General features: G+C 46.0%; 1 protein-coding gene and 2 pseudogenes across 8 annotated transcripts; 2 read left to right on the forward strand and 1 right to left on the reverse strand.

Moving 5' to 3' along the window:
• Positions 1-17,680: 17,680 nt before the first annotated feature.
• RCAN1 (regulator of calcineurin 1) lies at positions 17,681-113,022 on the forward strand. 8 transcript variants are annotated; one of them, XM_060297817.1, is made up of 6 exons: positions 18,533-18,649; positions 19,805-19,897; positions 20,290-20,407; positions 107,079-107,252; positions 108,900-109,059; positions 111,254-113,022. In XM_060297817.1, the coding sequence occupies exons 3-6, from the start codon at positions 20,387-20,389 to the stop codon at positions 111,424-111,426; spliced, it is 528 nt and encodes a 175-aa protein (XP_060153800.1). In that variant the 5' UTR covers positions 18,533-18,649; positions 19,805-19,897; positions 20,290-20,386; the 3' UTR covers positions 111,427-113,022. The 8 variants fall into 8 exon arrangements, with proteins under 8 accessions (XP_030736695.1, XP_060153799.1, XP_060153800.1 ...); XM_060297815.1 differs by lacking the exon at positions 19,805-19,897 and having other exon boundaries at positions 18,627-18,649; XM_030880835.2 differs by lacking the exons at positions 18,533-18,649; positions 19,805-19,897; positions 20,290-20,407 and adding an exon at positions 17,681-18,085.
• LOC132597231 (large ribosomal subunit protein eL21-like) lies at positions 34,673-35,155 on the forward strand (annotated as a pseudogene).
• A 29,762-nt stretch (positions 113,023-142,784) lies between the features above and the next one.
• On the reverse strand, positions 142,785-143,494 carry LOC115865848 (ubiquitin-conjugating enzyme E2 G1 pseudogene; annotated as a pseudogene).
• Between the last annotated feature and the right edge of the window lie 685 nt (positions 143,495-144,179).

The raw sequence follows: 144,179 nt of genomic DNA on the forward strand, positions 1-144,179 counted from the left end.
TCAAGGCCGAGGCTTGGAGGCCCTTGGACTTTGTGAGGAATCAGGACCTGATGCAGGGCAGGTGGGGATTCGCGTCATCAAATACCGCCATGGGGGTGATACGGTGGCTGAGCAGGCAGGTGGCTGATGGCTTTGGGATCGCATCAACGAGCTCTGCCCATCGTGGGCAGGGACCACACCCTGCTGCAAGTCCCACACCTGCTCTCCAGTCCTCGGGGTGCCTTTTTATCTCAAATCGTCATCTCAGCAATGGACTTTTGCAGCAGCATCCTGGGACACTCCAGGTTACCATTCAAGGCGCCGCTTTTCTTCCACCCAGGTACTTGGGGTGCTGACTAGGAATCAGCAGGTTGCTTGGTGAACATGGACCAGAGCACAGACAGGCGTTTATCACGGGTCGTGAGGGGCATCTGATGACATGGCATTGGCTGCACAGCCCTGGGTGCCGAGACGCTTGCACCTTCCAATTCCTGACCACCTCTCTTTTTTCCCCTAGACTCCATACTGGTCACAGTCTCTTTCTATGGCTGTTTTAAATATTACACAGCTTTCTCTTAAATTCTGAAGCCCCAAGGTTTACACAGGTCTCAAGAGGGAAGTGATCCTGTCCCCATAGAGGACCTACAGACAGCCCCCTCATCTGTTACGTGGTGAGTTTACAATGTAGACCCCCAAGAGTGTATTGTCACCCCCAGCATCCAGGCTACCTATGGTAACCACCTTACACAGACTTAAATAATGCGTGCTCTCAGTGGGAAGGAATCAGACAAAGGAAGGATTGGCAGGACAGAGCAATGGATTGGATGTGACAGTCAAGGATTTGGGATTAACAGATACACACTACTGAATATAAAATAGATAAACAACAAAGACCTACTGTATAGCACAGGGAACTATATTTAGTATCTTGTAATAACTGATCATGGAAAAGAATATATATGTATGTATATATAACTGAATCACTTTGCTGTACACCTGAAACATTGTAAATCAACTATACTTCAATAAAAAAAATTTTTTTTAAGTGTTGGAGAATTTGAGTCCTTGTGATGGTTAATCTTATGTGTGGGTAGACTCGCCATGGGCTGCCCAGATTAAATGTTATTTCTGGGTGTGTCTGTGAGGGGCTTTCCAGATGCTTAGCGTTTGAATTGGTGGACTCTTAACGAAAATGGCTCTCCCCAGTGTGGGCAGATGTCTCCCAATCCGCTGAGGGCCTGAACAGAACAGAAGGTGGAGGAAGGAGGAATCGTGCCTGGTTGCTTCAGCTGGAAATATTGTGTGATTCCACTTATATGAGGTATCTAGAATAGTCAAATTCACAGAGACAGGAACGACAATAGCTGTTATCAGGGGCTGGGGGAAGAGGGAGAGAGAGATTTATTGTTTAATGATAACAGAGTTTACGCTGGGGATGAGGGAAAAGACTTAGGTGTAGACGATGGTGATGATTGTGCAAGCAGTTACTGCCAGTGGACTGTATACTTACCCATGATTAAAATGATAAATATTAGGTATATGTGACTGCTGTTAAAAGAAACACAGAAATTTATTTTCTCAGAATTCTGGAGCTAGAAATCCAAAATGAAGGTATTGGGAGAAAAAGGAAGGAAAGAAAAGTAGGTCAGAGATTTTATCCTTTTTAAATGAAGTTTATACAATCTACTGTGATAAACCCAACATCTTAAATCCCATTGGAATAAGGTGGGGTATAAGTACATGCATACGTACTTCCCCTAAGATCTCTGATAGCGTAAGGTGTACTGTTGCTCGTGGACAGGTGTGTGGCTATAAGGACCGATGTGCTTCCTGTCCTACACAGCTGACCCACTGGAGAACCTGGAGGAAACAGTTAGTTAAGACTGCCCGGGCCCATTCCATCATTCCTCAGATCCCTTGGAAAACAGCTTGAGACAGGTATTAAAATATCTGGTCATCGTATTATTCTGATGACCGGAATGCCTAAGACTGGTGACTTCCAGATTTTAGTGTGATTCAAATAATCTTAGATTCTTATAAATGCATATCCCCAGAAATTCCAACTCAGTAAGTCTGGTTAAGCCCAGGAGTCAGAGTGTTTAGCATGTATGTCCAGTAAGTCAGGCATATGTGGTCACTGGATCCAATTCAATAAGTCCTGTCTTAGGTACTCATTTTCTGATGGGAAGAAATTGTGCTTTGTCAAAAGCTATTACTTCATTTTTTTCAAACTTGCATCACAATACCAGTTTCATCAGCGTTAACGCTATGATCACCATAGTCTTGGAAATCTCATGATGGCCCCAGTAACTCAATACAGTGTTGTAGGAGGTTACCTTTACCAATCACTGATGCACCATAACCGGGGTCATCTCCCTTCTCACACTCAGGGTCATTTGAGTTCTGTTGCAGCTGCAACTGAGGTTTCTGGTCTAGGGCCATCAGAGGGTGACAAAACTCCTGAGCTTCCCCCATCAGGGGAACAGTCAAGTACACCTGCCCTCAGGTGTTGTGACCTATTACATCAGCTCCCAGTTGGTACTGGTGGTTTGAATGTTCTGCTTCAGAATCCATTGTCTATGTCCTTGAACCTGCAGGTAGAGCACCGTGAATTCTTCCAAGGTCTGGGTAGGGGTCGGTGCTCTTCAGCCCACAGCTGCAGGCCTCTGGGAATTTCCAAGCTGTGTGTCTCTGAAAGAGGGCTGCCAGGCCCCATATTCCAGCAAGATCATACCATTCCCACCCACCAGCTCCTGGGGAAACTCAGAAACACAAAAAAACTTTACACCAGTATTCCAACTGAAAGCCAGAGCAAATGTCACCAGGCCTCTCACCAAAACCCAAGGCCTCTGCCTGGCCCAGAGGGACGCTTCATTCCAAGCCTTGGTGCCTGTGATACTGCAAGCCCTCACATTCCATCCCTACTAAGTCAGCTTGCTAACCTGAAAGGCCCTGGGGTCACTTATCCTCTGACGGTTTCTCATCCTCATGCTGTTGTCTTCCCTTCACTGACTTATCCTTCCGTCTACTGTGTCTTCAGGGACCACAGCACTGTGTAAACATGCTCCCCTACACTGTCCTGCCTCTTCTTCACTGGGGTCATACCTGGGTTCAGACACCAGGGGAGGCCCTTACAACCTCTAAGCCTTGTATAGCTGTTCATCTTTCCAGGTCTCACCTGTGGAAGAGGTGTGAGTGTTCCCATCTCTTTCAGCATCCCCTTGCAAGCTGTAGGAACCAGTCTAGTTATTGTAAGCAGAAATAGATTTCATATCAGATTTATGTGCTTACAAAACCTTCAGAAGGGCCGGAGAAGCAGGCAGCAGATGAGGCTCCCAGGAATGACTCAGAGAACTAACCCGCCAGGGGAGCTGCCTCTTCTACATCCGGCAGAAAGCTCCGGAATCAGGAGGCTGCACAGCCCGGGAACCTCTGCTTGCAGTGACAGGACACCTGAAGTGGTCCCTCCACACCTATTAGATCTGCACGGGCAAATAAAGAGAGAAATAAATAGATGCCCCCGACTGTGCCTCTCTGTGCATTTAATTCCGTTCCAAATTCAAGTCTCTCCTGGCTGCAGCTCCTCTGCAGCTCCGGAATCATGTCTGGAGCCTTGTTTGCAAGGCAGGCTGGCAAATTCAGTTTTAGCCTCTCCAGCCTCTGCAGAAAAGGAAAACCCTGTGGAAGCAGGTTGGAATAGATGAATGAGATCTATCACAACAGCCACACCACTTCACAGAGGCGTTAGGAGGAATCTAGCCAGCACCATCTGACAGTCTCCTCATTTCATTCACTCATTCATTCAGTAAGTAAGTATGTCAGTCGGTATTTATTGCCATTTATTGTACCAGGAGCTCAGTGATGAATGAGGCACAATCCCAGCCCTCAAAAAGCTTACAGTCTATGCTCTGGACTGAACTGTGTCCCACCCCAAAATTCATATATTGAAGCCCTTACCTGCAAGGTGACTGCGTTTAAAGATAGGTCTTTTAGGAGATAAAGTAAAATGAGGTCATAAGAGTAGAGTCCTAATCTTCTAGATTCAGATAGGGTGACCCAGCCTTCTCTTTTTTCCCCACACTGAGGGGGATAGCCATTCTGGTTATCAATGATGTATCAGGAAAGCTATAGAACAGGCTGCAGACAAGCAGACTTCCAATAGCTGGCCCTTTATTGGGGAAGAAACAGCAGAGCAGAGATCCCTCTTAACTAAAAGGAGCCCAAAGTCACAGACACACCAAACCAAATGCAACTCTGGCACAAAGGGAAAGGATGTCGTTCCTGGTGGATTATTCTATAAAGCAACTCAGGCAGGGTGTTGTGGGTGACCCCCCCTCCCAAAAATGCATGTTGAAGTCCTAAGTCTCAGTCCCTGTGAATGTGACCCTATTTAGAAACAGGGTCTTTGCAGATGTAATCAAGTTAAGGTGAGGGAGTATTGGATTAGGGGCCCCTCCTCCAATGACTGGTGTGTTTGTAGGAGAGGGAGATTTAGAGACAGAGACACACAGAAGAGAAGGCCATGTAAAGATGGAGACGGAGATTGGAGTGATGCTGCCACAAGCAAAGGAATGCCTGGAGTCACCAGAAGCTGGAAGAGTCAAGGAAGAATGTTCCCCTAGAGCTTTCAGAAGGAGCACAGCCCTGCTGACACCTTGATTTCTGGCTTCCAGAACTGTGAGAAAGTACATCTGTGACTTTGTAAGCCTACCAGTATGTGGTATCTTATTTCAGCAGCCCTCGGAAACTGATATACGGGATAATCTGGGAAGGAGCATCAGAGGCTGAAACACTGCCTGGAGTCCCTTCATCATAGGAAGTTTCCTCCGTTAAAGCCAAGCGGCCTAGAATGGGCGACCCATTCACCAGCTAAAATGTTTCACCAGGGGCTGCTGGCAGCCCGAAGCAAAGTCAGGGCGTGGCTAACGCTTGTCCTCGCAGCCTCCCTGCTTCTTACTCCGCGGGTCTCTCCTGCACCTGGTAGTTGGCGTCGCTCTGCACTTTCTCTCAGCCAGGAGCCCTGGGGTCCCCTCCTCGAGCTCCAGAACCTCCCACCAAAGTCTCCATTCCTGCTTCCCCTTTTAAAGTCAAAGGGAAACATCTCTTGGTACCCAGGAAGGAGGGCTAGAAGGCTGCCTATTTCCAGATGACATGGGAAGTCTCTGGGTATAACATACCCCCAAGCGCCCCCAGGATTGCCTGGTGTACCATAGGTGCTCACTAGAGACCCACTGAATGAAGGGTAGTCGTGCCTTTTGGCTGTACCTTCTGCATCCTGTGGGAATCGACATCGATAGGAGCATATGGGCAACATTACGTGGCAGAGATGTTTTTAAGCAGACAGATTCTGCAGTGCCTTTGCCATCGCTCTTATCTGTGTAGGAGCCTTCTGGGTTCTCCAGATCTGATCCTTCTGCCAATGTCAGTCTGTTTGATGGAAAATGCTAGGGATCTGACCACGTGGGCATCCCATCCCTCCCTCTCCTTCTCATGTTCTTTTGCCCTTCTCTCATTTCTTCTCTCTCCCAGCTTTTATAAAGCGATGTGGGCCCTTTCCCAGTGTTAGTGATAACATCACAGAGTCTGACCAGTGCAAAGCCATAATCCAAGTTTTTGAAAGTCTGTCTTCTAGCACTAGGTGGCAGTGTTTCCACGGCTTGCTGCCCCTCCCTTACCCTGCAACTTGCTAGGAGCGGCCCCCATAGACAGAGGAATTTGTTCTCTCACTGTTTAAGGAGGGAGAAACCCCCTCACCATTAGCTACTCTAAGACCGAATCATTCCTTTGACTTATGTTCTCCAATATTATCCCAGAGAGGTACAATTTGCAACTTGTGTTCTGTCAAGTTTACTTGGCTTTCTTGCTTTAAATCAGGTGTTTTGTGGCCATATTATTAGGCATTTTTTTAATTAATATTTTTTCAGACGAGTTTTAGGTTTACAGAAAAGTTGAGCAGAAAGTACAGACAGTTCCCTTTTATCACTTCATCACCCCAGCCCCTCCAACAGCACAGTTTCCCCTCTTGCTAACATCTTGTGCTGGTGAGGTACATTTGTTACTACTGATGAGTCAATATTGATGCATTATTATTAACTAAAGTTCATAATACTTTAATCATACGGCATGACGATTCAGCAGAAGAGTGGACAGGACTTGGTGATTGGTGGTCTGGAGTGGGGGACGGGTCAGTTGGTGTGTGTGTGTGTGTGTGTGTGTGTGTGTGTGTGTGTGCGCGTGTGTAAGGCAGAGGGAGCAGTCTGTGGGATTCCTGGTTTCCTCCCTGCTGACCGGGCAGACTGCAGGGTACAAATTAAAAGAGAGCAGAGTAGGATGAGCAGGTTCGTTGAGAAAGTTGAGGACTTCTATTTTGGCCTTTTGAATTTGAAGTGTTCTTTGGATACTAACCTGTGTTTCGGACCCCAGTGATGAGCTGGGAGGGTGAAGGGGGAAGAACTCAGTAAAGCCCAGTAAGCCCCATGGTCAAAGGTCACAATCCTGGGTCAAAGAGAGAGAGTCCAGATGGAGAGAGCTGTCCTGGGTGAGTCTTGTCCATTTCTGTTTATTTGCCCTTCTGGTTCAAGGCACTCACTGGGGTGTGTGAAAAATATTAGGACTTCTGTTTTATTAGTTTCTATCAAGAAAGAAAGAGAGGAAGGAAGGAAGGAAGGAGGGAAGGACGGAAGGAAGGAAGGAAGGAAGGAAAAAGGAAGGAAGAAAGAAAGGAAATTATGGTCTGTCGATCTGCTATGGGGGTTGACCCAGCTCGCTCTCACTGCAGGAACCAGAATGGCAGGTGTCATGGGGTTGCACCAGGCACCCCGATGGGACATCTGGGGCTCCAGGTGGCATGGGTTGATGCCACTCCTCACACCTTCCTTGTTCCAGAATTTTGCTGTTATTGAAGATCCCAAATTCCCATTAAAAGAATTTGCAGACTATCTCATCTAGTTTTTAACTAAACAAATCCTCCTGAAAATGGACAAAGGTGCCCACTACACAATGGCATGAAGATATTTCCAAGGAAGTAAGCAGAGGTGGACCAGAACAGGGTGGGCTGTCACTTCTCCACTCCAGGTATGAGCAACAACCAGCCGATTTATGAAGTCTGAGCCTTGGCGGGAGTTTTAAATAAATCAATCAACAAACTTAACCTGCACCTTCATGGTCAAGGCAACAACTAACAATGAGTGAGAAAGTAACCACTGTCAGGGACGTGTGCTAGGGAGAGAACATTTTGAAAACAGAAGTTTGGAAAGGTTTCTATCATTAAGTGATGTTATTGCCAACAAATGACGTGTGAATCTCATAGCTCACATTTTAAAACTTGGAAACACCATTTTCTAACCCATTAAAAAGCTTCCAAGGGATTTTCTGGGGTTTAAAACTCATTTGTGAAACATATAAAAACAAATAACTTCCAATTAATTTTCAGGAACCACTCTCTGACATGGAAAGGAGCATGGAAATGTACTAACTGCACCTCAACAACAATAATAATAACTCATAATACACCTTTGCATATTTGGCAGACGGGACTGAAAAATGAGTATTCTGATTTAATAAGCAGTGCACACAATACCCACTATGATTTTTCCAAAAGGATGAAACAAGTTCAATCACATCACTCTCACTAAGACATTGTTAAAAGTAACTGAGAGTAACAGAAGATTTTTGAGAAAACAGAATGTTTTTGATTGTTGTTAAAGACTTTGCCTTCATTGATCTTCCAAACTAGAGGAGATGAAGATAAAAACACAGCTGAATGGGGAAATTGGGATTTACATGTAAACACTACTATGTATAAAACAGATAACTAAAGAGAACCTGCTGTATAGCACAAGGAACTCTACATACTGCTCTGGGGTGACCTAAATGGAAAGGAAATCCGAAAAAGAGGGGATATATGTATGCACATGGCTGATTCACTTCACTGTACAGTAGAAACTAACACAACATTGTAAGACAACTATACCTCAATAAAAAAATTTAAAAATAAAAAAATGTTTAAACACACAATAAACATTTAAATTTGTGTTTATTTCTCTTTCCTTACTCTTTAAAATTTTCTATTTGTATATGTTTTACCATATGCATCACATGTATTCTGAATAGAGCTGGGGAGACAGATAACTCACAAATAAATGTTTTAATTGTATATAATATAGACAGCTTTCTAATGTGCTATTACATACATTATCTGCATGTATTTCTATATGCACATATGATGGATGAACATATATTCATATACCATATTAAATTCATATGTATTAGATACTATCGGTAATTATTTTGTAGTATGTGTTATATTATACATATACATAAATATTGTATTTGTTTATACCTATTAATATATGTATATATTATAATTATATACATGCATTTACATATTGTAATTTACATATGTTACACTACATTTGTGTGTATATGTAACCCTACATTTTCCTAGTCCATTCACCATTCACTCTCCCGCATTCTTGGAGGACTTCTTCACATTTTCTTAACACGCCTTAAACTCTCAACGTCCTGCCTCTCATCCTCACCCTCAGCTGACAGCGTTGCTTCCTATTTCACTGAGGAGATCGAAGCAGCCACAGGCAACCGTCACTATCCCCGCCTCGCTATCCCATCACCCAGCCACCAGCACCTGTGCTGAACTTGCTACCTTCTTTCCATGACAGTGAATGGATGCCAGTCTTCTATCTGGGGCCCGCCTCTCCACTCATGTACCAGGTGCCCTCCCCTCCTATCTGCAAAGAGATGGCTCCAGAAATCACCCCCACCCCACCCAGTCATCAGGCTTTCCCTCTCTACTGGGTCATCCTCATCAGCGTGCAAACCTGGGGTTTCTTCTCCCATCTGTAAACACCAAAAAAAAAACCCCAAAACCTACAAAACTCTTCCCTTCCTCCCACTTCTTCCAGCTACTGTCCCATTTCTCTGTGCCCCTCTACAGCACAACTTCTTCAGTCACTTAAAATCATCGTCTCCAATTCTTCTTATCCCAGTGGCACATTTACCTCCCACTATTTCTCCAAAATTTCTCTTGCCGAGGTCAGTAATGACTTTCAAACTGTGAAATCCGAAACTCACTTTCCAAGGGTCCTCAAAGCCAGCCTTTCAGCAGCATTGGACACAGAGGACCTTTCTCTCTTCCGTGAAGCCCTCTGGCTTGGTTTCTAAGACACCCCACCTGCCCAGGCACCTGCTGACTGAGCTTACACTCCTCAATCCCTCCAAGGGAATCCCTCTCGACAGCCTCATGCCTTTAAATCCCGCCTAGAGCTGCATCCCCCAATGCGTGATCCCAGCCTTCTCCCCTGAACTCCAGATGCACTATCCAGTGGCCTCCCTGACAGCTCCCCTTTCAGGTCTAAGTGGTCTCTCAAGGCTAAGTTGCCCCTCTGTGAGCTCTTGATAAATGCTGTCTCCCCACGTGCTCCTCTCCAAGGTTAGAGGCAGCTTCTTCCTGGCAGCTGCACAGATCACAAGCCTTGTAGTTAACCTTGGCCCCCATCTTTCTCTTAGGGTGACATATACAATAACGGTCCCCCCAGAAGATTCCCACATGCAAAAACCTGGAATCTGTGACTATGCTACCTTTCAGGCAACAGGACTTTGTTGATGTGATTAAGGTAAGAATCTGGAGAATTGGGAGAGGATCTAGACCATCCAGGTGGACACCACGATGTAATCCCAAGGGTCCTTATAAGAGAGAGATGAAAGGGTCAAGGTCAGAGCAGGAGATGTGACGGTGGATTCAGAGGTTAGAGTGACACACAGGAGCACAGCTCTGCTGACTCATTTTAGACTTCCGACCTCCAGAACAATAAAATAATTTGGAGGTGTTGTTTTAACCACTAAATTTGTGGTGTTTTGTTGCAGCATCAATAGGAAAAGAATACACTAAGGAAATCCTGTTGGCTGACCTTCAAAATATAGAGAGACTCTTAGCATTTTCTCCCCACTTCAGGTCTTCCATCCTGATCTGAATCTTCATCACTTCTCACCTGGATTATTGCAGTAGCCTCCTGACTGGTCCCCAGTTTCCACCCTTGTCCCCACGCAGAGAACTGGGCACATAGCTCCTGAGCGAGCCCTCCTGATAGTCATAAAAAGTCACAGCATGTTAGTTGTTTTCTGATCAGACCTTCCGTTGGCTCCCCGTCTCAATGGGGGTGATAGCTAAAGTGTTCACTGCAGCCTACAAAGCCCTTTAAGATCAGATCCGACCACCTCTCTGACCTCAACATTACTCATGCCCTGATCACTCACCCCAGCCATGCTGGCCTTCAAATGATCCCTTCAACAGGCTAAGCAGGTGCTGCCTCAGGGCCTTTGCACTTGCTCCTCTCCCTGGAATGCTGTTTCCTAGAAGTGGGCATGTTACCCTCTCCCTTCCTCAGGTATTTACTCATGGTCTTCCCTGGCTGACCTAGCTGACATCCCTCTCCCACCCCCCACACACATTCCCAATCACTCTTCCCCGCTTTATTTTTTGCTCCTCAGTACTTATCAATGTATATCTACATGTCATATTTATTTATAACCAACAACTACACGTTGTCTTATTTATCTTCTTTATTGCCCCCCCAACCCGTCCAACCCCAGCAATCAAGTACATTTCATGAGGGCAGGGGTTTCTGTCTGTTTTGTGTACCACCATATCCCTAGTATTCCAATGAGAAGGGGAGTCCCCAGAGTCAGAGCCAGGGTGGGTTTGGGCTTGAATGCGGCTGGCTTGGTGGTGTCACTTTAGCCCTGCTCCTGGTGAGTTCTCCAGCACCAAGTCGCATTATGCAAAACACCGGGCACTGTTAGGTGTCACAGGCAAGTCACATGTGGCTCCTACGCTATAGGGTAAAATCAAAGAAGGAACCCATCGCAGTGGTTAAAACCATCCCTGAGGAAGGGCACTGGGAGAGTCACCAATGATGTCCTACCCTGACCCCTAAAACGAATAATGATGACATCAGCTAGATCTCAGGACAGGCTCGCCCAGCACACACAGGTGGCTTCCAAGGACAGACTGTCAATAGACTGGGTGTGAAGCAGGACAAATCATTAATGTACCATCCATCTCACAGTCTAAAGAAGAACTCATAACAATCACAGTAAGTAACTGGTCCCTAGACCCAGCCCCTGCCCTGGTTTCATTCCCTAGAAGCTGGCCAGAGGGCAAGATCGATTTACCTGTTATTCCTATGTTAAAAGACTTTAACATAGAGGAGAAGGGGGTCCAAGTGGAAGACCACAAGTAGAATTCCAATTCTGAGCCCCTCCTCTGTGCCAGAAAGTGGCTCGACAAGGTTTCTAACCCCGGCAACACTTCTGAAAGGAAGCTATATTTCCATCACCTATCCATACGAGAGCATTTGGAGACTCCGACAGGTCAAGTGTTCCCCAAGGCCACAGAGATAATAAATAAAGGACAGAACTGGAATTTAGACCAGATCTACCTGGCTGCTGGAGCTATACAGGAGATTGTGCGATACTATCACAGGAGTGATCATTTTATGTCAAAACAAAGGGAGACATTTTGAACCATAAGCGCTCACTGAAAATGAACGGGCTACGAACTTTCAGAAATGGACACCCATTTGCATATGCACCCATCCCCCATCTCCCATGGCCTCAAGATGCTCCAAATGACAGCCTGGCTTCTGGACAGCCACTGAGGTCTGGTTTCTAGGACCTTCCCAAGGCCTGGCTGCATTCCTGCCTTTGGCTGCCATGAGATGCCTGACATCTTTAATTTAAACCAGCTCCAGGGGTTTTGGTTACTTGCAACCAGAAGAATCCTAACTCAAGTAAAAGCCACACAAGTGTCAGCAATTTTGAAAGAGAACTTAGAGTCATGTAAAAGTCAGTGAATTTTCTTTCTAAACTTGGAAAAGTAACCAAATTCCAATATTTCCCCCCAAACCTAATTTATAATTCTGGCTTTCTGATTTAAAAAGCACCAGAAGACCATTAAAAATAACAGGGATTTTTAGGGGATTGGAGGTACAAACTCTTCTGTATAAAATAAGCTACATGGATATATTGTACAACCCAAGGTATGTAACCAATCATTTAAAAAATTACAGGGATTTTTAAGAGGGGATTGTAAGAATGAAACTTGAGTAGGGAAAATCATTCCTTTCTCTAAAACAAACGAAAACAGCAACAACATAGGATATATTTTCATTCATTTGACAGGAGGTAATAAAATGGAAATTTTCAGTTGGGTTATTTAAAGAGTTTATTGGTTTGAGCAGTCTTTGGAAAAGTTTATTCTTTGTAAAAGCAAACACTCAAAGGCAGCTATTTGCCTTCTATCTTAAGTTTTTAAATGTCTATAATTTCCCGGAATGTGCAGAAATGCCTTTGGTTCATTTAATAAGCATTCAGCGGGTGCCTCCTGCACACAGCCCCCTCCCATTTCCAGAAGAAAATAGGAAGAGATTGAAAGTGTCCAACAGCGAAACTTTCCCACCTGGCAAATGAATAGACTGGTTTATCTTCGCACAGGCATGTTTGCATAACTGGGCTGCGTTAGATGCAAGAGACAGGTGCTGAGAACAGAAATAACCAAATGTGGCTTTCTCAGCACCTCTTCGCCTTCTGCATTCTGTATTTGTGATGGCTGACACGAAGGAAGTGTGAGGGGAGGAACGTGAATGGGAGGTGGTAGTAGGATACACTAATTGAAATGTGCATCCCTTCCCCCATTTCAAAAAAAGAAAAACAGAGTCACTGAGAGCAGCTCTTTACCCATGTTGGGTTCCCTTCTTTTCTGGGTATCTAAAGATATGGATCAAATCTGCTCCTTCAAGCCAATGAGGAGGAAAGGCTCGCTGGATAGAGGCCAAAGCAGGAAGCAAGGACAAATCTTAGATTCCACTGCCACTGTTAGAAGAAGAGGGTCAGCTAAGAATTCCCAAAGGATGCTTCAGGAATTTTGTATCTGTGTTATGGTGAAATAGCTCTTAAAAGACTACCCTCTCAAGTTTAACTGATTTCATCCTTAAAAGTGTCTGCACTTGGGAATTCCCTGGCAGACGAGTGGTTAAGACCCCGAGCTCCCATTGCAGGGGGCGCAGGTTTGATCCCTGGTTGGGGAACTAAGATCCCCACACGCAAAGAGGTGTGGCCAAAAAGAAAAACCCTAAAAGAAAAAATAGAAATGTCTACACTCATACTTAAGTAGCATGTTTTGCTTCGTTTCTGCCTGTGCTGTTGACAGCTCGTATTTTCTGTTTTTTCCTCCTTGGGAGAGACCACTGATTGCTGATGTTAATTGTTAGAGTCCGTGGGTGAAGGCATAAGACACAGCGTCTGCTTTTCTTAAAGACAGAAGTTACTATAAAATTTTATTTTCTAGATGGAAAGGAGAATCTGACATTTTATTACTAAAGGTGTCTTCTGCGGTCGGGCAAGAACCTTGGGCACCCAGATGTGGAAGGCATGATGCTAATCCTATTTATTGAGAGTGTCAGTGGAAAAAGGTTGCCTGTCGTATCAGTAAACAAAGAATGTTGCAGCCATCGAGCCATCACATTACAGCCTCCCCAAAGGTGACCCCTGAGGGAACACATAATAGAAATAGGATGCCCACCATCAAGCCATCAGGCTGCAGCCACCCCCGACAGCGCCCCCTGAGGAGACTCACGATGAGAAAGCACAGTATACTGGCCCCAGATAGCTAAGGTGCATATCAAAGGAATGATTGCACTGAGCCCAGATTCTTGCATCTTTCCACATAGAGAAAAGTGATCAATTCTTGAACTTGACACGTCTGGTTTTCTTGATTTAAGAATAATCTTTTGATGTTCCAACTACCTGGTCTTTTTTGCAAAGACTCCTTTATATCCTGGATCCTCCCTTACCTCTTTGGAACTGTCCCTCAGAGCAAATCCCTGGCTTAAGTCCTCAGTATGTCCACCGAATAAAACACAATTCTCAACTTTCAGGTTGTGCATTATTTTTTCAGTAGACAAGAGCTTCCATCATTTCGCTCTGATATTTTGAGAGCTCTGTCTGTCTCAAACAGCTCACGCAGCACTGGCCCTGCCTGTGTGAGAGTGGGCCCTGCCTGGCCGGCTCTTCCAGGCATCATCACTTTGAACTGCCTGAACCTCTTACTTTCTGCTCTCAATCCCCTTACCTCTCCCTTTCCCCTTCTTTGTCTCTGCTTTATTTTCCCTCTCCTCCACCATTTTGCTTTGGTTCCTTCCCCTTTTCTGTTTCCTATAGTCTCAAAGGGCAGAGGCAGTGCTGGGATGAGAGGAAGAAAGTTGGTGTCCTGCTTCGCCATTTGCTGTGTGTTTGTTTATGGGGAGGTCACTCCATTTCTTGGAGCCTCAGTTCTAAGGATCTGGAGTCATATTAACTCTTTGTGAGAACGAGGTGAGCTAGTTTAGGTGTACCCCCATTAACTATTTAAAAGCCACCCCAATAAAATTGATGTTATTACTGCAGACATACAAACAACTACACAATATTACCCTCTTTGCTGCCTGCGGAGGGAGAGGAGAGAGAGAAACGTGGGACTCCGAAGTCACTGAAGGAATGTGTGAACATTTTGTGTCTTAGTGATGACTCATAGCGTTCCAAAGTCAATCACAGGTAACTTTGTCTTCGTCACTTGCCTGAAGTGGAACTTGCTCTTTCCTCTCTTAGCTCAGTTTCTTTCCTTTGTACTTTTTGTCCACCAGGCCCAGTCCGTTTGAGTCAGTGGTCTAGGGAAAGCCGGGATTGAAAGAGCTTGCTGTCCTAAGGGTGATGACAACACAGACCAACCCGGCCATGGTTTGGCTGGGTGTTACTTTTCAAAAGTGGTGCCTGAGGGGCTTCCCTGGTGGCGCAGTGGTTGAGAGTCCGCCTGCCGATGCAGGGGACACGGGTTCGTGCCCCGGTCCGGGAGGATCCCACGTGCCGCAGAGCAGCTGGGCCCGTGAGCCATGGCCGCTGAGCCTGCGCGTCCGGAGCCTGTGCTCCGCAACGGGAGAGGCCACAGCAGTGAGAGGCCCGCGTACCGCAAAAAAAGAAAGAAAAGAAAGAAAAGAAAAAGTGATGCCTCATCCCCTTTGTTAGCTTTTTCAGAATGTCTGGCTGAGCTTTCAGATAGTTTTATATTCTGTGATGTCACCCACTCTGCCACACTTCATCTAACTCCTGACGGCCTTTATTACATTCTCTTTTCCGTAAATACCAGCTTTATTGAGATACAGTTCACATACCATAAAATTCCGCCTTTAAAGTGCAATTCAGTGACGGGTAGTATATTCATGGAGTTATACACACGTCACCACAATCCAAGTTAAGGAATTTAGTGCTTTTCTAAGTACGGGAAGATGCAAGAGTCTGGGCTCACTGAAATCTTTCCTTTGACATGCACCTCATCCTATCTGGGGCCAGTATCCTCTGTTTTCACATCCTGAGTTTCCTCAGGACTCACCGTAAGGAGTGGCTGCAGTCTGATGGCTGTCAGATGGCAGGTATTCTTTCCTTGCTGAGTTTCCTCAGGGTTTACCAGCTCACGTTGGAGAGCTGCAATCGCTGATGACTGTGCCATCCTTTGTTTACTGATATGGCAGGAAATATTCCATTTCTCATCCCCCTTTCTTTATTCCCCCAGTCCCTGGCAACCACTACCTGCTTCCTGTCTCCATGAATTTGCCTACTCTGGACATTTCATATTCATGGAAACATACAATAGGTGGCGTTTTGTGACTGGCTTCTTTCACTTACCATCATTTTCAGCGTTCGTTCATGTTGTAGCATGTATCAGTACTTCGTTCCTTTTTATGGTTGAATAATATTCCATTGTATGGATCTATATCTGGTTTACCCATTCATCGGTTGATGAACTTTTGGGTTATTTCTACTTTTTTGGCTACTGTGAATAATGGGGCTATTAACCTTCCTACATAGACTTCATTTTATTTTATTTTTTGCGGTACGCGGGCCTCTCACTGTTGTGGCCTCTCCCGTTGCGGAGCAACAGGCTCCAGACGCGCAGGCTCAGCGGCCATGGCTCACGGGCCTAGCCGCTCCGCGGCATGTGGGAACCTCCCGGACCGGGGCACGAACCCGTGTCCCCTGCATCAGCAGGCGGACTCTCAACCACTGCGCCACCAGGGAAGTCCCTACATAGACTTTTGTGTGGACATATGCTTTCATTTCTCTTGGGTAGATACCCAGGAGAGGAATTGCTGGGTCATGCGACAACTCTCTATGTGTTTAACTTTCTGAGGAATGGCCAAACTGTTTTTCTGAAGTGGCTGCACAGTCTTACATTCTCACCAGCAATAGGTGATGGTTCCAATTTCTCAAGATCCTTGTAGCACATTCTCTTTCATGAGTTCTCTCTGCATGCATACCACAACTCGCCTTGGATTTAAACTCCTGAAGTGCATGAACTGCACTGAGATTGTCAGAATAGCAACCACAGCACACGGCAGGTTCTGAGTAAATCTCAGCTGTTAGTTGGATAAACTTTTTATTATAATCACTACAGCTCCTACGTAGAGGCCTACGTTAGGAGAAAATACAGGTCTAATTTCACGTCTTCCAAAGACACCTACACATAAACAGTACTGCCGTTTATTGGGCCCTTACTGTATTCTTACCATATATGACGTAATTTTTCAGAGGAGGAAACTGAGATTCAGCTTACTTGTCCAAGTAATTAACAGCAAAGCGGAAATTTAGACTCAGATTTTCACTGAACCACATTGCCCTTCACAGTGAAGGAATTCTATTTTGCAGGAAAGGTGGGAGGGGGAGAGGGAGAGAGAGAGACACTTATTAGAGGACCTCCGTTTTCTATCTATAAACTCCCCAAAGGAAAGCACCAAGGTTTTACTTCTTTCGTTAGCTCATATTGTTCACAGTACATAGTAGTAACTCAAAAAAAGTATTTCTGATTATATAAAATTTGAACAATGATATAATGACTAATAAGCTAAAATCTAAAAGTAAGGTATTGTCGCCGGGGGTGGGATGAATTGGGAGATTGGGATTGACATATATACACTACTATATATAAAATAGATAACTAATGAGAACCTACTGTATAGCACAGGGAACTTTACTCAATACTCCGTAATGACCTACATGGGAAAAGAATCTAAAAAAGAGTGGATGTACGTATACATATAACTGATTCACTTTGCTGTACAGCAGAAACTAACACAACATTGTAAAGCGACTATACTCCAATAAAAATTAATTTAAAAATAAAAAAAGTAAGCTATCGTTAACCACGGTCTCGTTCAATTCACTATTGCGGCTATATCTGACAATATACGGTAAGTATCTAACCACTTGCCAAAGGCCATAGCCAGGACTATATCTCGTTTAAATCCCCCAAAGTTGGCCTATGTGCCTCAAAAACGTCACCCATGGGAACCACAGAAGCGCTGGTTCTCCAGCTATTAACCCTGCGCCCAAGACACTGCCTGGCGCCTTCAACTGGCATCGGATGTCAGAAAAGCGGAACTGGCTGAAGAGACCTTTGCCCCTAACCAACATGGCCGCTCTGAGGCCTCAGGCTGAGGGCGGCAGAATGAAGATCATGTGAGAAGAATCCCGATCCTCTATTCGCTTTCTCTTCCGGACGGCGGGGGAAGATGACCCACGTGGGCCGGCCTTAAAGGGCCCATGTCTAATTCCGCCGGAGCTCCGCCCTCGTTGCCGGGCGGGCCGGGCGCGGAGCGGAACGGCGGCGGGCGGGGCCGGCACTCCGAGGCCGCGTCTCCGGGAGCCGTGGTGACCACAGCCCGCTGCGACGCAAGCCCGAGGAGGTTAACCGCCCAGTCGGCGGACGGGAGAGCGCGAGGATCCCGCGCGAGCCCAGCACAGCCGGCGGGGGCGCACGGCCGCGGGGATGGAGGACGGTTTGGCCGGGCCCCGGCTCGGGGCGGCGGCCGAGGCGCGAGCGCAGCCCGGAGTGACGCTGCGGCCCTTCGCGCCGTTCTCTGGGGCTGCCGAGGCAGACGAGGGCGGCGGCGACTGGAGCTTCATCGACTGCGAGATGGAGGAGGTGGACCTGCAGGACCTACCCAGCGCCACCATCGCCTGCCACCTGGACCCGCGCGTGTTCGTGGACGGCCTGTGCCGGGTGAGGGCCGGGCGGGGCGACCGTCGGGCGGAGGGCGGACACTTGTTGCCGGGAGGAGGCAGCGCCGAGGTCCTGCCGGCCCGGGGCAGCCTCTCCAGCCGGGCCGCCGGCGGGGCGGGAGGCCACCCCCGGGGACGCGGCGACGTCCCCGGCCGCCCTGCCGCGGTCCCCTCTGTCCCGGTTGGGGTGGGGGCGCGCTCCCCGAGGTCCCAGGTCCCCAGCACCTGCCGGGCCGCGCGCTGCGCGCCCAGGGGCTGGCCTTTCACCTGGGCTAGTAACCCCCTCGTAGCGACGCTCCAGTCCCCGGGTGTTAACTCGGGTGGGGAGGGGGGCGACGTAGTAGGAGACAATCGGAGGATGAATTAGCTCCCCGAGCGGCCGGGGAGCTCGTATCGTCACCTGGGGGCTTGGACCGTGCCGGGCACTTACTCCTTTGAGGAGGGGGTCGCCTCATTCATGGGGAGGAGGAAACAGACGTTGAGCGGCGACGTGACTCAGTGTTACAAACAGGACGGCGTCTCGGCATTCTCAATCTGCACGCCTGGAAGCAAAGCCAATGTTTGGGTGAGGATCCGCGGTTGCTCATTATCTTGCACTTGGCCAGTTTTGGTGGAATGGTGTTGGGGGGAAGGGGCCCATTTTCTAGGCCTTTAGGATATTTAGTCTGGAATCTTGCTCCCTGAAGGAGTGACAGGAGACACTCAGTACAGGGAGAGTTGGATTTTTTTTTTTCCTCTACATCCCCAGGGTTTAGACATGTTGGAGAGAGAGGGGGCAGGTATGACTAACCAAGGGCGGTGGGAAGGAGGAATTTATTTGGAATCTGCAATTAGTGTGCAGAATAAAATTTGGACAACGTAGGCGTTGCAGAATAAAGCTTGTCTTTGAGAGAGATGCCCCATTAGGAGAGCAGCTGTCAAAGAAAGTGCTGCTTTCAGTGCTTGGCTCTGAGTCTGCGTACTGTCAATGAACTGTAGTCAGGGTGGCTGCCAAGAGGAACACCACTGTGGAGCAGAGAATGGTGTGCTTAAGACCCATTTATTTATAATGTAGAGGCTCATCTACTCTCAGGATTTACAGGGGCTGTGTGCTTCGCTGAGGTTCCATGCGTGCTTTCTAAAGGAACTATTGGCACAAATACAGGGTCTCACTCATTTTACTCTCCCACCTTTTCTCTTCTTGAGGCTAAGGTCTAACAGCATACCAAGTCTCTTTCTTAAGGGTCCTAGGCTCTCATGCTAAAGAAACAAGATCAGATCATGTAAGATGCTGCTTGTTTGCCTAGCAATTCATAGTTTTATGGTCTTCCCAGTGTTGGGGACCATCCTGAAATTGCTTCGTCTGAAATGTCGCCCCCTTTGGTAGCTCTTCATGTTAACAAATATGTGTGGAGATTCTGCTGTGAGCCGGGCACTGTTCTAGGCTCTGAGGGCACAGCAGTGAATAAAATAGCATTCCTGCTTTCAGGGCTGGCATTTTTGTTGGGGGAAACAGACAGTAAACAAATAGATAGCAAATTTGTTAAGAGGTGTTGGTGCTATAGGAAAAAGTTGGCCTTGGAAGATGGGGGGGAAGGGGAAGATTGCTGTTTTACATAAAATGATCAGGGACAGGCTTACAAGGTGCTGTTTTGAGCAGAGACAATGGGCTAGCGTTCATTCACTCATTCACTCATTCATTTATTCTTTTGCTGTTTGTCGAATGCTTACTATGTTCCAGGTACTGTTTTAGGCCCAGTGGATAGAGTGGTGAACACAGTGAGCTTCCTGCTTATGTACTAGCAGTTGAGGAAGAGATAGACAGTCAAAAAAAGTAAGTGAACAAGGTGATTTCAGATGGTGGTCAGTGCAGTGCAGGACATACCCAGGATGATGTGATCGGGAGTGACCAGGGAGAGGAGAGGGACTGGGTGGTATCAGTCAGGGCCTAACAGGAACCCAGTGATATCAGCCAGGGCCTAACAGGGACCCTATGGTATCAGTCAGGGCCTAACAGGGACCCTATGGTAACCAAGAACTGGTTAATTGGGGCAGGACTGAGGGAGTCAGAGGGAGTGTTGGGAGGAAGTCGTATTGCTGGAACCCTAGGAGAGGAGCCTCTTGGCAGGAGCTACAGACGTGGAGGGATGGAATTGAGATGCTGAAGCCGCGAGTTGCAGGTAAGAAATACCCCAGCTTGCCCCAGCTTTCTGATCTCGTTGGCAGAGCCCAGCTGGCAGCCAGGAGGCCAGGGAGTCCAACCAATGCAGTCCGTAGGTGGGTCAGCCTTCCAGGGCCCAGAGAAGAGTGGAGAGAGCAGAGAATGGCTCTGGGATCAGTGCAGGTAAAGAGGACGTGCGGAGAGGGTCAGCATGCGGCCGCTTTAGGCTGAGTGGCCCCGGAAGGCCACTCTGCACAGCTTGGACTTGCCTGGCAGGAAGAAGCTCCTCATGTAGATTTTGTGTGGCTGGTGTCCAGGCAGAGGGAATAGCAAATACAAAAGTTCCAGTGCAGGGATGAACAAGTGTGTGCAGAGGGCCCAGTGAGGGCAGTGGTGGTGGCCGAGGTTGACGCAGCCGGGGAACGGTTCCACGGGAGCCTGGAGGCCCTGGGAGGGATTCGGATCCTGTTCTAGGTGGAGAATGTCTTTGGGGGAAGACATTCACGTCCGTGAGGTTCTTTTGATCTCTCCTCTCCACTTCCCTCCCTAAGGAAGGAGGTTGGGTGGGCAGGAGAGGAAGCAAAGAGGCCCCTTAGGAGGCTCTTGACTTTGGTTGTCAGGGGAGCTGTGAAGGTGTCTGGACTAGGGTGGAGACGTGGGAGACAGTGCCTGTCCTTTCCATTCGGGGGTCAGGAGCCTCAGAATGCGGACAGGGGGAGCTCCGTGCCTTGGTTGCCCATCTCCAGGGTCCTGCAGAGACCGTTGGTAAGCCTTCCAGTAGAAAGATAAATTTCTCATTTAGCTGAAACCATTCCTCCAGGTGGGAAGATGTGGCTTCTGAGATTTCAGTCTGACGGCCTTATTATTTTGAAGGCCATTCTTATTAAAGCTGGAGTGTCACCTTTGGGTGGTGTAATGAAAACATGATTCTACTTCAGGTCAGTGGTATCTGGCCCTTGAGTCGGCGGACCATTGACTGCATTGCCAACAAAAGTCCCTGTGCTGGTGGTGTGGCCACATCCTCTCTTTAACCAGTCTGTTGGAGGATCATCTGGGTGAGTGATGGTGTCTTAACCTGTTAGGGCTACTGTAACAAAATGCCACAGATTGGGTGGCTTATAAAAATAGAAATTTATTTCTCACAGTTCTGGTGGCCAGCATGGCTGGGTGAGGGCCCTCCTCTGGGTTGCAGACTTCTCGCTGTGTCCTCCCATGGCGGTAGGGATGGGGTCTCTTTTATAAGTGCACTAATCCCATCATGAGGGCTTCATCCTCATGATCCCTAATCACCTCCCAACAGCTAATACCATCACCTTTGGGGGTGAGGACATCAATGTATGAATTTGGGGGAAACACAAACATCCAGATGGTGGCAGATGGTGTGAAGGAAAAAGGCTATGTCAGTGTTCTTTACGTGTGTTCATATCAGTCTCTAACCTTAATTGTAAAGTAAAGAAAGAAATTGACCTGAACTGCCAATTCATTTGGGAATTTATATTGGAAGCCCGTTTTCTAACTGTAACAGTTGGATCTGATATGTAAAATTTGTTTTTGTTAGCTGGATCATCAAATTATTATAAATAATTTATAATTAACATGTTCATTAAATGTTTATCCAAAAAATAACTGAAACTGTATCGTCATTAATTTCAAGCAATATTATTAGAGAGATTCACACCATTACAAATGAATGAAAACTTTTATTGAAATAAGGTTATTTTTGGTTGTACAGATATTTGCGTAGCATATTCCATTACTGTACTTTTTGTGAACATTTTTTCTTTTTACTGAGAAAGCAAAGCAGTGCTTTGAACCGGTAATTACATGTGCTTTGGATTGTTGGCAGTGGTTCGTTGGTTCCCTAGAATAAAGGTTCCTTCAGTTGTCCCCAAGCTAACCAGAAAGTCAGAGTTCTCAAATAATATTGTTAGTTTCCAGGCAGCAGATATAATTTCATAGAGTAATGGAAACGAATGCCATTTTTCTGTTGTCTGAGACCTGAATGTATATTTGATTGACAGCTCTGCTAGTGACTCACCTTTCTTAAAACAAATGCCCACATAAGATTTATGATACTGGCGTGACTTTCTTTTCAAAACATGAAATATTCTGATAAGGCATAAAAGGTGGTTGAGGGGTGTCCTTAAATTCTTTGTATCAGTGAAGACCCCTGAGAAACTCTCATGCCCAGGCCTCTGCAGACCAATTCCAGCCTCAGGGGCTGGGAACCACCTGGAACGCTCCCCAGGGTGAGTCTGATTGGGAACCAAGGTTGCGGACCATTGTCTAGCCAGAAGGGGTCTAGCCTGACCAGAGTCATTGTTGTATCATGAAAGGATTATAGAATAATTGATCATTGGTTCCGCTTTCAGCCAGATCTGTGCCTTGATTTCCTCTAGTCCAAAATGGGAGTCAGGCCCCTAGTCGGGAGCCTCCCTTCTCCTAAGTGCCGTTTGACCTTGTGGCTGGAAAGCAGAATGACCGGCTGTCAGCCTGAGAGCCCAGCCTTTGGGCGGGTGACACGCGAGATAAGAACACATACCTGAACGTGGGGTCGCCTCGGGGCTTTTGTACACATCCTCTCGTGCTGCTGCTTGCTCTCCACCAGACGTCAGATCCCGGGCTCGTCCCCCCAAAGCGTGTATTTCGGCAGACAAGATATCACTCAGTAGCAATTTGATGATTGAAATGTTTGAAGCTCCAAGGTGGGACAGCTGAGATGCATAGTTTCCGCCTGTATGATTGTATATGCTTGGCCTTGTATCTGCTTGTTCCCGTCACAGTGTGTTGTAAAATGTGACATTCCGGCAGGATGGTAACAGTTGGGAGTTCTATTACAGTGTAACATCCCCGCCTTCCTAGGCCATTTTCACTTTTCATCCTAGTGTCACAGGCATGTGGTTTCTGAGACTTAAATTAAGCATAAAATGTCCCCTGAAACCTCCTCAAGTGTGGAGGAGGTTAAACCCAATATGGTATGGTTTCATTTATTTGGGAAAGTTCAGAATGTTGTAAGTTTAAAAAAACAAAAACCTGCATATTCTATATGTGCAAAGTTTACTTAGAAGTTATCCACTATTTCCCTAATTTTAGAATTTCTGACTCTTAAATCTATCTATCTATCTACATATGTATATATATTTTTTTAACGTCCGTGAGGTTCTTTTGATCTCTCCTCTCCACTTCCCTCCCTAACAAGGGTTTGGTCCCCTTTTCAGCACCCTCCATTGCTCAAAGCATTTCTTCTTCAGTAGCAATAGCTTTCAACGTTATTGCCAGCAACTCCCAAGACAATTACATAAGGGAGCCAAAAAAAGAAAAAGAAAAAAAAATAGGCTTTGGGATAGAATAGCTAAAGCAGAGGCTGTTTGATTCCAGTGTTTATATTTCAGGCTCTATTCTTTCCTTCTTTCCTTTCTAAAAATGTCATCAGATGGCACAGTCTCCTCTTTTGCATACATGCCACTGAGGGGCCTATTTGCCCTGTTCTGTGAATGCATCACTCCTGTTACAGTGATTGCAGTTGTGCACGCATCAGTGTGTGTGTTGAGGGTAGGAGCAGGGAGGGGACTCCTCCGTGTGCATTTTCTGTGCACAGTTGTTAGGACCCATTTCAAGGGCTGAGGGGGAGTGCCGGTCATTTGAAATACAATTCAATTGTGACAGAATGTTTTCCTTTGTAAATATGAATCACTGTCCAAACATGGGGACGCTGACAGTTAATGAGACAGTAAGTGACTCTGCTCTATTCTCTGAGCAGTGATGGGCTATACCATGGCCGTAGGAAGTAAAAATAGCTCTTCTACCCTTCTTGGGCAGAACAGAAACATTTTCAAACTTGAACATCAGGAAAATATTAACTCCCTTAATTCAAACTTTGACGTGGAAGAAAGGGTTGGCTTCGTGTTGTGTAGATTTCAGGCACTGTAGAAATCCTTTATTTGATTTAGTTGGTGTCGAGTGTTTTTGTTTATATTTTTAACCTCTAAAGATTTCCTTGGGTTTCAAATGCTCACATTCCCCTTTGAAGTGTGTCCGTGCGGAGGCAATGCAGCACGGGCATGAATCTGAAGCACACCTTTACCACCAACACCAGTGTGACCCTGGGGAAGCTATTTACCCTACCGTGCCTTCACTTCCCTACCTGTAAAACGGAGGTGCCAGTAGTACTAACACCTTATGATGCACATAAAATGCTTGTCCCAGGGACTAGGACATAGTAAACACATAATGTAAGTTGTGTATTATCTACTGCTGTGTAACAAACTAACTCAAGACTTAGTAGTTCAGAACAATAAACATTTATTATCTCACAGTTTCTGTGGGTCAGGAATCCAGGGATGGCGTATCCTGGTGCCTCTGCCTCAACATCTGCAACAAAGTACCAGCTGCAGTCTCATCTGACGGCTCAACTGAAGGAGCGTCTGCTCCCAGATTGACTCACGTGGTCTTTGGCAGGATTGCATTTCTGGTGGGTTGTTGGACTGAGAGCCCCAGTTCCTCAGTGGCTGTTGGCTAGAGGCCCCCCTCAATTCATAGCCACACAGACCTCTGGCTTCCATCAGAGCAAGGGAGAAAGGGCATGCAAGATGGAATGCAGTTCACAGTCTTCTTGTGACCTAATAATCTCAGAGTGATATCCCACCACTTTTACTGGATTCTCTTCATTAGAAGTGAGTCAGTAAGTGCAGCTCCCACGCAGGGGGGTGGGGGGCTTACACCAGGGCGTGAGTCCTGGTAAGTGGAGATCGCTGAGCCCATCTTACAGGCTGCCGACCACCGACCGTTACTATTTATTAGGACATTTTCTTCCTTGTAAACTTTTCTGACTTCTTGGAGCAGTTAATGTTCAGAAATGTTCATTAAGGTATTTTCTCATCTGATTTTTTTAGCTTCAGCTCTATAAAGAATACAGTTTTAGACTCGACTACTTAACATAAAATACCTCATTGATAGGTTTATAGCTAGGTTCATAGCAAAAGCTGTCAGCCACTACACTTCTGAACCAAGAGCTCAGGAAACTAAAGCTTTTTTATGTTGAGAAGGTTCAGTACTTTTCCTTTCATTACTAATTTCAGCAGGTGCAACGTGAAGTTCCCACGTGTAATCATAATTAACACCATAGGAAGAGGTGTTTGAGGTTGGCCTGAATTCAGGATTAAAAGACAAAAATGTTATTTGATTCAGAAAGCTAATTTTGGATTTTTTTCATGCGACATAACAATAGCTTGTTTTACTTTATTACTTTTATAATTTTTGTTAACTTTTCTGCTTTACTTTACAGATAATAAAATAGTTCTATTCATTAATGCGAAGTGCTTTATGTGTAACATTTATCATTTCATCTTTTTATAAGAACTCTATGAAATAGGTACTATTATTCCCATTCTGTGGACATGGAAACTGAGGCCAGAGGAGGCCAAGTAACCTGTCCCAGATCACATAGCCAGTAAGCGCTGGCCCTATGATTCAAACCTGGTTTTAGCCAACTACAGAACCTGTGCTGGAATCATCTTGTATGCAGTAATGCACATGAATTTTTCATATCTTTCACAGCTTATTTAAACCCTAGGATATCTCTATGAAGAAAGTGCTTTTATCCACAGGAAACTGAGGTTCATAGGAGTTATAACTCTGTTATTCTCTAAGCCATTTATTTATATTTAACAGATCTATTTGAGTGCGTTTTGTACATCCGTGGCAGCCCTGATGATATTCTCGAATTCAAGCGGAAGGCAGTGCCTGGGCGCTGGAGTCAGGCAGACCCGGATTTGAATCGTAGCTCCATCACTTCACTCATTCATTCATTCATTCAACAAGTATTTTTGAGGGCCTCCTGTGTTCTGAGCACCGTGCTGGTTGCAAGGCCAGCTGTGGGACCCCAGGTGAGTCAGTCAACCTCCCCAGGCTTGGTCTCCCCCATTGCAGAAGGAGGACAATGAGCCCTACCCCACAGTCACGGTGAGGTCAGTGTGAGGGGGCTGCGGCGCCCTTGGTGAATGACAGACACGTCTCTCCCTTTGTGAGGCTCACAGGCCAGCAGGGAGGACACACACTTTTTAAATTGTGTGTGTTATGTAAATATAACCAAAGAGCTTAACGGATCCATAACAAACCACACGTCCTTGGGCAAGATATTCACCCAGACCTCAGTTGCTTCATCTATGAAGTGACCGGGTTCAGCCCGGATCATCTCAGCGAGGTCACTTCCAGCTCTTCTGTCAGTGGAGCGCTTGCTCCCCTACAGACCTTTTCCAGTAGGAATTGACTCAAGGAGAGAATCTTTCCTAGCGTGACTCCAGTTCTCTTCCATCCAGCTTCCCAGCCTCCTACCTGCAGGGGAGACAGAACTTTACCTCTGTCCGTTCTAGGTTTTCAGCTGTGGCTCTTTAACGAAAAGGTGGGTCACAAGAGAAAAACAGAAGTCATTAATGCGTGCAGTACAGGTCAGGTGGGAGAACCCTCATCATGACGTGGAGGCTTAGAACTTGGCTTATGTAGCCTCTTCGGCAAAGAATAAATTGATAGAGAAATGGCAGGAGGGAGGAAAGCAGTTTCAGGCTTCCACATGGCAGCACACTGTGGGGAAGTAAATACGTGGGAGGAAACTGATGGGTGCGTTTGCAGATTCCTCTGTAAGAGTCTGGAGTCATCTCCATTAAAAGGGGCATTTATATCCCACCTATAAGCAGAAAAGAGGGACAAGATAGAGCTTTCTTGCATATGTGCTTCAGAATTGCATTCAGCTTCAAATACCTTTTATGTCAGAGAGGCATATTGGGGGGTGACATTCTGGTTTCCTCCATCCCCACTCTCATGCCTTGTCCTGCACTGGTCCGTGGGAGGCCTGTCTGCTGGTTTGTGGGAGAGAGGAGGTAAATTTCAGTCACTTACACTTGTGTCTGCAATTGGTCTTGGAAATTTCACCCATCGGAGAGGAACCTGTGTCAGAGACCATCTAACTGAGGCCAGCGCCGATTCTGTCCAGTTGCCATTTGAGGGTTTGCCAAATATGTGACCTCACAAAGCCAGAACAATTGAGTGAAACTTTTTTTTTTAAGTTTTCCCATTATTGGGAACTTTTCCCAGTCGCCCGACAGCTATTTCTTATTGATACGGTGACAGTATGTCCCAGTTTGTCCATCTGGTTCATGCCTGTTGTCCCGGGAAGGTTACTAGTAGTCCCCTCCTTCACTCTTAACTTTGGGTCATCAATTATATATGTAGTTAGTAATTAAACAATTCAGGGACTTCCCTGGTGGCGCAGTGGTTAAGAATCCACCTTCCAGTGCAGGGGACGTGGGTTCGAGCCCTGGTCGGGGAAGATCCCCACATGCCGTCGGGCAACTAAGCCCGTACACCACAACTACTGAGCCTGCGCTCTAGAGCCCGGGAGGCACAACTACTGAGCCCGCGCGCCACAACTACTGAAGCCCGTGCGCCTAGAGCCCGTGCTCTGCAGCAAGAGAAGCCACCGCAATGAGAAGCCCACGCACCGCAACGAAGAGTAGCCGCCGCTCGCCACAACTAGAGAAAGCCCGCACGCAGCAACGAAGACCCAACACAGCCAAAAATTAATAAATTTAAGAAAAACAATTCATGAGAAGCACCCTGTTTACTTAGCACATACTGTTTGTCAAATATTTTATGTACATCATTTCATTTCATCCTTCTTACAGCTTTCTAAGATAAATACTATATTTGCCCATTTTATAGATGTGGAAGGCTTCTGCTCCCTTTGCAAAACTCATCAGCACGTAGAATCCCATGGCAGCTGGGCGTCAGACTCTGGGCGCAGCTACAGAACCGTGGCAGAGAGGACCTCAGGCTCAAGCCTTCAACTTCTCCAAGGAGGAATCTCAGAGCAGTGGCCACATTTCCTCAGGGGAGCTCACTAGATATTGGCAGAACTAGAATTTTCTCCCGACCTGCTGGTTACATTGCTCATCTAATTTCCTGTGAAATGATGTCCTCGCCTGCCACACCTCCCACCCCGTGCAAAGAATCCGGAGCATGAGGCAATGAGGAGGACAGCTAGAGCCCCGGCAGCTGAAACAGGCAGAACTGTCTCCTGTGCCACCGTTAGGGGGCTACTGGAGAGCAGGGTACCTATGGTCCTTCCTGGTGGAAGGGCAGAGGAGGCTGTGCGAGAGCTAGTCCAGGGCTGTTCAAACACCAGCGCCTGCCACCAGGGGGAGGTCACCTCCCATAAGTTCTGCGATGGAGTCTGGTGGTTGCCTTCGACTTTATTTCAGGCATCACAGACAGAGCGTGCGTTTTCGGAGGGAGAAGTCACTTCTTGTGCTGCAGAAGAAGCTATTATAATGATAAGTGTGTAGCTGGAACTTTAAACCGGAGACACACCCCCTCTCTTCCATTCTCCCAGCAGAAAGCCAAGGGAGGGGACTCTCCCTGCTGCTGGGCAATGGGACCCCCTTTGGTTAGAACAGGAAACAGGGACGCTGTGCTTGCCTCAGAGAGTGACCCTCTTTCACTGTGCCTAGTACACATTTGTGACATTCTCTGCCCCGTGCTCTGATTTTTTGTGACTTACTCGGACTATGACTCAAATGATCAGCATAAAGAAATGTAAAGAGGGAATTCCCTGGCAGGCCAGTGGTTAGGAGTCAGTGCTTCCACCGCCGGGGGGCACGGGTTCAATCCCTGGTCAGGGAACTAAGATCCCACAAGCCAAGAGGTGTGGGAAAGAAAGAGAGAAAGGAAGAAAGAGAAAGAGAGAGCTCACTCAGATGAAACAAACACTTCACTTCAGAGATAAGGGGAATTTTCTGAGCTGTCTCAGCTATTAGGTTGCTATGGTGATTACTTTTAAAAGGCAAAGCTTTTGCTGCTGCATAGGTTGTCAGCCCCGCGTGGTGGACCCCTGTCCTCGGATGAATGACCTACCGCCCAAGCCATGTAGTGACAGTATTCTTCTGGGCTGGAGTCGGGATTTGGGGGAATTCGGGTAGATCTCAGCTCTGCTCTCATAACCACTTCTGCGCCTAAGCTGCAGATCGTGGATGGTGATGGAGAACCCTCAGGTCTGGGTCAGCAGTCTATAAACTACTAAAAACAGACCACTCATCAGCAAAACTCACTGGTTACAAACAGTTCATGAACTGGCCTGGAGACCCTTGCAAACGTTTGGCAACATCAGGGTTGGTTTGTATCTATATCTCTCTTTCCGGAACAGCCCAGTCCAAGATATATCTTTCAAACTCAGCCACCTGTTGGACCCTGACAGAGCATTTCCAGAGTGGATTTCATTTTTAAAATCAGTTCTGAATTTGTGTATTTCTTCGAAGTGATTCATAAGTGCCCCTAATGTGCTCTGTTATTCAGTTATCTCCTTGACATATATTTGGGAAATACCATTAATGGATCTTCAGAGACTTTGTAACCTCCACATTCGGAGTATTTCAGTTATTGACAACATGTTCGGGATAATGACCTGGTCCTCAGCACCACGAGCCTGCCTGAGACGGTGGCACAGGTTAGGTGGATGGGGATAGAGAGCTTGTATGCTGAGGGGATGACTTCCTGCATGTGTTGAGAGGTAGTTGTGCAGAGGGCAGAATGGAGATGCGTGCTTCAATTCGTGGCCTGGAATGAAGCAGTAGCAGCTGGGCCATGGCTGAGATTCTGAGCACATTCTTTATATCATAAAACAAGGGCTGGGCGGTCCTTCACCTCACTAGGATGCCTGTGACAATTAAATACAGCAGGACAGTGTTTGTGATAGAAGCTGAAGGCAGGAGATGCCCTGAAATGATTTATTTAGTCTTTATCAAGGACTTCGTTTTAATGTCATTGACTATATGACTAGAGATTTTATATCGAGTAGCCATTTAATTTTTGTTCATTTCATTTCCTTTCTCTTCCTCCTTTGTTTTCTCCGCACAGGGACTACATTGGCAAGATCAACCTACTTGTAGGTTTTCTTCTTGCTTGCCACTTACCTCATTTTTATGGCTTAGCTGAGAGTGAAAATGTATAAGAGAATATGCACGTATTACCCGTGAGTGCCCCCCTTCTTTGTGGACAAACACCTACCTTTCTTCGGAGTTGTGCATGTTAAAAAGGCAGTAAGATGCAGTAGTTAGGAGGGTGGACCCCTGAACCAAGTCAGTCTGAATTCAAATCCCAGCTCTGCCAGCAACTAGCTGTGTGACCTTGGGCAAGTAACTTAACTTCTCTGTGTTTCAGTCTCTTTGTAAAATGGGGTAATAAAAGTACCTACCTCATGGGGTTGTGAAGATGAAAAGACAACATATAAATAAAGGGCTAAGGATAATACCAGGCTTGTAGTAAGTATTTTGTAACTGTTAGCAGTTTTATTTAAATGATTATTAAAATGCAAGGCCTACAGTATCTGTATTGCTTACTGCTATAATCCTGTGCCTAGGACGGTGCCTGCCACATAGTAGGCACTTCAGTATTTGTGCAGCAGTGGAAGTAAAACACTAACATAAAAATAAAAGTCTTGCTCTTTTAAGTTCATTAAATATTAAGCCTTGTTTTCCCAGGAGTAGTTTTAGGCACTTCCAGAAGTTGCATAAACTATCTCAGGCTAGAAGGCTCTGCAGCTTTAAAATCATGGCGGTGATTGTGTGTGTGTGTATGTGTGTGCACGAAATTAACAGGCTGAGATGTTGCTGAGCATTTAGAATGCATTTAGAGCTGTATTATACCAGAAGACTAGCATGGCTTGTTATCGCCTGTAATGCTTAGAAAATCATGTCTTAACATGAATGAGCGTTGCTACAAAGTTGAAAACAAATTAAAAACCTAAACCCTTTAAAAAATAAATCTCGGGCCTCCCTGTGGCACAGTGGTTAAGAACCGCCTGCCAATGCAGGGGACACGGGTTTGAGCCCTGGTCCGGGAAGATCCCACATGCCGCGGAGCAACTAAGCCCCTGCGCCACAACTACTGAGCCTGCGCTCTAGAGCCCGCGAGCCACAACTACTGAGCCCGTGTGCCTAGAGCCCGTGCTCCACAACAAGAGAAGCCACCGCAATGAGAAGCCCGCGTGCCGCAACGGAGAGTAGCCCCCGCTCGCCACAACTAGAGAAAGCCCGTGCGCAGCAATGAAGACCCAACGCAGCCTAAAATAAATAAATTAAAAAAATAAAACTCAATAAGATAATGGTTTTTACATAAAGTTGCTCTGGAGCATAAAATCATCATTTATGGTGGTAAGAAATCCTAGGCTTCCCAAGCACAATTTTTTAAAAAAAATCTATAATTGAGAAATAAATGTCATGTTTGCTGGTGAGGTTTTCCCCTCCCTGCCTCCCTATTCTCTCTCTCTCTTTGCTCTCCCTCTTTCCATTCTCTCTTGTTGTTCTTAGAATGACTTTTAGGGAGTACACAGATCTTTTCAGAAATTCATTGTCATCTGCTAAATCCCATCTACCAGCCAGCCTCTAGCACCCTTGATAGAAGGAGGCTGGTCATTCTTTGCCAAATCTCATCCTAAGAGGGCAAAATCAACCTGTGATCTTCTTATCTCTGAATGCTGCCCTGTTTTCCACTACGTTGTACCAGGAGAGGTGACCTTCCTGAATGAAACGCATGCTGTCTGCTTCGTACTCAGCGGCCTGCTGTGCTTTTAATTAAATGAACCAATCTTTAAAAACTCGAGTCTTATCCCCAAAGCAGCATGGCACTCACAGTCTGTCCCCGGGTCAGACATTCCAGATGGTTACATCATAGGGTGGCACCAGTGGGGACTGAAGATTGGATCAAGGGGCTTTAGCATGGTGTGATCTGGGCTCATCGTTCTTGGAGCCATTTCTCTGTGCTTTTGGTCCAGGATAACTCAGCCCTTATCCAGCCTTCTAGCCAGAGAGTACAGCCATGACATGCTGACTTTGGCAAGACGTTACCCACCACTCTATTACGTCTACACTGTGCTGGGGTAAGGGTATATTATGTCACTGGGGAAAACTTTCTGAAGATCACAACTCATAATGAGTATTATTTGCTGAGTACCAACTATAGGTGATCACATTTGTCTAGATTGCTGTGTGCTTTGAAGAGTAATTCATTGTAAAATTTATATTTGATTGTTAAAGTGTTAACTAAAAATTCCTCATCCTTTTCTCTCAACCTGTTTCTTAGAAATAACCTCTAAGTTCTATGTGTACTCTTTCACGCATATTCTATATATGCCATGTGTATATATTTATAAATATCATATTACATGTACTCTTTTGCTACTTGCTTTCTTAAAATATTGTGGACATCTTCCAACAGACTCAATGGAGTCTGTTCTTTTGATGACTGCCTGGCATTTCATTATAAGAATGTAACATAATTTAACCAGCAATTCCTACTGATAAACATTTAGTTTGTTTCTAGGTTGTGGGTTTTTTTTTTCCTATTTTAAACAATGTCGCAAGCAGCATCCTTATACACGCCTCCCCAGGTATCCATGGGGGACCAGTTCCATGACCTGTGGATACCAAAATCTGCAGATGCTCAAGTCCCTTATAGTAAATGACATAATATTTGCATATAACCTATGCAGTGTAAATGCTCTGTAAATAGCTGTAGATGCTATGTAAATAGTTGCTGGAGAACAGCAAATTCAAGTTTTACTTTTCAGAACTTTCTGGAATCTTTTTCTTCCAAATGTTTTTGATCCATTGTTAGTTGAATCTGCAGGTGTGGAACCCGAGGATCCAGAGGGCCCACTCTGCATATATCTTTGTTTACTTGTGTAAAAATGCTTGCAAGATACATTCCTAGAAGTGAAATATCTGAGTCAAGGGTATGGCTGTTTTGCATTTTGATAGATACTGTGAATTTGCTATCCTGAATGTTTATGCCAATTTATATTACCACCTGCACGGCATAACAGTTCCCCTTTCCCCACATTCTTGTCAATACAAGGGATTATAAATCATTTGGGATCATTGCCACAATCTTTGATAAGTGAAAAATAGTATCTCTTTGTTTTCATTTGCTTAAGGTTGACCATCTTTGATTCCTATTGGTCATTGTTGTTTTCCTGTAAATTGATCGTTTATATCTTTTGCTATTTTTGTGGTAAGTTTTCATCTGTATTTGTGAATTTTTCAGTTTTGTTGTATATTAAGGAAATTGTTACTTAATCACGTATATTACCAATATTTCCCCCAGTTTGCCATTTGACTGTGGTGTTTTTACCCCATAGACATTTTTGTCCTTTTTGTTTGTAGTTCTGATGTAGAAATTTTGCCTTCCTGTGTTCTGGGCTCTTATACCTAGAGAGTCCTTTCCTGGGCCAAGATGTGTAGGCGTATGTTTTCTTCCAGTACTTTTACGTTTTTATTTGTGATGTTTGCCTTTAATTCCCTGGATATTTTGGTGTAAGGAGTAAATTCAGTTTCTGATTTGCTTTTTTGCATGTTACTTGCAGGTTCCAAATCCTACAGATCTGACATACCAGCTAAATGGTCAAGAGTTCTTGAATCAGGGCTCTTCTGTTCATCTTTTTGTCCATTTCTGAGCCAGTTTCATATTATTTACAATGGAGCTGATTCTCCCCCATTCTCTCTTTCAGAATTTATTTTCCAGGCCCGTTTCCTTTCCTTATCTCCTTCGCAAACCTTAAGAATCATTCTGTCATTTCTAAGTATCCTCTACCCCCCACATAGAAGGAAAACAAGAGGCAACAATCAAACCTGTTGGTATTCTGAGTGAGATTGCTCCGGCTTTACAGTTACTTCAGGGGAATTGACATCTTTAAATATTATGTCCTTATAATGTTGTTCTACTCATTTAAGCGATCTTTTATGCCACCTGTACAGGATTGACGCTTTCCATATACATATATATATATTCTTCACATAGATCGCCTATATATTTTAGTTTGTTTTAGATATTTCAGTATAAATATTTTTATGTAAGCTTAAGAAATGTATTAAAATATGAGCTCTCTTTTCCATTATACTTACTTTTACTTTTATATAAAGGAAATTGTTTCCTGAATATTAACTTCGTAACCGTCTGCCATACTAAAGCCTCTTACTGTTGCTAATAATGTTACAGTTCATCCTTCTGCATTTTGCAGGTATTGAATCATATCGTCTGCAAATAGTGACGATTTTGCCGTCTTCTTTACAATACCTGTTTTATTCTCTAATCCATGTGGCACTTTGACAGTAGATCATGGCGTTGGCATATGGCATCCTTGTCTTATACCCAGCTTTTAAGGGAAACGTGCTAGTGTCCTACCATTAACCTTAACCTTGGCGTGGCAGTGTGGCATTTTAACTCACCTTCCTTCCGGTATCTTTGACAAATACTTTCCTGTCCTAGACCTGATTACACACAACAGACACATCAGCTCTCTCATTGCTCTTTTGTAGGCTCTTACCTAGCACTCAATCCTCCTTTTAAAGAAGCGGCTTCAGCCTTTCGGCCAGAGCCGTCATCTTCCAGTAATTCATCAAAATGACCAACACAAAGGGAAAGAGGAGAGGCACCTGCTCTAGGTTCTCTAGGCCTCCTAGAAAGCATGGAGCTGTTCCTTGGGCCACATACATGTGAATCTGCAAGAAAGGTGATATTGTAGACATCAAGGGAATGGGCACCGTTCAAAGTGGCATGTGCCCCCAGTGTTCCCATGGCAAGACTGGAAGAGTCTACAGTGTGACCTGGCATGCTGTTGGCATTGTCGTAAACAAACAAGGGCATGGTCCTTGCCAAGGCAATTAATGTCCACATTGAGCATATTAAGCACTCTAAGAGCCAAGATAGCTTCCTGAAACTCGCGAAGGAAAATGATCAGAAAAAGAAGGAAGCCAACGAGAAAGGGACTTGGGTTCAACTGAAGCGCCAGCCTGTTCCACCCAGAGAAATGTGCTTCGTATAACAGAAACCAATGGAAAGGAGCCTGAGCTTCTGGAACGCATTCCCTGTGAATTCATGGCATGATAGGTGTAAAAAACATAAAAGACCTCTGGACTATAAAAAAACAAAGAAAAAGAAGTGACTTCAAGAACACGAAAACAATTTTTTCATTGAAATATAGTTGATGTACAGTATTATACGTTACAGGTGTACAACGTAGTGATTCACAATTTTTTTTTTTTTTGGCGGTACACGGGCCTCTCACTGTCGTGGCCTCTCCCGTTGCGGAGCACAGGCTCCGGACGCGCAGGCTTAGCGGCCATGGCTCACGGGCCCAGTCGCTCCGCGGCATGTGGGATCTTCCTGGACCGGGGCACGAACCCGTGTCCCCTGCATCGGCAGGCGGACTCTCAACCACTGCGCCACCAGGGAAGCCCATGATTCACAATTTTTAAAGGTTATACTCCAGTTAGTTATTATAAAATATTGGCTGTATTCCCCGTGTTGTATAATATATCCTTGTAGCTTATTTATTGTACACATAATAGTTTGTACCTCTTAATCCCCTACACTTTCTTGCTCCTGCCCCTTTTCCCTCTCCCCACTGGTAAGCATTAGTTTGTTCTCTATATCTGCGATGTTTCCTTTTTGTTATATTCACTCATTTGTTGTAACTTTTAGGTTCCACATATAAGTGATATCATACAGTATTTCTCCGTCTGACTTATTTCACTTAAGATTATGCCCTCCAGGTCCATCCATGTTGTTGCAAATGGCAAAATTTCATTCTTTTTTATGGCTGAGTAGTATTCCATTGTGAAGCGGAATTTTACATTTTATTTCATTTTAATTAATTTAACTCACGACCAGCTATTGAGCACTTAAAATGCGGCTAGTGCTACTGAGGAACTGAGTTTTTAATTTGGTGTAAGTTTAATTTAATTGAAACAGCCACATGTGACTCTTAGCTCCAGAATCAGGCAGCACCAGTTCCTCAATCATATCAATAAAGGATAGGACGTGAGCATAGAAAGGACCTACACAGTGGCTGCTCTCTGTGCCCAGAGAGGTTGAGATTGGCCCCAGATCACACAGCAAGCCCATGATTAAACTGAAGTAAGAAGCCAGGCTCCTTGTTCTTGTCTCGGGCTCTTCCCACGTTCCTTCTTTAAATGACAACCAAAGTCCAGGTGTGTACGGACCTATACACCTTCAGTAAACGTGTCTCACCCCACTGACTTCTCCACCGTGTCTGGGTTGACCCCCGGGCTGGTTCAGATGCAGAGTTTTCAGCTGCGTCTTCTCGCACTGCAGGGCAAAGGCTCGCTCGCGGGAAGGACAGGTGCAGCGGGCCTGGGAGGCCAAGCCGCACGGCTGTTGGTCCAGGTTCTGCGTCTGGCCTCTCTGCTGGTGGGATTAAAGCATCATTAGGCACCGTATTCCAGCATCCTCAGGAAGATTAGTTCTGTGCCCTTTCAGTTCACATGTATTTTCTAGTCTTTTTCTTCAAAGATTGCAGGCATCCACGCTTCCAGCAAGACAGCGGGGTGTTGCTTCTCGCCCCTGTGACTAATCTAAACCTTAAGAGAATTCATGTCCAGCGAGTTAGGGAGTCAGAGAGGAGGAAGAAGGAAGGAAAGCCTTTGAGAAGGCCCTCGGACGGGGGCCGCAGAGGAGAAGGAGGGCCTCTCAGTAACGAAGCAGCCGCAGCCTTGCTCTCGAGGCATTTAGAATCTTCCTGCCTCCGCCAGCCTTTTCTTTTCCTCGGGGGTCCCTGGTCAGTCACTCAGGCTCACTGCTGGTGTCCTCCTTAGCTGTCCTTCCCAGCCACTAGTTGGCTGGAGGGGAAGCAGGAGTGACCCACCCTGGAAGGAGCTCTTCACGTTTTCCGGCCAATAGGAAGACCCTACCTTCGCGTCTGAAGGTCATTGGTCAGCACTTAGCGGTGAAGAGTGCTGGACCGCCTGGGGTCCAGCCCAGCTCTGCTGCCCCTTCCACGTGGCTGGGCGACTCACCACCCACTCTGTGCCTCAGCTTGCCTGCCTGGAAGTTGGGGGGGCATAGTCACGCCCCCCCCCTCCCCGCCCAGGGCTCCGGTGAAGAGTACGTGAGTCCATAGGTGGAGAGTGTTCAGAGGGCACAGCTCCACAGAGGGTCATTCTTCACACGGGAGAGGTGATGGCTCTCCCTGCCCCGAGGGCAGGTGACCTCCAGGCTCGGTGTCCCTCTGCCCCTCCGTCGGAGCTCTCGATGCAGGTGGGTTTGGGGAGCCCTGCCTGGGTGCGTGCAGATGGCTATACCCATGGCCCCAGAGAGTCCCTTTTCCTGGCTGCATCACACGAATGTCCCGGCTCGGCAGAGTGGCAGCTGGTGTATCTGACAGCAGGGTCCCAGTCCCCTTGGGGCAGCTGGTCCAGCCCCAGTGACCCCGTTGGAGCTGTCGGGATGCTGGCTCGAGGCTCATCAGGTAGCATGTTGGTGTTGGCAGCCATGCCAGTGAAGCGGCCAGCGCAGGCGCACGCGCGTCTGAACCTTTTGCCAGTGAAGACGTCAGCTCCGCAGGTGGACAGGACCGACCCCCCGGGAGCCTGATCACAGCCCCCGTGTTTCTCTTTCTCAGCCCGGGCTTCCACGGTGGCTCCAATGACAGCACCCGCCTGCAGAGCCTGGCCCCCGGATGCTGGAATTTGTGATGAATCCGTGCGTTGTGTAATTTGCTAAAATGTCAAACTCGGCTTGATCAGAACACAACATTTCTGGGATTCTATTCCTTCTTGCGGACGTTGCTCCATTTTCTTTTTTCATGCTCTGGGAAAAGTCTTGGAGAACTTTCTTTAAAACTGGGTAATTTTTCCTGCCTCTCTGGTGATCCTCTTTCCCTGTCTCCCAGCACACCCAGAGAAGGGAAATGGCTGTGGTGACTTTCCCCACTATCTCCTCAGCACCTACGATGTGCCGGTCCCCATGGCGGGGGGCTCATGTGCATGAGTGAAGTAAACGCGTGTATGGTGTTTGTTCTGTGCCAGGCGCTGTCGTATGTGCTTAGGAACGTGGACGGATTCAGTCCTCACACGAACCCTGGGAGGAAGATGCTGCTATTGTCCCCATTGGATGGCTGGAGTAACTGAGGCAAAGGGACCTGCTCATTGTTGCACAGCTGAGTTGTGGCAGCAGGATTTGAACCCAGCCTGTCTTATCCCAGAGTCCGTGTTCTTAACCGCTAACCGCCGCCACCCCACTGCCTCTCCACTCTGGTCCCTCACTTTGTTTGAAGCCAGCATCCCGGGGAGGTACACACTTGTTGCATGAAGACGCAGAGGCTTGGAGAGTTCGTGGCCTGTGGCCTGCCTGGGGTTCAGACGCCACACCCGAGGCCCTGACTCCTCCCCAGGTGCCTGGCAGCCTCTCCGGCGTTACCATCCCAGCCCCTGGACTTGGCCTCACCGCCTCCTCCCATTGCCTGTCAAGTACAACCAACTGACTTCAGGGGGCTCCAGGCTCCCCTAAAGGGGGCACATCTCTGCTCCTTCTCTATGGAACATTCTCGTATTTGTTTTTTCTGCTGTTCTGCCTTCCCACATGCGTGTTGACTGGTTCGGTTTCCTCTAGCTTATTTCCTCTGGACGGCTCATATCCTTTGCCTCTTCAGCTGCTGGACTGTTTATTTTAGGCAGCTCCACTGTCCTGCTGAAGGGTCAGGACAGTAATTCCTCTGAGTTCATCAATCGATATATAACATCTTTGTCCCTTTCCTGTCCTGCGACGACTCTGAAAATAATCACGTGCCCCTAATGCTGAATAAGGGAATGAGAACGTAGACCTTGTTCATCCCCCAGCTCTCCATCCAGCCTCACAATAAAAACCAAGTGTAGGGGCTTCCCTGGTGGCTCGGTGGTTAAGAATCCACCTGCCAATGCAGGGGACATGGGTTTGAGCCCTGGTCCGGGAAGATCCCACATGCCGCGGAGCAACTAAGTCCCTGCGCCACAACTACTGAGCCTGTGCCCTAGAGCCCGTGAGCCACAACTACTGAGCCCGTGTGCCCAGAGCCCGTGCTCCGCAACAAGAGAAGCCACTGCAATGAGAAGCCCACACACCGCAAGGAGGAGTAGCCCGGCTCGCCGCAACTAGAGAAAGCCCGCACGCAGCAACAAAGACCCAACGCAGGCAAAAATAAATTAGTTAATTAATTAAAGATAAAATAAACCAAGTGTAAACTGGCAGTCTTTTCCCCGCATGTATTATAGACGCATATGTCTGTCTGGGGCAGTGGTCGTCCAGGGCACAAGCCAGTCCTCTGATCTGTACACCCATTCCTTGAGGGCAGGGCTGTGCCTAGTTCACCCTGCACCCCAACCTGGGGCCTGAAGTGCAGGAAACTTCCACAAGTGTCTGTCAAAAGGAATGGCTGTGGGCAGCTCAGATGTATTCAATGGGAAGACTCAGGAAAACAAGCTGGCCCAGAACTTCCCATGCCCACAGCAGTTTTCTTCTTAGTTTTCCAGACATTTCCCCATATGTGTATTTCCTGAACCTATTTCCTGTTCTGAAAACCATGCATACCTTTTCTCCATGTACCAGTTGGCTCCACAGCCAGAGGGCCCCTTAGCCCATCATAGAACTCACTGAGGCCCAGTTCCCCAATCTCTGGGAGGCTCTGTGTCCGTGACTATAAAACCCACACAGTTATTCCAGTTCAGGCCGCCTCTCGCTCCCCTCCCCTGCCTAAGGGAGAAACCGAGTGGGTTCATGCATGAGAATGCTTCACATCCTTAGTAAATCCAAGAGACGAGACAGCAGAAATACTAGCTAACTTAGCATCCCTTCGTAACTTCCCTAAAAGGAAGCTTGTGATTCGGGGTGGGGTGAGCTTGGGACCTCAGCCCATGTCACAAGCCAAATCGAATTCCTAACAGTTTAATTGTTTTACAATTTGTAATGATACATCTGGGGATCGGCCCAGCAAGGCTGAGCTTTGCACGTGGTAAAAATACGCTGTGCCTTGTCCAGCAGTGATAGGCGCTCTGTAAGCACCTGGCTGTCGGGTGGGAGGGCTAATTAGTATTATACCGAAACACATGAAATTGCGAAGATCTGAGTATTTTTGACCTACAAATACTGGTACTTCACTCTCATGCCTCCCTCTGTGATCAGGTTTCTCGTGTAAGACCATCTCACGGTGAACTTCTCCACAACTAGAGCAGGATTGAGGTCATCATATGAAGTCCCAGTCTATATACGCTCAGGTTAAGTTTTATTGTAATCTAGGTGAGGGAAGATTTAGCTCATTTTGGGGAGAAGGCCAACCAACATGTGTTTGGGATCCTGTCCAGCGCTAGCGCATGACTGGGCTCGTGGGCCCTCGGTGTATCGAAGCCCCTGTGACTGCTTAGATCTCAGGGCCCGATCCTGTCTTCACGCTCCCAGATGCGCTTAAAATGATCAGCGCCGTGTCCCCTTCCCAGGTCCTCCCGGCTCTCCAAATTAAGTCAGGCCATCGAGGTTTTCCTGTGGTTGTAGTGTGACGTCTCCTATAAATCACTAAGTGAGTAGAAGTCATAGGAAAATCTGGTCAGGGACAAGACGGCCTGAGCCAAGCAATGTTTCTTCTTGGAATCAGAAATCACAAGGAACAGACGACTGGGTCCTGTGTGCTTTTGTAGGCCACACAAGTCAACGTGGTCCTTGATACATGGTTGTGCTCCTGTAGGCTGTGGGTCCCAGTGTAGGACAATGACAGGCCCCTCGACGGCCCCAGAAAGGTGGCTCGGATAGAAAAGGAGGTCTGGGGTTTGCTGGGTGTGTGTGGGAACAAACTGTCCCACTGAGTTGACTTGCCAGCTAATCCTGGTGCTGGGAAAATGGGACTCCCCCTCTCCCACCCCCAACTTTAATCACCTGACGGATGTTGTATTCAGGGCCGCAGCCTAAATACCGATCCTTGGGTTTTATCAAATCTGTTTTTAGCCAATCAGTCAGGGACAGTGCCAGCTGGGTGTGGCCATGCGCTTCGGTGCTGTCACCCTGAAATAAGGAAGGCGGGGCTATTTGCGGAGTAGGCCCCAGCCCGGCAGGGGGCGTCCTGGCTCTTCTTGACCCCAAGTGCGCTGCGAGGCTGGGCGTTTCCCGCTTCCCCCCGCCCCAAGCAGACCTTCTCTCCAGAATGAAACTTCAGATATCTGGGTGAATCGGGTTTGTTTTCTCAGGTTTTTTGGCTCCCCGTCGTTTTTTTTCATCTATGTAGAGAGGAAGATTTGGTACAGACGGTGGGCCCTGAAAGCCTAGCAGAGTGCAAGGGGGTAGGAGAGCACCACTTTTCACCACTTTTGATGGCATCTTTGCGGCTCAAATCCTGGGCTTGCTGCAGCTGCTGTGTAACCAGCTGTGTTGTACTGGAGGTGGGGAGAGGGGATGGGTCGGGTTAGATGACGGCTCTTCCGGCCACCTCCTGGAAACTGATGGCCCTTCGGGTCTTAGCCTGACAATCATAAGATCCAGCTTGTGGGGATCGCGAACATTTAGGTAGATCAATTAACCGAATTGGGATGCAGTGGCATTTAAATGACTTAAACTCTGTTTAGCCTCAAAGTAGTTGTGTTTGAAGCTCAGCTTTAACTTCCGTCGCTTTATTCATACCCTCCAGGGTTTCCCTTGTCCCCGGAGTCCAGCGGCATCCCTGCAGTGGCCGGTCCCTCTCCACTGCCTCCATGTGTCCCCAGGCCTTTGTGCTTGCTCTTCCCTCCTCCTGGAGTAGTTTTCTTCCAGAAAGCCATAGCTGGCTTCCTCACCCCTCTGGATCTTGGCTCAAATGTCACCATCTCAGGGAGCAGGTCCCTGGCCATCCTATTTCAACTGTACCCCCTTCCCCTGCACCTTCTGTCCGCCCCCACCCCGGCTTTGTTTACCTTTGTGCCACTTATCCCCACGTGACATGCCACTTGTCTCACTTATTTTTAATTTATTTTTCTTATTTATTTCTGGCCGCGTTGGGTCTTCGCTGCTCCGCGCGGGCTTCCTCTAGTTGCGGTGAGCGGGGGCTACACTTCGTTGTGGTGCGCGGACTTCTCGTTGCGATGGCTTCTCTTGTTGTGGACCACGGGCACTAGGCGCGCGGGCTTCAGTAGTTGCAGCACGCGGGCTCAGTAGTTGTGGCTCGCGGGCTCTAAAGCACAGGCTCAGTAGTTGTGGCACACGGGCTTATGCTTCGCGGCATGTGGGATCTTCCTGGGATCTTCAGTGGCTGAGGGGGGGAGGTTCGTTAACCTGAAAAACTGTGTGTCAGGGTAATGTGGAGAAAAGACTCTGTTGAAGAATGCAATTTAGAAAGGGAATTCAGAACGTTTTTCCTTAGGTTTCCGTTCTCATCCCCTTTTAGGTCAGAGTCCTGAGGTTGATATCCTGTGAGGCGTGCTCATCAGACATTCATTTATTCATTCACTTGTTCGTCCAACCAATATTTACTGAACTCTTCTGGCAATGTCCTGAGACCCAGGGGAAAACTGAGCCATGCCTTTGCCATCAGGGAATGTACATTTTCGTGGCAGAGACAGATAATTTTTAAAAATTTTAAATACTGCTGCAAGTAAAGCCAATGGGGAGCTGCGAGGAGCAGTAACAGGAGGGATTTCGTGGGGGCCCGGAAGTTTCTCTGAGGAGGTCTGAGGGGTGCAAAGAGGCAGGTAAGGTCCAGGCAGGGGGATGGCTGGTGCGGAGGCCTCAGAAAGAGTGTGGGGCATTCACCCAAGAAGCCAGTGTGAGCAGGAAGTAGGGAACAAAGGGAAAATGGGTAAGTATTGAAAAGTGTTTGCTGGCCTTCTGTATTAGTCAGCGTTCTCCAGAGAAGCAGAGCTCAGAGGAGAGATCTGTATCTACAGGCAGACCTCAGACACAGTGTGGGTCCAGTTCCAGAGCCCCCTAGAAAGCAAATGATTGCAATAAAACAAGTCACACGAATTTTTTGGTTTCCCAGAGCACATAAAAGTAATGTTCACACTATACTGTAGTCCATTAAGTGTGCACTAGCATTGTGTCTAAAAAAACAACATACATACCTTAATTAAAAAATACTTTATTGCTAAAAAATGCTAATCATCATCTGAGCCTTCCGTGAGTCATAGCTGTTACATCAAAGCTCACCAATCACAGATACTGTAACAAATGTAATCATAATGAAGATGTTACCACAAACCTTCGATTCGTGGAAAAAACGCAGAATCTTCGAAGTGCAATAAAACGAGGTCTGCCTGTATCTGTATGTATCTATGTGCCTATGTACGTATAGAAGCGAAGCTAATTTGCATATTTATAGATATCGGTATAGATAGCCTTACTCAGATGTCAGTTCCTCAGAGAGCTTCCTTGAATCTCTAGCTAAAGCGCCGCGCCGTCCCCCTATCCCTTCCCATCTGTCCTCACAGCTGTCTTCAAACAACTATATAAAACTTTACACCATCGCCCCTTCAGCTTGCGGAACTGGTATCCACGAAATGCACATCAAAGCATGACCCTCAGATAACAGATAATTCTTGTCTTTAGTACCTAATGTCACACATTTACGTGAGGCTGGAGGGAGTAGTGCGTAGTGTGCATTTAATTTTTGTCATCTGCATTCAGGATGCTCTCATGAATCCTCTGGTGAAAGTCAGACTTAGGAAACAGAGAGGTTTCTTTTCAAAGAGACTATCGCCAGGAGGCAAGCAGTTACTTGCTTCTGCGGTGGTTTGAAGAAGTCTGGCCTGCGAGCATTTTTTAAAATTTGTAAGCACATGATCCAAAGTTAAAAACAACTTAGGATCTTCTCAGTATTTACCTCCTTTGGAGTGATGCCCTCTGCATCCTTTGTAATTTTCCCTCCGGCTGTCCCTAATTATGCCAGCTCACCTAGCAATTTGATGAAAATCTTAGTAGGTGTTAATATCAACAGGATTATATTTCGTAGGGGAATGTAATTTTTCCACTGCAGTCAGCGATGAAAGAAGAGGAGGTTGGTGAAAGAAAACCTTTTGCCAGAAGGATGTATTTGAGGAGTTTTTCACAAGAACACACTATAATTATGAAGTTTTATTTTTACCGAGACCAATTTTTTTTTTTTCACCATGGTAATGTCTGTTTTCTTAGATTTGGTAGAAACACTAGGAAAGAGAAATACTTTTGATGTTGGAAGGCTTGTTTTTCATCATTATTTTGCTGTGACGTTGTTTGCTGCATTCATCATGAATGAGAGAGACATTTTGTATACTTCGGGCTAACTGAGTTTCTGATTTCCCTCGGGTTCTTCATGTCCTCTGAGAGCCGGGATGGGATATGAATAGAGATTTCTTGAAATAGGTGTGACTTTTCTGCATCTAGAATTCGGGCAAAGGTGAAGCTCAGCAAATTGTTGCCTGATGGCAGGCAGCGGGCTGGGCATTCCAGAGGACTCTTGTAAGCTGTCTCTGGCCAGCCCTGTCCTTGGGAATCCCTACAGGAGCCGGAGCCACTGTGCCCTTCAGCAGGAAGTTCAAAGAAAAGTTGTTCTTAGGTAGTTGGGAATAAACAGGTAGCTCTTGGTTAGACTTCTTAATCTGTTTAACTTTGCGTGCCTGTGCATGTGTGCGTGTGTGTGTGTGTGTGTAGTTTTTTTTTTTTTTCTTTTTGTTTTTCAAGAAGATGTTGGGAGTAGGAGTTTATCAATTTATTTATTTATTTTTGCTGTGTTGGGTCTTCGTTTCTGTGTGAGGGCTTTCTCTAGTTGTGGCAAGTGGGGGCCACTCTTCATCGCGGTGCGCGGGCCTCTCACCATCGCAGCCTCTCTTGTTGCGTAGCACAGGCTCCAGACGCGCGGGCTCAGTAGTTGTGGCTCACGGGCCTAGTTGCTCCGCAGCATGTGGGATCCTCCCAGACCAGGGCTCGAACCCGTGTCCCCTGCATTAGCAGGCAGATTCTCAACTACTGCGCCACCAGGGAAGCCCCACGTAGTTTGGTTTTTTAATGGTCAGCCTTCAGGTCTCTACAGTGGCTGATCTGGTCACGGGATCTCTATAAAGTGTGGTTAAGTTTATCAACCTACAGATATTCAAAACAACATAGAGGCTCTTGGTATTAATTTGCCAGGGCGGCCATATCCAAGTACCACAGACTGGGCAGCTTAAACAACATACATTTATTTTCTCACAGCTCTGGAGACTGTAAGTCCAAGATCAAGGTGTCAGCAGGCGTGGTTTCTCCTGAGGCTTTTCTCCTTGGCCTTGTAGACGGCTGCTTCTTGCTGTGCCTTTGCCCTGTGCATGTCTGTGTCCTAATTTCCTCTTCTTGTAAGGACACCAGTCAGATTGGATTAGGGCCCACCCCAAAGGCCTCATTTTACCGTAATCACCTCTTTAAAGGCCCTATCTCCAAATATAGTCATACTCTGAGGTACTGGGGGTTAGGGTTTCAACATGTGAATTTTGGGGGGGGTGTCACAATTCAGCCCATAACACTATTAGTGTAATCTTAGCTCTCCAGCTGAAACAGTGTGTAGAATGGGGGTTATCAGGACTTGGGGGATGTGGGGGAAATGGGGAGATGTTGGTCAACGTCTTATAAGTTATAAGTTGGTCTTATAACTTATGGCAGTACAAGATGTAGAAGTTCTGGGGACCCAGTGTACAGCACAGTGGTTGTAGTTGATACTCCTGTAGCGTATACTTGAAAATGTGCTAAGAAAGTAGATCTCACCGTGCACACGAAAAAAGGGGGTAACTATGTGAAATGATGGATGTGTTAATTAGCTTAATCACAGTAATCATTTCACACTGTATGTGTATATCAGTTCATCACGTTGTACGCCGTAAATATATACAATTTTTATTGTCAATCAGACCTCAATAAAGCTGGAGAAAATAAAAGCATCCGCAGGAATTTATTAGCACTGTTATTCCTAAAACAAGCAATAGGTGTTCTGTCTTTGATCCTCAGCTGCTTCCCCCACACCTCACATCCAGCCCAGGTGCAAGGTCTTTGGGTGTCTCATCAGAAGATGTTCTGAGTTCACCTACTTTTCAGCTCCACCTCCCTCTCCACCATCTAAGCCAGCATCATGGATTGCCTGGGTTATTGCAATGGCCTCCTAATCCTGTCCTCCACCCTTGCCCCTGCTGGAACTCTGGCTCTCCACGTAGCAGCCAGTGGTGTTTTTTTGTTTTTTTTTTTTTGGCGGTACGCGGGCCTCTCACTGTTGTGGCCTCTCCCGTTGCGGAGCACAGGCTCCGGACGCGCAGGCTCAGCGGCCATGGCTCACGGGCCCAGCCGCTCCGCGGCATGTGGGATCTTCCCGGACCGGGGCACGAAGCCGTATCCCCTGCATCGGCAGGCGGGCTCTCAACCACTGCGCCCTCAGGGAAACCCCGCCAGTGGTGTTTTTAAAACATAAATCAAATCCGGTCACGCCCTTGCTCAGAATTCCCCAGCTGCATCCCGGCACATTTAGTGCAAACTCCAGAATGCTTTCCTGGGCCTATAAAGTTGTCCATGAACTGGCCCCTGTCTGCCTCTCCTCCTGGTCTCTGCTTCGGTCATGCACCCACCACACTGGCGCGTTATTTCTCCAACGCGCCAAGTGTGGTCCCTGCCCCAGAGGCCTGGAATCCTGGAATGTTCTTCCCAATCTGCACACATGGTATACTTCCTGTCTTCTAGGTCTCTGCCCAGGTGTAACATCCTCTGAGATCTTCCTTGAGCCCCCGGCTAAACTAGCGCACTGTCCCGCACCCAGCCCCTCCCGTATGTACTCACAGCTGTCTTCAGAGCCCTTGTGGCTCCCCGTCCCTCCACTGCCACATCTGGGTACATAATGGCGTATTTCCTGTCTGTGCTGGACTGTAAACCTCCCGGAGGCTTCCGTCCTGTTGACCCCTAGATCCCAACCACCCGGAACAGCGCCTGCTAATGAATGGGTGGGAAATCACAACTGAAATTCTGGGGCTCACGGGAAACTTTGGTCAAAGGCCAAGAAGGCAGAGTGCCTTTGCCCGTGAGCAGAACGCCCCTCTGGTCCAAAGTGGTCACAGGGAGAAAGCTTCCACCCAGACTCCACTGGGCCTAGACCAATTCGTTGAGAAATTACCTGCAAGAGTAATGACCCCTCTGGCTTGAAGGAGAGCAGGCCTGTTGGCATTTTGATAACAAATTCAGAGCTGGGAGGTCACAGACAGTCTGGTCCCTAATTCTGGGGCTCAGTGGAGAGGCACCTGCTTTGTAGGAATGAAGCAAGCCCCCCGCCCCAGGAGCCACCCAGAATGCACGCTCAGCTGGCATGCCGGCCACTTCCCCATCTTCCTAACTTTTTTTTTTTTTTTTTATTAATACCCTATTGGTACTGTCATGCAAGGTATCCTGATTGGGTTTAAATTTTTCAGTTCCTATAAGCAATAGGGACTTTTCATTTCCAGTGAGTTTTGTCACAGATGATGGGATTGCCATCTGGGAATAACCGCTCTTTTCCTTTGGGGCTCTTGGCTTCCAAGATCAGAATTTAGCAAATGGTACCAGGAGAGTTGGGGGCTTGCAGGGGAGGGAATTTTCCTGAATTTCCTCTTCCTCCTCCCCCTTCTTCCTCTTATTTTTCTTCTTCTGTTCAAGGGAACTTTTCATGTAAGAGGAAAGAGGGGGTATGAATAAGACTTTCTCAGACTGACAAGATCTTTTTTTTTTTTTTTTTTTTGCGGTACGAGGGCCTCTCACTGTTGTGGCCTCTCCCGTTGGCTCACGGGCCCAGCCGCTCCGCAGCATGTGGGATCTTCCCGGACCGGGGCACGAACCCGTGTCCCCTGCATCGGCAGGCGGACTCTAAACCACTGCGCCACCAGGGAAGCCCCGATTCATTTTGTGAGTCTTGGAGGTGTTCATGTTTGTGCTGCTCTGCATTTCAGAAGGCTTTACACTCTCCTTCCTTGCTCTGCCCAGTTCCGAGGTATCTGAGCAGAGGCGTGCAGGGACCCTAGAAACAGCGTCTTGATTTGACTGGGATGTTGGAAACGGCATCTTTCAATTCTAAGACACTCTGACGAAATGATGAGGGAGGCTCAAACACGTTGGTTACCTAAACTCTCCAGCTTGGATGCCTGTCCGGTTGCTCTTTCCCACAGAGAGGAAGACAAATCTGGGGCGACTCTGAGCCTGGCTCTAGAAGGGCCTAGAACTCCAAACTCACTGCTCAGTGCTTTTGTTTTCTTGTGGTTCTTCTTGTGCTTGTATAAAGGCCATATTTGGGGAGAGTGGGATGCATTGGGAGATTGGAATTAGTATATATACACTACTATGTATAAAATAGATAACTAATGAGGACCCACTGTATAGCACAGGGAACTCTCCTCAATACTCTGTGGTGACCTAAAGGAGAAGGAAATCCAAACAAGAGGGGATATATGTATACATATAGCTGATTCACTTTGCTATACAGTAGAAACTAACACAACATTGTAAAGCAACTCCAATAAAAATTTTAAAAAAATAAAATTAAAAAATGAAGGCCATATTTGAAGTTCTGGCCTAAAACCCCACCCTGTCCTCCTTACCTGTCCTGTTCCCAAGCCTCCCCTGTGTCGCTGGCCTTTCTCTGCTTTGCCTTGACCCACAATGATCTTTCATACCCATGTGAATGGGACACAAGCAGGGTGGTGGGAAGCTCCCAGGTCTCAGGCTTCAGACCCAAAGGGCCCGGTCTTGGGGTCCCTGCTCTGTGCAACATCAGTCAGGTCCTTTAATCTCTGTGGGGTTCGCTTCCATCATCCGTAGAGCAGGGCGAATACCGCACACCTCTTAGGATCACGATGAGGCTCCCACCCACGCTAGCGGCCTTGGAGAAGCTTCCAGAGTCCTGCCGGGCACTTGGAGGGTGAGGAGTGCAGGCGGCCACCCGCCCGCCCCGTCACCTCCCCACCTCGGTTGTCCGGAGCCCATCCCCCTCCTCCTGCTTTTGCAAGTGCTGTCCCTCCAGCTGCCTCGAGTCCCAGCCCATAATTCCTGCAGCCCCAAAGGACGGGCCTGGATGATATAGCCTGTCAAGTGAGCTGCACTGATATTTGAACACGAGCCCCGATCTGATTATGCTTCAGTCATTCAACCCCAGGCAAGAATGGATTCATACTTTCCACTGCTGCCTGCGCCAGCCGGTTTCCATATCAGCTGGAGCCTCAAGAAGATGCAAGGACACGCTGTCATTCTTTCCATCCCTGCTGACCCTGCTTGCTATCGGTGTGAATGCCAGCACGTTTGGCCAAAGGAAGTTGCAACTGCTGACCGGGCCATGCAGACCGGCCTCCCTTTCCAGCACACTTGGGGAGAGATAAGCTGCCTCTCGTTGTTCTAAAGCTGGACTCGCCTTGCCTGGGAAAGCAAAACGAATTCTCCTTGGGAATTCTTGGTCGGGTTCTCTTATTTTGAGCTGTCGACGTAATTGCAGTGCAGATGCTTTGAGTCTGAAAGTAATGCAATATGACATTCTCCCCTGTGTTCCCTGGTGTTAGTTGTAAAGAGTGAGATTGATAGAAAAGTCCATATGGATTCTTCCCAAGAGCCCTGGGAGACAGATTGGAGGTTGTTATTTCTAGTTTACAGAGTAGAAAGGCAATTTTAAAAAGAAAGAAAGAAAGAAAGAAAAATTATTCTGCTCGGGAATATCTCTGAAAAACCAGTGGCCCAAGTGGAATCAGAGTTCACGGCCCTGGACCTGCCAACCCTGCCCCTCCCTCCTCTGAGCTCAGGGACGTTGGTTGCTGATTCTGTTTCAGTTTTAGAAAATTTATTCAAGGGAAATGAGACACGGGTCTATTTTAGGACCCCTGACTAATTTCGTTTTATTCTGTTTTCTGTGAAGCAAAGAGTTATTCATCAGCAAGCAGAGGTGATGTCTGAGTGATGCAAGCACACTGGGTTAGGTTTGGGGTCACGGTTATTGAATTGGTCGTGAGCATTTATTAAATACATGCATTGAATCATATGGTGTAAGAGCTGGGAGGAACTTAGTAATCATTTAACCCAGTGGCTCCTGAACTGGGCTGTTTATCAGAATCACCTAGAGAGCTTATCTAAAATACAGGCGCCCCAGAACTACTTCAGGCCCCGGGTCAATGACCTGGCCTCTGTCTTTAGCATTGCATTTCTGACGAGCTCCCCAAGTGCTTCCTAAATAGCCAGCCTAAAAGTCTCTAAAGGACCCACATTTGAGAATCGCTAAATACAAATCTTTCTGGTTCTCATCTGCTTGTTTTTTTTTAATTTGTTTGTCTGCTTATTGTTTTTGTTGTTCTTGGGGTGAGGAACCCAGGGCCCAGAGGCTCAGGGACCTTGCCTAGGGGTCACACGACTAGTCAAGTGTCAGAGTTGGGACTGGAAACCCAGTTCTGCTCTTCCCAGGGCATCAGTGTGAACGTAGCTCGACAGCGTGGCCAGCAGAGGCTGGTGGGCAAGACGCCGTCTGCACACCTGGTGACGTGTGCCCCAGGCTCCTGCAAAAGTCGCTCTGGCCAGGATGGACCTCTCAGAGGACCTACGAAGTTCAGGAGATTCTACCCCGACGCTTTGGAAGCATTGCTTGTGGGAGTGTCTAGAAAGCCGTCTCTGTCTCTGCGCAAGCCCACCTCCCCAGGGCACAGATTGGACCCCCCAAGACCGGAGCAGGTGCCAGGGCTCGGCCCTGGAATACAGCTGGTCTGTCCAATCTACCTTCTGCCCTGCGACAGCACCCTGCCTGGGAATCCTGCTGTTACACAACCGGTTCAGTTGTTGTAGACAGTGAACTTCACCTGTCAGTGCCTTCAGTTATATGGCCCATTTAATTTTATTAAAAACTTTTATTCTAAAAAAGAAAAGAAACCCAAACCACTTTTTCCCCCAGTTGTGTTGAGATATAATTGACATACAGCACCGTCTAAGTTTCAGGTGTACAGCATAATGATTTGACTTCGATACCTCGTAAAATGACCACCACGGTAAGTTTAGTGGCCATCATCATCTCACATAGATACAAAGTCAAAGAAAAAAATTTTTTCCTTGTGATGAGAACTCCTAGGATTTACTCTCTTGATAACTTTCACAGATAACATAGGGCCGTGTTAATTATGTTAATCATGTTGTACATTACATCCCTAGTACTTGAAGTGGCCCATGTAAAAATGATTGTCCAGTAGGCTTCGGACGGGGCACTGACTATCTAATTACTTATTTGGCTCAGTGGAGAGGTGATAAGAGTGTGTAGTTTGGCCTGTCTCAGATTTCCAGGGGGTCTGGCTAATTGCTACTCGGAGTAGGAGAACTACTAACCTAGGATGTAATACATTTGTTAATTTCCTCCTGCAAGATAATCCTGATGTTTCTCTTCCATCCCTCCCCCTTCCTGGAGTTTCTCAATCTAATATTCTAACTTATTTCGAGATCAAATAGGTAGAAATTTTCCATATTGTACCCACCCTTGGTACTCATTTAACATGGATTCCAGTATGATGTCCTCATTGGCTTACCTAAATTATGCATATTGGTGTGTGTCGGGGGATCATGAGGTAAGTAATCAGAGAGATACAGGGGCAAGGGCAATGTAAAATCATCTATTTCCACTGCACACGTCTTTGTGTATGTGGTGTCTCTATTTCTTTATTCCCATTCAGATATAAATACAAACTTTTCTGTTCAGTTAAGAGCAAACATGTCAGTATATGTTAATAACTTAAAGATTCCAAGGTCTAGGAACCATATGACCTGAATTCCATCCTTACCCATGGTGTGAACTTACTGCCAGCTCTGAGCTAGCCTCTGCCCCTGCCTCTCTGGATCTTACATTCTCCATCCGCAGAATGAACGGCTGACTGAATAGCTGCTAAGGCTTCCTCCTACTCTAACATTTGAGAGTTGCATCTCTCTAATGATGCAAACAACCCTACCCAAAAGCCACACTTTTAACTCCCATTCGATTGTAAAAACATTGCCCATTCAAGTAATAAGAGTAGGAAATCAAAAGCAGAGAAATGTGTTTACAGCTGTCTTTTAGAAGTTGCAAATTCAAATGTCTACAGGTGACAGGCTTGCATGCAAATGGGTGAAGCCAACCATGAGCACGTATCTTGGGAACTAAGGAGCACATGCCCCGTCTACAGAGGGCAACTTGTCAGCTCCAGTCTACTGTCGCCATGCAGGAATGCAAGTCACCATATCATCAAGAGAAGTCAGACACCCAGCCTTTTCTGTTAGATTTCCTGATAGTTAAATCTCCACCACACGCGTCTTACCCTTCTGCCTTTTTGAATCATCACCTCCATGTTGGTTTGTCCTCAGGACTCTAACCGTAGCTGCCTTGGCTTCCTCCTCCTGTTACCACTCCCGGTATTCTGCTGACTGACACATCCGGACCCCTCTGCAGGGCTGTGGAACCAGCTAGCCACCTTCCTAGGGGACCCTCCACTCGGACACTGGCAGGCGTTTCAAGCTCTGTGTGCCGGAACCCTGGCCGTTGTCTTTACCCCTGAACTTGCCATCCCTCTTTTGTTCTCTCCCATCCACTCAGTTGTTTGTGCCAGAAACAGGGAAGATGCAGCCACCTTCTCTCTCATCCTCATTTAATCAGCCTAAAGTTTTGTAGATTTCACATCTGAACATGCTTTCCATATGTTTCCACTTTCCCATCGTCTCTGTAAGCGCCTCAGTTCTCACAATACCTCTTGCCTTAGTTACTGCATCAGCCTCCTACCCGGCCCTCCTGTTCTGGTCCGGTGACCTCCAGTCCACCTCTAGCCTGCTCCTGAGGGATCTTTCTAAGACCTATTCCCTCATCACTACGCTGCTTTTAACAACTCTTCCACACTTATCCCCCTGGTCTATAAGGTAACGTTCAAAATCCTTACTTTGCAAATACGGCCTTTTGTCTGCCCCTGCTCGTGCCTCTGCCCTGTTCTTGCAGTTCCCGAACACATCTCATCAAGGCAGGGGTGCAGAACCACCAGGGGTCCCCAGAACACAGCGCGCTGTGTGCTGGAAACTGACGTTGACTCCACCTGGGATACCTCACTCCCCTTCCGCATTGAGCAGACCCTTTCCAGTCCTTCTGATAGCCTTTAATTTAAAAAACAAACAAACAGACTTTCTGTTTTAGAACAGTTTCATGTTCACAGCAAAATTCAGTGGAAGGTAGAGGGGTTTCCCGTGTACCCCATCTCCACACGTGCCTAAGCCTCCTCCATTATCAGCATCCCGCACCAGGATGGTGCATTTCTTATACTCGATGAACCGACATGGACACATCATAATCACCCAGAGTCCACAGTTCACGTTACGGTTCACTCTTTTTTTTTTTTAATTTTTATTTCATACTGGAGTATACTTGATCAACAGTGCTGTGTTAGTTTCAGGTGTATGGCAAAGTGCTTCAGTTATCCATATATCTATTCCTTTTCAGATTCTATTTCCCATATAGGTCATCACAGAGTGTCGAGTAGGGTTCCCTGTTCTGTACAATAGGTCCCTGTTGATTATTTTATATGTAGTCGTGTGTGTATGTTAATCCCAGCCTCCTAATTTATCCCTCCCCCGCACCTTCCCCCTTTGGTAACCATGAGTTTGTTTTCTAAGTCTGTAAGTCCATTTCTATTTTGTGAATAAGTTCATTTGTATCCTTTTTTTACATTTCACATAAAAGAGATATCATGGGATATTTGTCTTTCTCTGTCTGACTTAAGGGTTCACTCTTGGTGTTGTACGTTCTATAAGTTTGGACAAATGGGTGAAGACGTGTATCCACCATGATAGTACCATACAAAGTAGTTTCACTGCCCTGAGAAACCTCTGTGCTCTGCCTGTTCCTCCCAAGTAGCCTTTCTCCTCCCAGTTAACTTCTAATCTTCTCAAATGAAGAAACAAAGAAACTGTCTAGTATTGCCAGTGCCTAGCACAGTTGCTTGCCGTGTCCTTTATTATTAACAAGTGTTTGGTGAATGAATGAATGAGTTAGCAAGTCATTTAAAAACCAAGTCATAGAATGGCCCCAAAGGGGAAAGCATAATTCATTAAGCATCTTTGCGTCTTCTCCCACCTGCTCCCTCATGTGTATGATAAAATTCATCTGACTGCAGTAGATTTCCTGCCGAGCAGCAATTAGACCCGCTGGAAATCTGCCCAGTTTAAACTTTGAAACATCCACACGCGTTTACCAAAACGTGCACATTTCTCCAGTGTGTGTGCGTTATTCTCAACCCGCTGTAATTCGCTTCTTCTAAAGACGATCCTTGCTGGCTGGTTTGGGTTTTGTTTTTAATAAAATTCATCCTTCTTCCTTAAAAAGGAAGCCTGAGTTTCAAAGCACACAGGACAGTCAGGGAGTGATTTAAAGTAAAAAGGCTGAACCCCTCACAGCTGCCCACCCGCTGCTCGCCTGTTCTGAGTTGGATGGTGGCCCAGGGGCTCTTGTCTCCTTGTCACAGACTTGTCTGGAAGGCGGCCAGAGCCCTGCCCTTGGAGAGGCCGCAGTTCTCATTGCTGGAAAGAACAGGTCAGGGAGAGGACTCAGCTGAGGCTGGGGGGTGCAGGTGTGAGGCTGTGGAGCTCGTGGACTTGGTCACTGACCTGCTCTGACAACGACAGTACAGAGCAATCCTGGGCCGGGCAACGGAAGGAGGAACCTGGGGGCCACGTACATTGATAGAATCATGGAGTTTTGTCTTTGAGTGGTTCCCAGAGACCACCTACATTGCTGAGTTGTTGGATGCAAATCAAAATCTCCCTCAAGCTTCCCCACACATTGTCTTTTCTTCTCCTCTAGTCATCCCCGAGGGGATGCAGCATTTTGGAAACATCTGGAGGGCCCTGGTCCGCTCACTCATGAACTCTCTCACTCACTCAGAGTAAGTAAGCGAGACTTAACCATCCCAGACAGCGTGGTGGAGAGAACCCCAGCTCTGGTGCTATACAGGCCTGGTTGGGGCCTACTCAAGTCCTTTGAGTTTGTTTCCTCATCAGTAAAATACACCTCAGAGTTGTCCCAGGGATTAATGAGCTGGTGTGTTTTTGTTTTTGTTAAAATTTATTTATTAATCTACTTAGTTTTGGCTGCATTGGGTCTTCATTGCAGTGCGTGGGCTTCTCATTGCAGTGGCTTCTCTTGTTGCAGAGCATGGGCTCTAGGCGAGTGGGCTTCAGTAGCTGTGGCTTGCGGGCTCAGTAGTTGTGGCACGTGGGCTCAGCAGTTGTGGCGCACGGGCTCAGTTGCTCCACGGTATGTGGGATCTTCCCGGACCAGGGCTCGAACCTATGTCCCCTGCATTGGCAGGAGGATTCTTAACCACTGTGCCACCAGGGAAGCCCTGAGCTGGTGTGTTTGAGGGTCACAAAGTGGCTGCCGTTTCATCTACTCTTCTGGGTTTCAGCTGGTGAATTTTTATGCATGTCCTTGGTTAGTGGAATTATGCTTAGGAAGTCCTAACACTGCTCTTTCTATGTTAAATGCCTTTTAGAAAATACTTCTACTTTACATCTTCCTCTCTGTCACCTCCAGGCATAGAGTCTTCAGGCTCTAGGTGTGACCTTATTTAAGATGAACCCACCTTGAGAGCAAGACCATCTCGGCCACAATGTTTGGCAGAAAAAAGAAGCTCCATGATCAGAGAGAAGAAGGGGAGGGAGGGAGAGGAGGGCAAAGGAGGGAAGAAGGGAGGTATGTCACTAGCAAGTTGAGTGGGTGGTCCCAGGCGGGGACGAGGTGCAGAGCTCATGTTTGCTTTCCTGTGGAGTATTGCCATCCGTGCTGAGGTGGGCCTAGGCCATTTGGAGGCACCCAGGCATGGTGGCAACGAGGGGCCAGGTCCATGTTACAGAGAGTGGCTCACACTGACCGCATCTCTGCAAAGCCCCACCACCGATTTTGGTAACAAATGATCCATGCTGCCGTTGGAAAACTCTTTGGATAGAAATTGGCCAGTTTTAGCAGATTCCCTCAAATTCTGGAATCATGAGTTTCCACCTTCCTTTTCCCATCACTCCTTCTCAATTCTCTCTGCCTGTCTATTTCCACCTTCTAGCAGTCATACTTTTACTTTTAGGTGGTTAACATTTGCCCGTGTTTTATTCATAACTGGATTCTAAAACCTGTACATCAGTAAGTAGGGTTTACGCTATTATAGCTATAAAAATATTCTTCAGTGCTGGGCCAAGCAGTTGGTTAGGGTTACATTTCCTTCTAAGCAGGTCCAACTTCATGACCCGGAGGCACTTGAAGAGAATGTATTTAGCGTCAAAGGCAAATGCAAACTCCTTTTATACACTCAGAAAGCTGCCAATTTAAAATCATGTCATGCTATGCTTTACTTCATATTTGGACCTGACTTTCTTGATAGACTTCTATTTTTCTTAGAGTTCCCGTTACGTTTGTGTGTTCGTTTTTAAGTGTCACGCTGCTTCATCACAGTCTTGAGTTTGCAAGAGTCTTGCATCTACATCTGCACAATGATGACAGACATTCTGTTTTTCTCGTTTTGCCTTCTGGACTGACTCTTCTCAAGATGTGAGGTTTACCTGCCACCCCCGGGGAGTTTTCGTCACTCCTTCCCTGCTTTCTCTTGTGTGGTTTACGCCTTCATTTTGCTGGACTTCAGTCACATTAACTTCTCCCCTTCCCTAAAGAGACAATAAAAAGTAAGTTGTCTGATGTCTTGAAGATATCTTGAAATATGTGTATTTTTTTTTAAACATTGCACCTGAGTGCTAGTTTCTCTGCGTGTAGAATTCTTTAGTGAATATTGTTTTCTCCAGACCTTTTAGGGAAAGTTCAGTGTCTCCTAGGGTCTAGTTTGGCTGACGTCACTCTGACTTACACACCTTTGTAGGTAACTGCTTTCTTTTTTCTTTTCAAACATCTCTCTTTGTCTTTGATATTCTGAGATGCTCTACTCATGTTTCCGTGTGTAGGTCTTTGTAAGAGGTAGTCTTCATTTGGTAAGTTCTTTCCATCTGAAGACTCATCTCCTTGAGACCTGAGGAATTTTTTTTTTTTTTTAAGCATTCCTCATCTCTTCCCCTTCATTTATTTCTCTTCTTTCTGGAATCCTAGGAGTTGAATGTTGGGTCTCCTAAATTGTTCATCTATATCTCATAATTTCTGTCTTTGTGTTTTTATGACACGGGTAATTCTGGCATTTTTCTACTAATTAGAGAAGCTTGTATATTGTATAATGTATATTGTAACAGCAACAACAAAAATTACAAGTAGGAGTAATTACCAGACGGATTCAGGCCTTGGGGGAGGCAGGAGGGAACAGAATTGAGGGAGCAAATGAAGGCTTTATCTTTGGGAAGGAGGAGGGATGCTTCTTATTGACAAGATAGTCAAGGAGTCAAGTTAAGATACAGAATAATGTTATAGTACAGAGGGGAGATGTTGACTCAAGTTTCGGGGCCTTGATAATCTTATAAAGTAGAAGTTGAGGTCCTCTACTTAGACTGAAGACTGGAGGGTATGAAAAGGGATGAAACATCTGCTGAAGCAACGGATGGTGAATGGAAGTTTGACCCAGAAGCCCTGAAGACCCATCTGACATACACAAGATGTATCTGTAGTGGGACCGGTCGGCCAGGTTTTGTAACGTCCAATATTTAGGGGCTGCGAGCAGGAGGGGGATTGAAATTTGACGGCAAGCATGGTAACAGGACACGGATGAGAGGACTCAACCGAGGCAAAATGTTTCCATCAGTGATGTTAATGCGAGAAATGAGCTCAGTAATCTTGACTTTATCCAAGTCGGTGACTCAGTGTCCTTCCCCTCTCCCTTGACCACCGTCACCATGCCAAAGGGTGTCCCAGGAAGAACTGAGACCAAGAGGAAGCTGGGAGCTTTTGGTCCCCAGATTTGAGGGTCTCTGCTACAATCTTTCCATTTACATCAAGTCCGTGTCCAAACATGATCCCTGGGTCACCATCATAAAACCACTCATTTCTGCTCGCTCACAGAATTTCCAGCTTGGATCTAGGGGCGTGGTCCAGATAAGCCAAGTTCACCCACTTTCGTGGCCTTTAGAATGTGGAAGCTGTTTAGAGGTCCAGCCCAATGCTTTTGAAATGGTCTCATTTGGGGTGGTGGTGTTGTTAATGAAATACCTTTTTTTTTTTTTTTTTTTGCGGTACGCGGGCCTCTCACTGTTGTGGCCTCTCCCGTTGCGGAGCACAGGCTCTGGAAGCGCAGGCTCAGCGGCCATGGCTCACGGGCCCAGCCGCTCCACGGCACGTGGGATCTTCCCAGACCGGGGCACGAACCCGTGTCCCCTGCATCAGCAGGCAGACTGTCAACCACTGCGCCACCAGGGAAGCCCTGAAATACCTTTTTTAAATGAACTCTTCGATGGAACCCAACCCATAGAGTGAAGTGCAGCTGCCCCCTTGTGGAGCAGGGGTCTGCCCTGCATCATCACCACAGACCCACAGGATTTCCCCTTACTTTTTTTTTTTTTTTTTTTTTTTGCTGTACGTGGGCCCCTCACTGTTGTGGCCTCTCCTGTTACGGAGCACAGGTTCCAGACACGCAAGCTCAGCGGCCATGGCTCACGGGCCCAGCCGCTCCGCGGCCTGTGGGATCTTCCCGGACCAGGGCTCAAACCTGCCTCTCCTGCATTCGCAGGCAGATTCTTAACCACTGCGCCACCAGGGAATCCCCTCCCCTTACTTTATAATCGATGAAACTGAGGCCAAAAGAGGGCAGGAGAGGTCAGAACTGCACCCAGACCTCCTGTGTTGTGTTCTCTTGTACTGTCTCCCTGCCACCGAGAAGCATCGGGTTCTGGACCCGAAAGAGCTGTGGATAAATCCAGACCTTTGACATTCTAGCCTCCGTCGGCATGAAAGGGGATATCTCAGGAGAGTTTTAATCCTAGGCTTTTTTACCTTAGCCTCTTATGAAATCCCTCGGTCATAGGGGAGTTAACTGCTCGTGTTCTGGTCCCACAGATGCGTATGTGCCCTTCAGATAAACTGCAAGTTCATTATGAAGATTTTCCAGCCTACTGTCCTTGGCGCTGCTGGGTACCATGTTTCCTTCATGACAAATAGGGCTCTTCTTGCAATATGGTGATCGTTCTCTGCCTTTTCCTGGTATGTTAGTGATCATTAAATTAGGAATGGTCTTTGATAGGCGTGCAAGTAAAAGCAGTTTGTTGTAATTTACCAAATTAAATAAAGTGTCTTAATAATTAATTGTAAAGTCATTTTAAAATTGTATCTGTATCCTCTGTATAGTTTTAATTTAAAATGAATTGATTGGCATTATTAGGGAAATGTGATTTCATTAATTAAAAGTGCATCTGTGTTTTGACATAATGCTGATTTTTAAGAGGTAGATGTTAGCTTAAGTTTTAAGTGGTGAGTTTTTTATTTTTTCAGGAGAATTTTGTCAGAAAATCAAACCATGCTTTGGAATATTTAACCATGTTCCAGTCATTTAGAAAACAACTTCCCTCTGAGAACTCTTCAAAAGCATGATTAGTTTCTGTGGGTCTTTGTTAAAGTTTGCAACGTGCTTGAGTCTGTGATTGGGGAAAGGGTTTCTGAAAATATATATTTTTTTATACAAAATCATGTAAATCTCTAAAAACGAGCGTTTTCTTGTGCTGTACTGGAAGTCATTTGTAGGTCTTCTTTTCAAATTGTTTGGAGCAAGTTCACTAAAGTACCTGAGAAAATTAGATGGGGGTTATGATCACATGCTATTTCTGGCTTATAATAGTGTTACTAGGTTGACAATGTACTTCATGTACCAAAATTTCGGTTTCAAGTTTTCAAAAAAAAATAAAAAAGAAAAGAAACCAGATCCGCCACCATCAAAGGACAGAGACGTATCATCAGAAAGATGTGCTATAGATAATACAGAAAATGTGTTATAGATGATATAGGCAATATGGAACGTGACTTCCAAAAGACTTTTGAGCCATGAAGCACGAAGTACTTGGACCACATGCTTTATATATTTCAGTGGTGGAGTGCTAATTCAAGACTCCCGCCAGGCTGCTCTATAGCCTAAACTCTTATTGTTACCAAGCCCAAGCTCACTCTGCTCCCCTCACGACAGGCCGGTAAATCGGAGACAGAGGTGTTGAGGCAGGGAGTACGAGTGTATTCGGAAAGCCAGCCGGCAGACTGAGAAGATGGCAGACTAACGCCTCCAAAAAACATCTTCTTGGGGTTTGGGTGCCAGTTTCTTTTATAGCACAGAGAGAGGGAGGAGATGAGGAAGTAAAGTAAAAAGGCCATAAGATTTGTAAATGTCGCCTGGGGATTTGTTAATTTCTTCTTTCTTGCAGCCATCCACATGTGGACAGGGTCAGGATGTTTCCCTGAACAAAGGCACTTTGGTGTAACATTCAGGCAGAGGGGCAGGGTTCCCGAGGCAGGCCATTGTGTATAGACAGTATCCTATTAGTGTATAGACAAGTGTCCTTTTAGTGAACAAAAGCAATGGGAAGCAAAGGTTAAAGTAAAAGAAACAGATGCAACATGTAGTCAGATCTGGCTCTTCCCTGTTACCTTCTTGCCTAAGAAATTGTCATTTACATCCTGTTCTTGGGAGTTTTTTCCATATTCACGAGGCCTCTTACACCACTGGTACTTAAATTCATGGAAGTTAAATGCAGAAGCAAATCAGCTCACTTTCTGGAGAACTCGAGGCAAAAAAGCTTGCTCGGGCTTCCCTGGTGGCGCAGTGGTTGAGAGTCCGCCTGCCGATGCAGGGGACACGGGTTCGTGCCCCGGTCCGGGAAGATCCCACATGCTGTGGAGCGGCTGGGCCCCTGAGCCATGGCCGCTGAGCCTGCACGTCCGGGGCCTGTGCTCCGCAACGGGAGAGGTCACAGCAGTGAGAGGCCCGCGTACCGCAAAAACAAAAACAAAAACAAAAAAACAAACAAAAAAAAGCTTGCTCGATTTCCTTCCCTCCCTCCCCCGCCTTTCTTTCCTCCTTTCTTCTTTTTCTCTTTCTTCTTCCTCTTTCTTGTTTCTTTTTTCGGTTATTATCCATTTACTTGATTTGTTCTTTTTTATTTTCTCCAGAGCATATTTTACCTATACCAATTTTTTTTTTTTTAAACTCTTCAGTTTTAGAGAGGAAAAGGCCTTTTTCATTGTCTGGGATCTTCTAGATTGATGGGTTTTCTTTACAATCTCTACAGGCAGCGTACTTACTGAAGACTCAGTTCATACGAGGGCCTGGGGTTCTCATGCGGGGCCTGGCGGCTGTAGTCACAGGCCCTCCCCTTCCCTGTCCCCTGTTCCTCAGCTTCAGTCTGTGGTTGCACAGTGAAACAATGGGAACAATGGGAAACAATGGGAACACCCCCGCCTTCCCCCCTGCTGCCTCCGGCCTCCTCCAAGGCCTCTCCCCTCTCTGAGATAACTTGCCCTGAGCCCAGTGATCTTTGGCTCCAGAAAGGAATTAACTGATGAACTCAGACAAGGCCTTAACCTCTTTGAGATTGCTTCCTTTTCTGTAAATGGAAATAACACGTATCAAGATGAGAAATTTTAAAAGATAATATATATGAGCACCTACGCACAGTTGCTGGCACGTAGGATGTGCTTAAATTGTTAGTTGCTTTCCCTTCCTTTTCTCTCCTTTTCTCTCCAGCTATCCCTCCACTTCCACCCCCTCACTTATTCCATCCTAGAAGCTCTGCCTTGGGACATCACCCCCAGCCCAAGCAGTGCCTAGAGGGCACACACAGCAGGAAAGGCTCCACTTCTCAGGGTGGAGGGAACGAGAGGCACCTGCCTTCTGTCTGAAGCTCTGGAAGTTCTTTCCCACCAGATCATAGTCAGGTTGGGTTTCTAGTCTAAGATATGCTAACGTGCAAAGAATCACCACAAAATAAAGGTAGCATTCGTTTTTTAGTATTTGTATTAAATTATTTTAAAATGACTGAAGGGAAATGGGCTCTCTTTTGAGTTTCAGTCTTTCAGGATTTATGGCAATTCCTATACAGCAATTCTCCCAACTTCAAAAACGAAGTTATTTATTTGTTTATTTGTCTGCGCCGGGTCTTAGTTGCAGCGTGCGGGATCTAGTTCCCCGACCAGGGATTGAACCCGGGCCCCCTGCACTGGGAGCACAGAGTTTTAACACTGGATCACCATGGAAGTCCCCTCAAATAAGTTTTATTTCAAAAAATTCTCTTGTGAACCTGCCATTCGGGACTTGGAAGGCATTTTCCCATGTGCCCCTGGAAACGCAGGTCCAAACATGTCTATTCCGTGGGTTCCACCTCAGCAGTCCATGAGCACAGCAACTTAGAGAAGCAAAGCTCCCTTCTGCTTAGAGCCTCTCACCCTTAAGCAGTCAGCATGGGATTCCTCCCACTGATGTAAGGAGACCCATCTAAGGAGCCCCATGTACTGTAGACGTCAAGGAACTAAGGTGACACCAACACACCTTCGGTCCCTGGCATCGCTGCCATTCCCCACCAGCAAATGCACATTTTAGACTCAGTTGCAACTTCACATCCTTGTGAAGACGGAAAACAGAATTCTCAAAGTCAATCGAAAAGTTAAAACATCCTCTACTCAAGGTCAAGCTCCTAACAGCCAATCTGATTATGTTAAAATGGTCTTTCGATGGATTTGGTGAGGGAGGAATTGCATCAGATATAGCGTGCCTTTATTCGCCCTTTCTCCTGCCTAATGGGAGCACAGAAAAGTGTCTACCTTTCAAGACGGAATTCTGACTTTGGGGGTGGAGGGCGATGAGGCGTTAGCTAAGCGTCAGCAGCCAGCGGAAGTGCTGAAGTAGGAGTCAGCTTGCAGTGTGCATATCAAACTTCCGTTAATAGGACCATGGTGTGCTTTCAACGCTGGAGCTCAGGTCCTGAGTGGAAGGCTTACGTCCCCGTGGACGCTGCTTTAAGTGCATTGCCACACAGATCTGTCAACACCTCCCCCGTTCTCAGGGCTAAGACGCTTTTAGGCAGAACCACCCAAATGCACAAGAGACATTGGACAGTATCTATTTCACCCTGATTATCTTCTGTCCACGAAGCAGACAGAACTCTGGAATATAAATGGCAAGAGAGGGACATGCTTCCTCCCCCCTTTTTCCTGTTATGTTACTATTTCATTACACCAGCAACAGCAAGGAGTAGGAAATTCCAATGAAGGCTGTCCTTGCTAGAGATGTCTTTGTTGTAGGTTTAAACCTCACAAAGATTTCCCTAAACATTTTCCCTGTCAGTAACTGGGCTGAGGTTTTCAGTTTCAGAGTTGATTTGAGATTAGTCTGAATGGCTGGTTACCTTTATCTAACGGAGGGATACTCTTAGAGCTTGTGTTCTCAATCTTTTAAGTATTCAGGGTTTCCTTTTACTTGAAAGCATGTGGTTTGTGGCTACACCACCTCGAATTGTAGAAACACGCAGAATCGTAATGGGGTTTGGGGGCGGCCTGGGGTGGGAGGAGGCAAAGCGATACCATCTATCAGATTTGTAGTTTAAAGCCTTCAGGTAAAGAACGCTGAAGTGAGAGTGCTTGGCGTGATTCTGACCTCTCCTTGGCCCCTCCTCCAGGTGAGGGTGAGGCTCACTGGCCCTGTGTGTCCCCTCCGGGTCGGAGGCGCTCTGACCCCATCCTGCTCCACCCGGGGAGCAGTGATTAGTCCAGACCTGCGTGTGTGAGCTCATGCACGTGCGCAACCGGGATGCGCACGTGTGCAGGTGTCCGTGTGCGCCTTGTGCACGTGTCCGTGTGCGCATTGGGAAGGGAGAAAGGAAAAGGATCAGGGAAGAAGAGGCAAGGAGAGTTTGGTTCCTTGTAACCGAGAAGCTAGAGGACAATGGAACTGTGTACTTTTGGGGGTGGGGTGGGGAGGGAACCTGGCGGTGTTTGTCTTGTAATCAAGAGCTCAGTAGACCCTGGCAATGGGCACCAGCCCAGGACCCAGTGCTTCCCCACATTAGCCCTCCTGTGTCCTAAGGAGACATGTCACTCAGACCCTGCACCCCTCCATGAACGCCACATTTAGGGTACAGGACCCTGCAGTTCCCTCCCCAAATGACCCAAATCTACTTCCAAGGTGTGTATGGACCTCTTCCCCAGACCTGAGTCCTCACCATCCCAACCACCATGTAGATGGTGCAGCGGCCCAGATTTGGGGGCAGGGGCTAAGAGGCACTGCTAGCGGCCAATTGGAGCAGGCAGCCCTGTGTGGACCGGGCCAGCCTCTGAGAGCCCCCAGCTGTGCAGTGTGTTTCAATCAGCATTTCTCAAACGATCTGCCAGGATGACCTGCTTTGTTTCCATTTCCAGTCTCTTGCCAACTGATAAGTACAATATAATAAAAATAAATGACTAGAAGAATGAAGTGGAACAGGAAGACGTACAGAGCACAAGCCTTAATGTTTTATTATTAGATGCAACAGACACGCAATTTTTCTGATAAACTGCTTTGAAAGTTTCTAAACACTCCCAGTTTCTGTTCTGACCTCATTGCAGACTGGCTGCTGTCCACAGACCACACTCAGGTAGCATCACCCTAAATGACAGTAGGGGTCAAATCTTGGACTTAACTTAAAATTATAAATATGTGTATATATCATTGCAAGGTTTTCATAGACTTTCTAGAAAAAAGAAAATCAATGAACATCATATTCAATTTGCATTACTTTAAAATTTATGTTTAAATCTTTTCCAGTGAACAAACACACATGTTACATAGTTGTGATCCTTAACTGGGTGTTTATTCTGCTTTTTTATTTTGAAATATTTATTGATTTAATTATTTAGGCTGCACAGGGTCTTAGTTGCAGCGTGTGGGACCTAGCTCCCCGACCAGGGATCGAACCCGGGCCCCCTGCATTGGGAGTTCGGAGTCTTAACCACTGGACCACCAGGGAGGTCCCTATTCTGCTTTTGTTCACTGGCCCTTTTCTCAGGTGTGCATCCCCGGCACCACTGCCTGGGTCCCAGCCCTCCTCACCTCCCGCCTGGTCACTGCTCCAACCTCCACACTGTTCTCCCCTCTCCCCTCTGTTCTGCGTTCAAGTCAAACTCTACAAGGTGCCCAGAGCGGTCTTCCCAAGTCACAAACCCCATCTCGTTCCTTCCAGTGGGCTCACAGTTCTCATAGTACAGCGCCTACAGCCTTCTAAGGTCTGACCTGGACCCTGCTTGCCTCTCTGACTTCATTTCTTATTTCCCACACCACCATCCTTCCCACCACACCACGTGTGCTCAGCCACGCTGAGTTCCTTGCGGTCCTGGAAGGTCCCTGCCTTTTCACACTTCCCGGGCTGTGGCCCTAATAAACCAGCTCTCTGCACCCAGCGCTCAGTGAATGCTAGCGGTTAGTTCTTGCAGATAACAAGCTTCCCGTTTTGCTGCATTTCCCCAGATATTTTTCTATCATAAACAGCACTGACTTAAGCATCTTTAGACTATTTGTCTTTTTTTTTGATATAGGAATTAATTCTCCCAAATGGAATCATAGAGTCCAAGATTATGGACCTTATAAACATGGTTGCACATTGCCGACTTGTTTTCCAGAAAGGCTGAGCCACTTTCCAGTGTCAACAGCAATAAATCATGAACTTCAGCTCAGAAATATGGTGCCAATATTGGCTCCAAGATAAGTTTCACACTAGAGTGTACAGTGAGTTCTTAGGTTTGTAACAGCTAATGTCAAACGAATTGGCTTTCCGCTTTGGATGTTAGTTCTGCAAAGGCAAGGGCCTGTCTTCCAACATTCTTTTTCCCTGAAAACAGTGGACACCTAATCAATACATGATGGCGACGGTGGTGATGACACCCAGCCTGACGCTGAGGTGAGCAGAAGTTAAGATAAAAGGTTTGTTGAAGGAAGATGTCCCTCCTGATGTGCCCAGCAAAGGTGGAGCTAAAGAGTGACAAGGATAGCCAGGCATGCTGGTGGCCGAAGGTTGACGTGGATGTGCCACCAGCAGCATCTTTGATTATTTGGGGTAAGGATATCTAATTAACACATGTGCTTGTTTTAATAGGACCAGCACGGTGAGCACTTTACATGTTTCCTGTTGAATCCCCTCCACAACGGTATGAGCTAACACCCGGGTGTTCTTATCCCTTTTTACTGATGAGACACTAAAGCCCACAGAGGTGAGATAACTTGCCCGAAGTGGCGGGTACACAGTGCACAGAGTGAAGCTGGGGTTCAATCCTGGGCGGCCCGGAGCCCTGACACCACCCTGTGACAGCACCGTGCTGAACTTCTACATTTGCCTCCCTTATAGTTCTCTTTTTGCGGTGGTTGGTATAGAAAAGTCGCAAGTTCAATACAAGTAACTTTTTTTCTGAGCCATTTGAAAGTAGTTGCCAGGCGCGCCCACCACCCCTGAATACAGTAGCACGTCCCCTAAAACAAGGACACACTGCCAAATAATCACAATACAGCTATCGGGATCAGGACGTAAGCACTGACACATTACGGCCATGTAATCCTGAGACTTCGTTCAAAGTTCTCCATTTGTCCCAGTGGCACCCTTTGGAGTAAAAGGATCCCTTTGAGGCTCACGAGTGGCGAGTGGCTGTCTGATCCCTTGAGTGTCCTTCCGTTTAGAACAGCCCCTCCGTCTTTCCTGAACTCTCAGGACCCGGACACTTTTGAAGGGTACCAGACCTGTCACTTCATAGAATGGCCATCAGTCTGGGTTCTGCGGATGTTCCCTCGTGATTAGATTCGGTTCTCGTATCTTTGGGTTTTTTTTGTTCTTTTTTTTAAGTACAGTTCAGCAGTGTTAAGTATATTGACGTTGCTGTCCTAGACACTTCAGGTATAAGAAGGCAGTGGGAGGATGCCGGCTCCTTGGCCCCGCCTTCCCTCCCTCCTGTTCTCCCACTGGTGTAATCCCTCTGCCCTTTGCGGGGCCTCCCCAGGGCGTTGCCACGTGCCTTTCTTCCTGTGCCCCCTGTGTGTCTGCCCCCCGCCCCCGCCCAGAAAATATGCCTTCCTGGGAGCGCCTGGCTTGTAGTAGGTATTCAACCAGTGATGACCAAATATTCAGAATATTTGGGGATCATTATGGAATATAGAGTAATCTGATTTTTCAGGAGCATGAGAATATGTTCCCAAACTGATTGCTGCAGATGAAATCAGGGCTCCAGGAAGTCTTTATTGATTTACAGCCAAAACGTGACCTTCGGAGATTACCCCTGAGGGAAATTGAGCAAGATGATTATTTTATGTGCCCTCATAATGGAATTCACAGAGCACTCGGTCAGATTTTCTTGAAGCGCTTGTTCTGCCTGAAATCACAGAAAATATGAGGCCGATTTGGGAGTGGCCCGCTTTAGTTAATGCAGTCACATTTAAGAGAATGTAATGGAGTGTTGCACTGGCGTCACGCACGACGTGGAATTTTCTGGGTAGTTCCCTGAATTGGAAAAGATAGGATCTTGAGCCTTTGAAGGAGCCAGATCCCGAATCCTACGCGCCTGTGGAAAATTGGGTGGGCCAGGAGCCAGCCCAGGGTGCATCAGCTATTTGAACAGCAGGACCATTGTGGTGCCCTGCCATGGGACAATATTGACAGAACAGTTCTGAGTTAAAATTCAGGTTTTATTGTTGTTGACACCGTGTATGAATTCCTTTTTGGCTTCCTTTCATAAACAGATGACTCAGGTAACTAACTTTTATGTAATCTAATCCAGAAACAGGGAAACATTTTCCAGAGAGAGCTCGTCCTTGCAGTTCTGCTGTCAGCTATTCAAACAAGCCAAGTAGAACTAACAACAATATTTTTAACTCTTGGAGGAAAAGAAAAGTATTCAGATGTATTTTTGTTTACATAGAGAGCATCAGAATGGTATTTAAAGTAAAGAGGATATGCAGGCAGGTCACTATTTTCTTTTCCTTTTTAGTTTTTTGTTGTTGTTGATTTTTTTTTTGGCCGGGTGGCATGCGGGATCTTAGTTCCCCCACCAGGGATTGAACCCTCACCCCCCCACCCCACCCCGCAGTGGAAGCGCAGTCTTTTTTTTTAATTCCAATTTTATTTTATTTTATTTTTTTAAACATCTTTATTGGTATAATTGCTTTACAATGGTGTGTTAGTTTCTGCTTTATAACAAAGTGACTCAGTTATACATATACATATGTTCCCGTATCTCTTCCCTCTTGCATCTTCCTCCCTCCCACTCTCCCTATCCCACCCTTCCAGGCGGTCACAAAGCACCGAGCTGATCTCCTTGTGCTATGTGGCTGCTTCCCACTAGCTATCTACCTTACATTTTGTAGTGTATATATGTCATGCCTCTCTCTCGCTTTGTCACAGCTCACCCTTCCCCCTCCCCATATCCTCAAGTCTGTTCTCCAGTAGGTCTGTGTCTTTATTCCTGTCTTACCCCTAGGTTCTTCATGACATTTTTTTCTTAAATTCCATATATATGTGTTAGCATATGATATTTGTCTTTCTGACTCCCTTCACTCTGTATGACAGACTCTAGGTCTATCCACCTCATTACAAATAGCTCAATTTCATTTCTTTTTATGGCAGAGTAATATTCCATTGTATGTATGTGCCACATCTTCTTTATCCATTCATCCGATGATGGGCACTTAGGTTGTTTCCATCTCCGGGCTATTGTAAATAGAGCTGCAATGAACATTTTGGTACATGACTCTTTTTGAATTATGGTTTTCTCAGGGTATATGCCCAGTAGTGGGATTGCTGGGAAGCACAGAGTCTTAACCACTGGACCGCCAGGGCACTCCCTAGATCACTATTTTCAACATCAAACATCGTCGAACCATGGCTTACAAGTATACTTCGGGGAGTTTTTTTGTACTAAAAATAAAAGTTTTAAAGTAACCACTTAACAAAAAGTTTTTTGGTGCATAGAAAGTGGCGTAGATTGGGAGCTTTACACGGATCATGATTTCAGCACAGCATTAGTTTTGAAGTATTCTCAGAGAGTCTTTGCTGGATATTACTCTTTTTTTGTTTCTTTATTTCGCCATTAATTCTCCATGTAGCTTCCCCCAGGCTCTCATTGTGCTCCTTAAACAGATGTATCATTCTCCTGATGTCTTTGTGAAATTATGTCAATGATTACAATTTTTGACACTCTGTTTTTGTTGTCACTTTAACCAAATTTTCTTCTGGTACATTTCAAATTATCGTATTAAGTATTAAAATTATTAAAGAATTGCAAAATAGTTTCTGTTATAAAACCCTATTTTCATTATTTAAAATTGTATAACAACCCTCCTTTTGGACAAATATTTTCCAGTAAATGGCTGCCCCACAAAAAACCAACCACCTTGAGATGAATATCAATGTGGACCTTCATTGTCTGCGGCTGTTCTTTTTCATCAGTTTTTATTCTTATGCTATTACCTGTCTCTTCTAAGTGTAAAAGATGGAAAAATAGTAAAGGAAGATCCTGCTTGTTAAGTTCTTACAGAAGTCTAGGTTGATATTCTTATATGGAGCAATTCACAGAGGAGTTTTTAAAAGATTTTTATTCACAGAGGAGTTTTTAAAAGAAATATAGTTGATTTACAGTATTGTGTAGTTTCCGGTATACAGCAAAGTGATTCATATATATATATATATATACACACACACACACATATATATATACACACACATATACATATATATATATATGTTCCTTTTTAGATTCTTTTCCATTATAGGTTACTACAAGATACTGAGTATAGTTTCCTGTGCTATACAGTAGGTCCTTGTTGGTTATCTTTTAATTTTTATTTTATACTGGAGTATAGTTGACTAACAATGTTGTGTTAGTTTCAGGTGTACAGCAAAGTGATTCAGTTATACATATACATGTATCCATTCTTTTCAAATTCTTTTTCCATTTAGGTTATTACAGAGTATTGAGTAGAGTTCCCTGTGCTGTACAGTAGGCCCTTGTTGGTTATCTGTTTTATATATAGCAGTGTGTATATTTTAATCACAAACTCCTAATTTATCCCACCCCTCCCTTTCCCCTTTGGTAACCATAAGTTTGTATTCTATGTCTGTGAGTCAATTTCTGTTTCGTAAATAAGTTCATTTGTATCATTTTTTAAGATTCCATGTATAAGTGATATCATATGATATTTGTCTTTGTCTGACTTACCTCACTTAGTATGATAATCTCTAGGTCCATCTTTGTTGCTGCAAACGGCATTATTTCATTCTTTTTTATGGCCGAGTAATATTCCATTGTATATATGTACCACATCTTCTTTATCCACTCCTCTGTTGATGGACATTTAGGTTGTTTCCATATCCTGGCTATTGTAAATAGTGCTGCTATGAACGTTGGGGTGCATTTATCTCTTTGAATTAGAGTTTTCTCCAGATATATGCCCAGGAGTGGGATTGCTGGATCATATGGTAACACTATTTTTAGTTTTTTTAAGGAACCTCCATACTGTTCTCCATAGTGGCTGCACCAATTTACATTCTCACCAGCAGCGTAGGAGGATTCTTTTTTTCTCCACACCCTCTCCAGCATTTATTATTTGTAGACTTTTTGATGATAGCCATTCTGACCAGTGTGAGGTTATACCTCATTGTAGTTTTGATTTGCATTTCTCCACAGAGGAGTTCTAAAACTAGGCTTCTCGCAGAAACTTCCAGCCCCTTCCAGTGTGAGTGCTTCCTTCCTAAGCCCCTTCATGGGTTGCTTGCATCTGTGCCAGCATGTGCCTTTGATCAGCCCACACCTTCAGACTAAAGCATGCTTGTCAGAGTCATAAATCACGCACCTCTGTTAATAGTTTAGGCAGATTTGGGGTTTGTGCTAGAGTGCTCAAGAATGCCTAGAACCTTACTTCTTGGATTAAAAGATTAATTGGGGGAAAAAAAATTGTACTGGTCAGTTAACCCTATCTCAGTTCAGAGCCTAAGACGTGAATGAGCTCACAAATCAGTGTTCCCTTTAAAGTCACGTTTACTGACTCACCACAGAAATCTGAGGGCATGTGTGTATACCTCAACTATGCCTTTTTTGGTACTGTCTTAAGGATTTACAAGAAGGTGTATTTGGGTACAGCCATTCTGGGTAATAAACAGTCAGAAGGCATGAACGTGCATGTAGATGTTGCCAGTAGGAGCTACATGACCTTGGGCAAGTGATCTGAGCTCACCGAGCCTCATTTCTCAAAGGTAAGGATGAGAATGCCTTCCCTATATCCTCCAGAGAATTTCCGGAAACTCAAATGAGTTAGTACATGTGAAAAGACTTGTACACTGCACAGTGTAGGTTGAACGTAACTTAAAAATATTATTATTCACAGCCTGCGTAATAAACAGGAAAATGGGAGGTACGTTCTCAGAAGATCGTCAGTACCTTCTATGGGACCCGGTTCTGGATTTTTGACTGACTTAATCCATGGAACAAGGGGATCTTTGAGAGCACAGCGTCTAAAGCATTATTAGGCTGATCAGACCATTGCCAGCAGGACGTTTGTTCACCTTACAAACAAGTTCTTTATCTTCTCCCTTGCCTATGAAAGTTATGGAAACGCCTACATAATAGGATTCTTCATGGAGCTCATTAACTTGAACTTGTCTGAACTCATCATTCACAAGCGGACCAGCCACTGTCCAGAACAAACAGGGTTAGATAAGAGTTCTTACAGAAAGCATCCTGTGCTGTGAATCAAACACAGATTATATTAAGCTTCCTGACACTACTTAATTTCTCAGGCAAGTTTTCTTTCTTTTTTTTCCCCCCTTATCCTGACCTTGTATGAATTTTCCAACGATTCCTGGAATAAGTAGGCTACATTTATCTATCTTTGCATTCTCACAATTTCCAGTGATTCTAACAGAAATTTCATGCAGCTAGGATGACAGTAATTTATGGTTTTTTTTTAAAAAAATTATTATGATTACTCGGAAGCCTATTTTTAGTATTCAGGTGAAATGGGTTTATAGTACTCCATTAGCATAGATATGAATACATGAGTGTTAATATCTCTGCCTTGCTTTCCCACAATTTGTTCCATTATATAAGCTGAATTATGTTATAGGTGATTATGATCTTTCCTGTCCCTGCTATCATCCTTTTGGAGCTCCTTTACCATTGATTTTGCAACAGATGAGACAGATCCAGGGAGGTGAAATGTTCAGCCCAGCACAGCACAACTTGTTTTTGCCAAAGCTGGGGCTAAAGACCAAAACTGACTCCTGGACCAGTGTCCTAGGATGCCATAGCTTCTTGGGAAACCAGCGTAAAACCTCTGCTCTTCAAAATCCTTAGATAGCCAGGTTTTCTGTAGAAAAAGGATATAATGTTCTGATCATTAGAAGTTTAATGTTTAACTATTTGGGGATCAGTGTCTAAAATGGACAGTCCAACCCTGCCTTAATCTTAAATAGGGCTGAAAGGATTTTCCCTGAGAATTTCCTTTCTTGGTAATCCTTGATAATGCCTTTCCTAGGTGATTCCACCTCATCAATCACTCTGAGCCTCAGTCACTGTGTTTTGCTGTACGTGGAGGTGGTGTGGTGCATAAGGTAAGGAACAGGGCCTGAGCCTGAGGCCTGCTTTCTTACAGAAGGTCGCTGGCCTCGCAAACCTTTTCATCTTTGTCTTTCTCTAGCGTGTTCCTTTGTCCGCCTGTCAGTGCAGGATGCCCGCGTGGGGTAGCATCTTCCCTGGAGTGGCCAAATGTCTCGTGAAGTGTCGGCAGCATTAAGAGAATTAAGCTTTTTCCATTAGTAGTTCATGGGACCACAGGCATCTCCTTGACGGCTTGATCTTGTCAACATAGTTGGCCACCAGGTATGATGGATCATTCTTCACCATTTTAAGAATTTGTGTTTGGCCGGGTACAGTTTCATTGTCACCTTGCTTCAGATTCTAATTCCAAGTCAAACATCCAAGAGAATTCGGCATGACCTGTAGCCTAATTCAGTTAGCCTAATTCGCAGACAGTTCCTCGGCTGTGAAAAAGCAATAGCGCCTCTCTCACAGAGAAGTTTAAGGAGGAAGAGAGAGAACAGATGCCACGTACCCGCCCCCGAACCTGGTAGGTGCCAATTTGAGAGCTACTGCTTCCCCTCCTCTTCATCGTTACCATTGTTGGCTGCCGAGGCTATTAACGTCATCTTCTCCTGTGAAAAATGGACACCACCTTTCTCATCTTCTAAGTGGGTTCAATGTGAAAGTTGTTGTAATGTTTCTTCTTTTAAAAAATTATCTGGAAATTTAAAAACCTGCCACCTGATATGTGCTAATATGCATCTGAATATGTCACTCAGTTCAGCGTCTTCCCCGGGCTTGGAACAAAGTAGATCGTGATGGTTAACACTACATGCTGGGCTTTCCAAGTGTTGGATTGGGTTTTATTTCTGGCCCTCCTCTTGAGTCTTTCTCTGACTTGGGCGATCATGTGATCTGCCTCAGTCTTTTCATAGATGAAATAGAAACAGACAGTTGCCACCTCCACACCTCGCTGGATTGTCGTGGGAGTTATGAGTTAGTGCCTCTGCAATGGGTGGCTGGAGTGAGCCATGCGGGCATGAGGTGTCCCCGTGGCATATCCGGTCGAGTGGACGTTACCCTTACCCATGGCTCCAGTGTGGTCCTCACAGCTTTAAGGTACCATAAAGCATCCAGTGTTTCATCAACCGTGTAGTTAGAGCACCCTTCACAGCATGGTCCTTAGACCTTAGTCATGTGACTGACCTGACCCGGGTCTGTTACACAGTAAGAAACAAAAACTTCGATACTACTGGGTCCTCATCTGAAAGGTGGACTGAGATGTTTCTTTGTACCTATTTTCCAGCATCTTGAAAGTTGTTCTAAATATTTTCCCTGTTGTCTGTAGGACAATACTTGCAAAAAAATAAGCCATGTCCAAGAGAGTTCTGTTGTATACTTTGTGTCAGGGTATGACAGTTTTCATCAGAGACCTCGCTCTCTTGAAAAATTGCTAAAACTTAAAAATTACATACTCTCAGCTTTTGTGAATTATACATTTTATTAGGAAAGCCATCTTATACCATGTCTGTTTAACATTAGTACAGGTAGTGCTGACCTTATCTTAAATCCCCTATCAATTCTCCACTACTTTTTAAAAATAACTTTGTTTATGGAGGTTTTCAAACACTTACAAAAGTAGAGTGAATAGTCTAATGAACTCAACATGGACTCAACTCATCACCCAGTCTCAGCATTGATCACCACATGGAATTTCCCCTTCCCATCCTCACACCATGGGGTAATTTTAACGATACCCCCCAGACATCATATCATTTCAAAGGTATGCATCTCTAACAGATAAGGACTCTTTTCTTTAAAAAAAGAGATAAAAGTACTTTCTTAATATCAAATACCAATTCCGTGTTCCAATTTCCCAAACTGACTCATGAATCTATTTTTGTCCTTAGCATGTTTGGGTCAGAGTTCAAATAAGATGCAGCGATTGCACTTGGTTGATATATCTCTTCTGTCTGTTAATGTCTGGGTTCCCCATCCATAGTCATTTGTATTTGAAGACTGGGTCATTTGTCTGGTAGAAAGTCCCTTTTTAGACATTTCCTGGCAATTGCACCCTGTTAGCACATTCCTTTATCTCTCTATTTATTGTAAACCCATAGGTCTGGGAAAGTGGTCAAATCAGTGTTTTGTTAGTTTTGTTTTTGTTTACGTGAGATGTCCTGTTACTGCCGTCCATCGAGAGGTGCATAATGTCTGGTTGTCTCCCCTTTTGTGTGTCAGATCAGTCCATCTCCGAGTTGAACTGTGGTCAATCTGGTCCAGCTGATAAAATTCCCCGTCTGCTTTTCACCTGATGGTTTTAGTTGCCATTCTTGACCCTGGCCTCCGGAATCATCATTTCATTAGGTTTTCAGCACCCAATGAGTAACTCATTTTGAAAGATTTTCCAAAAATGTTCCTTAGTGGGTATTAGAAATGCTGAGTGATTCTGATAAGATAATGATTGCATGATTCAAAATGCTTTCACATTTTTATTATATTGAAACACATACTTTTCAGGATGTTAACTAGAAAAATAAAAATAATTCTAAGTCTCAAAGATAGAAGATGAGTATGAGAAATAATTAGTAAAGAGTTGGCTTGTTTACTCTTTTCCCAGAAACTCTGACTAAAGAGTCGAAATGTGCATTGCTTCTAAGGGATTTTGTTTTTTTAGAGAACAAAAGTAATTTTAAAGCATTTATCTTCCTTAAAACAGGGGCGAATCAAGGCAATTTAGAGTACTCAATGTTAAAAGAATAAAAACTAAAATAAAGTATTCCATGCTCCTTTTGGTAATAATGTAAAAAATTGGGGGATTAAATAGTGAAATGTTCTTTTAAATAAAGCATGATGATGATCCCATCTTATAAAACAGAAGGGTCTATATGGCTTCTAATCCCTTTTGCATCCTCATCGTACTTCATCCCGACTTCAGACCCCTTTGTGGTCTGAAAATATTTTTTTTGAGGGGTGTGGTTTGCGGTATGCGGGCCTCTCACTGTTGTGGCCTCTCCCGTTGCGGAGCACAGGCTCCGGACGCGCAGGCTCAGCGGCCATGGCTCACGGGCCCAGCCGCTCCGCGGCATGTGGGATCTTCCCGGACCGGGGCACGAACCCGTGTCCCCTGCATCGGCAGGCGGACTCTCAACCACTGCGCCACCAGGGAAGCCCTGAAAATATTTTTGCTTTATAGCCTATTTGTTTCATTAAAAGTAGATCTGCTTCTGAATTGAGTTCAGTAATTTTGATCGCGAGCCCAGTACTGTGTTATAGCCTCATCTGCTGGAGAGTGTGATGTCCTCGTGAAACCCAGAAACCTGGGTCCATCTGATGAATTTATGACAAAAGTTTATTTGGGACTTAGAGTTAAGATTTTAAAACTGTACCTAGGTTTCTAGATTTTATATATCATTCCACGTTTTATGTGGAATAACCTTCATCAGAATCATTTCAGGAAATGAGAAAAGTAGGATATGGTTATGAGTCAGCCTTGGAAAACTACAGCATGGAATGAATTAGTCAGAAGAAGGGTTTCGGTGGCCAACATGAGCTGTGCGCTATCAGGAAGTGGTGTGACTTTCCATGATTTTATGTACTGCAAATCATGTGGCAGAACGCTCCAGACACCTGGAGTCTTTTTTTTTTTTTTCAATCATAAGTTTTGAGGTAAAATTGAAAAGTACCATGGAGTGAAAGCACAGCCCTTTCAGTACTTGTGGGTCCCTGCTGTCAACTCGAATGCATTTCCACTCCACTCCCACTCCATGGGGGATACGGACATTCACCCGAAAGCCCATTGAGGCTGCTAGGTCAAGTCGGAAAAGCAGCTGGTCTTGACAGAGGTGCTGCTGCAAAGGGGTGGCATCTGTCCTTTTGTTTCTAATACCTTTTTTCATACTCCTGGTGTTGCTGCTTATAAGGCAATGTCATTTACAGTCTGCAGGAGAGTTGCTTCTCCCTGTGTTGTGCTGTGTTTTTTTTATTTATTTATTTATTTATTTATTTATTTATTTTTCTTTTATTTTTTGCGGTACGCGGGGGCCTCTCACTGTTGTGGCCTCTCCCGTTGCAGAGCACAGGCTCCGGACGCGCAGGCTCAGCGGCCATGGCTCACGGGCCCGGCCGCTCCGTGGCATGTGGGATCTTCCCGGACCGGGGCACGAACCCGCGTCCCCTGCATTGGTAGGCGGACTCTCAACCACTGCGCCACCAGAGAAGCCCATGTGTTTTAGAAGGGTGCTCTGAAGTTGAGAAGGAGGCAGTGTGATCTGGCCTTCTATCATCCTGTTAAAGAGAAAAGAGAACCTTGGGGAAATGGAGTGGATTAAAAGTTTGGATCATATAAGTTTCATAAAGCTACCTTGCTAGGGGAAAATGTTGAAAATATAATCAACCACTAAAACTAAACATGGAGGGAAATAAGTTTGTTGTTTTATTGGCAATAGAAGTCAGTTAAAGATAATCAAGTAATCAAGCCACCTCTTCCCTGTCTGTTAGACTTGATAGGTACACATAGCATTCACTAATTACAGCTTGGGAGATAGATGTATATAGAGATATATACATATAGATATATATAGAGAGAGAGATATATGTATAGAAATATAGCATGTATATTTTAACCAGCATATCTAATGGAACAATTCAATGAAGAATGAAGCCTGCATGTGAATTCCCAACTTTCCATTGAACAACAGTGAAAGTCCAGTTGACTCTGATGCCCTTGGCAACCTGGTAAACATCCCTCTGGAAGAATCCTGCCAACCAGATTTGCCTTGTTTGCCATGTGTGGCCATCTGGCAAGGTGTAGAGAATCATCTGTCCCCAAGTTAACCCAGGATGGTTTCATGTCCTTGTCACATGGTATCACTGAGCAATCAGATGGTAACAATGGGCGTGTTCTTCCTCCCCTTCCAGCCTAGACCTCACTGTATGCCACAGATGAATGCTGGTCTCCCCTGAAATTCACACATTAAAATCCTAACCCCCAGTGTGATAATATTAGGAGATGGGGCCTTTGGGAGGTGATTAGGTCAGACAGCAGAGCCCTCACGAATGGGATTAGTGCCCTTATAAAAGAGACCCCAGAGAGCTCCCCGCCCCTTCTGCCATGTGAAGACACCATGAGAAGTTAGCCCTCTATGAACCAAGAATTGGGCCCTCACCAGACACCAAACCTGCTGGCACCTTGATCTTGGACTTCCCAGCCCCCAGAACTGACAGAAATAAACACCTGTTGTTTATAAGCTGCCCAGTCTTAGTCTGTTTTAGCACCCGAACAGACTGATAGCATGTGTGGGCATCACCTGGGAATCGTGTGAAAATGCAGACTCTGCTTCAGTGGATCTCAGGTGGGGCCCGATGTTCTGCGTTTCTTGCAAGTTCACAGGTGAGGCCAGGACTACTGGCTCAGGGCTGCCCTGTGAGTATCTAGACCATCCAGGACAGAGCTGCATAAACAAACTATATCTGCAGAGTTAGCAAAAATCCCAACCCTAAAGGGTGTCACCACCTGATGCTAATACCTGCAGAGCTCTGTATGTCCACAACCTCGAGTCTCTTTACGTGACATTCATACCTCTCCCCAGCAGGATTGGGAAACACCCCAGGGTGGAGGGACCCTCATAGGCACCTGGCAAGACTCCCCTGCTGGCCTCTTCACCTAACATCTCTTACTATATACTTCATGCTCTGAGCATATGCACAGTCGTCTGCCCCGGACTCTGCCTTGTAAAGATCTGATCATTCCTTCCTTTTCTCCACTGACTGGACTGTTTCTTAGTATGAAGAAAATTTCTAGAACTGTTGGTCATCTAAATCTTCTCATGGGACCCACGAGCCCTACTCTTAATCTTAATTCTAAGATTTTTATCACCGCCCACTTGTCTTCAGCCTCCAATGTGCTGGGCTCAGAAGGACAAGAAAGAATTTCAACTTCAGTGGCCAATGGAGAAATGCTAGAAGTTCTACAAGTGAAGATTTGAGAGGTTTAAGAATTCCTTAAGGCTGATTTAATGAAAGAAAGAGGAAAGAATGGTCTTCAGGGAGGATCCCAGCCTAGGCACTTCCAGCAATTGCTGTATTTCAGAACTACCCATTGTCGGAACGTGGGTTTTGGACTCGCCAAAAGTCGTTAAGCCGAAGTGTCAGCTGCTTTCTGCCGCCTCCTTTTCCCTTGACTGCTCCTATGGAAATAGGTTAAATCTTTAATTGGTTATTTTATTTTATTACCATGGAATTTTCAAATAAACCAGCAAATCAACATCATTATTTTAAGATCCTAGGAAATATGATTCAGGGCTTGTCATTATTTTTTCCAAGGAAGAAACAGTTATAGATATTTTCTGCAAGGGTAAATTTCTGTGACTTTTCCAGTTAGAAGCCAGCCAGCAACCTTTCACACAGCCCATTTGAAAAGAAACAGTGTTCAGAATGTAGGATGCACTCTTGGCATGCGTGCATCCTCGTGGATGGCTTCCTTGGTGTAATGGGTGCCTTTGAACGCCTTTCTACTATTTTCCTTGGGTCTTTGTTTAGTTAAAAAAAAAAAAAAAGCTCCATTCCAAATGATTGCCAAAAATGTGGCGTTTGCAAAGGCGAGTTTAATCATTGTCATAGAGTTGCCTGTCTTACTTTATTAACATCAGAGAGTTCTGTGGTTTTGCATACATGAATGACTGACTTACAGCTTGGTACTGGATGGTGGCAGAATGTGAATTCCATCAAATACATGGCAAATCTCTGCGCGCGCCACTAATTGTGTCTGGGGGTAGCTGGGTGCGCGTTCCAGTGCTGACATCTCTGTCTAATCGTTTTCTTCCAGACACTTTTCCTTGAAAACATTCAGGCAAACCGTAGATAGGAATTTGTGCTTCTGCAGAGACCTCATATGAGGATTTTTAGTAAGAGTGGTAGTTCAACATGGGCATCGTTTATATGGTTATATACTCTTAAGCTGGAGGTCGTATTAGTTTGCTAGGCTATAGCTGCTGTAACAAAATACCACAAACCGCGTGGCTTGTCCAACAGAAATTCATTTTCTTACAGCTCTGGAGGCTGCAAGTCCAAGATCAAGGTGTCAGTAGGGTTGATTTCTTCCGAGGCCTCTCTCCTTGGCTTACTGGTGGCTGCTTTCTCACTTTGTTCTCACGTGGTCCTTCCTCTGTCTTGTGCACCCTGGTGTCCTGCTGTGTGTCCACATTTCCTCTTCTTATAAGGACACAGTCTTATAGGATGAGAGCCCACCCTAACAGCCTTATTTAACCTTCATCACCTCTTTGAAGGCCCCATCTCCAAATACAGTCACATTCTGAGGGTCTAGGGGGTTTAGGGCTTCAACATAGGAATTTGGGAGGGGACGCAGTTCAGCCTATAACTAAGGTCATAGAAACCACTTTGAAATTGCAAAATTATTTCCTAGGCTTGGATTATTTTGCAGTCCTTCCATGTCTTTTCAAGAATGGTTCTGTCACCGTCTTAGCAGAGAGATGGCAGATCTGGAATTTTACTGTGGAAGTAAGAATCGCAACAGCAACATCATCCTCTAAGTGGTATTTCTGGCCACTGAGAGGCTTTCACTGTGGGAGAAGATGGATTTGGGAGGACATCTAGGATACTCTAAAGGTAACAGCGTGGACCCCTACCACCTGGGAGTCTTGGCCGCGCTTCTCCTGTTCTCACTTGCCGACCTCGCCACTCAGGGGCAGTCCTGTACCTGAAGGGCATCTGGGGGCAGGCCCTCAGAAATACACCTGGATTCTGTGTTCCGTAGCTCCTGGGGTCAGATTGGGTGGCCAGGTCTGCCCTGTGGGCCTCCCGGCTCCTTAAGGGACCACAGTAGAGTCATATCTGGGCCCCAGCACCTGGCCTAGGCCATGCCTGGCCTGTGGTAGATATTCAACGAATGGATGAATTTCAGAAGCATGTCAGCCATCAAGGCTACTGACCTCCCATCCCCTGTCGTTTTCTCCACCCTGTGCAGCCCCTTTAGGGGCTGCTGCTATAGATCCCACTAGTAGAGTTAACCCTCATCTTTTTGCTTTTAGGTATATTGGAAGCAAGGCGGTATTGTGCAGTGAGGGTTTAAGCTGGACTGGAGGGGCACCAACACCACCTTGGCCGGGAGAGAGTGTTAATTTTCCAAGTTTACCTCCATAATCGGTTCTTTTGGGGTCTTAGGCACCCACCACTAATACTGATTTCGAGCAACCACAGCACATCATGTCGTAGCTGCATCTTCAAACTCACCTAAACCACCAGGTGCAAAAATGACCACTGCTATGAAGAAATAAAAATAATAATTATACAGAGTTATAGGCTGTCCTAGAAAGTGCCTTCGGGCAGATTTGGCCTTTTTGAACGCAGGCAGCTGTAACCATGGCTGCTGGCCATCTGACTCTCGACTTTCCCCCGGTACCTTTGAGAGCCACCGACAGCCTGAGTCGGAAGACGCCAGGACCCAGACAGAGCAGGCATGGGCACGGCGCCTTAGTCATTGGCCAAAGACACATGGCTGCCTTTCATCATGTAGGAGGGAGACAGGAAAGAGCAGAAGCAACGGAAGGCAAGTGAAGGCGAGCTTCAGACACGACTATTTGGTCGTATCCCGGCATCCAGCAAACGGAATCTCACGGTCCCTCTCCTGGTTGTTGACCACAAGATGGTTTGTTGGCAGCGCAAGTCAGCAGCATCATAGAACCTACACAAAATAAGAAGCCAGCATACGGAATAAGCGCAGAGAGGAAAAGCATGCCTTTCTTTGTAATTGCTTTGTACCGTGATAGTCTTACAATATCAACTGGGAAGAAAGTTTTCTTTAGGTGGCACCAAAACAGAATTTGACATTCTTCTTCCAGCCCCTTTTGCACTAGACATGAGTAGATTTACTGAGAGATGTAGACATTCATAAGAGCCTTTTAAATGATCATGAATAATGTTTTTCAGTTAAAGCATTATTTCTCGTGATGTTAAGCAAAATATCAGTTTTATCACAACATAAAGACAAAGATATAAAAAATACTGTAATGGTGGGCTTCCCTGGTGACGCAGTGGTTAAGGATCCGCCTGCCAATGCAGGGGAAAACGGGTTCGATCTCTGGTCCGGGAAGATCGCACGTGCTGCAGAGCAACTAAGCCCGTGCGCCACAGCTACTGAGCCCACGTGCCTGCCTAGAGCCCGTGCTCCGCAACAAGAGAAGCTACGACGATGAGAAGCCTGTGCGCCTCAATGAAGAGTAGTCCCCACTTGCCGCAACTAGAGAAAGCCCGCGCACAGCAACGAAGACCCAACACAGCCAAAAATTTAAAAAAAAACAAATAAATAAGTTTAAAAAAAAAAAGTAATGATATTTAAATTATATCTCCATAAAGCTATTTTAAAAGTTCTATGCTCAGGCTTCCCTGGTGGCGCAGTGGTTGAGAGTCTGCCTGCCGATGCAGGGGACACGGGTTCATGTCCCGGTCTGGGAGGATCCACGTGCCGTGGAGCAGCTGGGCCCGTGAGCCATGGCCGCTGAGCCTGCGCGTCCGGAGCCTGTGCTCCACAATGGGAGAGGCCACAACAGTAAGAGGCCCACGTACCGAAGTACTATGCTCAACTCGCTGATATAGAGAACAAACGAGTGGTTACCAGTGGGGAGAGGGAAGGGGGGAGGGGCAAGATAGGGGTAGGGGGTTAAAAGGTACAAACGATTAGTATAAAATAAGCTATAAGGATATATTGTAAAACACAGGGAATACAACCAATATTTTATAATAACTATAAATGAAGTATAACCTTTAAAATTGTGAATCACTATATATACACCTGTAACTTTATAATATTGTATAGCAATTACACTTCAATTTTTTTAAAAAAAGTTCTATGCTCATATATTTCACACATTTCAATATTGCAGAGAATTTAAATCCTGAGCAGGATCACTTTTACCCTCTTGAAATCTGCACTTCCCCAAGTTTAAATCTGAAAACTCAGCTTTCCCAGTTTAAGAGGTCATTAAAGAGATTTTGCAGAAATCAGAGAGATGTCATTTTATTAAGAAAACTGATTCGACTGTTGTATGTTTCAGAAATCTGAGTCATCCAGCACGTATCTAACCATGCAAAACAAATTTCATATATAGCTTTGAAAGCAAACAGCACCCTGTAATTAAAACATATTGAATGTCTTAATTCAGTGTTTCTCACAAAGTGATAAAAGTGCAGTTCTTAAGAACATGAGCTTAGAATCCATAGACTTTGGTTCACAGTCCTGTTCCAAAGCTAAGTGATGGTGAGTCTTCTTAGTTCGGGCTGCCGTAACGAAACTCCATAGTCTGGGTGGCTTGAACAATAGACGTGTATTTCTCACAGTTCTGGACTCCGGAAAGTCTGGGATCAGGTACACGCACGACACAGGTTCTGGTGAGAACTCTCTTCACCTTGCTGGTGAGGTTTGAAGATGGCTGTCTTCTTGCTGTGTCCTCATGTGGCAAAGAGAGAGTGAACTCTGGTCTTTCTCCCTCTTCTGGTGAGGATCCTAGTTTCCATCATGCAGTCTCTACCCTCATGACCTCATCTAAACCTAATCACCTCCTGAAGACCCCACTTCCTAGTACCATCACATTGGGAGTTTGGGCTTCAACATATGAACTTGGGGGGACCCAATTCAGTCCATAGCAGTGGGAGAGGTACTTAGTTTCTCTCATTCTCCTGGCCCCTTCATGACAGGTTTTTACTTTTTCTGCTGGGACCATTGTTTCCAAATTTTCTATCTCCTAGAGGGTATTTGCCTACATGGTAGGGAGCAGGTGAGGAGAGAACTGTGGAGATAATAGATCACCCATGAAAGCTCTTCTCTTGGTTCCACTGGAAATACCCCGATCTCTCAGGTGTGCTGGGAGAGTCCCCATGCCTGGGCCCAGGTCCTGAGATGCCCGGGTGCTGGGGACCCTAGTCCTTCCCTGACACCACTGCCCCTTGGTCCTGGGGGTGGCATGGCTGCAGCCTGGTGGAAATCTTTCCGTGACCCTTTGGGTTCCAAACAAAACACCGCCACCAAGATCCACTGTCTTGCTTACTACGTAAGCCTTTCCAAAGCAAGGATCCCAATATAGAGGTTGTGGGAAATGTTCATTCACGCAGGTATGTCCCTGTTATCCAGAAAGTCATTTTTAACAAGTCATGCACTTATGACTAATCATTTCTCCACCTTTTACATTTTCCAGATAGGATACAGTAATGGGAGAAGCTACTTATACCCTTCCTGTTTCCCCTTTTAGTGGGGAAAACACACTGTTTCCATATCTAAAATGGAATTGAACATTTCTTGTAAAATATACATCTCAGGGAAAAACCCATTGCTATTTTGAACACGCTTCCTCCTATTCTTCAGTTCCTGGTGCGGTGAATGCCTTCTGACTTCTACTTTCTGAGCTGGAGAGTTACAATAACTTAGTATTTGAGAACACTGTGTTTACCTTCAAACTACAAAGACAGTTTTAAGCTACGGCGATTTTTCTTTCATGTTCATAGGTGTAGCACCTTCTTTGTATCTGCTTCTAAAATAAATAGTAGTTATACACCTGTTGACAATATAATAGCAGCATTATTGGGATTTTTCAAATAATTTAATGCTCAATTATCCCAGTAAATGATTTTAAGTTAAAACCTGCTTAGTTTGAAACAAAGAAAATGTTTTTTACATTTAAAACAAAACCTAACGGAAAGGAAGAAACTGTGAACAAGGAATCGAGTCAGTATTTTTACGTCATTTCCTCTTAGAGCCAAAATGTAGTAAGTTCTCAGCCTGCTGGCAAATGTTTGGAGTGGGACGTTGTTATTAGGCAGAGTTTTGGGGTTGTTTTAATGGAAAAAGTGAACTTTGGCCTGATGTGATTTCTAGGCATTTTCTGAGTCACCAAAATGTTCGTTATCCATTTTATTTCTGTAAATCACTTTCTTTTACCATCGTTCTAATGATCAAAGAGCATGTCATATCTCTGAGGGATTTCCTCTTATTCAAGATGCACTGAACTCTCCCAACATTTTTCCATGTGTTCAGCTGAGCAGTTGAGACTCGGACAGTATCTCCTTTGGACCCAGTTGAAATGACACGTTTCAGAGGAGCTCTATATTAAAAGAGGTCATTCGTTCCTGTTGAACAAGACGTTAAGTGAATGTGTTTGGCGCGCTGGGGCTGTTCTTAGGACGTTAGAACAAACCTGCTTGATTTTAGATCCCAGAGTTCTAAAATCCTCCTCCCAGGGACGTTTGCAGATCCGTGGGTGACGCTGGGGTTGCAGCAGCGACTGGGAGAGAGCTGCTGGCATCTGGGAGGGAGTCACTGAAACAGTCTAGAATGCAAAGGACAGGACCCCACAGGAAAATCTGTTTTGTCTAAAACGTCGTGAGTGTGAGCGTTGAGAAACGCTGAGACAAGCCATAGGCTCACGGACTCTTAGGACATAAAGGATCTTCCCACTCATTCATCTCCCCCGTTCTTCACAGGGACAGGCTGAGCGAACTCATCTCTTTTCTCAATTTTCTTTCACCCGTGTCCCACATTGCAGCAACTTTCATCAGAAACCACAAGGAGCCCAAAATACGCTTCCTCATTTCCAAAATGACCTTCTTAGTCATGGCTCAGATCAGCTTTCGGTGGGGATCCACTGTACGTCACTGGTACAAACTTTTGTTGGAAAATGTCAAGTCGGGGTTCAGATTGTCCTCCGGCCGGGTCTTGGAAGGGTGAGTGGCACGTGCGGACCAGCCCACACTTCCCATTGTGTGATGCTGTAGTCTCCCGACCGGAGCGAGAAGCAAACTTGAAGTGACATGACATGGAAACAAGGCCAGGCTAGAGGGGGGCTGCTCTTGTGAGTCTGCTTTGCTCTCGCCTCCTGATTTAGCTCACATCCCACTGAGAAGTCGCCGGGGTTGCTGACCCAGACGGCCAGTAAGCCCACCCCCAATTGCAGGCACAGAGCACCGGAAAGGTGGTCCCAGTGGCTCTCACACGGCTGACAGCGCTGGAAAAGCAGCTTCGTCCACACATCAAATGCCTCCATCTATCGGACTGCCCACTGGCCTTCAGGGGTGGATCTTGGAGTCCGTGTAGCACAGCCTTACAAGGCTTCCCGACCTGCACCCAGTGGTACCCTGGGCTCCCTTGCTTCCGCACGCATCACTCATACTGCTGTTTGCTAAGACTTAAAGGGTAGTTCCGAGTACCGACCTTTTACTCTGACCTAAAGTGGGTGCTTCCCGAGAGCAAGGCGGTGTTGCTTCACCTGCTCTCTCTCAGAGACCAGCTCGGCTCCTTGGACAGGGAAGATGCTCAGAAAGATGCTTGTTGAATGACTAAGGACAGGAATCCCCAAATCAGATTTTCCGTCACTCACTCATTTACAGGTCTTCAAAGCTACCAGGGACTTCCCTGGTGGCGCAGTGGTTGGGAGTCCGCCTGCCAGTGCAGGGGACACGGGTTCGAGCCCTGGTCCGGGAGGATCCCACATGCCGCGGAGCAGCGGGGCCCATGCGCCACAACTGCTGGGCCTGCGCTCTGGAGTCCACGAGCCACAACTGCTGAGCCCGTGTGCCGCAGCCGCCGGGGCCTGCGCACCTGTAACCTGTGCTCTGCCGCAAGAGGGGTCCCCGCTCGCTGTGATTGGAGGGGGTCCACAGCCCGCGCGCAGCGGGAAGACCCAACGAGCCAAAAATAAATATTTTTTTTTAAAAGCACTACCAGATATCTTTTTCTTTTCTTTTTTCTAAATTCCTCTTTTTAGATCAGTATTTTGGAGTTGACAGAGAGCGTGGTCATTAATTCATTCGGTCACTCAGTCAACAGAGAGCTGCTGAGCCGGGGCCCGGGCAAGATGTGGCAGTGTGGCCAGCAGCAGGAAGGTCATTTTCCAGCCCTAAACCTCAGACCAATTACCGTTGTCACATGTGCCAGGAAGGAAAAGGAGCACTTAGTAGAGGGCTTCCCCGTGTCTGTGGGGCCAGGGGCAGCTTCTCTGAGGAGCGATGTTTATATTGTTATTCAAGTAGGACTCAGCCCAGAGCAGATGCCCGGGAGATGCTCTAGGTAGACGGCAGCCCGGATAAAGGTTCTGAGACCTGAAGACCAGCCTGGGCAGCATCGATGAACCAGGACAGTGGCCGGAGCTGGACTGTGTCGAGGGCAGGACCTGCACCAAGAGGCAGCAAGAGCCACTTGTGGTTATGATGCCGGGTTTTCTCCTGAAAGCAAATGGAGGCCATAGAAGGGCTGACGGAGAGAAGGAAGTTGGGAACGTCTCAGAGGAGAGGACGTTGCAGTGCGTTTTCTGAGGCTCACTTTCCAGCATCCTTCCCAAGATGCGTCCTCCTCTCTGTGCTCCAGGTCCTGTCTGTGGACCATCGTGCAGAGAATCGGGTGGAGCTTCCAGCCATGCCTTCAGATAAACAGGCTTCCCTGAGCTCACGCAAAAGCGTCCTTGGCCATCCCCACGTGTTACCCTCTACCAGGACCCTCAGGAGAGCCCACTGTGAAGGAGTCCTCACAGGAGTAGAGGGGGTGGGGGGAGGGGGATGACACAGGAACCAACCAGAGAGATGGAAAGAATGATGCAGGGTAAGAAACTGGCAAGGATTTTAAAAGGAGAGAGAAATCCTAACAAATATGTCAGATACGAATCCAGCTAAATCAGTAAGCACTTTGAACGTCAATAGTCAAATGCACCAATTAAAAGACAGAGATTGTGACAGTGGATCAAAAAACAAGGCCAACCATATATTGTCCATAAGAAACCCACTTTAAATATAAAGGTACATATAGATTAAAAATAAGTGGGTGGAAAAAATAAACCATGCTAACACTAATCAAAAAAAGAGTCAAAAGGCTTCCCTCGTGGCGCAGTGGTTGAGAGTCCGCCTGCCGATGCAGGGGATACGGGTTCGTGCCCTGGTCTGGGAAGATCCCACATGCCGCGGAGCGGCTGGGCCCGTGAGCCATGGCCGCTGAGCCTGCGCATCCGGAGCCTGTGCTCCGCAACAGGAGAGGCCACAGCAGTGAGAGGCCCGCGTACTGCAAAAAAAAAAAAAAAGAGTAAAACAAAAGCTGGGAGAAGTGAGAAGGATGCAGAAGGATGAAATGGAGGAAGATGATAAAGGGGCCAAAGGCACGACCAGTTCCCCTGACCCCCCATCCCTGTGCCAGGCCCTGTGCTGAGTCCCGGGCATGGCTTTACAGCTTCATAACCACCCAAGGAGGTAGGTCCTGCTTTTATAGTTTCAGAGACTCTGGTCTACCTGCCCCTACTTGCAGCTTCTCAGAAGATGGGATGCGGTCCTGCCTTCCCTGGCCCACTTGCCTTCGAACTTTCCTTCTGCCGCTGCTTTATGGCTATTAGCTCCAGCTGCCCTGGACTCTTAGGTTGAAGGGGAGAAGGGAAGTTTGCATGGACCCCTTGTCTGGTGTTTGCAGAATGTCCAGGGATCAGTCCGATCTTACACCTGAAAAGGGCACATCTGGAAGATTTTCTGCGTTCGTGCTTTATAAAACGTTTTCAAATGCAATTAAGGAGCGGAAAGATCCTTAGAATATATGATAGGACAACCGCAGCTGTTGCTCACGCTACCTAATGGCGCCAGGCCCGGCTGTGTGGGCCCTTTATGGACGCCAGAGGTGCTCAAACTTGAGTGTGCCTCGCCGTCACCTGCAGGGCTTGCTAAAACACAGAGCTTCTGATTCTGTAAGTAAATTCTTAGCTGCATAATGAAATACCACAAATTGAGTGGCGTAACGCCACACCCGCTTATTAGCTATTAGCTGACAGGTCTGTAGTCGGGACTCAGGGTGTGGTGTGGTTGCCTTCTCTGCTCTGGGTCACACAAGGCTAGAATTGAGCCATAGGCTGGGCTGCCTTCCTTTCCGGAGGTCTGGGGAAGAATCTGCTTCTGGGAACAGATCCCTGTTTCCTTCCGGGACTACCCTGCCTCCGAGAGGCCACTCACATCCTTGCCACTTGGCCTCCTCCTCCTTCAAGCCAGCGACAAGGGATCTCTCCTCTCACACGTCAAATCTCTGCCTTCAGAAGGAGCCTGGTAGCTTTGAAGGGCTCAGCCTAGCTAATCTCCCTTTCACAAAGTGACTTTGTGGGACTTCCCTGGCGGTCCAGTGGTTAAGACTCCTTGCTCCCAATGCAGGGGGCATGGGTTCGATCCCTGGTCGGGGAACAAAGATCCCGCACGATGCAGCACCTCCCCTCCCCCCCCCAAAAAAAAGTTAAAACAAAACACTGTGCTGTGTAACATAACCTAATCACGGGTAAAATCCGTCATGGCCATGGTCCTGCCTGCCGTGTCCCCCGGGGAAGGGGGGGAATGGGCCATTTTAGAATTCTACCAGCTACAGTAGGTGAGGCAACATTTTGCACGTCTAACACATTCCCAGGTGATGAGATGCTGCTGCTTGGGAAATCACATTGTGAGAACTACTCACCTACACTAATTCCACCAGCTTTGACTTCGATTGCGCCTAATTTACAGAAGAAGACACTCAGAGTTTTAAGCCTAGAGGTAGTAATATTTGAAATTCACAGCAACTGGTAGCTTGTGGGCACCAACCAATCAGGAGGGATGTCAAGCCAATCAGGCCAGATTCTGGCCGTGTAGAACCTCTGTGGTCTTGCTGGCTGGTACCCACTGATGGATTCCCAGCACCCAAGGGCTGGAGTCAGTGCTCATAGCAGAGCCGGGGCTTCGGCTACTCCGCAAGCTAAGATTAAAGAGAAAATGTCCCACCAAGGCTAAGTCAGGAGACGAGGAATAAAGAGATGTTTTATTGATTCCAAAACCCATCTTCTTTTCATTCTGTCTGCTCCGTGTTCTATAAAGCCACCTTCCTCAAGGTTAAAATCTGGATTAGTTTCCTATTGCCGCTGTAGCCAAGTACCACAGATTTAGTGCCTGAAACCACACAGGTTTATTAGCTTACAGCGCTGGAGGTCAGAACTCCAAAATCAGTCTCAGTGGGCTAAACTCAGGAACCTGTTTCCTTGCCTTTCTCCAGGTTCTAGAGGCTACAGCGTTGCTTCACAGCCCCATATCACCATGATCTCTGCTTCCAACATCATGTCTGGGTCCACCCCTGATGACCCTCCTGCCTCCTTCTTATAAGGACCTGCCCCCAGACAATCCAGGATCGTCTCCCATCTCAGGGTCCTTAAGGACCCTGTGCCTGCAAAGTCCCCTCTGCCACGTGAGGTCCCATGTTCGAAGTTCCAGGGGTTAGGACGTGGACGTCTGAGAGGCTGTTCTTCACCCCACCTCACCATGTAAGGCCGTTCTTCAACGCACATTTTTGCGGATCACAACGGCAGACATTTTCCTAGAACTTCCTCTGTGCCAAGCCCTTTTTAGACATTAGGTCATTAATGTCACAACCACCCTGTGAGGTAGGTCCTGTTATCGTGATCCTCCTTTTACAGACACAGAAACTGAAGCACGTGGGAGTTCAGAACCTTGCCCAAGGTCACACAGCTAAGAAACGGCAATGCCAGGGCTCCAACCCAGACAGGCTGGCTCCACAGTCTACACTCTATGTACCTCTCGTCGATGGACAGGTGAAAAGCAGGCCACTTTATATAAATGGCAAGAAGCCAAAGTCACCGTCCCAGCCTCAACCCCTCACCTACCCTTCCTCTAACTCCCACTCTGCCTGTTAAGGATCCTCCTCTGGGTGGGAAAGCAGTCAGTCACGTTGGTCTTTCCTTCCTTGCTTTCCAAGTCTAATCAGTTACAGAGGCCTCATCACTTCTGCCATCTCTGAAATGTCGTTCCAGTTACTATTGCTGGGAAAGAAACCACCCAGAACTTAAAGGCTTAAAACGGCAACAATCCTTTATTTTGGTCATAAATCTGCAGTTCGTGCGGAGATGGGTCTTCCCTCCTCCATGTGGCGTCTGCTGGGTTTGCTTAACTGGACGCCAGGGAACCTACTCTCAAGATGTCACACTCACATGGCTGGCAGGTCGGTTGGGAGCTCAGCCAGGGCTTTGGGCCAGGGGCCTCAGTTCCTCTCCACGTGGGCCCCTCCACGGGCTGCCTGGGCTTCCCGCAAACATGGTGACCAGGTTCCAAGAGAACAAGGCGGAAGTGCACGGCTTTTTATGACCTAGCCTCGGAAGTCATATGGTGTCATTTCCACCATAGAGCATCTGTTGAGACACTCACACATGCCCTCCCACATTCAAGGGTGGAGGATACACACCCCTCCCCTTGATGGGGGAATGGCAAGGTTCTACAAGAGCATGTGGGATAGGAGGTTTGTGGCAGCTGTCTTCAGAAAATGCCATCTGCCAGAATTGCCTTTAGAGTAGCCCCCTGCGTCCTCCTCTGCCCGCACACTGATGGATACATTATTCCCCAAGCCCCAGTTTGGCTATGTGAACTAACAGAAGATTTTTGTCTAATATGTTCATTTATTTTGATATTTTTACCAAAATGTTAAAAACATAGCCACCTGTATTGCACGAATCGTTTGTATTTTAGGAATAAATCAAAGTAACAAAAGTAGGATTTCCCAAGAAATCCAGGACATGAGATTAACAAACACCAACACTGAACCGGTGCCGCACCAAATGCAGGCACTCAAAGAAATTTGTTCAAAATGAACAAACTGTATATGTCTTTTCATTAAAGCAGCTCCTTATTTGATTCTGCACAGTAGTGGATGAAGAAAATGTTTTTTCTAATACCTTTTATTCAAGTAGTAATGAGAAAATACAGGAATATATCCTTTCCCCCCCCCTATTTAAAATCTAACCCTATTCTCAAGGCCTTAATCCACAGGACTTTCTGTAACTGGACTAATGGGGTATTGAGATGAGATCATCACTGATCACCGCCCTCCACCTCCAGTATCCTGAGCTCTTACTGCCTGCAGCACAGATGGGGTCATGCATGTTACCACGTTACTGGAGTGGCAGTCTTATCTCCCAAGCTTCAATCTTAAGCCCCTGTAAGGTCAGGCGCTGTAGCTTAGGCTTTTGAACCCCCTCGTAGAGTACGGGACACCTGGTAATGGCTTAGTAAGAATTTCACGATTGATTTGACCGTGAGTTCTTGAAGGAAGAGTCATGCCCTTCTCTTCTCTGTGTCTGCAGTGAAGAGTCAGGTACTTAGCTGCATGCTTGGTTCAACAAATATTTATGGGGGGTCCTAAGTGTTCCAGGGTCCATGACTTGGTCTGCCCTTAGTTTAGTGGAGGAAACCAGTTAAAATATGATAAGTACTAAGAACTAGAGGTCCCCAGTGTTATGAGAATATGTAATAGGTGTAATTTGACGGAGCAGTGGAGTTCGAGAAGGCACGGAGTAGATCCTTGTTAAATGGTGGTTGAACAAGAAACAAATGAGTGATTTTCCTTAGGCATGGAAGTCTGTTCGTAACTCCAAACAGCCCAGACAAGAATCTGCTCAATGTAGATGCTCAAAAAATGTGTGTCTCCTTTCCAGGTAGGCAACACCCGGCCCCAGAAGAGCCCACCTGTCCAAGGAATTCTTCCCTATAACTGACTTGCTGCGTGGAACTTTCCCCTTAGTGATGCTTTCCATTGGGGCTGAGACTTTGATCTCCAGAAGTTGCTGATTAAATACAAATTCTCTGGGAGGTCTTATACATTAAATAGCTGTCATCATTAACGCAGTCACGGTGAAAAGTTCATTAGGTACGTTCCAGTCTCGTTAGAAGGGAGATGCAGAGGGCAGGACTGTCCCAGGGAGAGGAAAAAAAAAAAAGACCCGGATGTGATTCTGGGACAGAAGAACAGAGGAAAAAAACACAGATGAGGAAGCAGTAGATGTGGTGACATGGCAGTGACAGGAAAGAACTTGATAGTTTTGCTCTGAGAAGGCATCACCCTTGGGAACATTTGAAAGACCCAGATGGGAGATTTTCCCCCCAAGATCAGATATTCTCTGATGAGCACACTCTGGAGCCTGCAGAATGTGCCGTGTGAGGTCTGCTAACGCTAAGGCAGTGCTCAGCCTAGCGACCCACACTGTGGAGCCGGACGGAATCGCAGGACCCTGTGCTGGCCGGTGCTTGACCTCGACTCCGTGGAGACTGCTTCAGCACATACAGCTGATGAGTTGGGCGTTCCACCAGATAAAGATGGCTGGCAGGAGAGCTTATCAAAAGAAAAGCAAAATAAATATTTCCTGGCGAAATCCCTGTCTTTACAGGTATTTAAGGAAGACATGGGATTTTTCCAACAGTTGGCACTCCGAAATATTAATGAGTTAAAAATACCAGGTTTGGGAATGGTTTCATAAGGAATTAAAATTCATGACACCAGACTGCTATGCAAAGAAAGGAGTAGATTTCCTCTCTGACTAACGTTCCACCTTACTTAGTGTATCTGTTAACCATGGTTTCCTTGACCATTGATATAGAACATATAGTGGGGGGAGGGGAAAGAGAAAAGCCGTTTGGTTATTGCAAAAGTAATAAATGTGCGTTGTAGAAATTCTAGTAAGTCCAAAGACGCGAAGAAGGAAAACGCTGCAATCTTATTTAATACTAACGTGCATGCTTTTTCTTTTCACCAGATTGGAGTCACAACAGTAAACACTGCTTTGAAACCTGCATTTCTTTTCTTAACAGCAAGTTGTGAACATCCTTTTATGTCGTTAAGTAGTTTTCACTTCCTTCCCGTGAGGTGTGAGTGGCTTTATAGTCATTGATTCAGCATACTTATTAGCTGGTCACTGATAGGATGGTTAGCTTGTTCTAATGTGTTATTTGCATAAAGAATATGCAAATAACAGGGAAGGTATTTGCATCTAAATCTTTGCCCACAGCCCTGAGGATTTCCTTAGAATAAACTCCTAGGAGGGAAACGGTTGAGTCATTATTCAAGGTTTTAGTTGACCTGGTTTACACTGAAAGTTTAAACTATCGAGTGTACTACAGTTCACTACCATATTCCTTTAGAAGTTCCTTACCTGGGGAGATGGGCTAATGATTTGGAGTGGAATCAGTCGTATTTTCATGGTGTCCAGTTTAAAGTCTGTCGTATTTGTCAGAAATTTCAGATGATTAACTTAGGGTGCAGATCTTTGAATTCGGGTCTTTTTGGTTCGTTGACTTTGGGTCTGTTTCATTGGTTCATTGGTTGGTTGGTTGAGGGACACAGTGACACACCCAGGTCCCTTCAAGAATACTGGATTTGTCCCCCAGCTGCCCTGTCACTTACCCCCTTTGGGGATGACTTCAGCTGAGAGCCACCCCGCTAAGTCCCCTCCTTCTCAAGGTACCGCCCCCATCCCAGAGCTGACCAATGTGGGGTATCAAGGCCCAGCCCTTCTGCTCCAATGAGGGTCATCCTGTCTTCAGAACACCCCACAGGACCAACCAGCAAGGCTGCCAGTGGGACCACATGGTAGCCCTACTCTCCCTCTACCCAGCCTCTTTTTCTCCCCTCCCCTCCCTCCCCTCCACTTTCCTCTCCTTCCCTGGGTGTTGATCCCAGAAGAACCCCCTAATAAACTTCCTGCACAAGAAGCTCTGTCTCAGAGGATAACTGTTGGGTTTTTGGTTGGTGGGGGGGGTTGTAAGAGCAGAAGTGGGGCTCAGCAGACCCTGACAGTTGATCACTGTATGTGCCACGTAATTTCTCCTCCGCAGGGCCAATAGTGCCACCACGACCTCCCTCGGGATGGAAGCGCCAGGGCAGCTCAGACTCAAGGGTGAAGTCAGCCTCCGTCTTCCGACAGTTAGTTCAACATAAGAATATTGATCAAACTGTATCCTAGAATCTTACAAGAGCAGTTTAAAATGCTGTCTTCTCAAAATGATCTTTTGAAAAACTATCTTAAAAGGCACACCCTGAGAATACCTGTATCTCAGTGTACTTTTAGATCATCTTTCCAACCGTGTCATTGAATATTGGTCGTAACAAAACCCTTCTGTCTTCATTCATCGTAAGCCAGTTTTATAGAAATACGTTAGGTTCTGATTCTCAGTTGTGCTGTGTGCTTCCCTGGTATGGCCCAATCATGTCGCCCTAATGATTGCTAAAGAAACCAACTGTGGTTTGAGCAGAATCTAGGTCAGCCCTATAATAACGTCCCCACCATTCACTTGCATGAGAGTATAATTTCAGGAGTAGAGAGAACATCCTGCAAATGCCCGGGTAGTCACCCGTAGAAATGTGTTGAGCCAGAAAAAAAATAAAGAATTGCTGTGTGAGGAGCGAGGGACACACTCTCTCGATGTATTATTTGGAGTAGATTATGAGACACAGAACATTTTGAGCCCCGGGGATATGGATGGGTAAGCTGCTTTGTGCGTACCCCTACCTCTCAGTATCTGGCTCAAAGCAGGTGACTAATCTATTTTTGATGACTTACTAAATTAAGCTAGCGGCCAAAAGCTCAGATGCTTTTGGGGTCGGGAGCGACAGGGCCCCTGGTATTCGAAAAGCAGGGGCTTAGCCAAGGGTTCAGCCGTTGCCCAACAGACCACTGGGCCCCTTATTGCCTTTTTTTCTTTTTTAATCCCAAAGAAACCAGAAATTCTATTTCTATGTGAAACCTCCCAATGTTTAAATGTTGAAAACTAATATTTTTATTTGGGGGGAGGGGGGCTGCCAGTTCACAACCAGTAAACTAACCTGGCCATTCTAGACTTGATGGAAAGGAGGCAGCTCTCACTTCTCAGATGCTCTGGTGCAAAGACGGGTGTGCAAATTTTAAGTCACTTGCCATAAACACCCCAATTTTCCTAATGAACAAAGTTGGCATGATTGTTCTTGCTTTTCATGGTGAAAAGCATGATATCCAAGTTGTGGTGATACCTTGTTTGTCCTGTGTTTAGAGTTTATTGTTTGTTAAGTATGTTTTGAATCACTGTGTTACCCGCATGGAGGTGACAGGAGATAGTTCCTCAGCCGACTTATCAGACTTTTAAATAATCCTCAATGAAGGCAATGTCAGTGTGAGAAGACAGCATATGCAGTGGTGCTGTCGGTAACTTCCCAACAACAGACAAGGAAATGGGGCCTGGGGGTGGTAATGGAAAGAGTAGGTAAGAACACCTAATACTTTTCTCTTCTCCCAAACTTGGCAAAACGATTTCTGAGCTGAGATCATGAGATTGAAAACTGGGTGTGGATACAAACTCTTCGTAGCCAAGTTATTGAAAACTGGGTTTCACACCTGGTGCTAAAGATTTACAGAGTTCGGTTTGACCTCATTCTTTTCCCCTTCCTCTTTTTTGACCTTCGACTCTGGTCTGGCCAGTCACTCACCTGGTATTGAGGGGGTATCTGCGTGCCCCCAGTGCTGTGCCAGGTTCCCTGGGAGAACCTACCAGAACCAGAACAGGATCCGGGCCTGCCTCAAGGCAGCACATGTGCCCCCCAGGGTTTTAGTTGTGTCAGTTCTTCTGAGATGAGTATGGAACATAGAATGAGAGGAACAGGACTTTTCCGTCAGCGTTCACACAACAGTGTCGAACTCATCCTTTGAATGTAAAGGGATTTACTGGGTGGGAATGAATCGGTCTGGGGTTGTGAAAGCTGTTTGTAGCTGGAATGGAAGATAACCAGGTCCTGGTGATTGAGGAACACAAGAGCAGCCTGTCACCAGCCCACCCCTGCACAAGTGTTCTTTTTTTTTATTTAAAGTTGAGTTTTATTAGACCATAGTCTCCCCCAACATTCTGTTTCTTTAGCATTACTGTGTTTTATTTTCTTTTTCTTTTTTTAATAAATTTATTTATTTTTACTTATTTATTTTTGATTGCGTTGGGTCTTCGTGGCCGCATGCGGGCTTTCTCTAGTTGTGGCGACTGGGGGCTACTCTTTGTTGGTGTGAGTGGGCCTCTCATTGCAGGGGCTTCTCTTGTTGCGGAGCACAAGCTCTAGGCGCATGGGCTTCAGCAGCTGTGGCACGCGGGCTTCAGTAGTTGTGGCTCGCAGGCTCAGTAGTTGTGGCACGCGGGCTCAGTTGCTCCGCGGCATGTGGGATCTTCCCGGATCAGGGCTCAAACCCGTGTCCCCTGCATTGGCAGGCGGATTCTTAACCATTGCGCCACCAGGGAAGCCAAGCCCCTGCACCAGTGTTCTTGTCCACGTTTTTGTCACTGCAGGATTGTGCCCTGGCTTCAGAACAGCTTCAAAGCAGAAGTGAAAATCAATCATTAAAGCAAAGTGGGTCTGGAAAGGAATAAAGAGAACAATTGAGGATGGATTATTAGGGGGGCTTTGGCCCCAGCTGACTTTAAATAAATGTTACCTCCCTTAATCCGGGCTGCTGGTCTTCAAGTCATTAAGTATAGTTTTGATTTCCCTGTGGCTATTTCTCCATCTTAAGCATTGCAAATAGTGCATTTCCAAGAAGTGACAGAGGGGGCGGTTAACCTTCATGTACTAGGGAAAGATTGAGGTAATAAGGAAAGGGCTGGGATGGGGAGGGTGGGAGGGAGGGAGATGCAAGAGGGAAGAGATATGGGAACATATGTATTTGTAGAACAGATTCACTTTGTTATAAAGCAGAAACTAACACACCATTGTAAAGCAATTATACTCCAATAAAGATGTAAAAAAAATAAAATAAAATAAAGTTAAAAAATAAATAAATAAAAATAAATTTAAAAAAAAAAGAGTTAATGGGATTTCAAGTGCACACGGAATTTAACAAACAAGATGAAATCTTGGATGAACTGTGAACTCTCTTTTAAGATATCGATTTGAACATGCTTTCCTCCCTACTTTTCCCCAATCAGTTGGTTGTTTTATTTTACTTTATGTCATTTCTTTCTTTCTTTTTTTTTTTTTTTTTGAGGATGATTGCAGTTTTCCTTCATTTCCACCACAAGCTTTAACAGAGCATGATTGCCATTCTACTAAAATGCGTTTAGCATTTTCACCACTGCTTCCATCATTTGTGGCACTGGTGTCAATAAACCACTTTTTTTTTTTTTTTTTTTTTTTAGCGGTACGCGGGCCTCTCACTGTTGTGGCCTCTCCCGTTGCAGAGCACAGGCTCCGGACGCACAGGCTCAGCGGTCACGGCTCATGGGCCCAGCCACTCCATGGCATGTGGGATCTTCCCGGACCGGGGCACGAACCCGTGTCCCCTGCATCAGCAGGCGGACTCTCAACCACTGTGCCACCAGGGAAGCCCAATAAGCCACTTAAAAAAAAATTAAGTAATAGGAAGTTCCACATTATCTCAGAAATAGAAATTATTTGTATACTATCTTGTACTATTCTGTGTAAAGTATCAAATGATATTTCAGGCTTTTCCATTTTTTTTCCCCAAAGTATCAAAAATGACCCAGGCTGAAGTGTAGTATTAATATCACTTCTTTTGTGTTATCCTGCAGATTCAGAAGATTAATGGTTATTAAACATAAAGGTGATTTTCATTAAAGATGGTTTTCTCAGCTCAGATTTAGAATTCATAGGCATCACCTTCTGTCGTGGGAGACAAGGGCACTCTCTTGTCTGAGGAGTTCTGGTTAGAACCTTCCAAGTCCCACAAAAAAAGGTTATCCGCTTTGTTTTACATTTTCTTTCCTACAAGGCCCCTCCCTGTGGCCGAGCAGATCTTACCAGTAATAAAGCAATTCTATGAGCAGTAAATTCCCGAGCCCACATCTGGCTCTGCCCCGCTCCCCAGCCCATTCCCTGATTACCCTCCAGAGAGAACAAAAATGGAAACGCCTTTAGAAATCAGAAAGAAGAATATCTTCCTGTTCTCTTTCTTACACATGATCGTCACAAAAAAGCAGAAAGTTGGGAATTTAATCACCCTACTGCGGAGACAATAGGCCTTCAAACATTTTTGATCATGAACCTCATGGATGAAAGATTTTTGGTACATCTGCCAATAAAAGCATTTTATTTGTAACTTCTATACAAATTCTACTCCCTACTGTGCACCTTATAAAACACACCCTAAAAAATAGGCATTTAAAAAAGACAAGCGAACATATATTAAATTAAACACGTTCTGCCCAAACGACAAAGGGCTGTCGAGACCCCGGCCATAGACCCCTAAGGAGAGTCACAAGGCCTCTGGGAGGGTCTGGGGGGGTGAGGCCTCAGAGTCTGGAGCTGGTGGTGCAGTCCATGCCTGGACATCCTGCGAGCCACCATGCAGCAAGGACAGAGGAAGTACACCCTGGAATGGGACCAGCACCCGCTGAGCAAACTTGTACCTTTACCACCCCCTGCAATGAAAAGGAGGTCTTTGTTCAAACCAGAGGCACTGGAAACCCTCCAGTTAGGAACACAGATGGCCTTGACCCTTTGATGGCTGGTGGATGCTGGCTCTTGGCCCGTCTCAGATGGACCCTCCCTGGTGTAGTCCCTGAACTGCACAAGCATTTATCCGCATCTCCAGGGAGTGGCAGTGGTACCCTCAAGCAGCTCTCACTGTAGTAGGGAGATTGCAAGGCAAGAATATAACTAGGATGCCAGGCAGACTGCACTGAGAGCTGGGGGGTGGGGGGGTGGGGGGAGGTCACAGGGGTTAAAGGAGGGAGAGAACATAAAGTCCGGAGGGGTGCCTCCTGGAGAACGGATGTTTGGTGATGGGCTTTGAAGGATGAATAGAAGTTTGGCGGGCAGAGACTAGGGAGGAGCTGGCTGACAACTGAGGAAAGCAGGCAGAGCTGAGGGCTGCCTAGAGGAGTCATGGGCTCCGTAGTCAGAGAAGGTCTCGTGCCTCAGGGGTGCCATGCCCCCAGCCTGTCCCTTCCCTCTTTTCTGAACCCAGATACTGGAGTGGTTCTGTTGCATGGAAGTTAGTTCATGCCTCTCCTCTGCTCAAAACCCTCTGATACCAGCATGCAAGCCAGAGACCTTCCAATGGCTCAAGGTCTCGCGTGGCCCTGCTGCCAACCACTTTCTCCACGTCCTTCCTCTACAGCCATTCTGAGCCTCCTGCTGGGCCTGAACATGCCAGGGGCCTTTGTGCCTTCTGATCCCTGGCCTGAGATGCTGTTCCGAGCATCTCACGGTTCACTCCGCCACTTCCTTCGGGTCTTGATGTACCCACCTGTCATCTTCTCAGGGACGCCTTCCCTGGCTAGTCTTCCTTCCTTCCTTCCTTTTTCTTTCTCTCTCTCTCTCTCTCTGTCTTTCTTTCTCTCTTTCTCCTTTTCCCAGCTTTTCCTATCCCTCATCTCTGCCTTATTCCCAGCACTTACCACTATCTAAACACACTATATATTTTACCCACTTATCTCATTTCTTTTTCCTTTTTCCCAACTAGAATGTAAGCTCCATGAGGGCAGAGGGTTTTGTCTGTCTTCATCTCTGAACCCCCAACACCTGGAACTGTGCTTGGGTGAAAGAACAAATGGGTAGATAGATGCATGGATCGACACATGGATGAATACCAAGTGAAAATCTTCCCCTTTAACCTACAGAGCGATGGGAAGTCACTGAAATCTTTACAGTAGGAGAGGAACGTGATCAAGCTCAGCTTCGGGAAGTTTTATGTTGTGGGAATTACGCACTATTTTGGAGCAGTAAGAAATTGGCCACAGCTGCCTGAAATGGTGTGCAGGAGTGCCAGGTGGAGGATGCTACAGAGAACCTAGAGACCCCTCTATTGACCAGTGGGGCACGTAGGAGAGGAAGCCATCCAGGATGCCAGAGGGACTGAGAGAATGGAGATGGGGAAGTACCAAAGGGCACTGCTGCGAGGCAAGCATAGTTCCATGGAATCTGCAGTCAAAGGATCGGGGTGAGTCCTGACTCCTCAACACAGCGAGGCCCTCTGAACCTCAGTATCCTTACCGACGAAATGGGAACTAGAAACACAACTAACATGCATCAACCACTGATTGTGTTTCAAGCACTATACTGGGCACTCTGCCTATGTCAGATTGTTCAATCTTCACTGCAGCTGGGAAGTTGATATTAACCTGGTTTCCAAGTGAGAACAAGAAGTGTCCCCTCAGTTAATAACACCTTTTAGACTGGGAAGTGATAAAGATGACTCAGAGGCCCCTGTGTACAGTAACTTAGGTTGGGGGAACAGTGCTCCACCTTATAAAGGGAAGGGTTACGAATATTAAATAACAGTAAAGCTATCCCATTATCTCAGAAGCTAAAAGCTCCGTTAAAACACAAGCTTAATTGGCACTCAAGATAAACTCTCTGATACCTTTGATCTCAGTCGGGTGTGCCATTTGCCCTCCCAGGAGACCTGCAGATTTCTTCTTTGCTCAGCTTTGATTTGCACAGCAAAGTCAGAACTCGGTTTCTCTCTGTGGTCATTCTGTAGAAGGCTTCACTGGTGGCACGTTCTTGGCGTAGCTGTAAACTCCTTGGAGTTTATAATGGGCGTGCTGAGGTCATCCTCCCTATGCTTTAAGAGTGCTGTGATGGGAATGATGGATTTCGACATAAACCTCAATTGTTCCTCACTGAGAATAGAAACTTCTTAATGAAAATATGCTCTCACTGCTTGGAACCACAGGAAGCAAATGCAGGTTGAAGAGATTCATTTAAGATTTTTAGTGGCGCGAATGGAAGAAATGCAAAACATCTAAAGCTTTCAGCGGACTCAAGCATTTCATTTCTTCTCTAACTTCTGGTTTCTGTTTTACTTTTTTTTTTTTTTTTTTTTTTGCGGTACGCGGACCTCTCACTGTTGTGGCTTCTCCGGACGCGCAGGCTCAATGGCCACAGGCTCCGGACGCGCAGGCTCAGCGGCCATGGCTCACGGGCCCAGCTGCTCCACGGCATGTGGGATCTTCCCGGACCGGGGCACGAACCCGCGTCCCCCGCATCGGCAGGCGGACTCCCAACCACCGCGCCACCAGGGAAGCCCCTGTTTTACTATTTTAAGTGCAATTTTTAGTATGCTTTTCAAGAGTTCTAATGAGACGTTGCTGTGGGCCCTGCTTTCTTCAAATCACTCACATCCAACTTGCAAACAAGAATCAAAAAAGTATTTGCCTTTCAAACCACAAGGGATAGACAAATACCATAGGACGTTTAGAAGTGCAAGTTCATGTCTAATAGACGTGCAGTTGAAGAGTGGACATTCCTAGCAAGAACTGTCAGGTGAGCCAATAAAAGGAAGGCCCTCTGGGTTCAGGGACAGGTGTCTGTCCCCTTGGCCAGCCGGGGCTTTGGAGCACCACGAAGGGTCCATGCTCCGTACCTCTCACGCTGCAGGTAGCCTGTGTTATTGGACCCTAGGTGCCATCTCTCTCAGGTACACTTTGTGACCCGGTGGTTTTTGCCAGCCTCCAATCTAGCCTCCCTACAGTCGGCCACAACTTTGAGCCCCTTTCTCTGATCTAGAAATGGAAGCACTCAAGTTCCCTAAATATGATTCAGATAGAGCTTACCATCGATTCAAAGGCACGTACAGAATTGCATGTTTTGGGAGGCTTTCTGGACAGCCTAATGAAAGATCTATCATTTATCATTTATTTCTAGGAGCAAAGATAGTTGAACCATCTTCAAATACCTCACTATTCCTTTTTTTTTTTTTATCCCATCCGTATTAATGAAACCACAATTGTAAATTTGGGTGAGTTCAGTGCTGTTGTCTCAGATGAACAGAAATGTTCCAGATTTGCCCACACGACTGAGTTGGAGCTTCATGTCATGAGTTTTAATAGGATGAGGAGATGGTGAAATTAACCTCCTCTTCCTCCTCTGATCTCCTTTTAACCCTTATTCGCCAAGGTGGGCTCCAGGAGAAAGAGAAAAGGAGGGACAGCCGCTCCGGAGGAGTGGAATGCACTTCTGTGCCTTCTACCTCCCGTGCCTTTCCCCTTGGCCTCCCATACCCCCACTGCCACCCCCAGGCCACCACCAAAGCCTGCATGTGCCTCCAGGGTACACTGCAGGCTGTGCACCGAAATGCAGCCAATCCCAGGGCACAGTTCCTGGAACCAAGCACCACCCAATGGACCACTTCCTCTTGGCGTTTGATGCATGCCATACTATCTCACAGCGTTCGAAACTCTTCTAGAACACATGCACTTAGATCTCGTGGGTTGGCAGTTACGGGTAATTTGGCAAAGCAAACACCATAACTGGTCTCTTGCATAACCCTACAGCTGGCAGCAGGGCACCATCCACGGAGATTAAGCAGTGCTCACTCATGCAAGAAGACTTCGCATTTCCTTTTATGGAGGGATAAACGCTCTGGTTTGTTCTTTCCCATTGCATATATTCTTTTTATTATTGGCTGACTTTAATGCTTCTTTGTAGTTAATTTTTAAATGTGAATAGCAGGATTCCACTTAACTTTTGGAAGCTTAAGAGGTGTCCGCCTCTAGACTAGAGAATGTTTTTATAAATAATGAGACTGCATTTAGGTGATACTGAGTAGGAAGGACCTAGGACTCACACTGCCATAGGGACCTAAACTAGCAAAGTACTTGGAAGTTCAAAGACTTGCAGCCTTTTAATGGGATTAACAAATACATACGACTATATATAAGAGAGAGAACCAACAAGGACCTACTGTTTAGCACAGGGAACTACACTCAATATCTTGTAATAACCAATAAGGGAAAAGAATCTGAAAAAGAATAGATATAGATATGTATAACTAAATCACTTTGCTGTACACCTGAAACTAACACAACGTTGTAAATCAACTATACTTCAATTTAAAAAGTAATAAAGTAAAAAGTTGCAAAAAAAGAGTTGCAGCCTTTTCAAAGAACTGGCATCCTGACACCCAGTGTGCTTCTCCAAGACCAGACATCTTACCTGAAAAAAGGCCAACTGAACTAACTTTTCAATTGTAGTGTACATTCTTTCTATTTCTTCTTCCTTTCCTAATTAAAGCAAAAACAAAAACCTTCCGTCTATGAGTCTCTAAGCAGACAACCTCTGAATGTTTCTTTTCTCAGCTTCAGAGGCTAGATTCTCTAAAATATTTTTGTATCTTTTCCCGAATTTAGCAGCTATTAGAAAATGATCAACGTGCTGCATATTCCTAGTTCTCAAATTACAATAATAAAGTTTTCCAATGAAAATCCTAGGATCTCTTCTCCCATTCTCACTGTGAAATACAAGTGGGAATTAGGACATTCCTCCAATAAAGTTTAATTAGAAAAAAAAAAAGACCGTATTTCAAAATGAAGTCCACTTTTTCTTTAAAAGCAGGGTTCATTGACCAAGACTGATTTCAAAATGTTTTCTCTAATACCCCAGCATCTGAAACTTTGATTTCAGTGTTCAGGAAATTACAGGGATCAAACAACTTGCCAAGACTTCGGTTTCCAGGTTTCTCCAAGCCTTGAGAGTTCCCTGGAGGCTAATTACTGTTTACTGCTATAGACCTTCCTCCTGTTCCTCTGTCACATTTTCCATCTTAAGAAGGGTCGTCCCATTCAGCCGAGGAGCCTGGTGACTGAGTGGCTGAATGGAATTACTACCAGTGGAAACTATGCTGCAAGAGGGGTAGATAAAGCAGCTGCACAGCAAACCTCGGCAGTTTTTTCCATCCTCCCCAAGCAAAGTTAATTAGCATAGGGAAAATGACTAAGGTGTTGACGTCACCTCTTTCCAGTAGAAACTTACACTCTGTCTCTGCCTGCCTGCGAGCAAGCAGGACTTGACTCAGGAATTTGGTGTCCAAACAGGATGCTCTGGAAGCGGTGCTTTTTTTCCCGGTGGGGGCTGGACCTCGGCGCTTTATAAGTGAGGGCTCGAGAAAGAACCTACAGTCTCTGGTAAAGGAACCTTACTTGGGGCTTGACCGCGGGAATTGCAGCTTTCTCTGTAAGGAAGCAAGATGCACTTTAGAAACTTTAACTACAGTTTTAGCTCCCTGATTGCCTGTGTGGCAAACAGTGAGATCTTCAGCGAAAGTGAAACCAGGGTAAGGCTTCTGATATAATGTGATTTTTGAGAGTTTTCAAACGATTATGTTAATTGGGACTATTAGCTGAAATATTTGGTGGGGTATGTGGCTGTCTTGTGGGTTTGGGGGTTTTGAAATACATCCAGAATGCTTTGAGCCTTAAAATCAAAAGGTGTTGCCTGAGGAATTAACTGTGAAGGAATTTTTAAAGCTCTCAATATTTAAAAGCATCTGTGTCCCTTGACCAGTTAGTAAGGGAGGGTTTGGCGTGGTGTTTTTTCATTCTGTGTGGGTTGTATCAATAAGTAAACTTTTGGAGGGAGGACTTTTCTGACAGTGAACAGAATGTTTCACTTTGACATTTAGAGTTCAGGATACATTGATTTTTATCTCGGGAAATCAATACTGGAAAGATATTTGAATGTTTGCAGGAATTACAAGGGCCTGTCTTCAAGTTTCCAGATTTCTCTAGCTGGAGAAAATGCAGCCATAGCAAATAAATAATAAAACTGGATACATAACTTAAGTGTGGGATGAGTATACCTCCTGGGAAGCAGCTCTCATTGATGGTTATTAATATAATTAGTAATTTTAATTACTATGCTTTTCTTCTTCATTTGATTAAAATGTAAGATTTTCATCAGTAGCTACGAAGCTATCTAATTGATCTCTAACAATATTATATATGAATGACTTCTGTATGTTCTGTTTGGGGGGCGGTGATCACGTTATACCTTTATACCCAAAGGCCTACTGAGACATCAGAAGGTTTCTTTTTTTTTTTCTAATCAAATTTAACTCCATAACTGTGTACAATGCTTGCAAGCTGGGACTAGTTTTTGAACTAGATATTAGAGCATGTTCTACGTGTAAAAGTACTACAAAGTCTATGTATTTAATGTTAGCCTTATATGAGTGAAATCACTGATTTACTTAATTAAGTAGAGATGCCATCCAATAACTATAATTACTAGGTATTGGTTATTGGAACAAATAAGATTATTTTATAAGAGAATACTAATAACATAATAGCAATATGAAATTAACAAGATAGTGTGGGTTCTCTTGGGTTCTGGTCCTAAGCCCTGACTTGTATTCTAAAAATATTCAGCAAAGTCATCTCTCTTAAATTATGAATGATAACTTTAAAACTAAGCAGTTGGTCACAGTGCCTATGGATGAGGTCCTGTGAAATTCCAGATCTGCGCAGACACCCTTACGCCCCAGACTTGCCCCGTGCTCGGGAGGGGTGGAGAACAAGCCACGTGCAGCCAGATGAAATCGCAGCTGAAACATCTGCTGTGCATTCTTTCTCATTCTTTGCCTCTGCAATACCCCTCGTGGGAAAGTCACAGACATTTCCATCAACTAAAGAGAAGCCGGCGAATTCGAAGAGAGAACGGTTGTGAGCTGTTCCCACTCCCCCTGAGCCACCTGCCTGGTGGAGACACCAGCCAGCAGGGAATGCAGGACCTGCCTACAGCCCTGCCCTGGGGACCAGGCACTGACCGACAGGAGGGCCCCTCCCCTCCCCCGCTTTCTAGCCATGAATATCCTCGAAGATGTTCTCCCTTCTTGTTGGGAATCCTCTCTCCCCTCTGCAGAAGCACCGTGCTCTGCATAGGTCTCCAGGGTACTTGTGGGCTCCAGGGCCTCCCCTTCTCACCAGTCACCTGGGTGGAGGGCATGCTGCCCCATCTGGGCTCTCACCGTCTGCCATCCCACCCCCATCTGCCTCTCACCATCCTCACAGTTTAGTCTGAAAAAAGATTCAGAAAGTTCGGTGACTAAAAGTCCCTGCATAATCTTCCTGGAAGTTTCAAGACTGTCCATCACCTCCCTCTCTGGTCAGAAAGGTTTCAGTGGCCTCCCAGGTCCCCCCAAGGGCACCCGCACCCAGGACCCCGCCGGGGGTCGCTCCCTAGAGCTATTCCCAGGAGCTGATGAACGCTCTCGTGAATCTAGGCTTTTAGTCCTTGAACTTGGGCATTTCAATTCTAAGAGCTCATGCTGTTTCATAGTGTTCACTAGCTCTTTCAACACTAGAGCTACATCTGTACATATATTAAAGCCAGAGTGCAGAAATGGGTTCATTGGCAGAATGTTAATTTTTGAAACCACTACTATTTTAGAGAGTTAAAACGTAACAGATTGAATGGGAAAATAATAATGGGAATTTTTTAAAAACTGCTTCCTTTACATTAAGAAATGCAAGCCTTTTCATTAACTTCATTAGTTACCAATTCAATAATAATGTGTTTTTTTTTTTTTTTTTGAAATTATCTCCAGTGCTTTTAAGTCCAAAAGCAATATCTGATGGACAAAGCAATGCCCTGAGCTGTGTGGTGGGATTGGAGCTCACTAGATTGGGGGCGGTCACAGGACAATAGGGTCTGGCAGGCCAGAAGGGTGACAAATGACCAAATGAAAATGTTCCTTCTACTTTTAAAAAGAATGTTTCCGTGACTGTAAGAAGTGTTGAAGTATTGGTAATTGTTCAGCTGATTAAATGAATTTAGTAAATCGTACATTCTTACTTTTGTATAAAATCACGTATATTAAATTAAAAGGGCAGAATCTCCCCAGAGGAGAAAGGTGGGTTCTCTTTCTTCTCTAAGAAAAAAGTTGGAAGTTCTTGACATGATTAATAATTTGGTTCCTCCATAAGAAATGTAATGAAGTCATCCAGTCAAAGGTCATATGCAGGTAAATTTCAACTCCTTTTATTTTTACTTTTCAGGCCAAATTTGAATCCCTCTTTAGGACATATGACAAAGATATCACCTTTCAGTATTTTAAGAGCTTCAAACGAGTCAGAATAAACTTCAGCAACCCATTATCTGCAGCAGATGCCAGACTCCAGCTACATAAGACGGAATTTCTTGGAAAGGAAATGAAATTATATTTTGCTCAGGTGAATCGAGTTCATTGATACCCATCCTTCTCCCTCCTCCCTCCCACCCTTAAAAGGAGCTTAGACATCCATTACGCATAGGTTGATTTAAAACTCCAAGAAATCATCTTGAGAAGGACAAGATTCATACTCGAAATTTTTCATGTCCCCTATTTTAAGAAGACATCGGGGTGTATTTGAAAGTGCCCTCAGAGATGACCTTCTTGAGTTGAGTGATGAGGGGAGAAAGAGAGCCTTTCCTGACTCAGGAAGGTGGAGGACCGCAGGGTCGTGGGCGTGGCTACCCTTGACCACCCCCCCACCCCCCCACCCCCCCGGGCCAGAGCGGTTCGGCTCTGCGCTGGGTCCCCGCAGCCCGCTCACTCCTGGAGAGCTGGTATCTGCAAGCCGGCCCCGCGCATCAGCACGGGGCTGCCAGACCCGGCCTGCAAGGAAAAAAATGGGTTCACCAGGCAGGTAGCAAATGCTAAGAAATACTTCTGGTAAGCGGGGGTCCCGGCCCCAGGGCATTCCCGGGAGCTGTGCGGCGGGTTTGCTGTTTCTCCTGCATCACCCTTCCTGCCTCCCCCAGCAACTGCCTTCTAGGTAGCTCACAAAGTTCCATTTGATGATGTTACCGGAGTCTAACAGCTTGGCAGGGGGCGGGGCAGGGGCTCTTCGGACGCTTCTCCCTGGTGAAAGAGACCCCCATTGGGGCCCTGAGTTCCCCTTGCCAGTACGGGAGCAGATCCTGTAGAGGGGCTTCCTGACCTTGCGCGAAGGTGAACTTGCCCTTCCAGGGTAAATGAGAGCCGGGATGCCCTGCCCCCTGGTGGTAAGTGCGAGGCGCAGGCTTCAACCTTGGATCCTTAGGGGCAAATTCCCTTCTATGTTTGGTGGGGTTCCGTATAAGTAATTACTTGGTCTCTCCACGACTTTTTCTGGTTTGTTAAAGTAAATGCATGTTCATTGTGATTTTTCTGGGGGGGGGGAGGATACTAAAGAACAAAGAAAATCCCAACTGGTAACATTTTGATGTAAGATGTCTCCAAACAGCCCTCTAATCACTGGTATAATTTTTAAGCCCAAACTAGGATCTTGGTCATTGTTCCTTATCATTATTGTTTTAAATATGTATCCTGGAAGGTAGATGTATTTTTCCTTCCTCACTTTGGGCATCTGATTCAGAGACCCAGAGGGAGGGAAGCCTGAGAGCGTGGTGGGCAGGAGTCCTGGGTCATCTTAGAGATGTCGCTTAGCCTTTGGAGCTTCTGTGATATGATGTGATGCCACCGTAATATGAGGAGCTGGAAGCAATTGATGCTGAGATCCCTCTTGACCTCAGGGACAGTGCTTTACTTTTCCCATGTTTACTAAAATTATCTCTGTATATTTTCTATCGGTCTAATTCAAGCATAATTAATTGCAGTCCCAGTGCCTGTGAGTCCCTGTCCTGAGAGGGGCCTCTAATCATGTTTGCACCATAATCCAAGTTCCCTTCCCCGCCCTTAGAAACCGTATTGCGATTCACCCTTGGGCTGCACCTGTTCAGCTGTCTGGACATGGGTTTGTCCTTCACACCTGTCTTCCATAGGCTGCCATTAAGTGCGATTGCTGCTTCAGTTCTTCCCCCGAGGAACACCCACCTGCATTTATCTTTCTCCTCAGACTTTACACATAGGAAGTTCACACCTGGCTCCACCAAACCCAGACAAGCAGTTTCTGATCTCTCCTCCTGCCTCGCCGCCGGTCGGTTGGAAACAAGTGGAAGACGCTACTCCCGTCATAAATTATGACCTTTTATATGCTATCTCCAAGCTGGGGCCAGGTAAGCAGTGCCCCTCGGGTGGAGAGGGGGCAAGGAGACGTGGAGAGATTGTGGTCAAGGCAGAGACACGCCTGCAGCAGGAGTGGCCACGACCCCATTGCTCTTTCCACTTCTCACGTGATCAGTGCCAGTGTGTGTTGTGACTTGTCTCTATTTGCTCTCTTCTGAATCGAAGTAACCCATGCCCCGGGGTGGGAGCGTGCACGCCTGCCTCTTACTTCATCCATTAGGAAAGCATGCACGCTGGTCCAGGGGACCAAGTACCATGACCCCTCTGGGCCGCATCACGTGAATCCATCCCCTCACCCACTGAGCACAGCCGGTGTGAGGGACTCAAGACCCGGCCTCACGTCCTGTTGCTCCAGGTGGGGATGAGTGATTGGATTTTGGAAAGGGAAAACAGGCTTTCCCCACTTTTAGACATTTCATTTTTAGGCAAGGTAATTTCATCTATTGATCTGCTTCTCCCCTGACCTTTTGAATGTGTGAGGGAACAGGGACCCATAGATCATAGTGGAGAAAGAGCCCCAGTCACGAAGCCCAATAGGGAGGGGTGCTCCCCTAGTGAGCTTGCCAGGGAAAGAAGAGGTTCCGGTCCTCAGAAAGAACAAAGGTGCGAGCATTTAGGAAGAAAGGTACTCTGGCCTCAGGCTTCTCATCCAGAAAATGGGTATTACTGGGTGGAGTAGTAAACGAGATCATCGTGTGAAAAGCACTTCATATAGTGCCTAGCTTATGGGCAGCGCTCAAAACATGTTTTCTGGAAACAGTACAATGTTGGAGGTCCCTGTCCTACCTGATAGGGTTTGGGTGAGCTGGCAGGTGCAATCGGGGTTCTTGGGGGTAAAGAGGTTTGAGCCCCCCTTCTGCCTTATTCGTGGAGCAAATGCAGTAAATGCTGAGGCCATCAGCTTTCTCCTTGACCAGCAATCTGGTGTTCCTCTGAGGGGACGGTTTTATTTCCTTGGACCATCAGCCGTTTCACATGGAAAAGATGACATCTCTGTAAACATCGCTCTGACGGAAAATCCCCCTGTGGTAGAAAGCAAGAATCACATTACTTACTGCTCATCGTGGCATGAAGGTCAAGACGGAAGTGGCCAGCGCTCCTCCTGGCAGCTCCAGGTCAAGGTGTATTAGGTAGCAGAGGGCTGAAACCTCCTGGGATGTTAGAGAAGGGAGGAAGGGGACGTCCACCTGGGGAGAGGCGTCAAACTGCTCCAGAGGCAGGAAGTGATGCTAGCGAGCCTTCTTCACACTCTAGAACCTACCATTCTTTACAGACGGCTTGTTTGAGAAACCCTTCTGGAAAATAGCCATAAGATCAATTTGCCCTTCGTTTACTTAGGGCTTATGACCTTGAATAGTCTTTCTTTCAACAGTTGAAAGATTGCAAAGGTTTTGCAAATATGATCCTGTCCCCGTGCTTTCTGGATTGCAACTCCTCAGCGGGTAGACAGGGGTTTGTAAAGGGGATCGTGACCCGCATGTTGAGCGATCTCCCTGGCCCTCCACCTTAGTTCCCCCCTACCCCGAGAACGCTGAGGCTCTTCCAGCCGCAGTTACAATAGCATCCCAGTCTCACGAGCGGGGTGGGGAAGAGGCAACACCTTTTTTATGAGGAAAAGCGTCTTGACTGAACCTGATAAAATTCAGGCTGACGGAGAACAGCAGGACACTCCTGGTTCAAGGGGTTGATAGTTGTGTGAAAAAGGATATGGTGTGGTCAAAAATGTTTCCAGAGCACCTGTTTCAACCAGCACACCTGTGTGCTGCACACCCGCGCTTCCTGTCCCTATCGTGGGCTCGAGAGGTCCTTTCCTAACGCCTTTATTCATGCACCGTCTTTTCCTGAACGGGTGCTCCTTGCGCCACACTGGGGAAGTCCTCTGGGTAGCTCAGAGGGCCTGGTGAACATGCTAAGTGTAATTAAAAAATACGCTCCTTCCACACCTTCCATGTGCCTGGACTCAGAGTGTTTGATTGAAAGCTGAGTCATTTACGGTGGTGAGATATAGAATGAGGCACCAAAGAAACACCAATCCAGAGTGTGGCTGCCTGTGGCCCTCAGTCCCCATCGGATGCCCACGGAAGCCTGGCCGAGCTGACCCCTATGTCCTCATCCGTTTGCTCTTTTACTCTTTGACCCTCGGGCCCTTGCCTGAGTTACCCTGCAATTATTTTCTTTCCCTAGGGGAAAAGTATGAATTGCACGCAGCGACCGACACCACTCCCAGTGTGGTGGTCCACGTGTGTGAGAGCGACCAGGAGAACGAGGAAGAAGACGAGGTGGAAAGAATGAAGAGACCCAAACCCAAAATTATCCAGACCAGGAGGCCGGAGTACTCGCCCGTCCACTTAAGCTGAACTGGCACCCAGACGAAGTGTTCTGAATCATACTCACGAGAAGGAATCTTTTACTGTGGAAGCGGCCCAGTCACAACTTTGGAGACGGCAGCCTGTGATCGCTGTGGCAGAAATTCCATGTTGCTCAGAAGAGAATCGAGGCTTTGTCTTCTGGTTCTAACGCTGCGCATCAGTCAATGTTCATGGCTCCTGGGAATGTCCTGAGCCAATCACTGCGTTTGGGGTGATCGCACAAGGACTTCTGGGAACGTCTCGAGAAAACCAATAACGATAGTGTTTTGTACTTGTTCTTTTCTGGTAGGTTCTGTTTTTGCCAGGGGTAGATTGATCAGTGGGTCCAGGGAGAGCCTTCTGTTTTTAACCAGCCTACAAGGTAGACTCTCTCTCCCAGTAGGAAAAGGCACCACGTGAAGCCATAAGGTGTCTGGTGCAGAAAGGTTGTGAAGACAGCAACGCAATGTGGAAATTGTAGTGTCTCATTTTTCCCCCTCACGTTCTAATGTTTGTGCATGTGTATTACTGATTTTCAGAACTAACCTTTGGTCGTATATAGCGTTATGCCATTGTTGTTTTACATCTTTGGGGAAGATAGGAAAGCATTTGCAAAATCTGTCACCTTTCCAGATTCAATGACTGTCTTTGCAACAGCACACACAGGGGGATTCTACCGGTAATACACCCACTCAGCATCCTATTTGATGCGACCTAGAGCTTGTGCTTTTGCAAAAGAAGTCGATCTGAAATTCCTACGTAGCGTTTCGCTTATAAAACTCAGAAAAGAGCAGTTTCACTGCCAACTTTTAGTGGGTGAGAAATTTTAGTGTAGATGTTTTAGGTCAGACAATAAATGGGTTTCATTTATTTCTTTTACGTGGTAGTTTATATACATGAATCACAGCCAAAACCCTTTTTGGGGGGAACTTTCAGTTGAGATCATTGATTTTTTTTTAACCCCACTGAAACATCAAGATAAACTTGTAAATAAAGCTGATAGCATATATTCATACCTGTTGTGCCCTTGGGTGAGAAATACGGCCGTGGAAGACTAGTGTAAGATGTATTAACCTCCCTGTGAATCGTATGTTATAGAAAATGCCTTTCAGCTATTTGACAGGACCTGAATTCAAAGCATGTGAAGTGGACAGTAGATGCGTGGTGGTATGAGAAGGATGCAGTGCCTTTCCCCATTCATTCCTGACGGAATTGTCACACTAGGTTAAATGTTTGTAATTTTTTTCTAGTTGTCATGTGTGTGTCTGGTCAATAGGTATTCTATTTTGGCCTTACAATACCATAACAAGGTTTGTCCTTTTGAAATACCTAATGCCAAGTAACAATGCATGCTTTGGGAATGTGGAAGATGGTTTTCTTTAAGAAGCAAAGGTATGTGGCTGTTCCTATCAAGACATTGACTGAATGTTCTCAAAACCCTGTTTACAGTACTTGGTGGGGGGTCGGGGCAGATGAGGGAGAGACCATTGCATAGCTGTTCAAGTGTCCCTAGTTAAGTGCTTTTAAACTGGAGAGGCTAACCTCAAGATATTTTTTTTAACTGCATTCTATAATAAATCAACACAATATGCTCTTTACGGAAAAGTTACCTGGTTTGTCATTTTATTTCTAATTGTCAACCTGTGCACCCTTTGAATTCTGCAGTCTCAGAAGGACGCATCCCTTCATCAGTTTGAGTCTGGAAACTCCCAGATCCTTGCTGTGATTCACAGAGGGTCAACCACACTAATGCTGCATCACCTAGGAAAGGGGAAAATGGAGAAAACTGAAATCAGAAGTCTGAGTCTTTCCTTTGTCCAGGGAGAGGATACTCTGATGAAAACCCTTTTCGCCAGCAGACCCACTCAACGACAATCTCTCTGATTGTTCATTTAAGGAGTTTTCTTTCCTGTTAGAAAAGATGCCCATGGAAGATTCTAAGTTACAAAGGCCAGTTATGTTCAGAAAATCTGTCTGTAAGCCTCCTCTTTGAATCTCACCTGGAACTCTTATTACAAATGGTGGTGAACTCCTGGCCAGCCCCCAAAGGCCTAAACAACCCCATGTTTATTTGCTGAACTAGAGCAAATGGTGTTAATCTTCATCGAGATAGGCATCAGGCATTTTTCCATGAAAATTCACTTGCTCCTCTGTTTTCCTTGTACAAGCAGCCTCATTCTGTCATTCCCCAACAGCATTTGCATATTTTTAATTCATATACGTTTGAGGTTTAAACATGTTGGAAAATCCACATTTCCACCACATTTCCAACAATCTGATTGTTGAGGAGATTCACTAATTAACCACGGGGGTGGGGGAAGGGCTGTTATTTGTCATCGTGTTGAATAACTAGGAGCCCCTGCAGAGCAGAACTGAATTGGGAAGTGTGCTGGTCCAGGATCCTGTTTCATAAATAACCCAGGAGGGAGTTCCCTGGCGGCCTAGTGGTTAGGATTCCGGGCTTTCACTGCCGGGGCCCAGGTTCAATCCCTGGTGGGGCAACTGAGATCCCACAAGCCACGCGATGTGGCAAAACAAAACATACCATTAATAACCCTGGAATAAAGTCGAATTGTGTTGTCAGTTAATGCAGATTTCCAACAGTTCCCCTTACACCCCTGGGGAAATACAGGTGTCTGGTCCCACTGCCCGGGAAGCCGTCAGACCCTAGAGTAGAAATCACAAGTCGACAAACAGCCTCACTCCTGATGGACGATGTCTGATGAGTGGTTCTGTGGCAGGTACAGCCTCACCTGAAATTCCAAAGCCAATCATGCTCACAGTCTGGTTACCTGGCCGATGATTATGAAGGGCCCCAAATCACGCATGCTTGAGTGCCCAGGACTCAAGCATCTCGCTAGCCCTGCTAGCGAGAGGGCTCAGTAAAATGCAAAACGACAGACACAGACAGGCAGAATCACACGGGACGCATCCTTTGCCATTGATTGGTTGTGTTCCTTAAAGAGATTTTCATAGACTATATTTCTCATCTGATGATAAGTAGCTTGGAGCCACCCATCCGAGAAAAGAAAATCAGCCCCTCAATGTATGCTACATCCAAGCAATGGGAGGTAAATGATGAGAGAAGTATACATTTCGTGCGGCTATTAATACTCGGGCTATAAACATTGACTTGCATGCAGTCAGCAAGCATTTAGGATTTTTCATGTCCAGAATCTTGTGAGAATTAGTGCCCGCAGGAGATGTGGGTTTTTGGAGAGCTTTAATTTTAGGTGAAATTGTACAGAACTCACTACCAACTAAATAGATTTTCTCAAATGTTCATTGCAAAGGATTAAATATACTATACAGGCATGTTATGACCAAAAGTGCATCGGCAGTTGGGGTACGTCATATTTTACAGCATTTAAAGAATCCTGTGGAATATTTGCATTAAGTGCCTATCAGGTAAAGTTCATCTAAAGGTCAACAATTCAGATGGAAATTACATAAAGAATTTACCTTAAAATTATCTGAGAAGAAGTTAGGGTATAATAAGAAATACATTTTTTTCTTCTCCAATTCTCGTGTCTTCTGATTCTAAGGTAGGACCTGTAGGGAACTTTTTTTCAAGTATATGCCGCCACGCTTGGCAATCTTTAATTCACATCTGAAATTCTCACTCTCGTGACTCACCAAAAGTTACACGGCAATCAGGTAGATGGATTTTATTCTCACATATCTCACTTTCTTCAGCACTCCCTCCCGCTGTTCGTGAAAGGTCATTTTAATCATGACTACGTTTATGAAAGCCAGAGAAGATTATTTGGAAGTGACTGAGATGCGGTCCCTACATGCACCGTTTCTCCTTCTTTCAAGATTCTGATTAGGGATCCGATGACCATTCTTTACAGCGACTGACAGCCAAGCCGCTCACAGCTTACAGTAGCCCCTGCTCACAGCTGTATCTTGCAAGGCTATCAAGAACGCCCCTCCTGGCTGACATTCATATTCTGGTCATGTGGAATTTGCAGTGTTTCTAACTCACTCTGTTCTGTCTTCCCTGTGCTCCACTGAGATGTTCCCTAAAACATCCCACTGCCCCAGCCCCGCCTGGGCTAACTCCACGATGATGTGTATACCATGAGAAACGTCCCATGTCTGCCCTACTCACCTCTGTCTGAATAACTAGCAGCTACCACTGTGCCCAGCCTGCAGTGCTTAATAAATGTTCCTGAAATAATTAGCCGACTCATTGATATTTGTCCTACGTCTCCACCATTAATGTCACTTCCCCTGAGAATCCCTCCCAGCTACTCCTGCTATGTCACCCATTGTGTCCCATAATTCCCTGTTGTAGTATGTATTGCCTTTTTAGCATAATTGTTAAATTGTCTGTCTTCGCTGTTAGAACATAAATCAAGTGGAGATGGGATTCCCGGTGGCCTTTGGCTCAGAGCAGACATTCAAAAAAAGTTGGATGGATGGACAGGTGGGTGGGTGAATTGGTAGATGAGTGGAATGGATGAATGGATGGATGGATGGAAGGATGGATGAATAGGTGGGTGATGAATGGATGGACAAATGGATGGATGGATGGATAGATGGATGGATGTGTAGGCAAATGGGTGGATGGATGGATAGATGGATGGATGGATGGATAGGTGGGTGGGGGGGATGGATGGATGGATGCAGATTTCAGAGGATGAAGAGTGAAAAGGTCACTGAGAAAAAATAGAAAAATAATAAGGCATGTTTCTCTCTCCTTAGTCAGTAGAGCCAATAATCAGCTCAGTGCTTTAATTCAACAAAATGCCAGGCTGCTAGAGCAACAAGAATGAAAGAAGGGCTTCCCTGGTGGCACAGTGGTTGAGAGTCCGCCTGCCGATGCAGGGGACATGGCTTCGTGCCCCGGTCCAGGAGGATCCCACATGCCGCGGAGCGGCTGGGCCCGTGAGCCATGGCCGCTGAGCCTGCGCGTCCGGAGCCTGTGATCCGCAACGGGAGAGGCCACAACAGTGAGAGGCCCGCGTACCGCAAAAAAAATAAGAAAAAAAAAAAAAAGAATGAAAGAGAAAGAAAAGGAGACATAATTGTGTTGGAGTAAAGCAATAGATGAGAAAAGAAGAAACTTTGCTTTTAAATTTTCTTTTCAGAACAGATTGATTGGCTAGAGGATGAGTGACTAGAAAGGAGCATCATGGAATTTTTCAGAATGATGGAAATGTTCTATATCTTGATGGAGGAACACAGTAATGACAGCAGTAACACCACCACAGTAGTAGTAAAACAAGTTTATACATTTGTCCAAAACGGATCAATCCGCATACTTAAAATGTGTGCATTTTGTTTTATGTAAAGTATGCCTCAATAAAGTTGATTTATTTTTAAAATCAGGATAAAGGAAAACATTTAAATCTTAGACAATGGACAAAAGTTGGGGGAAGGTCTTAATTCTCACCCTATCCTTGTAAAAACATTTTTCAAGTGTATAATGCTTTCATAACATTCTTAGAACACAGTATTATACGGCGAGGCAAAGCAGCTTCCCAGATTAGAGTGTGAGCATTCTGATTAATCTCTTCTAGAAGACCTTGATATGTCCATGACAATCTGTTAACGTTAAAAAGTAACCTGGGTCATAGTTCTTTCCCTAAAGTTTAATATATGACTAATTTTTCATATGTTCAGAACCAACCAATTACTACTTCAAGAATATATTCATCCATGGGACTTTGCTGGGGGCACAGTGGTTAAGAATCCGCCTGCCAATGCAGGGGACACGGGTTCAATCCCTGGTCCGGGAAGATCCCACATGCCGCGGAGCGGCTGGGACCGTGAGCCATGGCCGCTGAGCCTGCGCGTCCGGAGCCTGTGCTCCGCAACGGAAGAGGCCGCAGCAGTGAGAGGCCCGCGTACCGCAAAAAAAAAGAAAAACCACAGGAAGATGTGACCTGTTTTCATTTGGTATCTGGCTGCCAATCTACTGTTTCCCTAAACCTAACTGTGCAGTGTTCAGCCCCCGAGCTGCTTCCACTTCAAATCAGTTACTTCAAGTTTTCTCTGCTGAATTTCATAAATGATTTGTCTTCCTGTTTTGTTGAGAGCTGCTCTGTTCCAGATTCTTGATGGATTTAACCCTCACAGTGCTTGGGGCTTCACCAAAACAGGTGTCACTCTTCTCCCTGAAGTTACTCAGTATCTCTGACCGAGTCTACTGTCATAACCTATTGAGAGGTTATCCTCTGCACCGATGTTTTTCTTTTCTTTTTTCCTCTTTCTACCCCTGGAGGCTCATCAGGAAAACAATGGGAAGAGTTTCCCCTTCCAAAGTGTTGAACCAGGATACTGTACTTCTAAGACTGGGCTTCATTAGCCTCCAGATGAGGTCAGCAAGATCTCCTTGGATCCTGGTGTCTGGGGCTCCCCTCTCTGAAAGGTCAAGGTCTTCCTGGTGGGTAGTCCAGTTTCCAATGTCTAAGAAAAGAGACAGAGTGAAGAATCTGTGCTCAGAGCTGGGAGGTTCGGGTTGGGGTGGGAGAAACAGAACGTGGGGCTATAAAAGGAGAGAGCTGACCTTGGAAGAGGTTGACTCATCCTTGTGAGGGTTTCAGGACCAAGTGTGAAGCCAAATTTGGCATGGCTCGAGTCACTGGCATCTCCCACTAAGGATCCTCTTCTTGGCCTGGGTCTTGCAGGCCTGAGCAAGGACCAGAGGCAGCCCCCGTCAATCAAGGACCAGGCCCTCCATGGTGGGGGGCTCAGGAGGCACAACCCCGGGCTCCCTGTGTTCATAGAAAGAGTCCCCTACATTGACTTCCACTGAACTGCCGGCCAATCCCAGGAGGCGAGTTTCTGAGCAAATTTCATTTTACCCTGTGCTTGGGATGTTTGGTTTTTTGTCTGTTTTTATTTTGCTTTTCATTTAGACAAAATGTGCCCAAGTCCAAAATTTCTTTTTTATCTTAATTTCCACGCAGGACCCTTAGGCCTGTCCGTCCTCCCATGTTCCCATCAGTAGCAACACCATTCACCCAGCTCAGCTGAGAAACCCTTTGTCTCACTCTCCTCTCCAACCCATTAGCAAATGTTCTCCCCTCTGTCTTCAAAATACATTCAGAATCTCCCTCCTTCAGGTCACCTGGCCCTCCGAGGTCTCTGCCCTGGGGCACTGCAGAGCTTCCTGTGTGGTCACCTGCTCTGCCCCCGCCTCTTCCAGTCACTTGTCCACAGAACCAGAGGGACCCTTGTTACGGTACATCAGATCCCGCCACACCCTTGCTCACTGCCACCCCCGCCCCCCGCACCAGGACTTTCTGTGTGATGGGCTGGATGGTGGACCCCAAAGATATCCAGGTTCTAATCCCTGGGACCTGTGGATGTGACCTTACAGGGCAACGGGAACTTTGCAAGTGTGATTAAGATAAAGATTTAGAGATGGGGAGATTATCCTGGTGGGCCCCACGTGTAATCACAAGAGTCCTGATAAGAGAGAAGCAGAGACAGATGTGATGACAGAGAAGAGATTTGAAGATGCTACACTGTTGGCTTTGAAAATGGAGGAAGAGACCATGAACCAAGGGATGCAAGAAATACAGCTCTTGAAGCTGGAATAGGCAAGAAAAAGGATTCTCCCCCAGAGCCTCCGGGTGCACGTGGCTCTGCCCACACCTTGACTTCAGCCCAATGAAACTGATTTTGTTTGTTTGTTTTTGTTTGTTTTGTTTTGTTTTTGTTTTTTTGCAGTACACGGGCCTCTCACTGTTGTGGCGTCTCCCCTCGCGGAGCACAGGCTCCGGACGCGCAGGCTCAGCGGCCATGGCTCACGGGCCCAGCCGCTCCGTGGCATGTGGGATCTTCCCGGACGGGGGCACGAACCCATGTCCCCTGCATCGGCAGGCGGACTCTCAACCACTGCGCCACCAGGGAAGCCCTGAAACTGATTTTTGATCTCAGCCCGCAGAACTTAAGGAGAGTAAATGCTACATTAAGGTACAGTGTGTGTGGTAATTGGTTATAGCAGGAGTAGGAAGCTAATATATACCCCCGCTCCCCAACTTAGAATTTAAAATCCTTACTGGGCTTTGAGGCCCTCTTCCTCCAGGCCTTTGTCCTTTCTCTCCGACCTCCCTGTCTACACTCTCTCCCTGGCTCAGCACTGGCTAGTTACACCAACATGCTAAACACACTCCCCTGTATTCAAGTTTGCCAAAGATACTAATTACCATGAAGTTCCCAGGACAGGACTGAAAGGAGTGTGGGTGGTGATTCTCAGGCCTTTGCCTTGGGCCCCAAATACCAGCAACTACTGGATTTCCTGTCCGGAAGAAAGTTACGCCCTAGACCAATGTTGCCGGACACCCAGGGCAGGAGATGACCCATACTGGCCCCCGCCTGGTTGTGCCACATGGGCTAGGCAGCAGGTGGGCCCCCGAGCCAGCAATGGAAATCACGAATTACCAAAAATTCAGAGTACTTTCTGGAAATGAAGTTTCCTCCCCAGGAAGCAAGGTGTTTGGATCTTGACTGGGATACACTCTTGGCACACTCCACGGATGGTGGTCGCAGGAAGGCGCTGACCGACAGATGTCCTTAAGGGCTCAGGCTAAAGGGGACGTTAATGGGGACATTCCCGGTCCTAATGCCCAGTCTTGGGTGACTGCAGCAAAGATCTCAAGGCCTCCAAAGTAAGGGTTTGGGCGGCCAAGAACAGGAGCTGTACAAGGCCATATATGGTGATGGGCTGCCCCCCGCCCCCCGATCCCGAGGGTCCTAGACTCAGGCCACGTGGCAAGGTCACCCTGAGGGGCGTGCTTTGTTCGCCCAAGTGAGCCTGAGCCCCACTCACAGCCTCTTCCAACTGCAGAAGCTGATGGAGACCTGGAGGAGGGAAAGGGAAGGGGAAGGTGGGGTAGAATACAGGATGGTCATGGCGCCAGGCAAGGCCTGCGTGCAGCGGCGCGTTGCTGGCCCGCAGATCTCAGGGCCTTACCTGCAGGCCTGTGGAAGTTGGCGGCCAGGGGCCGGGGATCCTCTTCTACCACCAAAAAGACAAGCCGCTCGGCCTGTCGTGAAGGACCCAGAAAATTGTGACCTGGAGCTCACCCAGTGGAGCTGTGCTCAGGAAGAAGGGACTAGAAAGAGTGCCTGAGACGGCCCCAATGAGAAGAACCTACCGCCGATGATAAGAACACTGCAGTGTGGCTGGGAGGGGGCCTCCAGACACACAAAAGGGACAGGAGAAGGAGGCAGCGCAAGCCCCTCTTCAATCAGGGACCATCCGCTTCACTCTCCATCCTCGCTGCCACCGCCAGACCACGGGCAGAGGCGGAGGCGTGCTCATCCGCCAGCAGGGACCTGGCCATGGAAGCCCCCTACCCTTGCACTGCCACTCCCCTGCGGCAGGGCTAACTCCCCTGCAGAGACGCAGGCTGAGAGGGAGGAGACCTCAGGCATAGACACAGCCCGCCTTCTCCTGGGAGAGAGCCGGGAATCCAGGAAGAGGCGCATGGCCTTGGGATGCGGCTGAGCTCCCGCCTTCTGGGACCTCCCGCCTTCTGGGACCGCCCGCCAGCCAAGGCCGGCAGCGCCCCCTGCTGCCCGTATTGAGCTGTACACACTCAGGGAGTACGGAGGAGAGACGTGCAGCAGCGAGCGGGGAGCGGAAGTTCTGGAGTGGAGGCTGACATTCTGCAGGACGGGAGGTGAGGCAGACAGGTGACCTGGACAGGCAAGGGGGCTCAGCAGGAGGCCATCCCTGGTCTGATGAGACAGTCCCGTTGTCCCCAGTCGTAAGAGAGTTCCCAGAGCTTAGCAGAAGTCCGGCTGAGGCCGCGCTGCCTGGGGTTAGAAAGGATGGGATTGGTGAGAATGCAGTTGTGAATTGGGGTCGAGGGGTTGTGGTTGGTGGACTGACGAGGTTGACCCCCAAGATTCCCACCGCCATCCCTGGGGAACAAGCCCCTCCCTTGAGTGTGGGCAGGCCCTGTGACTGTGACGGGCTATCACCCCCATGATGATATCACCTGATATGGGAAAAGGGATTTCGCAGTTAGAACGCAGTACCCGACTCAGCTGACTTTGAGTTAATCCAAAGGAAGATGCTCCCGGGTGGGCCTGACCTAATCAGGCGAGTCCTCAAAGGAGAGCAGAGCCGTAGCAGGGTTTTCCTGCTGGCCGGGAAGAGGCAAGCTGTGAGAGGAGGGCCGTGTGCCAGGCACCTCCTCTCACACCTGGGGGCAGCTTCTAGAAGCCGAGAGCAGTCCCTGGCCAACAGCCAGCTAGAAAAGGGGATGTCAGTTCTACAGCTGCAAGGAGATGACTTCTGCTAACAACTGCGTGAGTTTGAAAGAGGACTCCGAGCCTCAGGTGAGATCGCAGCCCTGGCTAACACCTTGACTCCAAGGGGGTCTCACCTGGGGAGAGACCCTGAGCAGAGGACGCAGCCGTCACAGACCTGGATCCTGACCCACCGAAACTGTGAGATGATAAATGTGTTCTCTGAAACCTCCAAGTTGGTGGTAATTCATTGAGCAGCGATAGAAAACTAATACAGAGGTGTAAGGTGTAACCTCAGAAGGGAGGTGTGGCATCCTCATCGGGCCAGACTCACAGTGCCGCGTGACCTGTCCAAGGCCAGCTCCTCTGGGGCAGCCTGTGTGGCCCCGTGCGCTGTCAGCCCCCAATGAACCTGATATCTCCTCAGGCCATCCCTTTGTTGCACGCTGCAGGCCATGTGGACTCAAACACTGATCTCTCCTCTCCCCTTTAATGCGGCGTTTATAAACATATTTTAATAGTTACATTAAGCTCTTTCCTAAGCAATTTTGCAACAAAATACAGCTTTGAATTTGGGTGGGTTTTTTTTCAAGGATACAATACTCTTAGTACAAAGCATTGTTATAAAATGTGCAGGGCTTCCCTGGTGGTGCAGTGGCTGAGAGTCCGCCTGGCGATGCAGGGGACACGGGTTCGTGCCCCGGTCCGGGAAGATCCCACATGCCGCAGAGCGGCTGAGCCCGTCAGCCATGGCCGTTGAGGCTGTGCGTCCGAAGCCTGTGCTCCGCAACGGGAGACGCCACAACAGTGAGAGGCCCGCATACCGCAAAATAAATAAATAAATAATAAAATGTGCAAAGTAAGGTTACTATGATTTTAAAAATCAGGCTTCCCATGATTATCAGAACGAGTGGAAGAGTAGAAGCCCAGATAGTGCCACACATAGGCCACTGCACTATTGTCATGTTTCACTCAAGGCTCACTCAGTAAGTATTTATTCAGCAACCAGATGTGCCAGGCACTGTTGGCACAGCTGGAGATGAGGTGATGGAGACCAACACAGAGCCCACTCTCACAGAGCTTAGTAAGAGGAACTAGACAATCAACATGCAAATAAATAAATTAAATAACTTCAGATAGTGAGAGATGCTATGAAGAAGAAGATAAAGAAGATGCATTCATTTCCTATCGCTGCTGGTAGCAAATTACCACAATGCAGGGCCTTGAAACCACATAAATTTATTATCTTACAGTTCTAGAAATCAGCTTTCTAAAATCAAGGTGCCCTCAGGACTGCATTCATTCCGGAGGCTCTAGGGGAGAATCCTTGCCTCTTTTAGCTTTCAGAAGCCACCTGTGTTCCCTGGCTCATGACCCCTTCCTTGCACACCAGGCCTTTGCTTCTGTCATCTGTTTTTTTTTGCAGTATGCAGGCCCCTCACCACCGCGGAGCACAGGCTCCGGATGCGCAGGCCCAGCGGCCATAGCCCACGGGCCCAGCCGCTCCACGGCATGCGGGATCAGGGCACAAACCCGCACCCCCTGCATCGGCAGGCGGACTCCCAACCACTGCGCCACCAGGGAAACCCAGTCATCTGTTTGAATCACCTCCCCTTCACCCTCTTCACGAAGGAGGGATTCCTACCGCAGGGTTATGGGGAGGGATGAACACGCAACACCCAACACAGGACAGATGAGATAAAAAGCAGCTTATTAGTCACACACACTCACAGCCCGGGAGAGGGGGATACTGCATACCATGCAGGGGCACATGGGGGTTACACTCAGGACAGAGTGAACAAGCAGGGCGGTGGAAGGCAGGCTCTCAAGAGGGTGGGATGGCCCCTGGTTCCCACGGGAGAATGTGACCGGCTTGTCTGAGTAATTCTACCAGCCGGGAGGGAACGGAAACCCACTACTCAGGGGTAAGCAGGAACTGAGCCTGATCTGTTTGATAAGGGGTGGGGGGGCTGCGTGTTTAGCTGGGGGGACCTTATCCAAAGGAACAGAGTGGGGAGGGAAACTTGCTGTTGGGCCATAAGAGGGCCTCCAATTTCACCAGATGTCAAGACCACATAATCTTGAGTCTCATTTTATGTCTTACACCCCATGGTCACATCTATTGTCAGGAAGTGGTTGAGTCAAAATTTCAACCTGTATTAGTCTGACGCCAGATCTGTAGTTCTAACCACTTCACTGCTCATCCCTCTTGCACTGTGAACCGTGGCAGCCAGTGTGCAAAGATGGCCCCCAAGGAGCCACACCTGCCAGCATCAGTGCCCTGGGGACGTCTGCTCCCACACTGAGTCTGCATTGCCTCCAAGACTTGACTAAACCAACAGAACATGCTGCAAGTGACACTGTGCCTGTTCTGATCCTAAGAGGGCTTGACAGCCTCTGCTTCTGCCCTCTTAGCAGCCAGCTGCCGTGTAAGAAGTCCAACTACCTCTCGTGGAGAGAGGCCACACAGAGAGACCTTAGAGGGTCAGACCCCTCCGTGGAGAAAAAGGCCACAGGGAGGAGCACCAAGATGGCCGAGACGTCATCTTGGAATGTTCTAGCAAAATAGAGCCCTCGGAGACTGTACTGCTAGCCAACCTCATGGAGCAGAAGAGCTGCCAGCTCACACCAGCCAATCCACAGCCCAGTGTGAGAGAATACAGTGGTGGCTGTTTTAAGTCACTAAGTTTTGGGGTGATTTTTTACTTCTACATAATTAAAATCCCAGTTTATATCTTCTCTTAGCTAACTTTATATCAGTACCATTAGTGAAGCATAAATACTTCAGACCAGTGCTGTAGTAAGGAATACGACCTGATTCTCTCTGTGTGAGAAGAACACTTGGATGAATATACTCATATATCAATAAAAAAGGGTGAAGAGGGCTTCCCTGGTGGTGCAGTGGTTGAGAATCCACCTGCCGATGCAGGGGACACAGGTTCATGCCCCGGTCCGGGAAGGTCCCACATGCTGCGGAGCGGCTGGGCCCGTGAACCATGGCCGCTGAGCCTGTGCGTCCGAAGCCTGTGCTCCGCAACGGGAGAGGCCACAGCAGTGAGAGGCCCGCGTACCGCAAAAACAAAAAGCAAAACAAACAAACAAAAAAAGGGTGAAGAAGGACTGCTAGCTGTATTGCATTTTTTATCATATATATTCACGTCTATGGATATTTTTATAAAGGTGTCCAGTGACTGCTTGCTCACTCTTTGCGTATTTCCCATGTTTTTAAAAATACATTCTGTCCTAATGTTTGATTATTCTGAAGCCTTTCAAGAGAGAGTTACCTCATAGATGTCCTTCCAGAAAACACCAAATCGTGAGTGAAACCGATTAGCTAACCTAGACCTGAGGCGATGAGTTAGGCTCTTTGTATGCCTCCAAAGAACGATGGTCTGTGGTTCTAGATGGTGCTGTCATTGTGCAGTCCCTGGTCTAAAAACATTCTAAAAGCCAGAGTAAGTGTCTAAATTTTTTCAGATGCTAAAGCCGCTGGTCCTCAGTGGTCCTCTCACCTCTTACATTGCGATGCAGTGGAGTTTTAAGGCCGAGCATTGTATTAACCTGAATAGGACCTGCTCAGTTTCATCTCATCACCGACTCAGGTCCTCTCATGGGCAAGGGAGAGCTGGGATACGCTACCCCTGCCCCATCATTTAATCCCCCCAAGAGAGATATTCAGGGCTGACCCGCTGATGTGTGTTTATGTCTCGCACCATCAGAGGTGTGCTTTCCTTCTTTCAGAAAGAAGTCTTGACATGCTTACGTGGGTCAGGCCCTTGTTCCCCGCACACTTTTCCACCCAGGCCTCTCTCAGGAACTCCAGAATTGCCTATCCGGCAGGGCTCATTGATTTCCAATCCGCATTTCCAGATCTCAGCCCTGTCCACCCAGTGACTCAAGCTAGGGCCATGGAAGGTGGCCTCCTTATCCCCGACTTCAGTCACTTTTGCAAGTCCCGGTCCCTCTCTGTTCTATCTTTAGGATGTGCCCCCTGTGTTCCCACCCCATCAGACCCTCACCCTTTCTCACTGTATTATAGGCAAAGCCTCGCCCATCCATTCTCCACACAACAGCTCGAGTGAGCTTTCTAACACGTAGGTCTGATCTTCATGCCTCCTTCATCTTCATCCTAAAGTCCAAACTCAGTCTCCTAAGATGCATCCATTTACACTGGGAATTCTTTCTCACCTCCCGCAGAGACAGCAAGCACAGTGGGCATCTGCGCTTCTCTGGACGTACGGGCCACACTTCCACCTCTGTCTTCACCTGCGATGTCTTTCTCTGACTTTCCAGCTTCTAGTTGTTCTCAGGGAACTTCTCAGGCATCATGTCCTTTGGGATGACTTGCCTGCCACTTGCCTGTCCCATCAAATGGAGCTGTGTGTCCCTGGGACTTACCTGGCGGTCCAGTGGTTAAGACTCCGAGCTCCCACTGCAGGGGGCGTGGGTTTGATCCCTGGTCGGGGTACTACGTGTCCCTGCCCCGGCTCCTGCAAACCCATTGAGTTCCCGGCACAGCTCTCACCCCACTGATCTAGACCCCAGTGGTTGGCCTCCCTTCCAGCCCCCAGCCAGTTCACCAGCTGATTTATTTGTCTCTGGTTTCTCAGCACCTAGCAGAGGTTTGGAATGAAATCATCGCTCAATAGCTACTTGTTGAATGAATTGCTTACAACCCAGCTCGATCCCTTTTTCTTTAACTCTGTATGGGTGTAGTTCCCTCAAGCACTATTGAGCGGGCCGTGTCTGTGTGGGAGGCTAGAACCTAAGGCAGGTGATGCACACGAATATTTCACCGGGGTGTTTTCTGGGTGCAGACTCTGTGCACCAACATGGAAACGCGGGCCTGGCTTTCCCCAGATGCGTCCAAGAGAGGCTGGTTCTTACCTCCACGCCCCCAGCTGTGTTCACATTGTGTGATCTATCCAACCAGCGGAGTTAAGCTAAAGCAAGAAATCACTGATGAGAAAACCTTTGATTTCTCACATGGAAGTATGACACGCACGCATGAGAAAACAGTGATGAGAAAACATTTCAAAGATATGATCAGTCTAGACACCTAGCAGTTTTCTGAAAGGTTGTCCCCTTGGGATCTGCAGGGCCCGCCTTAAGGAGCTGGGACAGAAGGGACATTCCTGAGTTTTTGACCTGGACCTGCAATATGGAACCACTGCAGCCACAGAATTCTTTTTCTTTTTTTAAGAAGCAACTATTTATGTATTTATTTTAAATAGATAAGGGTTTATTTGTTCACATATACGCAGAAGCCCAAAGATTGGCAGATCAGATCTGACACAGTGGCTCAAAAATCAACAGGGGACCCAAACACCTTCCCATTTTTCTTGTTGCAAGGCAGTCTCTATTGTGTCTGCTCTTGCACTGTCTTCCACGTAAAGAGCATGAGTTTGGAGGCTTAGTTTGATTATGATGTTTATTTCAATTTTTAATACATTGAATATGTAGCATCACATATATGGAATTCAACTGATGTGGCTATCTTTGTTTCTTATAAAGTAAGGCACAGGGCTTCCCTGGTGGCGCAGTGGTTGAGAGTCCGCCTGCCGATGCAGGGGACGCGGGTTCGTGCCCCGGTCCGGGAGGATCCCACATGCCGCGGAGTGGCTGGGCCCGTGAGCCATGGCCGCTGAGCCTGCGCGTCCGGAGCCTGTGCTCTGCAACGGGAGAGGCCACAACAGTGAGAGGCCCACGTACCGAAAAAAAAAAAAAGTAAGGCACAGTCCTTCGGTCCTAGGTAAATAATGTACTCTTAATATATTAAAAACTCATGAGAAGTACGACCTTCTGCATCACCATTTGATGGGTAGGAATAATGGTTGTAAAACTTGGTTGCTGAATTGAGGTGTTCTTTTGTAAGTGTCAAAATGGTAGCATAGGGAAAGAGTACAGGTTGCGGGGGATATGCATTAAGAATCTTGCTATTGTTGCCTTCTACATAGAATGGAATAAACAGGTTATGAAGACTTGTATTTGTAAAGATAAAAACAATGCAGCCACATAATTCTGAATGCACAATAGTGATCCGTTCCTGAGGAATTCCCTGTTGGGTCTGAAAACAAAATAATCTCTGCATGTGAGGCATTTAACATACAAGTGCTATACAACTCTACTGACAAAGAGTATATGTTGAAATTACTTTTAAACAATGTTTCTTAAAAAAAAAAAAGAAAACTGCCATTAAAAAGTTTTTGTTTTTGTTTTTTCCCCCAGAAACTTCTGTCTTGTCTCACTAAGCTCAACACACGGGAATTTTTACCAACTTCGAGGTGGAAGCTAGGTGTCTTGGGGGTGGGAGTAACTAGGAGACCCCCCAAGCCAAGGTGTTTTCAGGGGTGTAGTCTTGCCTCTTTTGAGCTGGAGTAACCAGTGGAGTCTTTGCATGCACTTTATTTCACTTTTTCTCAGACAAGAGGGGGGAAGGAGAAATCTACAAGATGATACTCAGTGGCACTCAGGACATATTGACAAAGTGAGTACAGAGAAACCAGCACATTCCCAGCTCCTAGGGATTGCAGTGTGGATTAGAGGACATGTTTGCACCCTGGTGTCAACCGGTACTGCTCGGGTCTCTAAGACCTGGGTGAGTTCAAACCCCAAGTCCACAGCTTAGGAAGCCCTGAGCCTTGTGTGGTGCCTGCTGCTCCCCACCTCACTCCCTCCCCACCTGCCTCTGCCTCTATTGGGACCCACACCTCCCAGGTCACAAAGTGTGCCTCAGTCACCAGCTGCCACAAGAAATCAAAAGGACAGAAAGAAGGTCTTTGATTTCGTTTGTTTGTTTTAAACATCTTTATTGAGATATAATTCACAGACATACAATTCACCCCTTTAATGTGTACGATTCAATGGTTTTTGACATATTCACAGATATGGGCAACCATCACCACAGTCAATTTTAAAACACTTTCATCACCTCAGAAAGAAGCCCTAAACCCTTTATTATCACCTCCCTTATCGCCTCGTCCTTCCCCTGCCCCCGCCCCCAGCCCAGCCCTAAGCAACCAGCAATCTACTTCCTGTTTCTATAGATTTCCCTATTCAGGAACTTCATACAGACAGAATCCTATAATATGTGATCTTTTCTGACTGGCTTCTTTCACTTAGCATAGCATTTGTTAGGTTCATCCACATTGTAACATGTATCAGTACTCCATTCCTTTTTATGGTTGAATAATATTTCATTGTATAGATATATAGCATTCTGTGTGTACATTCATCAGCTGATGGACATTTGGGCTGTTTCCAGTTTTTGGCTTTTATGAAAAATGCTGCTACAAATGTTGATGTGCAGTTTCTATGTGGACAATTGAAGTTTTGTTTCCCTTGGGTAGATACCAAGAGTAGAATGGCTGGGTCATATGGTAACTCTATGTTTAAGCATTTGAGAAACTGCCTTTCTGTTTTCCAAAGCAGTTGAACCCTTTTATACACCCACCGGGAGTGTATGAAGGTGCTGATTTCTCCACATCCTTGCCAAAACTTATTGTTTATTGTTATCTGATTTTTTCATGCTGGTCGTCCTCGCGGCAGAAGTGGCAACTCATCGTGGTGTGTGTTTGCATTTCCCTGATGGCTAGTGATGTTGAGCATCTTTTCCTGTACTTAATTGGCCATTCATTTTGATTTCAGAGAAGCGGGTCTCATCTTGCAGAACATTCTACCATCTCCCTCTCCCTCCCCCTCTTCCTCACCCTGTATCCTCCTGAATCCCACCCACCCACAAACGCTCACCTAGGTCCAAACTACATGGAGTGGCTTCCTCTTCCTCTGAAGGCCCTGCACCAGTCAACACAAGGTCCAGGGCTCAGGGTCTGCCACACGTGGGCTCACCTGATAAAGGCTGGGCTTCTGACACCAGCTGCTTAGATGAAAATTTCTCTATCTTTTTGCATCTGTGTAACTGGAATATGGGAGGGGCTTACTAGGAAATAACTCTTGGTATTTACATGTGTTTGAATGTGGGCGTTTCCTGCTTTGGAGTGTTACAAATTCACAAGGGGAAGAGCTACTCCAAAATTTCAGAGCGAAGGAAAGAGTTTGGCGGCATATGTTGAAATTCTGGATGCCCAAAGAGCTCACTTTTTGTAAGGATGTACTTCCCTTAAAGCAGGTGGTTTTCTAAAGGAGGAGACTTTGGAAGATGAGAACCTCACCCATGCCTGACAGTAGCCATGGTGAGATTGTATGGAAAACTCAGAAATTCTAGAGCCACCTTTCTTAAGGCAAACTGCCTGGCTTAATAAGGAGTATTGTGACCTCTGATCATGTGGTCATCTGACCAGCCCTGGCTGAGTTCCAGTCTCAGGCCAGTGCCCTTAACAACTCTTTGCACTTCACTTGTCTCGGTCGAGAATAATTGACAGTATGTCCTCAATGTACTCTTGTTGATTGATGGAGGGACCAAGTCTTCAGGTGGGGTCAGGTGAGTGAGTACAGGGGATGGGGTTGGGTGGGGCATGGGTTTTCCTCATTGTCGCACAATGTGAGCTCCACCCAGGTAGCCACTAGGGATTATTAGGTGTGACCAACAACAAAAACTCCATGGTAAGTCTACACCTGTATGAAGGACAGGACATGCCCTGAAATGAAAAAGCCAATCTGAGTTTTGGTCTTTGTTCCTGGTTGGTTCAAAGAGATGAGAAACTAACAAGCTGGATGACTTTGTCAAATGGGCAAACCACCCTCAGACTAGTTTCTGCACCTGAATTCATTCATTCATTCATCTCTGAACAGTTATTGAGTACCTGCTAGGTGCCCAATACAGGGCAAAATGATGGAGCTAGAGATGAGTCAAAGTCCTTATAATCCAGACAGGATGAAACCAAGCAGGACCCTGTGGGACCCTCCTGAGTACAAAAGCCTTTCTGTGTCCCCCATTTCTTGTGTGGGGGAAAATGGCTTCAGCCTCTTAGACCTTCCCTGAGTTCCAAAGGGCAGATTCAAACAGTCACTAATTAGAGGAATGAGGCAATGCAGAAACAAAGGAAAGGCAGTCAAGAAACAATAGTGCAGGGATGGGGCAGGGTCCTGCTTCCTCCTGGGGGATATACATGGCAATATGCCTCTGGGTTCTTCTATTGGAACCAAGGCCCCCACCCATGAGGACCCCAGGTTGGAAACAGAAGGCTGAACACCAGCCCGTTACCCATGAGGTAACCAAGGCCCCTGCCCATGAGGACCCCAGGTTGGAAACAGAAGGCTGAACACCAGCCTGTTACCTCACCACCAGCCAATCAGAGGAAGGTCACATACGCTGCAGCCCACCCCCAAATTTTGCCATTAAAAACTCTTCCCCCCCCCCCGGGGTTCCCTGGTGGCACAGTTGTTGAGAGTCCGCCTGCCGATGCAGGGGACATTGGTTCGTGACCCGGTCCAGGACAATCCTGCATGTTGCGGAGTGGCTAGGCCCGTGAACCAGGCCCGTGAGCCATGACCGCTGAGCCTGTGCGTCCGGAGCCTGTGCTCCACAACAGGAGAGGCCACAACAGTGAGAGGCCCGCGTACCGCAAAAACAAAACAAAACAAAAGAAAGCTCTTCCCCCCAGATCGTTGGGGACTTTGGGCTTCTTTAACATGAGCTGCCTGTGCTCCTTGCTTGGACTTCCAGTAAACTTTTCTCAGCTCCAAACTCTAATGTTTGGGTTTGTTTGGCCTCACTGTGCATCAGACACACAAACTTGGGTTCATCAACAAGGACTGAATGCAAGAGGAAGGATTGGGCCATTCGACCTAAGGGGACCCAAGAAAGGTTCCTTCAGCAACGTGATGCTAATGTTGACTCTTGGCAGACAGGAAGGACTCTGCCACATGGATCAGAAAAGGAAAGGTGTTTTAGATGGTTGGCACAAAAGCAAACTCATAGAAATGGAGTGCTTATCTCGTCTGTCCCCAGTTCCCAGGGCATCAACATTCCCACTCTCACCAAGGTATGGGACTTCCAGGTCCACACCCACTGGTTGGTGATAACACCAAGCTCAAAGCCCATCTTGGGATCTAGTGCTACCCAAGGCTTACAGAGGTTCCAGATTATTATTGAACTCACTCCTCCTGGAGTCCAGAGTGTAGCTGAGGTGTACCTTGACTGGAGAGTAACAGATGCTGCCCATCATTAGCTTGCAGAAGTCATGGACACTCCAACTGCAGAATGGGGGCCTGTGGGAATGAGGTTATAGTTCAGGGGTGGGTTCTCTGTCTGGGCTTGATCCTGGCGCACTAGCATGGAGCCCATGGACCTAGAGCTTTCTTCTGTGTACCCACCTGTATGGTCCCAGGCTCTAATGGCTCTTTAAGACTCCCCTGTTCTCACCAACCACACCTCTTGGACCCAAAGACTGTAACCCTTCTCATCCACCTCCACCCGACCCTCGGGGTCCTGAAACCTATTTTTCAGGCCCTGAAACCTGCAAGATCTCATGATCTCATCTTCTTTCTCAGACAGTTAAGTATCAACCTCTAGGACAATAGCAAGAGTGGAGTCCAGGAGATGGGCATTTCCTCCCAGACCAGTGGGTGCCTGTCCACACTTCCATGATAAGAAACCCCTTTCCCATTCCCAGTAGAGCTGTGAGCAGCAATCCTCAAGTTCTACCTGGGAAGTTGCTCTCATCTTCTTCTGGAGCAGACGACTTTTGTGTTTAAGAATGTGGGGGACCTTTTTCCATCGCTTTTTCTTTGGGCAGTAACTTACTATAGTGGGTAACCCTGACTTGCCTGGTCTTACTCTCTGCTGTGATATGTATATGAGTTCCTGATCCCCCTTCCATGAGATTTGGGATGGCCTCCACTGGTCAGCTCATGTGTGCTTATTGGGCAATCCAGCTTCCATGGCAGTGCAGCTCCTACCTGGCATTTACACATGCTTATTCCACTTCGCTAGAGCAGGAGACAGCAGTGGCAAACCAGAACCAGTCCTGTAGCTTTGGGTCGAGGGTGCCTGAGTCTGGAGTGATGCCCCCAAAAGTCCCACCTCCCTCATCCACTCCCAAGAAGAATTTGGCAGGCAACACCTAATGTTAAGAAAAATTAAAATTCTCATGCCTTTGTCAAAGCATGAAGTTACAACTTGGAGCCAGAGAGACAGGGAGTCAGGGTACCATCCTCCTTGATGTTCACATTTCAAAGAGACGGCTCCAAGGTCCCCAAGAAAGACGTCTCTGGGGAGTCAAACTGGTAAAGGGTTATTAGGTTTTACTGAAAGGCTTACACACATCTCAAAGAGACAGAGAAAGGATTGTAAAGGAAACACCCTAAGAAAGGGAGGGAGGGAGTTCTCTTTCCCTTCTGGCACCAGGGAAAATCTTTTCTTTCCATTTGTAGTTACCTTTACACTGCCTAGGGAAAAAGGAGCAGGTGAAGATCTGCTGAGGGGCCGAGCTGCCTGGGAGGATGGCCCCCCCAGTGGAAGTGCCCCTGTAGTCCAGGAGGACTGGCCTTCCTTTTCCTGTTCGCTGGCTGCTTCACTTCTCAGGCCACTGGTCAGTCCTGGGGCTGCTGTCTATCAAGGTCTCACAAGCACCCTCCCAGGTCCGGGTTCCCACATTTCCCTTCCGCATCCCCATCTCCATTTCTCTGTCTGAAACCTACCATATACTGCATGGAGTGACCTTGGAAACACAACAAGTTTTCTTCTCTTTGAGCCGCTGGAATCTGCAAATAGTTCAAGAAGGTGTCACCAGGTCTTGGGGAAGTGAACTAAAACTCTGGATACCTGGGACCCTCCCCAGACTGATTAAACCAGAACCACTGGGCAGATTTTTTTCTTGGTTTTTTAAAAATATTTATTTATTTGGCTGTGCCAGGTCTTAGTTGAGGGATGTGGGATCTAGTTCCCTGACCAGGGATCGAACACAGGCCCCCTGCATTGGGAGTGCAGAGTCTTAACCACTGGACCAGGAGGGAAGTCCCAACTGGGCAGGTTTTAAAGCTCCCAAATCTTTAAAGGATTCTAAAGTGTAGCCAAGGTTGAAAACTGCTGGCAGGGTCAGAACGTGGAGGGATCTTCTGTGTATTATTAGGGAGTCCAGACTGGAGCCTTTTGAGAAAGGGAAGACCTTTGAATTTTTGTAAGGAGAAGGATAGTACTGATAGATTGGGGATTTTGAAAGATGCTCTGGCAGCCATGTGAAGGGTGCACAGGAGAGGAACAAGCCCAGGGAACCAGGTGGGAGACTGCTGGGTGATCCAGGTGAGAGCCTGGGCTGGAGTGGAGGCAGCAGGACAAAGAAGAAGACCCTCAAGGTCGTCCTTTCCCTGTCTCTCTGCTCTTAGGTTTCCGCAGCCTCTAAGTCAGTTTCCAGAAGAACAGGAGTTAGCGTTCACATCTAGAAGTGAGGCAAATGTCCTCTCATGAAGGGGCAGAAACATCTGCTTATGTCACCCATCAAATTCAAGTGTAAGGTAATTCTAACAGAGCAATGATAAGGGAGAGAGATTCTGGATAATTTTATCTGTTCTCAATTGTACGTGTTTTTGTAACATGGTTACATTACGTAGGTATAGGAAAACCAAATTCATGATAGTGAAAAGCATCATTAAACAATTTCTTCTCGTGGTTAACATTCTTGTGGCAGATTTGAAGTTCCTGGGATGGAATGCTGGAGATTAAACCCGGGACTGCTGTCTTCAGTTTTCTTTGCCTTGTTTCTAACAGTCTGTGAAGGAGAATGACCAGGTTCCCAATCTACTTGGCAGTAGAATTCCCTAAAATGGAATAATAGAGCCTTTAGTGTGGAGCTTAAGTCCTGGGAGCGGGCTGAGGTTCACGGGAATCTCAGGTGTGATCTAATCAGCCAGTATTTCTTCCCAGTAGGGGGCAGTGTTTGCAGCTCAGTCCTCCACAATGATGTAAGGTGCCACCTGCAGGGACTGACTGGTATCTTCTCTTCCTAATTCATCCTGTTTGTTCCTGTTTCCAACCATTGCCACAGGAAAATGTTTCTCCTGTGTGAGAATTCAGCAAGAATGATGGTTGCATCTCTTTTTCATCTGGAAAACCTCGATCTACTTTTGCATCTTCCTCTTATCAGACATTTCGGCGACGCTTGCCAGTTAACTACTCCCTCCTTCTGGAGGCGCTTTATTTTCCTGACTCCCAGGATGAGGTTTTTCTTTGCTCTTCCTCCTACCTCGTGCTGTTCCCTCATAGTCTCCTCTTCTGCTTTCCTCTCCGGAGAGACTGAATATACAAATGGACAATAGTCAGATCATATATAAAAAGAGAACTCTGACCGACAATCTGCAGCAACCTGTCCAGGAAAGCAACCCCTTGACTACAGTAACCAGCCCAGAAAGCCAGCCTGCTGTCAGTCCGATGTGTAGGCAGCTAGACTGCCATCTCCAGTAACAATACAGGAAGTTCATCAATAACTTCTGCAACAACTGACCCCAAATGGCCAGGACTTAATAACTGACAGCTTCCCAGTTTTTGTCCCCGCTTCCAACTTAAGGCCAACAGAGAACGCCAAATATGCACCCTAAGCCTTCACATAGGATGCCCCGCTCTAATTACCCCACCTCCGGCTTCCCCAGGCCCACAGCCTCGAATCAGGGACACTGAAGCCGTCCCCTTCTTCCACTACGAGGTTTTCCCACTCTTCTGCCTGCCTTTGAGTCTCTGCCAAAATGCAAGTGATGGTGGCCAACTCCCTTGCTGCAGAAAGCTCTGGAATAGCCTTTGTTTTTCTCATTTGGTTCCACATTCCTCTGTGAAGCTCGAATCCCTGGAGCGTTTCCAGACTTGAACCTCAGACCTCTCTTCCCTAGCTACCCTTTCTCCACGGGGGTCTCATCAAGTCCCCTGGCATGAAGTACCATCAGTATACTGATGAAAACCAAGTGTATATCTCCTCCCTGATTCCTCTCTGAGCTTCAAATTCAATATACAAGCGCCCACTTCTAGACCTGGACTTTGAAAGGCAACCCAAATTTCCCATGTTCAAAAGACAAACTTCCTAAATTTCTCCCTCATCTTCACCATCTCAGTTCATGACACCAACCTCCATGCAGCCACTCAAACTTTGCTGTCAACGTCCTAGATTCCTCTTCTCATCTGTTGGAGTCCTGGGCTCTGCCACATTATTCAGAGCCATTCAGCGACTTCTGAGAGCTCAGCCTCAAAACGTTTCTATTTGTTTCTTGTTCTCCCCTCCCCCACTCCTCTGCTACCAGCCGAGTTCAGACCCCATCATATCTCACATGGTCCGTGCTGCAGAGTGAATGAACAAGCAGCTGGGTTGCTTTCTCATCAACCTCCAATATCTGACTGTTCCCAGTGGTTCTAAAGAGCCTTGTCAGCAGATGTAATTTATCTTCCAGGAAAATTTGAATTACATTTCATGAAAGATATGTTATTAACAAGGGGGTGGTGAAATGTAAAGGTAATTAATCTTTGAGTTAGGCTCTTCATAAAAAAAAAGCCAAAAGTTTCCATATTGCAAAAGATTTACGTATCCATTCATCCTCAGAAACACTGAGGCCAAGTATTGATCACAAAATACTTATTAATTCTCCTAGGTTGTTATTGTTCTATATGGTATTGGTTGCATGTTCTTATACCCCTTTCTCTCTCTCTCTCTCTCTCTCTCTCTCTCTCTCTCTCTGTATACATATGTACAAATATATGCAAGTGTACTAGGAAAAAGAACAGAGGTTAAAATCATGATTACCCAGGTAGCTGAACCCAACTATATCACAACTTGACATCTTGTAACATGTATTCCAGATATTTCATATTTATAAAACATTATAAAGACCCTCCACACCCCACTCCCTCATTCTATTTCCGTTCTTCCCTCTGCAGAGGCAACTGCTATCATGAGTTTACTATTTATAATCTCATGTGTGTTTTTGTACTTATACTAAATTGTATAAGTCTGTAAGTAAGATATAGTTTGTTTTACTGATGGTATGTTTTTTAAATTGGTATATTTTAGGCATTATTTGGCAAATTACTTTTTTTTTAACATCTTTATTGGGGTATAATTGCTTTACAATGGTGTGTTAGTTTCTGCTTTATAACAAAGTGAATCAGTTATACATATACATATGTTCCCATATCTCTTCCCTCTTGCGTCTCCCTCCCTCCCACCCTCCCTATCCCACCCCTCCAGGCTTGGCAAATTACTTTTAAAATTCAACATTGCTTTTTATGTTTACCCAGGTGGAAACATATTCTGATTCATTCTTCATGCATCCTTGTTTTCTTTCCATCACTGAGGTTTATTGAGTTGTACAGAAAAGTAGACAAATAATGAGCATCAGCTCGATCAATTTTCATAAAGTGAATATATTCCATGTGACCACAAACTGGATTAAGATATTGAATATTAATTACACACCAGAAGCCCTCACGTGACATCACCTGGCCATCATCTGCTCCACTACCCCAGAGAAAACATTTTCCTAACTTCTCACGCCATAGTTGCCAGTTTAAGAACTCTGTATGGAGGAATCAGAGTTTGTAGACTTGTGTCTGACTTCTTTTGCTCAACTTTATATTCGAGAGGTTCATCTATGTTTTATGCATAGAGGCAGTCTGTTCATTTAAAATTTTCCCTTTCATAGACTTTACTTTTAGAACCATTGTAGACTGTCAGAAAAATTGGGAAGTTAGTACAGAGAGTTCCTATATACCTCATCCAGCTTCCCCTATTACTAACCTCTTACGTTAGTATGGTACATACTAATGTAACTAATATCGATACCTTATTATCAAAAGCTCATAATTCATTTTGATTTTCTTAATCTTTACCTAATGTTCTTTTTTTCTGTTCCAGGCTCCCACGTGACATTAGTTGTCAGGTCTCTTTATGCTCCTGTAGCAGCTTCTCAGACTTTCCCTCTTTTGATGCCCTTGAGAGTTTCTATGAGGTCTGGTCAGGTATTTTGTACGGTACCCCAATATTGGGATTTGCCTGGATTTTATTTTATTTTATTTTATTTTTGCGGTACGTGGGCCTCTCACTGCTGTGGCCTCTCCCGCTGCGGAGCACAGGCTCTGGACACGCAGGCTCAGCGGCCATGGCTCACAGGCCCAGCCACTCCGTGGCATAGTGGGATCCTCCCGGACCAAGGCACGAACCCGTGTCCCCTGCATCGGCAGGCGGACTCCCAAACACTGCGCCACCAGGGAAGCCCTGCCTGGTGTTTTTCTCATGATAAGACTGGGTTTAGATTGGTGGGAGCCAGACCACAAAGGTGAAGTGCTTTTTTCATGACACCGTAGCAAGCATATGTACTGCCAACATTATTGATGACTGTTGACGGTGGCCTTAGTCATCTGCCGGAGGTAGCGTTTGTCCGGTTTATCCCCTGTAAAGTGACTCCTTTTCTCTCCCTTTCTATGTTGTACAGTTTGGAAGGAGGTCATTCTGCACAGCCCTCACTTACAGAGTGAGCAGTTTTACTCCCTCTCCTTGGAGGCAGAGTATCTACGTAAATTCCTTGGAATTCTTCTGTATGGGAGATTTGTCTCTTCTTCCTCATTTACTAATGTATTCAATCATTTATTTACATCAATATGGACTTGTGGATATTTACTTTATTTTCTGGGTTATAATCCTTTGACCCCTGGAACTCTTTCAATGGGCTACTGTGGTCCTTTTTCCTTTGACATACCGGTCAATGTTTTATTTTGTTTTGTGTTGAGCTCTTCCTCACTTTCAGGGACTACCAAGTTATCCAGGCTCATCTTGTATATGTCCTGCCTAGTCTTAGAATCAGCCATTTCTCCAAGGAGCCCTGGTTCATCTTATTGGAGAACGGTGTTAGAAACCAAAATTTGGGTACTAAGCCATGCTTGATACTGGGGTGTCATTTCTTGTTAGACTTCTCTGATGACAGAGCAAAAAATATATGTGTACTAAGTGGTGTGTATATAGTGTAACTATAAACTCTTGTATATGTAACCATCTGTATCTATATTAAGCAAAGCATGAGTTCGTATTGATATCTCAAATCCATTACTACATGGATCCTACCCTTGTTTATCCATAAACTCCCATTCTAATACTGAGAAACCTGGCTCCACCATCGGCCATATGTTGATGTGATTGTTCCAGTCTAGTATACATATATAGCTGTATCAGAATTGTTAACCAGTACCCCAAGGGAAACAGCTTTATCCACTAGTGTACAGAGCTCATATGCAGTTCCTTTTGCCTTTAGTCTTAGAGATCTCACTCATTTCCAAAGACACTTAGGTCAACACCTCTCCCCACCCCACCTACCCATCCCCTTCAGTGAGGTTGTTTCTTGTAATAGTTAACTTGAGAACTGCAATAGTTAACAAGTTAGGGCTTCCCTGGTGGCACAGTGGTTAATAATCCGCCTTCCAATTCAGGGGACACGGGTTTGAGCCCTGGTACAGGAAGATCCCACGTGCCGTGGAGCACCTGAGCCCGTGTGCCACAACTACTGAGCCTGTGCTCTAGATCCCGCGAGCCACAACTACTGATCCTGCACTCTAGAGCCCGTGTGCCGCAACTACTGAAGCCCGCACACCTAGAGCCCATGCTCTGCAACAAGAGAAGCCACCGCAATGAGAAGCCCGCGCACCACAACGAAGAGTAGCCCCTGCTCGCCACAACTAGAGAAAGCCTGCGTGGAGCAACGAAGACTCAATGCAGCCAAAAATAAAATTTAAAAAAAAGTTAACTAGTTAACTTCTCTTGTCACAGTCTGCATTCCTTCCTGAGTTCCCCCAACTTCTTAAATGATTTTTTAAAAAATTTTCAGTCATCAGATTTCACTCTTTGTTCTATAGATTTTGACAGATGCATAGTATCTTGTGTCCACCATTATTGTAATTTTACTGCCCTAGAAGCTTACATTACAACAATTTTACTGCCCTAAAAATCCCTTGTGTTATTCATCCTTCCCCCCTTCCTCCTGAACCCTGGAAACCACTGATCACTTTACTGTGTCTACAGTTTTACATTTTCCACAGTGTCATATAAGTGGAATCATACTATATGTACCCTTTTCATACAGACTTCCTTTACTTGGCAATGTGCATTTAAGTTTCCTTCATGTCTTTTCATGGTTTGATAGTCATTCTTTTTATTGCTGAATAACATTCCATTGTATGGAGGTACCACAGTTGGTTTATGTGTTTGTTTAATCAGTTCCTGCTAAAAGTGTGTTAAAATTCCACCCTGTTCATAGATTTGTCTTTTTCTTCTTTTTTTTCTACAATTTTTGCTTTATAAACTGATGATATATTTAGTACATACAAATATAGAATTTTTATATCTCTCTGATGAATTGAGTCTTGTCATTATGAAATTCTCCTCCTTATCTCTAGTACACTTCTTAGTCTATTTTGTCAGCTATTAGCATCCTTATGCCAACTTTATTTTGTTTAGTGTTTGCATGGCATATTGTTTTCTGTTCTTCTGCTTTTAGCATTTCTGTACCCTTATATTTAAAAGGTGTCTCTTATAAAGCCCATATACCAGGCTTTATGTTTTTATCCTGCCTCATAATCCTTGCCTTTTAATTGAAGTATTCTGTCTTTTATGTATAATTACTGATGAATTTGGGTTTAAATCTACCATCTAAATAATTATTTTCTGTTAGTTTCACTTGTCTATGTTCCTTTTCTTTCTTTCCTTTTTTGGATTACTGAAGTTTTTATTTCATATTTCTCCATAATTAATTTATTATCTATGCATTCTTTCATTATTATTTTAGTGACAACACCAGAGATTACAACATACTCCTTGAATTATTAAGGTCTTTATTTTGCTTTCAATTTTAAAGGATATTTTCACCGGGTATAGAATTCTAGGTTGGCAGTTATTTTCTTTCAGCACTTTGAAAATGTCATTTCTTTTTTTTTTTGGAGGGGGAGATTCTATCATTCCTTTTGAGAAATAAGACATATATTTTATTGGTGATTCTTTCAGTTATGTATCTTTTTCTTCCCCCATCTCATTTTAAGAGGTTCTCTGTCTTTTGTTTGCTGCATTTGTATTATGACGTGCCTACAGGTGACTTTCTTTGAAGTAATTCTGCCTGACATTTTTAATATTTTTTTAATCCATGGCTTGATTTTTTGAAATCAGTTTTGGGAAATTCTCAATCTCTACCCCTCCAAATATTTCTTCTACTCCATTTACTTTCTTCTCTACTTCTAGGACACCAGCTGCACTTGTGTTAGTCCTTTTCCCTATATTTCTTATACTCCTTTTTTGTACTTTCCATTATTTTTTTTCCTGTGCTTCACTCTAGATATTTTTAACCTACTTCTTCTAATTCATGAACTCTTTCTTTAGCTGTGTCTAATCTACTACTAAATGTATTCACTGAACTGATATCTTTTAATAGATTCTAGCTTTCTGCTGAAATTGTATTTATTTATGAATTAACTTTGGTAATTTATTTTTTGCTGGAGAAATATTTCATCTAAATATTCAAATTTTGTTTATTGAGTGGCTTTTCATTTAGTTGATCCTTTCTATTTTTCTTTGTTCTCTTTTTTGTTAATTTCTGTTCTTGGCTTAAATTTTAATTCATTCTACTTTCTTTAGTTTATCGCATAGTTTTTTTTTTTTTTTTTTTCCCCACACTGTGCAGCATTCAGGATGCTGAACAGGGATCAAGCCTGTGCCCCGGGTTAGTTCCCTGACCAAGGATCAAACCCATGTCCCGCTGGCATTGGGAGCATGGAGTCTTAACCACTGGACCACCAGGGAAGTCCCTCTTCTTTTGCTTTTTGAGTTTAGTTTCATTTATTCATATTATCTTTCTTTTTAAAAATGTATTTAATGCTATAAATTTACCTCTAAGAACCACTTTATGAACCCAGAGGTTTTCATATATAGCACTCTATGTCATTTAATATCTTATTGTTTCCACTGTGTTTACTTCTTCAATCAATGAGTTAAGTAGACATATATTGGTTTTTTGGTTCTCAGATATAAGAAGGTTTATTGACTATGTATTTATTATGGATGCATAACTTTTTTAAAAAATAACAAACAGGATTTATTTTTCTATCAAATCTCTAATCCATGTTCCAGCCAATGCATGGAGTGTAAATCAAGCCTCATGTAGACTCTTGGTAAAAACAATTGTAACTTTCTACAGGGCAAAAAAAAAAAAAAATCTGCATTTTGTTCTTTTTTTTTAATTGGAAAAAAATTATATTTTGGAAGAACTCACTACATAAGGTGACAGAATTCCAAAATCAAATTACATGAAAATATACATCATAATTTCTTTGTACAATAGGTGAGAAAAATCTGCAGTATAGAGAATACAGGCAAAGAAATATGAAGGGCTGAGGAAAAGGGTATGTGGGTAAACAGCATTTTAAATAGCAAACCCAGAAGTTAAGTAGAAAACCTGTAGCTGCGCATGATTAATTCATCCAATATTCACATTAGGTAACTGAGGGCAAAAATAAAACCAAATCAGAATTTTTTACTGTTTGGGGTACATTTCAATAATTTTAAATCTGAATTGAATTCAGAACCAACTCCTTTTAGTTCATGGGGATAATGACTGAATTCAAGAACTCTCAACAACGGAAACATGTTATTGAAATATCCAATCCAAGAGATGGATGCAAATATCATACAAAAGGGACAAAGCACCTAGTGACAACCATTCCTCTGAAGTCATCTTTAAAAATCAAGTAGTTGCTTATTGAGTGTTTCAGTATTTGCACTAAATGGTTTGAAAACTTCCTGGTAGACAGAGGAGATTAAAGCAAAGGGAAGTGTGTCAAAACAAAGAAGATACAAAGTTTAGTAAGTGAAAAGGGTTTAATGAAGCCTCAATAGTTTAAAGGAAGTTAAATGGAAACTTTTAATCCTAATTGCTTTTTATCTGACATGCTTTAAGGAGTCTTTTAAAACTGATAAGAACAATGAATAGGGAAAGAAAACCTGCTAAAATCTTTTTAGAATTTACATGATTCTTATTTTACTACAAGAAAGCATTATTGGGTACAAGGTGTGTTTGTGGATGTACATGAACAGTATATATATTTTCCGGATCATGTTGTGCTATGTACAGGTCTTTACAATTCTTCCTGAAGGTTAAAACAGTTCTTTAGAATTCAAAATGCATAATCATCTGTAAGCTGGCACTTGTTAGGCTCCTGTCAGCATTGATACTGACATGTTTTATTGCAGCCCAGTTCCAGCCAGTGTTTGCCAAATTGTTACAACAGAAGTCCAGCAATGGGTGGGGTAGAGTGCAGGAAAAACAGTGCCATGTTTCTCAGTCGGAGACCCTGAAATGAGTGAAGTTACAGCTGTTGAATAAATGTCACTCAAAAGCAGTCTCTTGCTTTTTCTTACACAGCGGGCAAGCTTCCTTTTGAATTCTCCATTTCTGTCTTCCCTCCATTCTTTTGCAGCATCAACATTAGCAGGTGAGTCTCCATTAGGATCTGGAAGCATAGAAATGACACTAATCATGATGGTTTCCACGGTGTGAATAGGCAGCCAGTGTTCCTCTGGCTTTTCATAGCCATATTTATCTTCCCTTGGCTCGTGAAGAATAGAAATGCATGCATCACCATTTTTATCAACGTTTGGGTGCCAGATTTCTGTAACGAATTTCATTTTAGGAGACCTAAGGGGATAATCTTTTGGGAAAGTGAGATGAGCCTGAAAAACATCGCCTTCATAAAATGTATCTGGAGGACCAATAATGACTTTCCATCGATAGAGATCGTTGTCATTTATTCAACCTGCTGAAAAGCCTTCCACTGGATTTTTGTTGAGTTCTGCCAGCTGTCTTTGCAGTAGCAGTGCAGACTGCAGCTCCGTCATCCTCCCCGCCAAGGGCCCGGGCTGGTGCCGGGGCTTCCGAAGGACTGAGGACAGGCTCTGGGGCTGCTGGAGCTGGGTGTGCTGAGGAACCCAGCCCCACACGACGGGAGCGCCGAAGGCGACGGAGGCTGGGCTGGGGCACTGCCTCGCTGCCCCTGGAGTCCGCTCGCTTCTGCTTTCTTCACAGCGCCTCACGCCTGGAAGGGGAGGGTGCCCATGCCGCCGCGGAGCGCACAAGGCAGCATTTTATTCTTTTAAAGAATATTCTAGATGTTTTTGTGCAGATGAAAAAGTTCACATATTACATGGGTCTGTGCTCTCTTCGTTTATGTACTCGATTGTTCCCTCCCTGCTGTCAATTCTGCACAGAGGAGGCATGGATCATTGCTCTGCAGCTGCACTAACGCTTCTATCTCCACGTCGCTGCACTAACGCTCCTATCTCCACATCGCTGCACTAACGCTCCTATCTCCATGTCGCTCCATAGTTTGGTAGCCTGGAACCATGGTATGATTTCACTTTATAATGCCCCAAGAGCAACTGGAAAGTTCTGAATTAAAGTCTTCAGACCTTTTTTGAATGCCTACTCTTAAATCACCAGGAAGTGATTCTGCTGGTTCTGAGAAACATAAACGGTGCTGGGAGAGGAGTTTTCCTCTGAAGTCGCAGGAGGATGCTTTCTAGGAGTCAAGGGAACCAATTTCTCCTCTGCTTAGATTACTTTTGGTAGGTGTGGATCTC

Source organism: Globicephala melas, chromosome 4 (assembly GCF_963455315.2).
Source record: "Globicephala melas chromosome 4, mGloMel1.2, whole genome shotgun sequence".
Taxonomy (NCBI): domain Eukaryota; kingdom Metazoa; phylum Chordata; class Mammalia; order Artiodactyla; family Delphinidae; genus Globicephala; species Globicephala melas.

What these genes read in the sequence shown, in the direction of transcription:
- RCAN1 (XM_030880835.2), top strand. Translation starts at nt 17,852, where the DNA reads ATGGAGGACGGTTTGGCCGGGCCCCGGCTCGGGGCGGCGGCCGAGGCG. An exon ending in TGAAATTATATTTTGCTCAG is followed by an intron (nt 107,253 to 108,899) that starts GTGAATCGAGTT and finishes CTTTCTCCTCAG; the next exon opens with ACTTTACACATAGGAAGTTC. An exon ending in TATCTCCAAGCTGGGGCCAG is followed by an intron (nt 109,060 to 111,253) that starts GTAAGCAGTGCC and finishes TTCTTTCCCTAG; the next exon opens with GGGAAAAGTATGAATTGCAC.